Raw genomic sequence first — 138,404 nt, 5'->3', positions numbered from 1 at the left:
TTCTCTACAAAAATACCAGTTCACACTGCTTAGAGCATTAAACATCTCACTGCATGTTCAAGTAGCCATTAGGTTCATATAGTATTTTTTCAAATGAGGAAATAAATGTTTGAATAGCAAGTTATTGTAATTAAGCAAGACTTTTTTTTTTTTTTTTAAGGTTTTAAAACTTTATTTTCATTCTTATTGCCATATCATAAAGCTATTACAGGAATTGCAGTTCTCTAAGTGTCTTGTGTGGGTGAATTTACCACGTGCAATATTAACCTGTGTGTTCTCCCAGTGCTCATGAGGGAGCCTGTAATTCCTGGCTATATTTTAATTCCTGATTTATCATTTTGGGAGCCTGGGAAGAAGTTGGAAGCTTGTGCTTACAAAAGCAGCACAGCATCACGAGGCAAAGGGATGGATGGATGCTGCCTTACCTTAAAGATTAACACACACACAACTGTGCTTTTTTATTAACAGCTTTTGTCAGGAATTACTGCAATTCTGTGAAATCTAAGATCTTTTGGGGATGGAAGTTTGGTTATGTTTTAAATCCAGCATCAGATTTTTGTTGTTCACTATGATTTCATCTTTCTGAATGAGGTTGTTTTTCTTTCTTAATATTGGCTGAATCCTTCTCTATGTCTGAATTCCTGCTCAAGTTTTTGGGAATTGTGGAATATTAAGTGAAGTGTGGTGAGGAAAGTGGGATTTGACACACAAATCTGTACCCATACCAGTTTGCTGTGCTTCCTGTGCAAGTTTGGTGAATTACAGCCATTATTTTGGAGAAGCTGTAATTAAAAGTAGCTGCCAAATTCTGTCAGTTCAGCGACCCAAAACATTCTGACACGAGGTCAATCCCTGTCTCAACAGTCAAGAAAATCGCCAAGTTTAAGAAAGCAAAGTCACTGCCCTCGTCTGTCCCCCCCTTGCCATATGGGAGCATTCAAACTGTATCAGCATTCCTAAGGCAGCTCTGGTGAGCCAGGCTGAATTATTCCTTTGTCCGGGGAACAAGGCACCAACACAAACTGAAAATACCCAAAATCTCTTTGTTGTGTGTGTAAAACTTGAGTTTTTTGATGCAGATCTCTTGCATGACTTTAGGAGTGCCAGGAATCTGTTACCTCTGTGCTGGTTTTCTGTTTCCATGGGTGCAAGAACTGAATTTGTTCTTTTTTTTCTTATTTTTTTCCTATGTAGAAAGCAGGCATTGAGGATTTAACTGTATGTTAACCATTCCTGTATCATTCCAATAAAGTTGGTTTAGAACACTTTCTCACTCCATGACTTGTTTGCATATTTTGTTCACAGTTTGAAGTTTGAAGCTGAAAGAAGTGAAATTTTCAGATGAAAACACTGCTTTTTAAAAGTTCAGGATTTATACAAAGATTCATATCAGGGATCTGCTGCTGCGGTCAAAGTCTGCTGGGTTGGATCTCTCACCTGTTGCAGCTAATGGGACGTAATTACTAAATGGGATTTAATTTAGGATACACCTACCCAAAACAGTGTGTCAAGGTTTGGGTTATTTCCCTCATTATCCTGCCTTCCCACTCATTGCCCAGGGCAGGGACAGGTCGGAAGTGGCTGGGACACAGCAGCTGCTCCCACGCTCAGAGCTCACCCAGCCCTCTCCTGCTCGTTTACAAACTGTAATTAATTAGCTTTATTCTGCTCCCAGCAGGGAGCTGTGCTGTTTTATATTTGTGTTGCCACAGGACAGTGCAGAATAAATTTTAAACTAAAACTTCACTTACACCTTCCCCGTTTGCCGGGTAGATCAGCAGCTACCTCCTTCCTGCTTCACGTGCTGAAGTTCTGCACCACTTGCAAGATCTGCAGAGTTACAGAAATTACATTCTCTGCCTCTGACCTGCCCTGGGATTTGCCCAGATTCCATACTTAAACCAATAACCTGATCTTTTTATGAGTGGTTGGGAATTTGTACAGGATCAGCTTCTGTGTGAGCAGCTAAAGCATGGCCAAGCACCAGCAGGCACGGGATTGTCGTGTGTCCCTCACACCTCTCCTGTAATGTCTGAGGGGTGGTCCATGGGATGGGAAAAGAGCCATGAATGCCATTTCTAAGTTGTCATGAATCCCATTTACTTCCCCTCTGTGCAACTCGGAAAAACTTTTTTTAATCAAAAATCCTAAAAACACAGTTGTTATTCATTAATGTAAAGTTCAATGCAAATACTTTCCCAAAATCTTTAAAAACCAAACTACACATGTGCATGCAAGGTGTGACAACTTTCCCTACACCAGATTCCTCAGATCCTAATCCCGTGGCACCAATAAATCATTCCCAAATTGTTACCATTTACTGAGTTTCCTGCAGAAATACTCTGTGATTTGCCCATATTCTGGGATCTTGGTACAATGTTTTAGATTGAAAGATACATTATGACAGTTTCGAAGTTTATTATTAAAAATTTTGGACTGTATTGGTAAAATTGCAGAAATGAGAAAATTTTTAAAGTTTAGGTGATGAAGTAGCAATTGCTGGATTACTACAGATAAACACAATAGTGAGTACTGAGTATGCAAAATACATATATTTAGTGGAAAATACACATATTTAGTACAAAATATATGTGTTGTATTCATGAAATATCAGATTTGTAAGTATAGGACCCATATAGCTTGTAATATGAACATATAGTATTTATTATATTACTGTATATATGTATATATAAATATTTATATACATACACAATATAGCAATATGTAATTCATATATACTATAATTCCTTATAGCAATTCCTTCTGTTGCAGATCGATTTATTGAAGATATCATCAAGAACGTGGCCATTTCTTCATTTTAATTTGCTCACTATTTCAAAACCCTTAATAAAAGGAAACCAGCACATCATTAATCCAATGTCAGCAGCACTGCAATTGCCGCGTTCTTTCCGGAACCCTTTTTCGGACGCAGAACGGGTTATTTCGGTTTTCACGGGATCGCGCCCCCATTTCCCAGGCAGGGCCGGCCCGAGTCCCGCCCGCCGCGCTGCGAGGGGCCGCAATGGCGCCCGGGCCCGCCGCGCGCCGTTGCCGCGGCAACCAGCAGCCACTCAGCGGCCGAGGCGGGCGCCTCCCGCCTTCCTATTGGGCGATACAGCTGTCAGTCATACTAAACCCCGCCCCTCTTGTACTTAAGCCACGCCGTGAGGGCGCGATGGGGCTGTGTGGGGGGGTTCTTTTAAGGTGCGGGTGACCATGGAGTGAAGTTCCTTTGGAATGGGAAATAAACGGCCCGCCGCAGCTGTGCTAGGAAAAAAAAATCCAACATAAAACCTTTCAAGCCATCAATATCTGTGTCATGTTTATGTGAATGCAAAGTACACAGCCTGTGCTGAAAGATGGGACTTTGTTTACATACAACCATAGTTCACATAATATCCTTCATTGTGGTAGTGTTTGTTTTCTCCATGTATGAATGATACTATAAGAGTATTTTTTATTATTTTCCAATATATATTCAGCTCTAAATTCTGACATCCTTGCCTTGCTGTTTATACTGACTGCAATCTGTGCTCAGCTTCTGAACTAACTTTGGTTCTATCTCGCTCTGACTTTGTTTTTGTAAATAAAAGGGAATTTCTTTTTTGTGAGATCCAATTGAGAGAATACATTGATTTCTTTGGATATTGATGTATTTACCACCTGAATCCCGGACTGGTTTCTGTTGGAAGGGATGGTAAAGCTCATCTCATTCCAGCCCCACCATGGGCTGGGACACATTCCATAGATCAGGTTGCTGGCTATGCAATGGAAGTTGATTTGCTTTTAATCACTCCACACAAATTACCTGACTTGATTTCTTCCTCTCTCTCTCTGTTACTTTTGTGTCTTGTTGAAGCAGCTGCACAAAAATTCCAGCTGCAGCTGGCACTAATTGCAAGCTACTAATTTAAAACTACTTGGAATTGGATCTGCCCTGGTTCCTGCCTGCAAAGACTGTGGGCAGTGACTCTGCTGGAGCCCCAGCCACACCTTCTGTGCAGAAATTGCTCATGCAACGTGATTAAAAATCAGGTAATTTTGAGAAGCTTTTAAATATTAAATGAGTTTTATATAAATTTGATGGGAGCTTTCATTTTGCCTCCATAAAACTCCAAGGTTCTCATGAAATACAGGAGAAGGTTTTCATGAAATACAGGAGAAAATGAGGGAAGAGAGATAATTTTACAGACTTCATTGAACCTATATGGCCAGAATGACACCAAACCTAATTTCTAAGGCACCACATGATTTCCCACTGACAGGGGCAGGGTTAGATTGGATATTAGAAAGAAATTCTTCCCTGTGAGGGTAGGGAGGCCCTGGCACAAGTTGCCCAGAGAAGCTGTGACTGCCCCAACCCTGGAAGTGGCCAAGGCCAGGTTGGACACTGGGACCTGGAGCACCCTGGAATGGTGGAAGGAGTCCCTGTCCTTGACATGGATGATCATTTGTGTTTTGCTCCTGTCATTAAGCAGTGTTCTTTTAGAATTTTCTGGCTTGTACTTAGATGAGATTCAGCTTCTGCTTCACTGGGGGGTTCTTAAATTCTGACAAAAAAGGAGATTTAGAAAAGTCACAAACAAAACTCTTCAGACTATCTGTGGGCTGGATCCTGTGCTGAGGGGAGGGCTCAGTGCATGAGCTTGGCTTCAGCGTGAAGAAGACTCTTAAAACCACCATGGGAGCACCTGGGACGTGCCAGAGGTACTTTTTTAACCCCTAAAGAGTGGGTTTGGTCAACGAGCAACACGATTGTGCAGAGCTGTCTATTAGCTGCTGCTTTCAGGTTGGTACATTGTCCTGTTGGCACATCACAGACACAGGGTATTTCATCAAAATCCAGGGGAAAGGAAGTTACCAACTTCCTCCCCATCAGTGGCACATCACCAGACTCTAAATTTTCCAAAGGGGAAGTAGTGTAAGTCCACAAGTCAGCTGAGCAGCACCGAGCTCCTGCCAGTGGAAGTGCTGGTGGAATTCGGTTCCGATTTCGCTCTGCCTGGCGCAGCCCCGATCCTCTGCTCCTTCCCCGTGCCCCGTTGTGGCTGTCAGCAGCTCCTCAGCATCACGCTGTGGTCAGGAACATCTCAATTCATTTTCAAACATCCTCTTTTAGACGTAGCCCTCTCTCTGTGTTCAAAAACCGCGCCCTCTTCCAGCGGGATCACTTCTGTTTTGAGAGTTAAAAATGCTGGGGATTGCATCATGAGTGCGTCAGGCTTTTTGTGCACAGACAGCAGTGAGTAGAGGGTGTGTAACCATCTGCCCCCTGCCAGCAGCTCTAGCAGGACAGCTCTGGGCTAGGGAAATCCACCTCGGACCTGGCTGGGCTTGGTAAGTTGGGCTTTTGTGCCTTTTTCTTTTCCTTATGCTTTGTCCCAGAACACAGGAACCACTTCTTTTATTTGGAGGAGACCAGTTTTTCCAAGATTACCATGTTTTAGCTCTTCATGAGCTCTTTCAAAGCAATAACCCAAAATTTATCCTCAGGTAAGGAGCTGGGTACCCTGAGGTCCTAGGGTAAGGACCGGGTTACCCATGTCCTACAAGGCACAGAGCATTCCAAATTCCATGGATCTTTATCAAGATTTATACTGCAAATTCTTCTTTCTTTGGAAATTAGTTTATCAAGTATCATAAGTGCTTAAGAAAGTGCTGCCCTTCCTTTTACATATGTAAATGACCATGTAGATAACCAGGCTGCTGCCTTTCCTGCCTGCTTTGGCCTCAAAATTCCAGTGCTCTTTTCAGCTTTGGGGAGGGAGCTGTGTCACAAAAAAAAACAAACAAAAAAACAAAAAAAAACAACAACAAAAAAACCCACAAAAAAACAAAAAAGAAAACAAAACAAAAACAAACAAACAAACCAGAAAAAAACCTCAAAAAAACCCCAAAACAACCAGTTGTGCTGTGTAAATTTTGGGGGCAAGGTGAAAATTTCCATCTCTCAATAAACTGAAATTTTAGAATATCTCCTGGAAGGAGCGCTGGGATTGAAAAGTGACCCAGCGTAGTGAGGGCCATGGTGAAAGGCGTTGAGCCACAAGCACACTTTGGGTCTGTGGATACTTCAATTATGCAGAGATATAAAGGATATTTGAAGAACTGAATGATTTTCTTATGTTCATGTTTCCCATTCCTCCATAAGAGCAGTGGTTCAGGTCAGACTCTTAATGTTAAGATTCCCATTGATTTTAACAGTAGGTAAATTGAAAAGGGATGATAAGGAATCATTAAGTGTAGTAAATTATTTTGAGACACTTATCTTTTCGTTATTATCACTATTGGGGAAGGTAAATTACTTATATCTCTTAGGTTCATCATTAAGAGGGACTCTAAACACATTTGATCTGCATTTTGAATACAGTTTTATTATATTTGCAGAACTCTTAGTTTCTTTTGAAGCTCCTTGGCACCTCACAGGAGTGCTCAAGTCAGGAATACCTCTAAATATGAATATAGTCTTTATTTTCTTTCTGTGTCACCTCTTTAGCTCTTGAAAATGGTTGTCTTGTAATGGAAAACATTGATTAATTACTGATGGTATTGATACAGACAAGTAAAATATTTTGCTGATTTTTACAGCTTATAAAGCACAATCTGTCTCAAGTAGCCACGATGCAGAAGAGGCCTGGGAGCAGAAGGGATGTTACAGATGAAGCAGCTGATTAAAGCCCTTCCTGTATCTTCAGAATGATTTTTGTGGACATGGTAAAGAGGGAAAACATGCATTTTAATGTTTGCTAAAAATAAATGCTTGAGAGGGAAAGAAAAATCACTGTCGTTGTGAGAAGTGCACTGTTCATTAGTATTAGTAACAATAATAACAATAATAACGATAATATAATTATTCTGTAATAGTTGTTGAATAATAGTTGTTGTATTGTGCCTGTCTTTCCATCCCAGGGCTCCATGGAACTCTGGTGATCCCTGGTGCTCACACTTGTCACCATGCTGGCAGAAGGCATCCTAACGAGGCTCATCTATAAAGAAAGCTGTCATCAAGATAAGCCTTGCAAATCTCCTGCATCCCAAAAGGCTAAAGAGGGAATCTGGAGACAGAAACTTGTAGACATCCCAGAAATTAAAGGCTTTGCTGATGGATGTGAGAAGCGGGAGGAGCTCTCTGCCAGAAGCAGCAAAGTGGAAGCCGGGAGCAGCCCCCGATGGGGATCCATGGAAAAGGAGCCTGCAAAAGATCAGGAAATGCTGGTTAAAGGAACTGCATCCCCAGCTCTACATATCCCCAGGAGAGGGGGAAGCCTAGACCAGGTGGATTTGTACAGATCCTGGCCATGCAACAGCATTTACCAGGACTACCCTGACCTGCAGATCGGGGGGGACCGCGTCGGGGGCCACACGTGTGACTCAGGCTGTGTCCTGGACCATGTGTGTGATGAACTCCCCAATGGCCCTGTCCTGCTCTCCATAGATATTCCCCTGGGGCAGTCCCCTCAGTGTGAGCATCCCAAAAAGCCCAGTGGGATGTCCCTGCCTGGAGATGAAGCTGGAGAAAGGAGCCTCGTGCTCAGTGAGGAGCCCCTTTCCAACTCCACGCTCAACAAGTACATGGAAGCCAAAGTGGCAGAGCTCTACAAACAGTTTTTTGATGAAAGCCTGGCCAGGTGTGGTTCCATAACAAACCTCCTGACCTGCAGCTGGATAAGGAACAGCCTGGACCAGATAAGTGTTCAGATCTCCCAGGAGCAGAACATAGAAACCTCCAAAGCCAGAGGAGCCCTCTTGCACTCGTTGGCTTTGTTCAGCTCCCGCAACGCTCCCAACAGGAACAGCTCTGAGTTCAGCACCCCAAACCTCCAAATCTCCAACACAATGGGTGCAAAATGGAGCTGCAGGATGGAATTCACATCCTGACTGAGCTGCTCAGCTCAGGAGAGGGATGGGATTCAGGTAGGAATGTTTCACTCTAAAGATTTGGTGGGGAGATGGAAACATTTGCACACTACACTTATTGTAATAAATATTTTAAGTTTTAAAACCCTTTGGTAGCAGGTCAAGTAAAGGTCTCTGTTTTCTAATGGAAAATTTGCAATTAATTTCTCTCCAAAATACTGGTTAATCATGTTATTATAATATATATAGAATCATAGAACTGTTGAAGTTGGAAATGACCACTAGGATCATCAAGTCCAACCATCAACCCAACACCACTAAATCGTGTCCTCAAGTGCCATATCCACACATAAAAGCATTAATTTTCTGCAAAATCAGCAAGCAAAGATGACTGCAGCATTCCTGGAAAAAAAAATAGTGCAAGATTCCTGCATCTTCATTTGGAAATTTAAATGCAAACTTTCATATGGAAATACTGCTGTTTAGCTCTCAAACAAATTTTGTCCCTTTGCTCTCGCTTCTCAGCAAATATTCCAGCTGGAAATTATTCATTATGTCACCACTGTAAAATGGTAGATGAATTGGACTGTTACCTGCTCTGCAGAATTTTTTTTTTCTAATAAAGTTTTTTGTTGGTGTTTTTGCTTGTTGTTGGGGATTTTTTGTTTGTTTGTTTTAATCTTTATTTCTTGGGCATTTCTTAAACTGTGAACTCAAAGAAAATATCAGCAGGACTGAAAAAAAGCTGCTCCTAAGGGAAAAGTGATCTGACTGGGCAATGAAAGAACTTCTCTCTCTTTATTAAAATGACAGGGAAAGATAATTCCTGATAAGGAAATAAATTAATAAAATCAGACTCATACACATCCAAGACCTAACTGGTCATTGCCTGATCCAGAATTCCCACTGACCTTGGGGCAAGGAATATAAGCAATACTGAATCTCATCCTTGCTTTCGAGGAGGAAAAGGATGATTTACTTCCCTATGCATTGCCCTAATTCCATATGTGTCTCATTAATCTCCTTCTCAGTATTCAAAACCAGGCCAGGAGTCCTTTGGAAGAAGCCAAATGACTTCATTAAATTCCAGAGGAGTGCAGAGTGGGCAGAGTTTTCCAGATTTCCTTGGTGGAGGTGCAGAGAACAATTTAACTGAGGTGGAGAGGGGAAATATTCCAGAGGGCAGCAGCAGCCAAAGGCTTTGCAATTATCCACAGCAAGAAGTGCTCTGTGCCATTGGTGCTGCTGTGCCCCAGCCCTTGCTTCCCCCTGGGATCTATTTATAGTTCAAGCCAAAGTCTGGAAAGAAGTTAATTGCACGAGGTTCTTCCTCAGGAAATGAGGAAGTCGGAGGTTAAACCTGAGCTCCAGACTGGTTTTCAGTCTTTCCCAGCGCTGAGGAATGCATTGGAGGAGCCCCTCTCTGCTCTGCTGCTCAGCCCAGCCCCAGGGAGTAAAGCCAAGGCATCCGCAGCAGCTGCTGCACTGGGAGAATCCCTGATGGATCTGCTGCTCCATCCCCGGGGCAGAAATGGAATGGCACAGGAGAAAACACAGAAATAATGAGAATTTGGCAAAACCTGAGGTTACTATGAAGTTGCGTTCATCCCATCCCGTCTTAGGACTGGTTTCATAGCTTGTTTTTAAATTAATTTTATTAAATGCATGGATAATTTTAGCTGGAATGAAAAGAAAACTACATAACAGCAGTGTTTTGAGGAAAATAGGTAATTTAGACCACCCCAATGGCGTGTGTTTTCACAGCACAAATGGAGGTGCAGATAAATGCACACTGTTAATGTAAAGCACATTGTGTTTTGTTATTGATTTTATGTAGTTTCGCCCATGGAAAAATATTGTCCATGTGCTTTCCCCCCCCACAGCATTTCATAAACTGGTTTAATCCACCATTTAAGTAACTTCTCAAAATTAATTTCTCTCTGTAGAAAGAAAGATGTTGCTGCAGAATACATTTTAGGGGCAAAATCTGTTAATTTCTAAAAAGACGAGACAAATACATTTATTAATAACTTAAATACTATTTTAACTTTTTTTTTTTTTTAATTGACATGTTGCAATCCATGACCTGCTTTGGATTTATTTATATTTGGAAGATGCGAAATCCCATTATGACTTTGAGTAAAACTCCATCAGCTGCACTGGAGCTGTGCCTGTTTTCACTAGGAGGAAAAACGCCTCAGTGAACTCAAATTCCTTGAGGAAAATCCCTGGAAAGGTGCTTTTCCAGCCCGCTGAAGGGCAGCAGCTGGATTTCATTACAAAGGGAAGCAGTGCCATATTTTACAGGGCAGACATCCATGGCCAGATTCTGCCTGGAGCTGATTTTTATCCACATGCCAGAAAATCTGATGCTGGAGGAGAAATGCTGGCAGGGAATTTTTACCTTCATATCCAGCTCTCATTCTGTATTCCCACAGAGGAATATTCACCAGGTCCCGGAACCCAGACCCTGTAGAAAGCTGGACTCTTTAGTTAAATTTCCCCAATTAATCCTTTAGTCAGGATGTTCCCCAGCCTGCCTCAATTGTGGGAATTAAGCCCCTCTAGAAGGTGACTTCATCAGCCTGGGGGATAATTAGGATTTTTACACATTACCAATTTTTCTGAGATTTATTAAATAGTCAAATGGTGATATCTAGTGGTGGTTTCCTTTAGTACCTTCCAGGTCAGGATTTCCAGAGCTTTACAACCATTTTGCAATGAAATCTCAAAGTCTGTCTTTTTCTGGAGGGAGGATTATTTCCCATAAAAAGGATGACCAGGTGTGCAGGAAAACAACTTCCATCAATTAATGTTCTATTCCAGTTAAAATCAAGAAGGACTTAAAACCTGGAAGGCCAAACCCTTCCATTTAGGACTAAAAATTCTGACTGACAATAATTTGAGAAAAAATCTCAAACATTTAATATTTCTATTTTTCATTCATCTCTCTTTTAATCAGGAAAAAAGCTATTTGCTTGTTAAACAAATGAAACTAAATCTGTGTGGCTTATTTTTTCACCCAAAATGTCAAATATCAATCTACTTTTAGTGGGCTGAAATCTACTTTTTAGCAGAGTGTTCTTTCTTGCTCTCCACTAGTTTAGACATGGCATGGCAAAACTGATTTTTTTCTCTCTGTTTTGTTCCTGTTTCAAATACAGATTTCAAAAATACAGACATTTGATTGTAATTACCCTAATTTTATTTTTCTTTACCAGAATACCCCCACCACTTAATCTTTGCCTGCTTTTTCTTTGAGCTCATTTATTTGTGATAATCCCATAAATGTGTTGGGACTATAAATCACTTGTGAGGGTCAGTGATCATTTGATAAATGAGTGCCCAGGTGCTAACGAACATTCCACTCCCACATCCACCATCCTGGCTCCCTTCTGGGGGGAAATAAAAAGGTTTAGTGTGGAGCTGTGAATCCCAGGAGGTTGAAGACCTTCCCTTTTCCATCCTGCTCCATGTAAGGGTTGTGGATATCCCCCTTCACTTGTGGGCTGTGCTCTTGGGAAGACAAAAAGCTGGAGGAATATTTGATGTACTGGAGCAAAGTGGGGGGAGATTTGTGTGTGGAGCTGAATTATTGAAAATTGTTGGGAATTCTGTGTGATCTGTGTCCATCAAGGCTTTGTTTTCTTCGGGATATTTGTTTGGGGCTCTGTTTGGAGGAGAAAATGTGTTGGTTTTTTTACAACCTTTAAAACTGCAATGCCTTGGGAACAATGTGGCATCCCACCACTTTTCCTGGGGCTTTCTCTGGTGGTGTTTCTGAAGGAAAGGTGAGTGAGGAGCTGAGGAGCTTCTCCTGGAGAAGGGAAACTGCAGGACCCTGAGGAGCTGGGACTAAAACCAGCCCCAGAAGAGCTGGGACTTGCAAGGCTTTTCTGTGTCCTACCACTGCTGCTCCTCCTTGAGGGTAAGGGGGAGCAGCATCTTTCCTAAATGTGCCTCTGGTTGGGTAGAGCTGGAATGTGGCCTCTGGGTTCTCTGCATCTGGATGACTTTTGAGGTCCCTTCCAACCCAAACTAGTCTGTCATTCCATGATTTTTTATCTTTTCTCCCTTTCTCCCCATGCTGCTGCAGGAAGGGTTTTCCTGCCCCTCACTCCTGTGTTGGGACACAGAGGCTTTGCTTTCCTAGGCTCTGGTTTGCTATTTAGAGATCCTTGATACTCCTAAAAAAAGTTTCTAATTTTGTGCAATAGCACAATTTCTCAAACCACTGTGTTGCTGTTTTTTGTTCTCCTTCCCCATCTGTAGTGATTACACACTTCTGCTTTCCATTGCCAAATTTCTAAGACCCACGGACCATTTATTCCATTTCTTTGTAGCTCAACTGTACAAAGTTGATATTTCAGTAATTGACTACTAATCTGAGAGATAACAAAAGTTAACAAACATGAGCGAGAGAACACCCAGACCTGCTGTCATGTGTTTCTTTTTTTGTTTTTGTTTCTTCTCTTTTTTTTTTTCTTTCTTTTTTTTTTTTTTTAAGCTGTGTTGGTTCTTTGTTTCAAATGAGTGAGATTTACGAACGTAATGGAATAAGGAACAGAACTGCAAACGAATTTCTTGAAAATCTTGCTTTGAAGTTTTAAATAGCAAATTTTGTTCCTCTTTTCTGGTAGTTGAATTTAAAAAAAAACCCTTTCCTGGAATAGAGGGCAAAAACATTCATGTTGCACATGTTAAATTTATATCAATCAGTGTGAAATGCTGTGTGTGGATATTGGTGCTGGTGTTTGCACAGCTCCCTTTCCCTTTGCTGCCCAGCTCTGCTCCAGCTCAGCCATCAAACAGCAAGGACAGGTCACTGATCACAGGCAAGTGGCTTGGGGACAGTTTTATTGAATATTTTTATATAACAAAAACATCCTTGGAAATAGCCACCTGCTTATGTTTATTCCACTAAGAGAAACAAGAGGCTGTGTCCAGCCTTTTGTAAAAAGTAAAAAAATTCAGAGAAAGTGTGGATTTCTCCTGAGAGTGTGTGTGGGACCAGAGTATGTTGTCCTGGGAGCAGCCAATAAATAGGAACAATAAATTTCCACCCTGAGGTGAAATCCATGAATTAAATATCCCAGATCTCACTAGTAAGGAGGCAAAATGTGCTCACACCTCTGCTGAGGTGTATTCTTTTAACTTGTTCCCTATCAATATTCCAGCTGCTCGATGTAATTTTGTTTGAATCCTCCTTAAACCCAGATTTTTGACTGGAATCACTGGTGTTATATAAACCTCAGCCTGCCTGGGCTCTGGGTGCCCATGAGGCTCCCCACTCTCTGCAGCCCCAAGTGGCTTTTCAGTGTCCCCGTGGCTTGTGATGTGCTGACAGACCCCACGTGCTGGCTCGGGGTTTTCCAGGGTTCTCTGTTCCTGCTGCCCCCAATAGCTGTGGGTGGGATCCTTCCCAGAAAGGGAAGTGGGATGAGTGGCTTGGAGGCTTTTAGGGTAAGCTGAAAAAAAAAAAAAAAAAGGTTTACTTCTAAAAAGGGCAAAAAACTAAACAAAATCGGTGGTAACACTAAAACATCTCCTGGGTGCTCCCAAATATCTGTCCCAGAGGTCAGTGTAGAGCACTGAAGGGTTTCCCTAGGGATAATCCACCATGGTACTTGTGGAGCTGCCCTGGTCAAGAGGTGGGTGTTCCCTGGGGAAAATTGTGCAGAAATGCAATGTTTTTATTGCAGGAGCCTGAATTTTGGTCACTGATATCACATCCCACAATAAGTCTGCTCTTCTCCCAGTCTTCCTCATTCCACCAGGACCAAGGTGCCCATCAGCAGAGTTGTGGGGATCAAAATCCAGCCTGCAGACTGAAAAATGTAGGGAAGATCATTGCATTAGGGAAAAAATGAAAGCCTGTCCATAAACATGGGATCAAATGGTGCTCACATGAAAAAGTGGATCAATAATATCAATAGCCATTAGCAGAGGAACAGCACGAAATCTGTTATCACAGAACTTTGGAAAAACATTTTGTCTTTGGCTTTTGGCTTATTTGTAGGTAATACATAATGGTGGTCTTAGAGGTTTTTTCCAGCCTTAATGATTTTATAAGGCAGCTTTCTTTGAAAAATGGAGCATATTTAAAACTTTTCCTCCCTGTTGACCTTCCTCAAATTCTATCCCAGCTCTGTTGGTTTTTCTGGTTCCATTATTAAATAAGTATAGATTATATACATAAAACCAGTTTCCAGGATGCTGTTGAACTCCCACTGCAAGCCTTTTTCCCCCTCCAAGATGCCAGCATTTCACTTTTGGCTTAAGGAAAGTGTAGGTGAGCATTAACTTTTTGCTTTTTTTTTTTTTTTTTTTTGTGAAAATAGCAGAAGACAAAATAGATCATTTGGGAATGGAGGGGAATGGGAGGTTGGCAGAACTCCTCTTCCATCTTGCCAAATGGAACAAGTCCTCAAACCCTTTACTTTAACACCCAATATTTCAACAGAAAGAGGAAAATATGATGGCTTGGGATGTGAGCCCAGGCTCAGAGCTGCTTCCATTGCTCTTCCTCTGGCTAAATAATTCCTTAATTATTTCTTAATTGCTGTCAAGAGCACTGTTCTGCCTTCTTCAGAGTAATGAGTGATTTCTTCTTAGATATTAGGAAGAAATTCCTCCCTGTGAGGGTGGTGTGGCCCTGGCACAAGTTTTCCAGAGAAGCTGTGGCTGCCCTGGAACTGTCCAAGGGATGGAGCTTGGAGCAACCTGGGACAGTGGGAGGTGTCCCAAGGATGGGGGATTGGAATGAGATGAGCTTTAGGGTCCCTTCCAACCCAAACCATTGCCTGATTGTACAAAATTCAAGTGAACCCTGGTAAAATACAAGTTGCTCCTTGAGGGTGTCACTGAATCCCTCCTGCCTTCCAAAATGTATTCTCCTCTTGCTTTACAAACGGGATGAGGAACAGGGAGCTCCTGTGGTGCTGAGGCCCAGGATTTGTGTCCTGGGCCCCCACAGCTCAGAAGTGGGTCACCAGCCTGTCCCTGGCGCTCCAGTTGGTGTCACTTAGGCAGCTGAAAGGAACAAACAGGCCATCGATCCGTCTGCCAACAGCCCCAGGCCCTGGATTTTAATTACCAGTGTTCTTTGGGCTAAATTTCTGCCTCTTGAAACATAAACCTCAATGAAGCTTCACAATGGAGGAGTTTGACCCAATACATTTTTTTTTCTCTCCACGGTTTTATTAAAATATTTTAAACACTGTTGCAACTACCTTTAATTTTCCATTTTTCCAATGATTATGAGCAACTCAGATTTTTATGCTCTTTTCAAGAGAGATTAAGAGAACTTTTCCTGTTAATCTTTTTTATAGGAAGCTTTAAGCAATTGTAGAGCCTTATTTATCCCACACTGGTGCTCTTTGTTCCTGCAGCTCTGTATTTAGCTCAACAAACTGGGTGAAAACTCATTTCCAGTAATGTTTGTGTTGTGTTCTTCGCATGGGCACTGCAGAAATCCAGAAACCCCTGTGTGATGCAGCTGTTTTGGGATGGGGTTTTTTATGGGACCTGTTCTTTCAAGTCTGTCTGTTCTAACAGCAGTGAAGGTTATTTTTTTCCCTCCAAGAGAGGTTTATGAGGGACTGGGAGCCAAAACACAACAAGAGTTGGGGTTAAAATATGAGTTATGCCATTGCTCTGAGGGCACACGAGGCATTTCCTCAATGAAACATCCACATGAGAAGCTCCTGTTTGGGCATGTGGCACTAAAAAGCACCACTCTATAGTGGGTTCTCCCAGCTGGAACCTGATGGACCAGGGAGGGAAACCAGCCTGGGCTGGAGCATTTGCTCCTCCCTTTGCAGCCACCCCCACGAGCGCCGGCGTCTCCAGCAGCGCTTCCAACCACTGCAGGAGCAGCTGTGGCTTCCAGGGACATGGAGAACCATGGACACGGAGCTGCAGCTGTCCTGGCTGGCTCCTGGCTCTCCTGCATCCTCCGAGCCCCCAGGGTGGGAGCCCTGCAGGAGCCGCTGCTGGAGGACGCGGTCCTGGAGAACATCAGCTGGGCCGCCGAGGAAGCCCCGGGCAACGACTCCTCGGAGCACGCCTTCTTCTCTCTGGATTATCAGCACGTCCAGGTCCCCTTTGAAATCACACTCTGGATCATGCTGGCATCCTTGGCCAAAATAGGTGAGGCCTCCTGAGAGGATGAGGAGGGACGGGGAATCTCAGTCTTGGTGGTGTGGCTTTTGCTCCATCTCCACTCTGGTTTGGAGCCTGAGGTAACGTGCCAAACCCTCGGAATTCACACATTGTGAAGCCAGAGACACTGCACAGGTGGAAAACCAGTTGCATTTTAGGTTGGAAATGGTGGCTTTCCACCTAGAAATTCACACCTGGGAGTGCTGTTGCTGTCTGGAGGAAAAATACTGAGTTTCCAGGAGGAGGGATTTGATTTAGCTGCAGGACACACCAAGGTGTGTGTTCACCTTGATTTCCTTGCCAGCCACGCTCTGTGCAGGTGGTCCACTGACATCTTCATCTTAAAATGAAGATTCGTTGTTCTTAGAAAAGTGCCCTGTGTCTGGCCAAGGAATAATTCCATCCATGTCCAGGGTGTTACACAGCTAAAGTGAAATCTCCATGCAAGGTCATCCAAAAAAGATTTAAGTTATGCAAAATATCTGATCTTTTTATATTTTCCTATGACAAACTAGGCACAGGAAAGTGAAAATTATATATAATATTCCTCTCCAGGAATTGTCTTCAATTCTGTTAAAATACTACTATAAAAGTTATTTTACACCATTTTTTCTTGTACTTCTTTTTCTCAGAATGGAGAAATCTGTAAGATTGGGTTTGATCTGAATTTTTCAAATGGAAAGGATCTTTTTTCTAACTAGTTTCATGATACATAATGAGACCCTTTTTTCTAGTCACATGCTCGAAGACATAATGATCAGAGATTTTTTAAATTTATTATTCTTATTTTAATTAGATTTGTTTCTATGACTTTTTTTTTAATAACTCACCTTATACTTGTGGTGATTTTTTCTATGTTGGGCATTGCACAAGACAGGCTTGATTGTACATTTTTTAGCTTTAAATGCTAATGACTAAATACTATTAAAAGTGGACCTGTTTGTAATTAATGGGAAGACTTTTTGTGATTTTTAATGTATAGAATCTGCCTTCTGTTTAAAATTAGAAGTTGCTATTTCTGTTAGTGCTGAAGATGGACTGCTGCATAGATTACATAACTAATAATGCGAAATACTTTTTTATTTATGTGTATTATTATTTTTTGTTTATTACCTCAATATATCTCTCTAACTTTATGTTATGATGAAATGAGATCTGAACAGACAGTAATTTGAGGAAGTTTGGTATTTTCAGTAATTTTTAGATTTTCTAGCCAATTTCTGAGCAACTTCACCCTCACTGTGTGAATTTATTTGTGCTACTCCAAGGTGTAACCTGCTGGCAGTGGGAGTGTGGGGACTTTCAGAGGGTTTGGGCTGATGAGACAACACCAGTTTTATCTTTCCGTGCCCTGCAGGGTTCCATCTCTACAACAAGCTGCCTTCCGTCGTTCCCGAAAGCTGTTTGTTGATATTTGTGGGACTCATCATGGGGGGAATCATCTATGGACTAAATGATAGGTCACCACCAGTGATGGACAGCGACATCTTTTTCCTCTACCTCCTGCCCCCCATCGTGCTGGACGCCGGCTACTTCATGCCCAGCCGCCCCTTTTTCGAGAACATCGGCACCATCCTGCTCTACGCGGTGGTGGGGACCATCTGGAACGTGTTTGGGATCGGCTTTTCCCTCTATGGGATCTGCCAGGTGAAAGCTTTCCGGCTGCAGGACGTGTCCCTGCTGCACAACCTCCTGTTCGGCAGCCTCATCGCCGCCGTGGACCCCGTGGCCGTGCTGGCCGTCTTTGAGGAGATCCACGTCAACGAGAAGCTGCACATCCTGGTTTTTGGGGAATCGCTCCTCAACGATGCCGTGACCGTGGTAAGGACCAGCCTGAGCTGGGGTATTTAACCTGCAGAGGATGGTGCTGAGTGATCGGATGGAAGAGCTGCAGAAAAAGAGGCTCAGGGAAGAATTTATTCCCCTTTGCAGCTCCTTGAAATGAGTTCATAGCCAGGTGGGGGTTGGTCTTTTCTCCCAGGGAACAAGTGGCGGGATGAGAGGAAATGGTCTCAAGTGTCACCAGGAGAGGCTTAGATTGGCTATCAGGGAAAATTTCTTCATGAAAAAAGCAGTCAAGCATTGGCACAGGCTTCCCAGGGAAGCAGTGGAATCGACCTGCAAGTGTTTAAAAACCGTGTGGATGTGGCACTTAGGGACATGGTTTACTGGTGAACATGGCAGTGCTGGGTTATTGGTTGAACCTGATGATTTTGGAGGGTTTTTTCAACCTCAATAATTCTGTGATTTGTTGAGGGAAAAGTCCTCAGCAACCCCTTCTAGCAGAGGACTCCTGGTCCAATTCTCTGGCACTGAGGTCCTTGGCAGCATTCAGGTGAACTTAGAAGTTTTCAGGTTTCTCTTTGACTCCATGTCTGGGGACAGAAATGTCCGTGAGGGCCACAGCAGTCCCCTGGTGGGAGCCAGACCTCCTGGGCAGGAGGTGATGCCGCACTGGCAGAAATCCCAGCAGTGTATTTGGTGTCATGGCCACATCTGGTGAACATCCAGTTAACTGCTGTTTCCCTCTTTCCTTCCCCCCACAAGGTGCTCTACAAGCTCTTCCGCTCTTTCTGCGAGATGCCAACCATCAAAAGTGTGGATGTTTTTGCTGGAGTTGGAAAATTCTTCGTGGTTGGGCTGGGAGGAGTTTTAGTGGGGCTGAGTTTTGGGTTCACCGCCGCCTTCACCACGCGCTTCACCAAGGACATCCGTGTCATCGAGCCACTCTTTGTGTTCCTCTACAGCTACCTGTCCTACCTCACTGCAGAGATGTTCCACCTCTCCGGAATCGTGGCGTAAGTGAGGCCCTGCAGCTCCTCTCTCCAGGAAAACTTCCTGCCTATATTCACTGAAAAATAGCCAAAAACACTTTAAAATTTTGAAATCTGTGTATGACGAGGAGCAGGGCCCTCTCCAAGTGTCACTCTGTTTCCCAAATTGCACAACGATGGCTGATGGTGGATTTATGTAGGTTATTGAGGAATGTTTGTTTGAGCTCCATGGTTTTTATTTGGAAAGGCTGGATGTTCCAACAGTGAGATGTCTGGTAGGTTTGGCAGAGCCAGAAGAAGTTTCTCAGCTTATTTTGTAATTTTCCACATGGCCCAGTCAAAACCAACATGGGAAGAGTTACAAGGAGAATTTAAGTCAGCTCCTTGGAAAGGTTTGATCTTGGTTTGCAGCGCGTCTGTTCTCACATCCCCTTCCCCATCTGCATGTCCTGCCTGGCAGCCCTTGGTGTGACAGAGCAGCAAGTGAATGGGACAGGAACTGAAGCCTGAAATACTCCTGCTTTTTGGGAGCAGCAGATTCTAATGGAAAACTCTGCTTTGGAGGTTCTGACTTGGCTTTGGGAGCTCAGACACAGCTCATGTCTGGCCTCAGGTGTCAACCAACACCTCTGTCTCCATTGGGAATCTGCTGGCCAATTTCAGCCAAAGCTGTCACAGATCATTTCAGTTCATTTAATTTTCTTTTAGCTGGGTAGATCTTTCAATAAAATGAATAATTTTGGGCCAGATCCTTCAGATTTAAGGGACTAATTAAGCTTTGTGCTTACCTCGTTGGACATCTCACTGTCAGAGCAGATGCTGAGACAGGAATAGACAGAAAGACCCCAATGTTCAATAAATCTCACCTTGGAAGGCAGAGGGAGAGGAAAACCAGAGGGTTCCAGCCCTCCTGTATTCTGTGGGCTGGAATCTACTGAGTGTGGTTCTCCTACCCAAACTGAGTCAGATGGTGCTGATGATCACAACCATTTAATATTCCCCAAAAGACACCAAAATGCACCTACCCTGCATCAGTGGCTGCAGTGGAAACAACTGTGCAGCTGATGAGAAGGAAGATAAAAAGAAAATAAAAAAATGAAGTGGGCTCCCAGCTCAGCACAGAAGTATCTGAGAGATCTATTTTAAAACTAATGATGTTCCTTTGGATATAAACCACTCCTGTGTCTCGCAGATTTTGTTTCCTCAGCTGGTTAATAGGAGCAATATTTGAGTGTTACTGAAAACAATTCCAGCTCTGGGAATAGGTAGGAAAAGCCTCTTTATAGGATTGCAAGATAGAACAGTGAAATAAATATGCTGCATAATCATCGTGGAGCAGAAAACATTCAATCCTAATGGTGTCTCCTTCTATCAATCACAATCTGCTGTACCCATTATGGAACCCATTTGCTGTTCTTTTGAATAATGCATTTTTTTCTGAAGCAAAACAATGGCAAAGGCAGCTGATTCCTGCACTGTGCCCTTCTAATTGCCAAATTATAAATGCCTGTCTTATAGATCTGGAGTTCAAACAATTCATTCTGTTGTGGCCAGGGAATACTGTATTATAAGAAGCAGCTTTTGGCAGTTTGTTTCTTTGAAAAATAATTTGATTGCCAAAAAAATCGATTCTACATACGCCAAAATAATATAAAAAAATCTGAATACAGCTCAGTCTGTGAAACTCTTCTACAAATGGGTTTTAGTTTAATTTTTTAAATTTCTTATTTCCCTTTTCCCTGCCCTTTGCCTTGGTAGCAATGTCCATCTTTAGCCAGGACAAGACAAAGTTTATTCTCTTTCTGTGACCCTGCTGTGATCCCATGTCCATTGTCCAATAAGCATTTCCCCAAACCACAATTCTGGAAGTTACTTGCCCATAAATACTTGGATTTCTTAGTTTTTAACTGTAACTACATCCCCCACTACTTACTGAGGCAGACAGAGAAATGGAAGAATTTTTTTTGTTTTTTAGTCTGTGGTTCAGTCCCTGTTGCTCTTTCTGGCAAAGCAGGTCAGACCTAAAAAGGATAAATCAAACCAGACCTGTATTAGAATATTTTTAAGTACTGGTACATTTTCTTAGGAGAGGAAAGATGTGAACTCAAATATTTGGTGAAAAAGGGATTTGAATCTTGGTCTCCTGCTGCTGGGTAACAGAGGATCCCATTCCTCAGCAAAAGCATTGTGACTTTCCCAATTCTGACCTTTCCTATCCTCTGCTTTTGCCACAAATCCTCTCCCTAAAGCCCAGTTTTAAATTCAAACAGACCCAAATGTTTGTGTCTTCAAAATAATGGGGAATGTTAGTGAAATTCTGGGGTTAAACAGGGTATTTTCAGTGCAAAGCTGTAATTGCCTGGCAGTTCTCTGAGCATCTCTTAGTTGATAGTTCTGGGGGAGCCACCATCTCTCTCAACACCTTTGTTTAGGTCACTTACCTGTCCTGGTCACACCCAGAGCCAGGGACCAGCCAAGGATCTGCTCCTCTGTTGACTTTTCTGTGATCCAACAACTGTGATGTTCCCTGTGGAAATTGTTTTCAGTGCAATAAAAATATGGATGGCCTTACCAAGCGGCACTGGAAGTCAGATCTTGGAAATTTAAGATCTTGGAATATTTTTGTATTCCTGCTGCAATATTTTGAACAGAAATCGTTTGGTCCAGATTAAAATATAAAAAATGGATCTTCAGCATTTTGAGCGCTCAATTGTTTTGACCTCCTAGGATTGCTGGCCTGAAAATATATTGATTTTTGACCTCTTAGGATTGCTGGCCTGAAAATACATTGATTTGAAAAGCTGATGAATTAGGCTAATGCCATGTTCCCTGGAACTTGAAGAACCAATTATCCATGAAAAATTGCCAGGCAATTGCAAGGTCAGAGTTTGGCAGAGTTAAAGAGCTGGAAACAGTGTGGAGAGATGGGAGGAGTTGGGTGTTAGTTGGAGGTGTTGCTTTGTGCTGTGATAAAATGCAACAGGTGATGAATTGTTCCTCTGTTAAAGTCCAGATTTGGGTAGTTTGGGCAACCTATGAAGTATTTTATTGTCCTAGTGGTCCTGATGCTCTTGGCCTGAGGTAGGAAGTAAATCAGCCCTCGGTGAAATATCTGCAAACATCCAAAACTTGATGAAACCCACTTTTTTTATAACTGATGTTTGATTTTCTGTGTTAAAATAGAAAAACATATTTTTCTTTTCATATTTCAGACATATTTATTTTCTGTTGTTTATTTTTCACTTCCTCAGCATCATTTCCTGTGCCATGGGCATGAAGCGTTACGTGGAGGCCAACATCTCCCTCAAGTCCCACACCACAGTCAAGTACTTCATGAAGATGTGGAGCAGCGTGAGCGACACCCTCATCTTCATCTTCCTCGGAGTTTCCACCATCGGAGAAAACCACGAGTGGAACTGGCCCTACATTTGCTTCACGGTTATCTTCTGTCTCGTTTGGAGGGCACTTGGTAGGGGAAGTTGTAGATCTTGGTTTTTCATGTATGTTATTGTTTATGGAAGTGAGGAATGAGATTCCATTTGATGAGAGGGTGCTCTGCCCCTCCATCATCCTTTCCTGCTCGCTCTGCAGTGTGATCATTCCAAATGGGAATGCTAGAACTGAACTGGACATCCCAGCCAATGCTTCCTGCTCCTCCATCTCACTTAATTCCACATCTTGCATTTTGCTGCAGTTTCCTGCTCTGTGCATTCACTGGTGCTGGACAGAAGCTCTCATGAGATCTATTTTATCAATGTCCCTTTTTTTGCCATGATCTTCCTTTACCCTCCTTCATTGCCATGATCTCCTCTTCAATTTCAGTGGTTTTTAGTCCCTTGGTATTCTCCCAGCAGGAGGGAATTTGTAGATACATATCTTGGAGTTAGAGATCCATGAAAATCCTCTGAATTTAAGGGATTTAATTCATAACAAGCTGATGTACAGCAGCATCCTTCACTGGGAAGCTGGAGGAACATTCCAGTAGCTGTCCTGGGTAGACGAGATTTGGGACCTAAACTTGTGAGGATGCTCCTGCTGCTACTCAAGAATTTCAGGTCAGGGTTGAGAGTGGCAGAATTGGGGAATTGCTGAGGTTAGCAAGGGCCTGTGGAGATCATCTGCTCCAACCCGAGCAGGGGCAGGCAAGACTGTGCCAGATTTTGGTTATCTCCATGGATGGAGAGTCTACAGCATCCCCGGAAAACCTGTCAGGGTGTGTGACCAACCTCACAGCAATGAAGAGACCAAGGCTTGGTGATAATGAGGAGCAAAGCAGGAAAATACTCTCCTGCTAACTGCCCTCTGCAGTTTCTTTAGCCACAATTACCATGCAAAACCAAGTCCTGGTTCCAGGATTCTCTGGGATCCCATTTTCATGCATTGGAAATTACCAGAAAAATACAGATGTGCTGTATTTCCATTCTCCTCAGTTGCATCTTGTGCTGATTCCATGCTGGGAGAGGCTGGACCTCCATTCATCTTACAGTGTTTGGCACCTAATGAGTTCAGAGTGCCTCAGTTATGGATGTTTTTATGTCTTAACAATATTTGTGAAAATAACAGCACACATTTTTGGCAAAGAATTTGAGAGCTTAAAAATGTTCAACAGGATTTATGTTTACAAACCCGTAAGTCAAGCAGTGAACTCGAATTTGACAGACACTTCAAGAAATTGTTTAAATAGGTTAGGCCATGATTAGCAAGGCAGAGCAGAATGGGGTTTATTAGCTGTTAGGACATGCCAAAGTTTGTTTTAATAACTGTGCACCGTACTTGGAAATGTGCTCATTAGTCAGTTTTTTGTACATTCAAGTGTTTTATTTCCATTAAGTGGTGGTTTCTCTTAAATTATTTGCTCAGATGAAAGGCGTTCTAAGTGAGTTTGATTTTTTTTTTTAGTTCAAAAATTCTTCATTGCAAGATATAAGAACATAGCAATGCTTCAAAGCACCCCAAAAATCCTCCCTAAGCACAGCCCATCTGAGAGCAGCTTAAATTATGCAGCGCATTATTAGGAAAGGGCTCAGGCTGCAGCTACCCTTTTCCAGTCAAAATCTCCCTGGAATTAAATAAAACTCACAAACCAGGGCTGGGGATTGTCTGAGTGGTCTTGAACAGGGTGTTCCTGCTGGAGCTGGGAGGGTGAGAACTGGGAAGAGGCTGCACCAAGCCAGGCTGGGAAACTCCTGCCTTGGAGATGGTGGTTGAGATTAAACCTTGGCCTGCCCAGAGCCATCCAGCAGCTCTGGATTAATTAATAACTAATTAATAATTGGATAGTAGGGAAAACTTCTTCATTAAAGGGTTGCCAAACATTGGAATGGGTTGGCCAAAACAGTGTGGAGACAACAGCCCTGGAAGTGTTCAACAAATGTGTGAGTGTGGCACTTGGGGACATGGGTTAGTGGTGGCCTTGGCAGTGATGGAGGAATGGTTGGACCTGATGATCTTGGAGGGCTTTTCCAATCTTAACAATTCCAGGATTCTAGGATTCTGGAGGTGCCTAAGTCACTGCTCCAGAAAAGGGAGGTGCCCTCACATTTCCTTACAGGAATTGGGGATTTTCAGGTGGGCTGGGATTGGTGTGTAATCTGTGCCCCTGTCCTTCATAGAACACTCTCAGTGCTTTAAATGTTTGAGAAATGATTCTGCTGAAACCTGGGGAATTCCTTTGCTATGAGGAAGATCATCTAAAAAGGAAAGTAGAGCCCTTGCATGGCAGCACTGGGGCTCTGCTGATATCCAAGCCCTGGGGAGATTTCCTCCTGCTCTTTCCCAAGGTATCTGCAGGAGAAAATACATTCTGCTCAGAATGATTAATTATATGTCATCTCTTGGAGCAAACTGGCCTTGAATTAGTTTAGGGAATCCTAATAATAATTTATGAGGAAGGATTAAATTAAGGCAAAGGCCAGGATATCAGCTCAAGTAAATTTTGTTCCTTTAAATCATCGGCACTGCCTGAGCTGTAGAATAAGGGTGGATGTGATCTGAGGGAAGCTTTGTTTTATTTATTTTTTAAGTTGCAAAGAACCTTGACACCCAAATGCTTCCTGTCTACTGGTCTGGGCACCAGTTCTGTGGAGCTCCAGAGATGGGGAAGGTGCCACAAGTTAACTCAGTTAACTGAGTTCCCTATTCCCAAACATCCCCAGCTTTTTGTTTTCTTCACACTCCTCCAATGTACAGTAAAAAAAGTTCAGTTGTTTTTAGCTGGAGGTGTGTGGGTAGATGTTTGATATGTACATAATAAATGCACTGTTTTTATTTCTTTTACAAACACCCTCTAGAAAAGCAACAGTGCTGTGGCTCCAGCTAATTCCTACCAAAAGTCAGTGACAGGCAGTGCCATCAGTTCTCAAAATGGCTGTTAATCTTTGGGAAATGGGATGTTTATCACATCCATTGGGATTAAAATCACGGCCTACTGATTTAAGGCCTGACTTTTTGTACCTTTCTGCATCTGTTTGTGCATTTGCAAATGGCTGTAAATCACAGCAATGGCTGTGTCACCTCACGTGGCCTTCAATTTGTACAGTATAAATCTGAGGGAAAGAAATAACATTAACACAGTGGAATATAGCTACTTATCCAAGCTACTGCTTGGAAACTTTGGCAAATAGGAGGGCAATTTGCGGCTAAATTGTTGCTATTGATCTGCCTCAAAAGCATTTGTAACCTCAGCAATTTAGTAATTTGTTATCACCAATTAAAATAAATAAATTCATATTTCAGGACTGTAGGCAGTCAATATCTGTAATCTCTCAAATTAGAAATACGTCGAGGATTAAATTTTATCTGGACAAAGCAAATTTCAACCTGACTGGAAGAAAAGTTCTCCAGTGGCATATTGGGAATATACCACCCTTGTGCCCTGGTTAGTTCCTTGTAGTTGGTGTTTACCAATTCCATGGTGTTTTACTGGAAAATATAAGATTGTGAGTTTTCTCTAATTGTTCTATTTGACTGATGTGCCTCAATCTACCTTCCTGCTTTTCAGGGGTTCTTGTGCTGACTTTCTTTGTGAACAGATTTCACGTGAACACCATCACCAGTAAGGACCAGTTCATCATTGCCTATGGGGGGCTCCGAGGGGCCATTTGCTTCTCTTTGGTTTTCCTGCTGCCTGACTTCCACAGGAAAAAGCTCTTCATTGCAGCAACAACTGTTGTCATCCTCTTCACCGTGTTCGTGCAGGTAAAACCAGTATTGGGCACACACTCGGGGTTAGGTCCCCTCCAGGAGTCTGGGGGAGAAGGTTCCTCTCCCTCGTGCTGGGGCTGTAAGTTCTGCTGCTCCAGCACTGAGTTTTAAGGAATTGTGGTGCTCCAGGGCCCAGGAGGAGCAGCAGCTCTCAGCATTGCTGTGACATCTAGTGGTAAAACCATTCCTGCAGCTTTCTGCGGGATCTCAGGGTCTTGGGTGTCTCCCTGCTCTTCTCTGACCAGCAACAAGTCTCTAAAGGCTTCTCTAAAATACAGCTCTTAGTTCATCTGGCAAACACAGCCACATTTGAAGGAGGGTGTGGTGGCAAAGTTGGGGTTGTCTGGTTCTGGAGTGAGCAAGGCTGATGTCCACCCATTGTTTATCCCAAAAAGCAAAGAGTGGTCTCCACAGGACTGAAGTGAGTGGGGTGTGGACGCTTGGGAAAGATCTCATGTAGAAAAACTCCCTGAGAGCTCCTGGTCAAGGACATGAGGTCCATGTGGAGCTGCTGACCAGGTGCAGAGGAGTTTCTGGGCCTTTGGGAGATGGTGGCTCATGGTGGCAGCTGCCGAGTGGCTCCGTGGCTGAGCATCACCCTCAGAGCCAATTCCTCCTGCTTTTCCTGACTGAACCCCTCAGGTGGGTGTCGAGCACTGGGACAATGTGGAGGGTTGGGTTGATTTTGCTTCCCCACGTCCACCTAAATCCTCATCCTGAGCTGGAGAAGTGGCGGAGGATGGATCAGAGTGTGCTGTGCCGATGGGATCGGAGCTGGGAGCCGCAGGGCAGTGGGACTGGGCAAAGCCTCAGCCTGAAAGGAGAGAGCAGGGGCCAGACCGGCGGGGGGATGTGCTTAGGTGGAGCTTGACAAGTTTTAAGATGCAAATGTGGGTGAGAAATTGAAAAGCCCCGGTCCGCAGGCACGTCCGCTCACGCAGAGCTGCTCTTGAGCCTCACACAAAAGTTGTTCTGAGGCAGCAGCTCCAGGCTTCGGGAAATCCTTCCTGGGGCCAGGAAAAGGGCTTTTGTGTAACCTCAAAGCCCAGCTGGTGATGTCATCCCGTGCAAAAGGGTGAGAGTTAAGCAGGGTCCCCGTGTCCCTGACCTTCAGCCATGCAGGAGCATTGTGTCTGCAGGGCCGGGGCCACCACGACAACAGGGGAGGGAAAAACCAGGAAAATTACTTAAAGCCTGAGGCAGAAAGATATTGCTGGAGCTCAGCACAGAAAAATGTAACAGGACCTTCAAATACCTGGCTTTGCAAATCAAGTTTGTGGTGCTGCTGCCAGACACATCGATGGATGTGTTATTGGGGAGGAAATATTATTTTTACCATCCCAGTGTCTTTCGTGGTCACTGTGTGTGGAAAGGGCAAGAGAAGTATTGGCTGTGAAACAACTTCTGTGCATAGTGGACATTTTTGTTCTTGTTTTATGCAAAATGTTTTCTCTATATTCCCAGTGATCTCAATATAGGCTTGTTGGGGAGTGTCTGTGTTAAACAGGACAGAAACCAAGGCAGAGGTGATTTGGAGTCTTTTAGGCTGGTTTGGGCCACCTTGTCAGAGCTCAAACCCTCGAAATCCTATGATTCCCTTGGAAATCTTGCCCCTGCTGGCTGGAAATGCTTGTGCCACAGAGGAATGAACACCCCTTGAGCTATTGGGCTCAGCCACCCGTGCCTCTGTCAGTGCATTCCACAAGCCAGGAAACTCCTCTCTTTTGGCCTTCCTAACCCAGTTGCATAAGGCTCTTCCCACAACAAGCCTGGTTAATCATTTTGAGAAGGTTGACTGAGCCATTGTCAATTCCTCAAGCTTCCAAGCAGGCTGGATATGTGCCACGTAGACCAGGAAGTTCTCCAGGGAGCTCTCTGGGCTTGTCTGGAATGTCACTACCTCCCCTCATTGTTCAGCTTCTTGGTGTGGTTTTAAAATCAAATACTGTTGGAAGTTCACTCTCTCAACTTACTGGCCCCTGACCTCTGCCATGAAATTCTGAGCAAATTGGGGAGGGAGGAGGTTTTTTAATGCCTGCACTGTCCCACTGGATTTCTGGAGGTGGAAAACATTGTGTGAGCTGTGATGGAGCTGTCAGACACTCCCTGGGATGAGTTATCCCTGGTGGGTGGAGGAGCAGCACAGGGGACCTGCAGGTGTGCTGTGAAATGATGTGTGGCCTGGAATGACACATGGGATTCCCATAACATCCCAAATGCTGCTTTAAATTGGAAACAACTGCAGCTGATAATCCAGGAAGGCAAGAGGCCAGATTGCACAGTCTCTGCTTAATTTTTGTAAATTTGTTATTCTGGAATTTGTGAGTTCTGTGTTATTGACTCTGAATAGCGACACATTTTTTATTGCTATTAGCTATTAAAATGACACATTAATTGTTTCTGCAATTAAAAATGTGTTCAACTCTCCTCCGTGCCAGCATTTGTGACATTCAGAAGTCATAAACATCAACTACTCCATCACTAGAAAAGTCATTTAATGTAGAAGCCGGACTAAGAAGCACAACCACAGCAGCGTTTTAGTTCTCTCACGAGGCTTAAAGGATATTAAAACTTTTCCTTGACCCTTCCCACCAGGTGGATGCTTTGATTAGGAAACTTAGCCACTGGCTGGCCATCAGAGATCACTGGAGTAATGGTGTGTGACACACAGTGCTTAAGGAGTGGGCAGACAATTGCTGGCGGAGGCTCCGTGCTGAGAAATCTCAAGGATTATCCCCATTTCAGGCATTTGAACTTGGATTGTTTCAAGCCCCTTTCCATCTGGGAGGCCACGAGCGACAGCAAACCACAGGCTTGACCTTGGAATTATTGGTTGGCTTTTTGTGGTCTCGGAGAGGCCGGAGGAGGCACGCAGAGGTTTCTTCCCCCATCCTGAAGCCTCTCTGTGAGTTCCCCTTGACAGGTTCCAACCAGGAGCAAACAAAGTGTTTGGGCCACACCTGGGAGAACAATTTCTGGTCCTGTTGGAGCTTTGCAGGTTTTACCCTGCCAGGAAAGCAGGGCAGGTGAGGGAGGCTGCTGGAACACCAGAGCAGGGTTGCTGTGGCTCAGCCCCACGCCAGTGCAGAAAATGGGGTGTGAGGACAGGCTGATTTCTGTGTGGGTGGTTACTCTGCAGGGAATGACCATCCGTCCCCTCGTTGACCTGCTGGCTGTCAAGAGGAAAAGGGAGAGTGCTCCCACCGTGGGAGAGCAGATCCACATTCGGGTAAGTGGAGCATCTGTCAACACATGGCCAGAGCTTTCTGATATCTCCTGGAATGTGCATGTCTCCAGGGACCCTGCAGATCTGCAGTTTTCCCAAATCCTCTGCAGGTCAGCCCCTTTCCATGTTGGAAGTCCTGTTCAGCTTCCTAACCATGGAATTTTTTTTGCATTGGAAGAGCAGCCACCAATCAGGCTGATATAAGGTAATGAACAAACACGAGAGAAAAAGATTATTTATTGCCCAAAACTTTAAGTTAACCTAACTCATATTTCTCTGGTCTCTGGAACAAGAGAAAGAAAGAAAATGAGGCTTGCTTGCTTTCAGGAGTAGGAACTTCTATGTCCTCTCTAGTCTCATCACCACCGCTGGTTGGGATATTTTTGCAAAAAAATGAGGAAAGAGAGGATAAGATTGGGGCTAAATTGGAGGGAACCTCAGAAGTGCATCATCCCTGGAATTATTCAAGGCCAGGTTTGATGGGGATTGGAGCCACCTGGGACAGTGGAAGGTGTCCCTGCTCATGGCAGGGGCTGGAATGAGATGAGATGTAAGGTCCCATCCAACACAAACCATTCTGTGATTCTACATCCATAACTCAAAGGTGAGATTTCATTCCCCTTGTTCTCACCACCCAAATGTTGGTATTTGTAGCCACAGAGGACTTCAGGGAGAGGCTCAGCTCCATGAGATCAGCTGCTCTCCCACTCAGCTGAGCCTTTGCATTTGCATCCAATGGAAAATTAATATATTTCTGAATCTAATTGTTCAATCCTAGCCACGTTTCTGTGGGTATGGCTCCTTCAGCAATATTATTGTCATTGTTTCTTTAGCAATAAAGCCATTGGGGCTGAGGACATTTGTAAAACGTGTTTGGCATCCTCACAATGGGGTTGGACTGCAGGGCTTTGTCTGAGGTTAACACAACAGCTCAGGAGGCTGAGGAGCTTTTTCCAGTTGTGAACAGAGATGACTTTGTTCTTTTGTTAGGGTGTGAATGGTAAATCATCTCAGAAATGTGTTTATTAGGAGGTGTGAGCTGAAAATGGCCATGCACCAATTAAGTTGAGAAGGTAAAAATGCAGATAGTTGGAATTCAGGGATGCAGAAGCTAGAAGCAGCTTTCTTCCTCAAATTTATTTTGCCATCTGGATAGTTGGGATATTCTTGCTCGTAGGAGTGATCAGAGTGTGTGAGTGTAATTCCAAATAATCAGAATAGTTTGGGTTGGATCTTAAAACTCATCTCATTCCACTCTTTGCCATGGGCAGGGACACCTTCCCTTATCCTGAATTGCTCCAAGCCCTGTCCTGGGACACTCCCAGGGATGGGACACGTCAGTGCTTCCCTCCAATGTAATGTTTGTGGAACACACAGCTGCCAACAGCCATGTGAGGGCACTAAACCCACACCAGGCTGCAGGGCTGAGCCAGCTGCTCTAAACTTTTCTGTCTCTGACTCCCCCAAAATGATAGTTTTAAAAAAAATGTAGAGCTGTGGAAAGTTCCAGGGTCATCGGTGCCTGAGTGTGGAGGGCAGCAGAGCAGAGACCTCTCCCAGTTTAGAGATGCCAGTAGGAGGGAAAGCAATTTGGGAAATTACAGGCATTTAACTTTGAGGTGGAAAACACAACCAGGCTGGTATTTTTTATATAATTTTAAACAATAATACTGTATTTATCTAAAGAATGATATGATGATTTTATTTAGTGGGACGTATCTGGGGGGAAGGCAGTATTTATTATTGAAGATTAACATATATGTGTTACCTACATTTATATCCTGAAGATACTGATTTCCTGAGACAAATTGTCCTCAAAAACCCCAAAATGAGCCTTTCCTGCTGGTCAAGGCCCAGAGGGCAGAACATGGGAGCCATCAGCCCTCCTGTGCCTATCACAGAGAGCAGATTCATGGCCTCAGCATTTATTCTCTGCTTGCCCACACCTGAAAGCAACCCACTCATTGTACTCCAGCACCAATGGATGAGTGGATGAAGATTATCCCAGTGCCTTTTCTCCTTGTTTCCCAGCTCCATATCCCCAGCTGGAAGCATCCCCTGTTGTGTGTGTGGCTGTTGCTGTTTGCTGGCTGGGTTCATCACGTATGCAACCAGCGTAGAGCAAAATCCTCTCTCCTCTTTAGTTCCTGGATCATTTGCTGGCTGGCATTGAAGATATATCTGGACACTGGGGACAGTATTACTGGAAAGACAAGTAAGGATTTACCAAAATACAACTGTGTACATGTGTAGGAAAAAAAGGAGGTTGGTTTCTATTCCCAAAGTTTGCGTTGTGGGCAGGTGGGTCTTGTTCATCCTCATGGCACAAGGGAGGTGACAGAGGGGCAGCTTTTCCTTGTCCAAGGGGACACCAGGTTTTCAGGGCAGTTCCCTGCTTGCAGACACCTCTTTTGCATCACCCTAAAAAGATCCTTTCTCCTCTGCTATTGTGTTTGTCCCTTCTGGCCCAAAGAAATCTTCTGGAAGTGCCATGGACATGACACACAGCCTGTCCCAGGCTGTGCACATTTAGCATGAAAGAGCTGAGTTTGCAGCACTGCTTGTTGTGGGCTGAAATAACAGAGGATCTCTACAGATTTCTGTAGCAAAATGTTCCATTTTCATTAAATTCTGGGAGTTTGTACATTTTAAAATTTGAAAAATTGCATCAGGATTAAAAAAAAAATACAAATACCATAAAATATACAAAAAATACTATCTACCAGGTTTAATTCCTTGGTGGTCCAGACACAGATGCAGCTGGTAGAGATTTTTTAGGAATGCCCATGCTTGGAAGTGCCACTAGAGGGTATGGGAGACACTGCTGCTGAGGAGCATCCTGCTCCTTGTGAGCAGATCTTAGAGAGATTGATGATCTCAGAGGTCTTTTCCAACCTAAATTATTCAACGATTTGAGCAGAAAAGAAGAGGAAATGGCTCAGGAGGGAATCTGGAAGTGTTGAAATCTGTGGCTACTGCAGATGCAGCACTTCTAGAAGAGTTCATGATATATCTGGCACTTTTGGGGAGTTTTTATTGTAATTAGTGAAGTTTTAATATTTTGACTCATATACTGTAATGCAGAAATAATTAGGGACTGACCTCTTGGACCATTGATTTCTGAGGAGGAGTTAATGGGATATAATGGAATTTAATGGAATATGGGGCAGTGGTGGGCTATGACCCTGCTGCCTTACTCAGGTCTGTTGGTGCTGGGGAGTCAGGGGAGAGGCTAAACCCATCTCATTTTGTTCTCCAACAGACTGGAATATTTCAACAGCAAATACCTGCAGAAGATCCTGCTCAGGGAGTACGACCAGCCCAAGTCCAGCATCGTGCTGCTCTACGAGAAGCTGGAGCGCAAACACGCCATCGAGCTGGCCCAGGCTGGGCAGCTGGGCCACGGCCTGGCCCACCCCTCCTTCCTGTGAGCAAACACCAGCTCCAGCTCAGCACCTGGGGGCTAAAAATGATGGGGTAGATGAGCACCAGCCAGCACTGATGGTGGCACATGGAGGGTCACCTGTATGCCCACGAGTCACAGGGAAATGGTGCTCTGAGGAAGAGGCTCCTGCCCATTTCTGGATGGGTTTGCACTGTTAAATGTTCTGAATGGCCACTTCAGACCTCACAGATGGTTCTGCTCTGCCACAGCTCCCCATGGCTCTTTTATCCACCAGGGACAGCCCAGCTCTGATGCAAATGCTAAATTCCTGCTTTGCCGTGAGCTCCATCTGCAGAGATGAGCTCTTGGCCATGTTGGCTGTGGTGGGATCCCAAAGGGGCACTGAGATTTGGGGATGTATTTCTTGTGCATCTTCCAAAATAAGGTGTTCTGCTTTTCTTTGCAGCAGCAGCGACAGGACTGTCATAACAGACCAAAAATTGGAGGACACTCCAAATCCTGATGTCCTGGACAACATGCAGGAAATATTGGCGAGGAACCTGTACCGGATCAGGAGGACGGTACAACTTTTCCCTCCATCCATATTTTAAGTGTCCAATAACACAAATTTCCTCGGTTATCCGAACAGCCTGAGCAGATGTTATGAATATTTCCATAATTACCCAGGATGTCTCTTTGTGAGGAGAGAATAGTTGGCTGTGTGGAGCCAGATCCAGTTTCCAAGTCAGTGGCACATTTCTGTTTGCTGCCTGACAGCTTTTGAAAGGTTCACCCAGTCAGCCTATAATTTCATGGAATATTTTCGGCATCGGTACCCAGCAGGGAAAAGGAGAAAGGAGGAGCACGTGGAACTTCAAGCACTGGGTTAGCAGATCCAGCAGCATCTCTAGGGCAGAGCAGAGATGGGGTTACCCTCATGGTACATTTTCCCCCCATGGATGAGAGTTGTGAGCAGGAATTAATCTGCAGAGTTTTTAAATCCACCCAGCAGTTTTGCCATGGAACTGGTACCAGGTGGTTAAAGGGCATAAACCACACTTGCTGTTTACAGAGTCATGGACCATGTCTGGGGTTTCACACAGCACCTGGAATTGCTGTTTGTAGGGAGACTTAGCCTTAAAATCCACCTAAGCCTTTGTTTTACGGATTGCACATAAAATACGGAGTCCTTACGAGTGGGGCTGGTGTGGGCAGCCCAGCACAGAGGGATCAGCCTCCCCCTCCTGTTCCTTTGCTGAGCTGAGGGAAACAATGGGATAAGGCTGGGAAGAAACCTGTGGACATGGTGGAGGGATGAAGATGAAGGCACAGCTCCAGTTTGAGCTTAGTCCTGCATTAATCCAGCCTAACCCCTGGTAGAGACAGCATTATCCCAGCTCCCACTGGTGTTAGTGGGAGATTTCAGCATGGCTGGGTGGTGGCTTTTGAAGGAGGATTTATGGTTCCCGTTGTCTGCATGATTTCTGTGGGAAGGTGGGGTTAATACAGAACATCGGAGGCTGAAGCTGTGAAGGCACCTCGAGCAGAGTCACCGCACTCATTCTGTCACCTGGATGCCAGGTGTAACTCAGTCTTGTCATTCAGGGATTTCTTGGGTGACTTCACATAAAAGAAAACCCCAGAATTTGGAGTGCCATCCCCTTCCGTGGCTCTTCCCATCCCCACCTCTCCTCCACCAGCGTCTGCCCGTGGCTGGGCGGGCTGGCTGCAGGGGAGGAGGATCCCGGAGGAGGACAGGGATGCTCCCGTGTCCAGCAGCCCCGTGTGTCCCTGCAGGGCCCGGCGTACAACAGGCACACCCTGCCCGGGGACAGCGAGCCCACGGAGCGGGCCAAGGAGCTCCTGATCCTGCGGCACAAGAACCTGCTGGTGGAGATGGGCGGGAGCGACTCCTGCAGCTCCAGGAAGGAGGTGAGAGGGAGCCCTGGCCAGCAGGACCAGGCACAGATTGCTTTCACAACCTTCTTATTGCTGATGGTGCTTCCTTCAAAAGATAAATCTTGTTATTTTAACTTAAAAAAAAAAAAAGGTCTCGGTCCCAAATCGCATTCCAATGAATAGAAAAAAATACCAAGGGGAAAACTCCCCAGCCCAGCTCCTGGCAAAGCAAGGATCCATCCTGAGCACAGCCCCGTTCAGTGCTCTGTGAACAGAGACTTCCAGCCGTGCTGGCAAAGTTCTTTACTGAGCAAATGTCACTGACTGGCCTTCGCTTTGCAGATCCTGAGGTCTGGCTTTCCCATGTTTTCTTTTCTGGGAGATTTCATTGAAGACAGGAATTTGTCTCCCCCCATTGTCAGTGATCCAGAGTGTAAATATTTGAAACTGCTCAGTGTTTTTTTCCTCCTAACTCTTTTGAAAGGACAGAAGCATTTTTGTAATCTTTCTTATGATGATTCTGGGGGCAAGTTCTTTGTTTTAAAACACATCTTGTTCTGGGTAGGCTTGAAAGAAGTAAAATAGAGGGAATTTTGCTTACCAGATGCCTGTAAGAAACAAAAAAATTTCCAGTTTACTGCTTGGATAGCTCTGTGTTGGTTTACATTCTGAATCAGAGGAGAAACAGGGTTAATGCAATGTCTGTGCCTGGTAAAGACTTGCTCTTTGGTGAGAGAAGCTGGGCCAACATTTAGCTATGGAAAAGAAAGGTTTCCAGGAATGATGCATGAGGAGCAGGCTTGGCTTTTTCAGTTCCTCCCATCCTCTGTAACTCTTTAGAGCTAAAGCATTTAACCCTTGTCATATTTTGCTCCCAAATGCCCAGGTCAGCAGCAGTGCAGAATCACAGAACATCCAGAATTGGAAGGGATCCATGAGGATCACTGAGCCAACTCGTGGCCCTGCACAGAACATCCTCAAGAATCCCACCCTGTGCCTGAAAGTGTTGTCCAAACACTCTTTGAGCTCTGGCAGGGTTGGTGCTTGCAGTAATTGCTGAGCTATCCCTAAATTTCACTCACTTCTCCAAATTTTAGGTTTTGATGGCTTGAGCTGCAGCACTGTCCAAGTGTGAGCTGTGATCCCTAATCTAAGCAGCCAAGCTCCATCACTGATGAGAACAAAATGACCTTTTAGAAAGAAATAAATTTCCCTTCCCTATTTAGATAGTAATTTTCCATGACAGCACAAGAACTTGGGAGTGCTGTGGACTTTTTTCCACTCCAATTTCCTTGTGGAAGTGCCAATCATGGAGGAGCCCACCGAGAGCAGCAGCACTGCACCAAACACCGCTGGTGCTCAGCCCTTCCTTCCCAGAAAGGTGTTCTGGCTCTTGCAAACAACTTAAAAGATTTAATTTGATCATTTACATGCTGATTGGTGCTTACAATTCAGAACAGATAGGCAAGAACATGGCATGTTCCTGTAGAACATTTGGTATAATTAAACTTCAAAAGAGCAACATCAAACTCCGGCTGATTTTGAGCACGACGTTCTCTACTTTAAGGATATTTGATTGTTAACCCTTGTGCTCCTGCTTTCCCCTTCTCTGCTGCATTTGGTGGGAAATTCAGGAGCTTTGGGAAAGCTGTTTCTCCTGTTCCTTTGAGTGCTTGCAGCTGGGCTTTGGGGGAGCAGAATGGTTTTTGGGGAATTGCAAAAGCAGTAGGATTTACTCTGTGTCTGTACTGACTCGTGGATGATGAAAAATGCCCTCTGAGGGTGGGAAATGCCCTGTGCATTTTGGAAAATGCCAATTTGATGCTGCACACCGACTGTTGTGTCACTGGAGCCGCTTACTGGTACTGCTCACACCCCTTCACTGCAGCCACCTTGGCTCTGTGCCAGGCCAAGGGACGCAGATGTACATCCCAGAATAGTTTGGGTTGGAAGGGACCTTAAAGATCATCCCGTTCCAAGCCTCTGCCATGGGCAGAGACACCTTCCACAAGATCAGGATGTGCTGCCCAGCCTGGGAGATGATAGTAAATACTGGGGACTGATCCCAGTGACACCTGTAAGGGTGGCTTTAACCAGGAACCATCCCTCAGTGTCCAAAAGGACAAGCCAGACCTGTTTTGTGTCACCAGCAGCTTTTCTGCTGATTTCTAAGATTTTACTTAAAATTACCTCATTTACTGTGAATAGAAATCAAATGATGCCCCAAAGTGATGGGATAATGCTCTAACAGAGCCCCATATTAATATTATATATATATAATATTATATAATATTAAGGAGGGTGGGTGAATGCTGTTACTTCATGCTGTAGGAGGACAGATTGCAGAATTTGTCAGCAGAAAGAAGGAACACTATGCTAAAAAGTAGATTTTAGCTTATTATAAGCAGCTCAATACTTACCAGATTTTGGGGAAAAAGCAGCTACTCATGTTTCTTCCATGCCAAATTGAAAAGAAAATGGTATTTTCCTGATTAAAAAGAGCTATTAATGAACAATGTCAATAGTGTTAGAGATTTTTCTGATTGTCAGATATTCCATCTTTTGTAGTCTCATGGGGAAGGGTTTGGCCTTCCAGGTTTTGAGTCAGCAAGAAAAACCTGGATGCTGTTGTGGCCCACGTTTTTCTATTCTAAATCTCACCACGAGATGGAAGCATTACAACTGTATTTGCAACCCCAACTGGGAATCCAGGGATGGGAAATAAACTTCCAGCAAAGGGCCACTGGAACCCCTGTGGTGCTGGTGAAACTCCAGCAATTCCACTGCCAGTCTTGGAAAAAAAGCCTTGGTGTTACCTTGAGCGCTAGGAGCCGAGGGAATAATTAAAAAATCCCTTTGGTTCAGTAGAAACCCTGTTTTTTCTGTTTGGCGAGTGTCTGTTTTTCTGTTTTAGTGAAGCTGCTGAGAGCTTTGCTGTTAAATATGAAGCTGTAGCTCAGTGAAACTCATATTTTATTAGGGGCTGGTTGGTCTTTTCCCCCCAAACACAATCAGGGATGTGTGGGAGAACATCCTCGTTTGGGCTGGTGGCTTCCCCAGGCTGGGAAGGAGCCAAGTTCATCTTGGCTGCTGGACAATCCATCTCCCCCCGAGGAGAAGGCAGTGCCCTCCCCGGGATGGACACAGCTCTGTGGCCAGGAGGGGCTGGGATTGGGCAGGGATGATCTTTGAAGCCCTTTCCACTGTTCTGTGGCTCTGAGTCACCTCTCCTGGGTGGCTTTAGGTGGCTTTAGGTGCCTTAGGGTTCTCCTGCACTTTAGGTGCTTTCACATCATGGAGAGGGGGCTCTTGGAGCCTCTTCCAAGGAGAGTTTGGAGAGCAAACAGGGAAAAGCTGCAAGAAAAGAACAGTCTTCCTTCTTCCAGAGCAGGTTAAATGATTTACACCAGGCAGAAGGACCTTGGCAGGAGAATGAGGTGACTTCAGCTCTGAACCACAGCCCAGGGGATTAACTCCAAGACTATCTATTTCCAGAAGAAAGTTCGCCTTCCTCTGCCTAAGGGCAAAATTCCTGCCGAAGGCTGCTGCTTCCTGGAGCTGTGCATCACTGCTGGCTTCCAGCACCAGCTGCTTTTGGGGCTTGCCTTATTTTAGGCAGGGATCCAGCCCAGCCTGAGCTGGCAGGGCAGATTCTGAGATGCAGGACAGCTTTGATTTACCACGGAGCACCCAGAAAATCTTTGCACCTGTAGCCAGGCAACTTGGTCCTCTTTTCTCCTGCCAAAACAGGAGTGCACTCCCCCAGAAGGAGCTTATTTGGAGCTGCCTGTGAGCCATGTGGGTAAATGACACGGTGCCTTTGGTAATTATGTCAGAGCCCTTTCATGGAGCATGCTCTGAGAATCCTTCAGTGCCCCTGGGAATGGCTTTCCAGGGAGCCGGGCGCTGCTGCCCGAGCCGGGGAGGCATTGTTATTAAAATGGTCAATAAAAGTGAGAACAAGGGATGGAGGGCAGCGGTCCTCGTTAGGGGAGGGAGGAGAACCAACTGAAACAAAACAGAAAACCAGGCTGGGAGGTGTCCAGAGTTATTTTGGCAGTCTGGGTTTCTGGACAGAGGTGCCAAATCACAGCTGCGTGAGAGACTTATTCCCAGTATACAGAGGCACCGAACAATCCAGGCGGCATTGTGCTACCTGATTTTTATTTTTTTCATTCCTATTTTTTTGTCCTGGAGGGTGGAGATTAGCACTGGAGTGAAAGGACAGGGAGCTCGTTAGTGCCAGCTCGTTACCTGCCTCCTTGGCCTGCAGCCAACGTGGGGAACAGCCAAGGTGAGAAACATCCATATCCTGGGGACAGCTTTGCCTTCTGCACTCCCTGCCCCATTCTCCCAGCTCCAGGGCTGCTCCTTCCCATCCTCTCTGCTGAACCATTCCTGGGGAGCTCAGACCTCTTCCAGAACTCAAAACATAATTGCTGTATTGTGCAATCTTAATTCTTTAAGCCTCTGACACTAGCTTGGTTTTATTTCTAGATTATTGATGCTCCATAAAGAGCTTGAAGTGCTATTCAGAGAAGCTGTGAATGCCCCATTCCTGGAAGGATTTTAGGCCAGTTTGGATGGAGCAACTTGGTCCTGTGAGACGTGTCCCCACCCACAGCAGAGGGATTGGAATGGGATGATCTCTAAAGTCCCTTCCAATCCAGGCCATTCCATGATTCTCTGTTGTAGTAAATCAGCATCTGCAAATGCTTCCTGCCGTCTCTTCAGTCTATTTTTAGCAATAGACTTCTTTTTGTTGTTGTTGTTTATTTTTACATGGCAAAAGTGAAACGAACGGGAGTGGAATCCTTAGGGATTGCAGACGATTGGTTTGTGGGGCAGGAGTGAACAGATTTCACAAGGCACTAAAGCCCTTCTCTCCCTCAGTCCCAGAAGGAGGACTCGTGCTCGGCGCAGGGCGAGGCCGTCCCGCAGGCCAGGCTCTGCCGCTCCTTCACGGGTAAGTTGGGGAGCTGGGGGTCGTTCCCTGCCCTCCCCTGCCCACCCTCATCCCCCTGGCATGGCCCAGCAGGTGCCAGGGAGGTTGTGGGACAAAGTGGGGCTCTTTAAATGAGCCTCATGGATGAGCAAGAAAAGCTGAAAGAAGAGCTTCCCACCCTGGTGCCCCTCTCAGCACACCTGAGGTTGGAGTGAATGGTTTGGGCTCTTTCAAAGCCATCTAATCCAACCCCTCTGCCACAAGCAGGAACATCTCCAACTAGGTCAGGTTGCCTCACTCAACCTGGGATGTAGCTGTTTTAGTCCACAGTTTACCAGGAATACTTCAGGAAGCACATTCCTGAATATATACCATTACTATAAGCAGAGAAAAGTGATAAAAAACATTATTTCTGGGTAAATTTCCACCCAAGGAAAACATGAGCACCATGGCCCCTGACATACAGTGGTGTCAGAACAGGAGGAGATTGTAATCCCATAATACAACAACAGCACATTCCAGGTGCTCCAGCAGTACACCTGCGTTTTCCAGAGCTGGTTTAAGGAAGCCACCAATGTGAATTTTTGCTCTGCAAAGCTGCAGATGTGGACTGACAAAAGAATGATGATATTGATCCAAATACCTTATGTATTTTGAAGTGTAAACCTGGGTGTAATTAACTTTTTTGGCTATTTCCTCCATGGAAACACTGATCTTTGTCTCCTGTTTTATAATTGGGAAGTGGAGGGGAACAGCACATGGCCACCTCAGTGTTCCTGCTGAACCACAAAGAAGGGTGTTTCTCGTGGTGTTTCTCGTGGTGTTTCTCATGGTGTTTCTCGTGGTTTTCCTCTTCCCACAGTGGGGAACACGGAGAAGGTTCGGGAGGTGAAGGAGAACCGATCCAAGTCCGTGTGTGCCATCCCACCGCCCCAGCCCAGCGGCCAGACCTGGGCCGGGAGGAAGGAGCTGTCTCTGGAGATGTACAAACACAAGGGATGCTCTGGCTCCTCAGGAGGGGTCTGACTCCTGCAGGGAGGGCTGCTGGACATGTAGATAATGTAAATAAGATCCACGTTGGAAAGGACAGAGGGGACAGGGTGGAATACCCAGAGTGGTTTGCATGGAAAGTCGCTCTTATTGCCCAGTGTTGGGTTTTCAGTGGGAACTCAGGGAAAAGATGCCCAGCTGAGCATCAGCAATGCCAGGGAATGGCTGAGGGCACATTTCTAAGGAATTTATAGGAAAAATTAGCCAGTTTAGTCTGGGAAAATTGCTGAAACTGCCTCCAACTGCAAGGAAGGATGTTTCAATAAGGTGAGATATGGGATTTTCTCATTAGTTTTCAGGGACAGGCTAAACAGCAGGGAGCATTTGGATTATAGGTTGGGAAAAACTTGATAATCTTGAAGAAGGTTTTATTAGGGGATGGAGGAAAGATCAGAAACAGCAACAGATTTCTTCTTCTCCTCAGGAACTGGTGGATCCTCGCTATGAGCATTCATCTCATGAAGTCCAAAGTTAAATGACTTAGTTGAATAAAGGGTTGTGTCTTACCTGAGGGATTGTCCCACACCCAGCCACAATTCTGCTAATGAAAAATTATTACAGCTGAGTTAAAAGGGAGAAATATGTTCTAACTGTTTTTTGAAAATTTATGTAAGGAATGATTCACCTCAAAGTTAAAATGAGGAGGCTCCAAACCCAGTGGTGATAGCAGGAGATGAGGGTGACAGCCCTTAAATAGAAGGGAAATGTTTCTGATGGGGTTGGTTGGTCACATTAATCCTGTAAAGATATTTTGGGATGATCTGTGCTGCCATAGCTGGGAGCTGTGGGTTTAGAGGGGTTTGAAAGTGCCAAGACGGTGACCCAAACCCTGGCTGCTTCTCCCAGGAAAGGTGCTAGCCCTTTGCACAGCAGATGCAGGTGAACTCTGGAGATAGGACCTGAGGAAGACAGGTAGCCCCAGCTTTGGGTAATTTTCTTTGAGACTCCAGGTAAGTTCAAGCCTTTGAATTCTTGTCCTTACTGAACCTGACAGGACAAGTTTTAGTTTTGTGTTGACATTTTTCTTTCTCTTCTCCTTCCTCTGATCTAAGAGTGTTTAATCTGAACGAGTGGCTCTTTTTGAAACAGCATTAAAAGAAACTAGGAATTCACAGACTCCTCCCCATGATATTTTTGGGCATGGAGAACCAATCTTCTCTGTGCAGAAATACTCCCTTAGGAGACCCCTATATGGTACATTTGGGCTTTCATTTTAGATTAAAGGCACAAATTTGTGTGAATTTTCTTCGCAATGATCCAAGATCACATTTTCTTCTGAACAAACCCCTTTTTGGTGTCCTGGCATAAGCTGAGGTGGTTCATGTTGACTTGAAGGTCACTCCATCCTGGAAATTCACTTCATTGCAAAGGAAATTTTAACTTTTAGCAATAGATATATGTTTTACATGTGTATATACATATATGTACATATGCACTGATTTGAATATAGGCTCATTGTCATCTTCTGTTAATTGATTACCATTTTGGTTTGTTTTCTAGTGAGTTTGGCTGTACTTGGTTTAGAAAACAGCCCATCTTCAAGTATGTTGTGATACATGATACAATCGAAGACATTTATGAATATGTTGCAGTGTTCTACATTTCTATTTCAATTAAACTCACTGTGTTATGTGATCATCTGAGTTATTCTCTCCTTGCATCTTCAGCATGCTGCTGGTGACATCACTGGGAGCTGGGGACACTCAGGGGTGTCTCAGGGTGTCATTCCAGGCTGATCCTCTTGGACCAGCAGCTCCTTCAACCCTTGGCCAGTGATCCCAAGACCACGAGTGAGGAAAGAAGTTGTAACAAGGAAATAAAATTGGTGCTGTTGTTCACTGGTGAAAGCCTTTGCATACAAGGGAGAGAAAAAAATGCTGAACCTGAAGGTCCTCAGCTCTCTGGTGTTGGAATGTCCCTGTTCACATGCAGTTTTATATCCTCAGTGTTTTAAATTTCTCCTTTAAATACTGCACAGTAAATAGTCATAGAAGGATTTACTAAGGTGAGTAATTTTTATTCTATAGTGGGAGAACAAATAGGAAATGAAATCAATTTGCTTGTCTAGGAGTATTTAATCAAGGATAGACACTGTGATTGTCTAATTCTTGCTTGGATTTTGTTTGGGGTTCTTTTGGCTCTTTTATTTTGGTTTTATGCTTTTGCATCTGGCTTGTGTTATTTTTATCCAAAATACCTGGATACCATCTTTGTCTTGCATCCATCCTTGTCATCTTTGTACAACATGCATCATTTTTCTGGACATCAGGCGCTTAAATAAGGAACTTTTTCCAATTGAGTCTCCCATCAGTTCTTTGCAATATCATTATGGGTTATTAAATGGTGGCTGTTTTGGTGGCTGTATATTTCTTTGCAATACTGTTGTAGCCAACAGAAGTTCTTGGAACAATGATAGAAAATTGAATGGAAATTTTATCTGATGTGGAAAAAAAGATTAAAAAAATTCCTTTTTTTTTTTTTTTTTTTTTTTTGAAATGGGACATTTTCATCTCAGTTCAGCATGAGGGACGTTCCCATGCCAGGATCTCCCAGCTTCTTGCACTTACAGAGGTTGCTGGCTCCAGGTATGCAGAGGCTGTTCCACCCCAGCCCCACATTCCCATGCCCAGGCGTGGGATCCCTCTTGGATCCCAGCCCATCCTTCCCTTCCAGCCCCCTTGGAGTGCTGGGTCCATCAATGCCTCTCTGCTGCATGAACAATCTGCTCGATCTTCAGAGAAGACAGATATTCCCAGCAGGACATTTTTTCCCAGTGAGTCACTCTGCCCTAAATTTAACCTTCTGTATGCTGTGGATTTTTTCTTAAAATTACTTTGCAAAATATAATAGCCTGGCTAAAGCTTTTATGAAGTATTTTCCAGTCACTCAGTAGCCAAGCCCTCTGACTAGTTTGTATTTCAGCCCAGAATACCTTTGATAATCTTTGCCAGTATCCAGTGTTGGTGGTCTTAAAATTCTACAACCGAGTGGAAAACTGTTAAGTGCTCAGGCTTCAGAGCATGCCTAATTAATTCTTTCCAGGGTTTTAGTCCTTTAAAAAGTGTTAAAAACACGAATTCAGTGTATCATTGAATATTGCATGGTTCTGTGGAAATAAATTGCATCAGTTTGATTCCTTTAGGAGTTCAGAGAGTTTTTGCTCTGTGCATACTCTGGAAGTTTACAGGAGTCTGTGGAAAGTTCAGGTTAAAATGGGCAAAAATTGTTAATGAGGGGGAGTAGCTTGATGGCAAAGTGAGAGCCCCAAAACCACATCAGAAAACTCTCTGCAAAGACATCAGTCAGCTGCATTTGAAAATCAGGCAAAATCTCCCCACTGTACTCACAAGTCCAAAAGCATTTCCTCATATGATCTTTAGTATTTTTATTTTGGGCAGCAAGCCACACTTGTGTTCATTTTATTTCATGACTGATTAAGGAGATTATAATGACTTAATCCTGGAAAGGGCTGGCAACACTTGAGAAGCAGGTGAGGCAAATTTGAGCTTTTTTCTCTATTGACATCAAGTCCTGGAGGGGATTCAGCCTCAGAAGAACCATTAAGGATCTTTCAACATCCAGGCTTATGCGCTTCTTCCAAGAGACATGGAGACGGGAGAGATGAAAAAGGAGCATGTGATGGAGATGAACTGGAGATTATCATTTTAATGCAGAATTAAAGGGGCAAATGTCAGCATGGGTATTTATTGCTTTCCCTTCCAGCACAGCTCAGACTGGGGGTTGCTCTTTGTGAAACCATCAGGGATGCTGGTGGCTGTTCCAAGGTGAAGTTGGCAGTGCTGGGGTGCTCTTGTCATGGTCTGGTTGGCTTTGCTGTCTTCTTGTTCAGAGGTGTGGGGAGAAAAGAGCAAAAGAAGAGACTCGAGGATATTCCCTCACCTACCTAAGGGAACAGCGCGTGGGACATCTTTTGGAGCAGGGCAGATCATAGAACCACTGAATCATTTAATTTGGAAAAGCCCTTTAAAACCATGGAGCCCAACCATTCCCCCAGCACTGCCAAGGCCACCACTGACCCATGTTCCCAAGTGCCACATTCACAGAGCTTTTAAATCCCTCCAGGGATGGGGACTCCCTCCCTGCCCTGAACAGCCCATTCCAGGATTTCACCACCCAGGACTGTCAGGCCAAGCTCCAGTGAAGAAAAGTCTGCAGATCTCCAAAGGGACCCAGTGAAATCTCCAAAGGCAGCCCTAGAAACTCATCTCTATCAAATTTCAAGAAATCCTCTGCTTTCTGCATGAGAAAGTGAAAATATGTTGATCTATGTACATAAAATGTAAATTTTTCTGTGAGTACGGATCAAACTACAGGAAATAACAACACAGACTGTGCTGATGGAGTCTTTGATCAACTCAAAGGTAAAACACCCAATTCTGCAAAAAATTTGAGCTGACTTGCCCCAGCTTCTTGCTGGAATATATTTTGGAGAGTCACAATTTTGGTTTAAAAGCTTAAGAGAAAACAGAACAAAAAAATTTTCAGGGTCAGTTTGGAATTAATAAAAGGCTCAGGGTACAAGTTTTTTTTTCCACCACCGAAGTCCTGGAGCTGCCCATGGTGGCACTATCATTTGACCTGTGTGGATAAGAGGACGCTGAAGGCAGGTCCCTGCTGGCACCAGGGGGAAGAAAGGAAGGTCTGTTTTTCTTGGGAGTTAAATGTTAAATGTGTTATATGGTTAATTCAGCCCCCTGGCTTTGGTGTGGCATTCCAGAGATCCCAACACGGGCTCCAAAGGACAGACAGCATCATTACCACTTTCTACAGGTTGTAGGAGAAACCACACAGTCTCATTGCCCAGAAATTTTTTGGATCCTGAAGGTGATGAGGACATGCTTGAGGCTGTGACAAGGAATCATAGAATCATCCTAGAGTCACGGGATGGTTTGGGTTGGAAGGGACCTTAAAGATGATCCAGTTCCAAACCCTGCCATAGGCAAGGACACCTTTCACTGGACCAGGTTGCTCCAATCCCTGTCCAACATGTCTTTGAAAAGAAACACCTGTCAGGAGTGGGACTTCAGTGTGTGGAGAGACATTTCAACCTTGGGAACTCAATTCCTGTTCCACAGCCTTAGAATTTGGAGGATGTTTGACTGGGCACAAGGCATCCTGTGAAGAGCCAAGGCTGGGCACCAGCAATGTTCTGCCTCAGCCACGCAGAGTTTTTGTGCCAGTGGGACCCAGAATTCCAGAGGACACTTCCAAATGGCAAACAGCACTAACTCGGGATGTGCAGTAGCACAAAAACAGCAGCGCCAAATACAGCTGGCTCAAAACACACCCAGAAATGTGGAAGTGTGCATTAATCCCTTTTTTAAAATAAAAATACACAAATGCCCACTTTGCATTTTAATTTTACATCATTGCAGTGTGAGCTACAAAAAAATCCTCACTCCTGGTGTGCTCCTCTGAGCATTGCCAAAGCTCCTGTCAGTCGTGTCCAGCTTTGAGGAGATCACAAGAAAAGATGGCAACCAATTGTCATTGTCACTGCAGACAGTTTTAGCCAGGATTGTGTGGTAGTTAAATGGCTGATTGGATTTGCATTAATTGATTATTTAGGAGGTAGATAAATCGTGTTTTGTATTTAATCAGCCAAAGAGCAGCAGTGAAGCACCAGAGACTGGGAGATGGGTGTGTTATTGCTGTTCAAAACTATGGAAAAATATGCTGTGCTGAGGTGAGAAAGGGTAATTTGTGTAGGAATGGGATGAGTGGAGGTTTAGGGAGGGTTGATCACAACAACCTACATGGAAATACCTGGCAGTTGCTGGAAGTGTTTCCAGTGGAATGGCAGGGCTGTGGGATGGACAGGGTGTGTTTATTCCTGCAGGATCCCAGCTCAGTGGCTGAGTTTTGACCCTGCACGATGGTAAATCTGCATCCTGTCCCAACTCTCCTTTCTCCCTGAGTCAGTGAATATTGCAGTGGATCCTGGATCCTGTGGAATTCCTCATAGGCTCACAGTCAGGTGAAACCAGGAACAACTCTGCCCCTGGGACAGTGAGGGAGGGAGGTCTAATGTGTTATTTAACATCTACCCCTGCAATATTTAAGAAAAAACAATGCAGAGGATGAAATTAATTATTATAATTAAAATTCTGTTTGCTTATAGAAGCACAACAGAAGATTGAGAACATTCATCACTCTGTATGCCTCAATAAGAAGTGCAGACAAAGTTTTTCCCAACTGTCTCCAGTTTCCCCAGCCAGTGTGCAGTTGCTTTGAGATACCCATATGTTCACAGGTAACTTTAAATATTAAGTTGATTTGGAAATTAATTTGGCAACACAAATTCCCATAGGATAGGGAAGTCAACATCATCACCCCCCTGTTTAGATCAGGTCATGACTAAGGTTAGAAAATCAGAGCTTGATTTTTGACTGCAATTTAAATTTCTTCTCCCAGCCTCCTGGCATGCCACAGGAATATAGTTATTGCCCTACAGAAATTATAATTTTCCTAGTCTGGCATCCCATTCCTGGCAGTGATCTGCAGCAGATGCTCCAGCAGAAGCCAAAAACATGAGGAAGCAAATGGCAGTGAGATTCCATGCAGGAATGTCCTTGCTCCCTGGAGACACTTCTCCCACAGGAGGCTGGGAGGGGTGTGGATCCACTTTTCCATGGCAGGAGGGAGAACATCATTTACAGCTGCAGGACATCCCTGGTGTGTCCGTGTGTGCTCCTGGTTGGATGCTCCTTGTCCAGCTCCATGTGGACCTGCCTGGTGCAGAGCTGGTGGTTGCAACCCTCCCAAGAGCACTGGGATATTTAAGATCTCCCAGTGTTTTAATGTTTTTCTTGCATCCCTGGAGTCACTTTCTGTAAAAGCCACATCAGAGTTCTGCTCGGAGGAAGGAGGAGACGCAAATTCCAGAAGTGCCATTTGTGGGGACACAGCGAGAGGTGTCACCACAGTGGCTGAGGACACCAGGGGCCCCGCAGTGTCGGGAAGACCTTTGAGTCCACCTCTGCTTGTGTGTGCAGGGAGGGATGGGAATAACTCCCTGGTGTCCCGGGAATTCTGCACTCGTGACCCAGAGCCGTGTCCTGAGGGCTCCTGGCTGTGCCTCTCGGGCAGCAGCAGCCGCGTGTCCCCTGGGATGGCTCCGTGCTCTGCCTCAGTGCTTGTCATGATCCTTAATGCCACAGCTGCTCGCTCACACCAGGTCATCTGCTTTTCTTAGTCCTGCCCCACCACCCACTGAAACTCACACCAGCCAGGAGATCGCTATCCACATCCAAAAATAGCATTTCTCTGGCCCCGCTCTTCCAGAGAGCCGGGAAACTCGGGGGTTTTCCTGCTTTTCTGGTTTCCAGTTGTGCTGGATTCCCCCCTGCTGCCCCATGAAGGCCGGAGCAGCCGCCCTGGCAGCCGGGATCCTCGGAGGCACCGGGGTTCTGCTCTTCCTCATCGCCTTTGGGACGGATTATTGGCTCCTGGCCACGGACACCTGTGGGGGCTTCGAGCACGGGAACAGCACTCTGAGCACCGGGGGGGTGAGCTCTGAAATCCTGTGCTTTGAAAGAACTTACCTAAATAATTTCAGATCTAAAAATTTGAAATCTGTGATAATATTTATGCTCAATGGAAAGTGACCTGGTAATGTAAAATGTCAGCCTGAGGTAAAACTTTGAATTCTTTAAAATCTAACCCAGCTTTTACATAATATTGAGCATTTTGACTGGAGTAAATTGTGTCTAGGAAAAATTAAGACAGCACTTCTGTAATCTGGCAGATATGAACATTAGAGAATGAAAGGCAAAAATGTAAGAGCTTTAGTTGTTGACAGCCTTTCCCTCTAAAGACAAAAGATATCTCCTGATATTTGCCATTAAAAGATTTCTCCCTCTGTAGTTTCTTCATTTAAAACTAGTTCACATTTAAAAGTGTGGGCCTTGGCAGTCACTTCCATCTGAAGTGATACAGCTGCAGCACAGACACCAAACTAGAGTGAACATGAGACACAGAGCAGAGCAGACGGGTTCCTGCCCATCCGACCAGTGGCCTGGATATCCTCAAAGTAAGATTTATATAGGATTTTAGTTAGCAGAAAATGTAATTTTCAAGGGACAGCTTGGTATTTTAGTGCCAAGGGCTGGTGTCACTTGTTTATAGATCCCTCAAGTTGGATTTTTGCTGCACCTGCTGTTGTCTAACTCTTCAATGAAATAACAACCGGATCAGTTCCTTGAGCCACCTACTCCCCCAAAATGTTTTTGTGCCAATCAATGTGTGGTTTCTATTACAAAATGACAGGAAGATCCTCGTTGTGTGCAGAGTTTTTGTTACTTCAAAGTTCAATCCAATTAGGTTTGATTTTTTCCTGGTGCGGTGAGTCACCCTGGGTAGGCATCATGATGCCAGCAAGAAATATCTTTTCTTTCATTTCAGAATGCCATAATCAAATGTAGGGCACTGTTTGCTTGAGTCATGGTTCCAAATAACTTTCCCAACAAAAAAAAAAATATGATGGAAAAAATGCCTGGAGAAGTGAAACAGAAAACAGGGTCTTGAGTTTCAAGCACCTCAGCGAAGCCTGGCGATGGCAGAGACAGAGAAGTGCCACTTGCTTTTCGTGCACTTGGGAAGTGACAGTGTTAATTGTTTCACATTTTAGTTGTTTTTAAAAGTGGAGAGAGCAGAGGTGATTCACTGCATGACACAAATAAGCATCTCAAACATTTCAGAGATGCTCTTGGCCAAGTGTTGGGGAGCCTGATGCTGAGGCAATGACTTCAAAAGCACCAGGCAGAAATAGGAACTGCTCTTACTCTTCCCTCCAAGCTATTTTATTTCTCTTTCAGACACTGTTTCTATTATTTCTATTTCTGTTACTGGTTGTGGATAACAGGCTCTGTTTTTACCTTCTCTGCCCTTTCTTAAACTGTCAAATCCTGTCCCTTACAGATAAGGATGGGCTGAGTATCTGGCAAGCTCAGTGAAATGTGCTGTGGATGCACCAAGTCAGAGCCACCAGCTGAGGTTTCAGGGCTGAGGAAGCTCTGAGGAAGTTTCAGGGCTGAATGTTCCCCTTGTCATAGTCAGGGTTTTATCCTGGAAGTAAAAGGAGAATCAGGTCAGGGCTCTGAAAGCTGCTATAATGTGATACATAAAAACATCTAGGAGAGGGAAGCAGAAGATCTCTGGGGAGAGCTCAGAGCCCCTTCCAGTGCCTAGAGGGGCTCCAGGAGAGCTGGAGAGGGACTGGGGACAAGGGATGGAGGGACAGGACCCAGGGAATGGCTTCCCACTGCTGGAGAAATACTGGAGAGAAATTCTTCCCTGTGGTGCCCTGGCATAGGGTGCCCAGAGAATCTGTGGCTGCCCCTGGACTCCTGGAAGTGCCCAAGGCCAGCTGGACGGGGCTTGGAGCAACCTGGACTAGTGGAAGGTGTCCCTGCCCATGGCAGGGGGTGGCACTGGGTGGGTTTTAAGGTCCCTCCAACCCAAACCTATTAACCTGTGACAGGATAAGTACCTCTAGCACCTCCCTGTTGAGTCCCATCTCCTTCCTCTGGTTCACTGGGGCCATTTCTCTGTGGACATTCCCCTTCCATCAAAAAACTTAATTTTGTCACAGTCCTGTCTCCTTTACCAAACTGTGTGTGGGGAAGATAAAGCTGGTTTTGAGGATAATTTTAATAAGTTCTTTGGTAAACCTTCCATGACTGGACTTTGCAATATTGTGCCTTCAGGAAAGACCAAAACCTTGTGCTCACAGGTCTGGTCTGGGGGTTGGAGGAAGGTGTTTGAGGAGTAGAACACACCCAGAAGGTCCAGCTCCCTGGAATTCTCATCCAGCTCTGGCCAGCAGGGGTTTATGGACAGGAGAAAAGGAGGCAAATGGTTTGTGCAGGTCTGCAGGACAATTTGTTGTCAGAACATTTCATAGCCGTGACACAGCGGAAAGTCAAGGACAGCAGCTCCTCCATGTTCCCCAATCTCACCAAGACTGACTCAAAAAACAAATGAAAACCCCATAAAAATTAAATCAACGTCTGCCTAAGCAATGCATACACTCTTTGTACCATGATGTTCCCTGTTTCAGCCTGGACTTTCATTCCTCCCCAGGCTGAAACTCCAACAGAGGTCGGGAAGGAGATCCTCACTTTCCACCACGAGGGTTTCTTCTGGCGGTGCTGGTTCTTTGGCGAGGGCCACCCCGAGACCATCTGGACCTTCTGGTACAGTGAGTACAATGCCACCACTCCGTATCCACAGCGTTCCATCACAGTTTAATGGGAAACAAACACAGGAAGTGCTCCCAGGCATGAGGAGACAGTTTTTATTTCATTTTTTTCATTCTCATCTTCCGTCAAAAGCAAAAGTGGCTCACCCTTTTTGTGCCTTTTCTATGCTCAGTTTTTGACTTGGATTTTGCTCTCAGAGGGCTGTTCACCAAAATGTTGCAACCTCATGAGGCCGTTTAATTGATCATCTACAGAGTTATGTGAGGTGGTGGCTTCCACCAGCGAGGAGAACCCTTCCTTCCTTCCTCCCCTGCCTCCCAATACCCGTTGATGTTTGTGCTCAGCAGCATTCTGTAAATATGAGGCCATGCCCTTCCCAGCATTGCTCTTCTGTCCCTGTTTTCTGCCTTCCAGGTGCTCAGCATTCCCAGCTCCCACTGGTTTCAGCACTGGGAAGGCTGGAACTGCACTTCGTGGTGTCCCTGGGTGCTCAGGACCAGCAGTGCACTGTGGAAAGCTATTTTATTTTAAGTTCTCACCTTTTTTGCTTTTCAAGATCGTTGAAATTACACTTGAGAATAGACAGACAACAGGGATGCAAAGATGAAACCTGTTCTGTGACCCTGGCTGGTGCCACCCTGGTGCAGTGAAGGGTTGGCTCAGTGAACCAGGAGCTCCCACCAGAAATAGGAAAGGAGTGAGACCACACCAGGACACACCTGGCATCAGCCATGATTTGGGATAAAACCCCTCAGATTTTAAATAATTCTGCATATTCTTTAAACACCACAAAACCCTTGGCCCTGTGCCCAGCGAGGCCTCGATGGAAGATGTTCCTGAGGTTGTTGAGCAGCACAATCACCTCAGAGGGCACTTCCCTGCAAATAATGCAGGTTCCCACACTAAATTTACTCTGCAGTGATTAAAATTTCAAATGACTTCGTGGTCCCCCAGCCCCTGACCTGTTTCCTGTAAAATCTTGCAGGAATACTTCCCGCCACTGCTCAGCAATGGGAGGTTTTTCACACAGGAAATTTGTGATAAAAAAGGACAGGCTTGAGACAGGGAGTTTGCTACTGAATTTCATTATATGGAAATACATAATATAATTTTACCTGAAGTAAAATGAGTCACTCTGATAACTGGCAAATTTTTTGCTACTTCTTTAGGTATTTATTATAATAGGATTGATCATGGCAAATTAATTTGCTGCTCCTGTGGATGTAATAATTAATTCAATAGGTATTCCATAGTCAATTTAGCATGAACTAATGTCCACCTATTATAAAGTGCTCCTTTGAGCTGGGGAACATATTTAAATAAGTGGCCAACCATTAATTAATTCATTTAACATTCATTCTATTACTGTTAATCATGATAAGCCTCAGTGGTATTAATATTGATGGGGCACTTCCATTCTAATTGTGCATTTCCTTCTCACCAGCTGGAGGTCTTAGAAGTACCTTGCTCTGGTACCCAAACATTTTGACCCTTCCAGGTGGTCAGGTACATTCTCTGGAGGAAAACAGCAACAAGAATATTGACACTGACTTCAGTTGTTCCATCTTTCATAATTTTTGTCCACCGAAGTCTCAGGTTATGAAGATGAGAAGATGTGCAAGTAGTCTCCGATCCTCTGATATCTCCCCTCTTTCATATTTATTATTTGTATTTTTATTTTTCTCTCTAACCAAGATAATATTTTTTACTGATCTTACAGTATCAGTACTGTAACTGATTCTGCAGGAAATAAAAGCAAACTGGGATTTAGTTCTTCTTTTTCTTCATCTTTTCCAGCCAGCCAAGCCCACCCCAAGTTCTGCATGCATGGCTACCTCTTCCCCATGCCCATTGCTGTGGGACCTTTCCCCCATCCCTCCTATGACACAACTGCAGGTGAGTTTCTTTCCTTCTCCCCCAGCAGCTCCTTTTCCAGGGGATCAGGCAGAGATCTGGGATGTGTGTCAGTGCTGTGGTTCTCCTGTTGAAAATTCACGTGGCCAAGACCTCTGGAAAGCTCCTCCACAAACCAGTCCTGCTGGGCTGGCTGCCCCAAGCACACACTGAGAGGTTCTCCCACGTTGTCTCCTCCAGCCTGGTGTGCTGGGATGGGCTGAGCTCCCTCCCAGGGGGTCTCACACCTGCTCCTGTGAGCAAGGCAGGATAAATCCACTCTCCCCCATCTCCTCTCTCACTGGGAGGAGCTGGAGCCAGACCACCCAAACCCAGCCTGAGTGCTGACTCGGTCCCAGAATCTGGTTGCCTGGGATAGCTCAGGTGTTGATTTGTTGCAAGGCAAGATAAACAAGTACTGGAAAATCGGTTAAAAACCAAATTGTTAGAAAATCACGTAAGTGACTGGCTTATTTTTAAAGCAATGAACACTATGCAGTTGGAGAGCTTCCTTTCAACTGGGTCCCTTTTTATTTATGTTTCTCTGTATTTTCCAAGTTCTTTAATGGATCAGTTGCTGTTAGGAATTTTAATTTGCTAAATTGGTGGCAGCAGTTAGAATTAATTCAATGATCTTTTTTGAAATGAATTGATTTCTTTAAATAGTGTGCATCAGTCTGCCTTGCCTCCAGGGATGCAGGGCAGACATTCTGCACAAACAAACATCTTGACCTTTTCCTTAGCCTTTAGTAGTACCTTTTTTTTTGTTTTGTTTTATTTCATTATTTTTTTTCTATGAGAAATTAATTTAAAAAAAAAATATTGTCAGTAGGAGCACGTGAGGAAGGGCAGCTTGTTTCTTTGGCTGTGCAGAATTCCTGCCCCGGGGTGTCAAATGGATCCGAGGGACTGCGGAGGGAGGAGGAGGAGCTGGTGCAGGATGCGGGATGAGCAGCGGGATTGTTCCTGCTTGGGAGAGATGCGCACAGCGTCCCGGTTCGAATCATCCTGCTGATAAACACACACACACACACACACACTATTCCTTCCATCCTAATAAAGGGCTGGAGGCATCTGCCCCTGCCTGCCAGCCCCGGCTGTGGAACCCTCCCAGATGTGTCCCCCGGGGCAGTCCCGGGACCACCTCGGGATTATTCTCCGAGCTCTTTTCTGCCCATGACGGCTGCCTGGAGGTTCCAGGGATGTGGGGCTGGGGGCTCTGCCTGTCCCCTCACCTCAGGGACCTGGGGGTGGCTCAGCCTCCACATTTTGGGCTCCTCCCCTGCCCCAATCCTCTGCAGAGCCCTCGTGGGGAGCCCCTTCTGTCGATAGCATCCTTTTCTTTCTGCCCAGCCCTTCCTCTCTGGAAAGGCTGACAGAACAGGAGCTGTCCAAGGAGAGCAGTCCTCCAGCTATTACCTGCTCCAGAGATAATTCTGCCTTATCTGCATCCTCTTAGGCTCCCTGAGAGAAACGGGTGACGGGAGGTTAAACATGAAAATGAATTCTGTGGTTTTGGAGAGTTCAAGATACTTATCTCTCCCTAAGTGGCTCTCCTGACAAAATGGTTTCAAATGAGGAAAACGCATCTTCTCTGTATCATTTTTCTTTCAAGTGTGAATCATTTCAGCACTGCCCACTTCCTTGTGCTCAGCTTAAATCGAGCTGGAGCTTCTGGAAAACCACTGGCAGGGAGAGATGTGGTGGTCCAAGGGGTCAGATAAATCAGGGGATGGGGAGCAGGGTATCATAGGGTCTCTGCTGGAGGACCACTACCTTTGGATAAGGTTTATGGCAGTGTCTGCAAAGCACTTGGCTGCTGGGAGACTTGAATTAGTGGGCTACATCCCATCCTGTCCCACCTGGTGGGATGTGATGGACCAAGCTTGCTCATCTTTGCCTGGGGTGCTTGTATGAAGTCAGAGCCAAACTCCCAAATTCCTTGGATGGAGAGGCAGCTGCTCTCCTGCCCCATTCTCCTTCCCAGAGTCTAACAAGGCCATTAATGGGGGAACTCATGAGCTCCTGTTTTCCCTCCAGTCCTGCTAGCAAACACTTTTATTTTAAACCAGGAGCCTGGCACCTTCCCGAAGTGTTAATTAAAGTGGAACAAAGCTGTGGTCTGAATCCACCACTCCAAATTTTGCTATTTTCTTTCCTTTCCTGCCAAGCTTTTCCAACCTTCCCCAGCACAGTTAAGAACAGTGTCCTCTCCTCTCACCCTTTTTTTTTTTGTGTGCTTCCCTGGCAAACTTTCCCACCCCTTTGGCCTCATTCCAGTCCCATTCTGTAGGGCATGACATTCCCCCTGAACCCGTGGCTGTTCCAGGTGCCCTGGCAAAGCCAGAGCCTCAGCTCTGCCTGACACAGCAGCATCTCAGGTTGTTGTTTTTACTGTTGCTAAAGCAGGAGTTAAACATGACATCATTAAGAAAAATATTTCTGAGGTTGAAGTTTCCCTCTTTCCCTCTCCTTTCACTGCCTTTGCTCCTGTTGCAGTGTACAGAGGATTTTGGACGGCGTTCATCCTGCTGGCCGTGGCTGCCGGGCTCGTGGGGGGGCTCCTGCTGGTGTGTGGGGTCCCCTTCTCCAGCCCCCACTCCTACAAAGTCGGGGGAGGATTCCTGCTGCTCTCAGGTGAGGGGACAAGGTTGGGGCAGGGTGGCTTTGGAACGGGGGCAGGTGGGGATGAAGTGCTGCCGTGGGAGATGGGGCTCTGACGGGAGCAGCAAATTATTATTTCCCTTTTCCCACTGGAGTTAAACCCCTGGGATCTCTGAGCAAGCTGGCCCAGTGGAGTGTGTCCCTGTCCATGGCCTTTATGACCTCCTTTGGTCCTCTTCCAACTCAAACCATCTGTGATTCCATGATTCTGTGCTCAGCCAGGCTTTAGCAGGATAGTCCTTAGTCCTAGCAAAGCTGGACTTTTGATTTTTGAAAATCACTTTGCTTTTACTACTCCTGCATGCAACCCTTTTATTTCAGTAAAGCCTGCAGGTGTGTTAAGTCTGGGCAGCATCAGCCCTGCTCAGTTCCCCAAAGTCAGGCTTTGCATTTGGGCTGCTCCTCTGCTGTTAGCTTTGATAGAGCTGGAAACCCACAGAGTGATGAAAGGCAAACCCCATGATCCAAAATGGGAGGGCTGGCTTAAGGAGACCTGAAAAGATGAAACGATGGCACTGCAGGAAAATGAATTAAAAATAGGCATTTATTCATTTTCCCCACTGCTGTTACCAATGATTCCACTGAATTATCACTTGGGCTTTTTCCTTTTCTGTATTTGAGAGGAATAACTGGCTTCAATATTAGAAATACTTGATTTATGCCAGTGACTCAAACTCAGAAAAAACTCTTTTATGACTCAAGCAGCCACAGGCTGGAGCTCAGTTGAGCTGTGCCAGGTGAAGAACTTCTTAATGAAATCAGGTCTTGCTCTGAAAAACCACTGCTTAATTGCAGTGAATTCGTGGGCTACATCCCATCCTGTTCCATCTGGTGGGATGTGATGGATCCTTCACCAGCTCCTGCTTCCTCATGACAAACATTGGTGAAAATATTTAACAAGAAAGGTCTGACATTGACCCACGTCACCTGCTGCCACATTTACACAGCTTTTAAATTCCTCCAAGGATGGCCATTCTACCCCTGCCCTGGGCAGCCTGTGACAGATATGGACAATGCTTTCCATGGAGAAATTCCTGCTGCTCTCCACCCTGAACCTCCCCTGGCCCAGCCTGAGGTTGTTCCCTCTCCTCCTGTCCCTCCTGGAGCAGAGCCCGACCCCTCCCTGGCTGTCCCCTCCTGCCAGGAGCTGTGCAGAGCCACAAGGTCCCCCCTGAGCCTCCTTTTCTCCAGGCTGAGCCCCCCCAGCTCCCTCAGCCCCTTCCCAGCTCCGTCCCTGTCCCTGGACTCTCTCCAGCCCCTCTCTGTCCCTCTGGTCACGAGGGTCCCTGAGCTGCCCCCAGCACTGGGGGTGCTCCAGCAGTGCCAGCACAGGGGACAGCACTGCCCTGGTCCCCCGGGCACCGTTCCTGGCCCAGGCCAGGTGCCACTGGCCCCTTGCCCACCTGGGCACCGCTGGGTTACGTCCTGCCACTGGCACCAGCACCCCCAGGGCCTTTCCCAGCTTCCCAGCCCTTCTGGCCCAGCATGGAGCTTTCCATGGGGTTGTTGTGATCCCATAATGGATAATAATCCAAGGGCTGGACCAGGGTAGGAAGCTTTCTTTTCCCATCTGTAATCCAGGCTCACAGGAGGCAGCAGATGTCCCTGAGGAGTGTATCCAGCCTGTACATTGGGCAGGAATATCAGAAAAGGTTGCCGAGTAATACTCAGCTGTCTTTCTTTTTTTTTTTTCCTTTTTCTTCATTGTTTTTCCACTTTATTTGACTACTCCTTGATTAAAAGGCTGGGGCTTCGAATGTGACACTTTTTGGAAGAGCTGATTATGCATCACATAAACCTCTTGGCATTAGACAAAGATGCTGCTGTTAAAATTGAAGTTTGTATTAATGCAGCTTCAATCTGAACAGCAATCATTGTTATTAACAGTCATTCAGGGGAATGAGTTCAGCTGGAAGACACTGCCTACTATATTTTCCACTCAAATGATAGCAGAAGGATTCAATGTGTTTTTTAGCAAAGTTTCCTTAGTGTTTCAACTGATCCTTTTATTCAGGGGGGCTTATCCTGATCTCAGACCTCTGGATCCTGCTTGGCCCTGGCTTCTGGATGGATTTGGGTTGCATCCCTCCATGGTTATTTTCTCATTATCCCTTCTAAAAATATTTTGCATAATTGCACTAAGCGGTAGGAACAATGGATTTAGCCGAGGCTCAAGTCCCCAGCCGTCCCTTTCCTTCGGCTGGCGGGATGTGAGGGATGATGTGGGAGAAAGCGCCTCTTGTCTTCTAATCATGGCCTGCGGGTCAGTGTTAATTAACCTCCCTTGCAGAAAGGATCTCTCCTTGAGGAAGTGTGAAAAAGCTGCAATCTGCAGAGCGGGAGTGTGGTCTGCCAGTGGGAATGGGAGATGGAGCACCAGGACTGCGGGATGTCCCGGCCTCGCTGGGAACCCTTCACCAGCAGCTTTGTTCCTCCCACCACCACCCTACTTTTGGGAGAAGAAGTGGTTATTCATTGCAAAATGATGTCACTTTTTCCACCAAAAGGCTCTAAAGACACCGCTGGTGCAAAAGCATTCCCAGACATTTATGGATGACCAGCCTGAGGAGGGTTGTGTGTCCATCCGTCACTGGGGGAATCCAGTGCTGAAGGGTGAGGATTGTTATGGCTCAGCCAGATCCCTTTGGATTTCCCCCTGAGATGCCTTTTATTTTCTGTACATTCCAGAGGGCAAATCTGACTGTGCCAGCTCCAGTAACCAATGGACTGCTCTGGGAGGTGCTTCTGAGTGCCATTCCAAAGCACTGGAGCCATTTCTCTGGATTTCCTCCTCTGGGTGACTCTGGAAAGAGCCAAAGCCAATCTGACATTTGCTGGTGTTGCCTTTGCAGCTGAGGCCATTTTCTGAGCAGTTTTCCCTGCCAGCCTTCTCCCAAAAGCACCTGGAATACATGAGCCAAGAGCCAGTGTGCTGCTTTCCTCTCAGCATTTGCTGTCTTGGAATGAGCTTCAGTGCTTCCAAGGGGTGGCACATCCTGCCTGGTGCCTGATTGTACCTTTGTTTCAGTAGTCAGAGGTTGGTTAATTGTCACTGCAATGTCACCAAGAGGGCTGGGTGAGCTCTGTGCTGCAGCTTCTGGAAGCTCTTTGGGTTGCTGAGACAACTTTCCTTCATTTTGTCCTTCATTTTTTCCCACCTTGTGCTCTTCGGTTTTCATTTCCTTTGGGCATTTTAGAGACCAAACTTAGAAATGCAACACTGGCACAGGTTGCCCAAAGAGGCTGTGAATGTCCCATCCCTGGAAGTGTTCCAGGCCAGGTTGGATGGGGCTTGGAGCAACCTGGGATGATGGGACACATCCGTGCCCATGGTGGGACCAACCTGTTCTTCAGCACGACCAACAGCATGGGAGAAAAGGACAGATTACCCACTCCTGAGAGTTAAAGTGCTGGATTTTTTTGCTCAGATTCTGCTTCCCAAATGGAGCAGCTCCACTTTGGCAGTCTCAGGCTCCCCACGTGCAGTGAAGGCTGACAGTTATGGAAGGGCAGCTGAAGGTCACCCCTCCATTTCGCTGTTATTAACATCCTTAAGAGGCAACGAGTGAGAGAGGAGAACGAGTCAAAGTTCATTATTCTCCTAATTAGCAGATTACACAAAAATTCAGTAGCTTCCCCAGAATAAGAGTTAAAGATTGAGTTCACTCACCTGTCCCCACAATTAGCAGCTATAAAGGTGTCACAAGGAAATAAAGTGAGAGAAAGGAAAAGCTCCACTTCAATTTGCCCACACAGAAGACACAGCTCCGCTGGGAGAGGGGGATGGAGCTCCAGGCTCCCGGATCTGCGGCGCACAAAGGAGACAGATTTAACACCCCACTGCAATTTTCTGGCAATTAGCCCTTCCCCAGAAGATGCCATTGACCTCATCAGTCTGGAGATGGAGTTTTGCAGTTAATTTTTCCCAGTACCATCCTAATGAAGAGAGGCAAAGAGGGAGAAGGAGGCAAGGAAAGGGATCACCCAAAAATTACCATTTTCCAGTGGAGAAAGCACAGCTGAGAGGAGCAGGGGGATGAGGTTTATGAGGTCTTCACTTACTCAAACCCAATACTCACCCTGTGTCTCAGGTGTGGGTGCCAATGCCAGTGTCCCGTTTTGGACAAAAAATTACATTTTTTCAGTTTTTCATTTTGCTGCCCAAAGCAGGAAGGAATCTGTATCTCTGCATCCAAAGCTGGCAGGAAACAAAGATTACTTTCTGCTGTGTCCAACACTAAAAGCCCCAGAAAGGAGGGGGTAAAGTGAAACCTGTTTAACAGATGAAAATCCCAAATACAACAGCATTTTAAAGCAAAAATGCCAAACACTTTGGTAATACAGGAGTGAAACATCCTGATTTTCTCATGATGAAGAGTCTGCTGATGTCTGTAAGTGTGACAAGTTTTAGGCAGGTTCAGGTACTTCTGTGATTGCTGCAAACAAGCATTTCTGGCTGAGCAGATTTTGGTGAGCTGCCCTTCCTGAGCTCCCACCATCCTTTGGCTGCACCTGCCCATCTGATTTTCTCTTCCCACCAAGGACATGGTGTAAATCCCAGGGATTCCTCATCACTCAGCTGTAATTATTCCAGGGAAGGAGGCTGCTTGCTTTACATATTCTTGTCATTTGCCCAGAGTGTGAAAACATTCTTAATTTAGATGCCATGGCCATGCCATCACCTCCAGTACCTGTTTAATAATAAATCCTTCCATGCCAAGACCTGGAGCTTCTCCTGAGGCCAGAGGAGGGACCAACTCCCATTCCTTATCTCCTGAAGAGGTTGGGGATTGTGCCACCCATACCTGGGACTTCCCACACCCTTCTCCATAAGAACTGGAAGGTTTTGATCTGATTACTTCAAAAAACAAGGCTTAGGCCATATAAATTGTCCTGGGAGAAATCAAGACAGAATTCCTGGTTATTTAAAGCAAAATTCCAAAATACATTTCCATACCCACGTTCTCTGTCCCACCGGGGCTGCGCTTTCATTTGCGTCTCTTACGGTAGGTATTATAAGTTAATGAAATAGAAATTGATCTTTAAAGGAGCACTTTTCAAGGTTCAGTTGCTATCTAATTAATTTAATTTTAAATTACATCAGTAATAAAGACTTAATTGCCTTCTTATCAATACATTGTATTTTGTAAAGGACATGCGACTATTTGAACACACCATCGCTTTCTTATAGTAGAATAATTGGTATTTTAAGCATACAACTATCATAGTAAGTGTAAAATATTTATTTGTGCACTTAATTTCAAGTGGTATCAAAACCTCAATGAACATGCAAATGTTCCAGCAGCTGCTGTTTAACTCCTTGCCTGCCTCTCCAGGAAAAACAAGGACTCCTCCACATCAGGGAGAATAGCTGGAATTTCAGTGTGGGGTGATGTACAGAATATTTGTATGGCTACACCAATTTTTGATTGTTAAGATTGCATCTTTTTAGAGCATGGGAGGCAGTTTAGTAAATGTGACAGCTTAGGGTGGGGAACTGCAACTTCTGTCTCCCTCCTAGTGAGGACTTTGAAGCCTCTTACCTTCATGTGAGTCTTATTTTTGTCTCTGAGATGCTTTTATAATCTTTATAAACAGAATCACAGTAAACATGGATGTGTTTTATCTGACTGAAGATCCAGTAACCTCCCTAAGCAGATAAATCAGTGTCAGTCTTTACTCCTTTCCTTTCCTTAGCACAGGAGCTGGATTTTGGCATGTAAAGGCTGCCAGGAAGAATAATTAAATACACCACAACTACCTTTGATTTAAAAATGGCAAGGGGGAAAATTAAATCTTGCAGAAGCCACAACACATCCACAGAACTGTGTAGTAACTTGTCAACTAAATTAAATTCGAGCAGTTCACTTCAACCATAAAAATAATATAAGCTGTGATATATTTCTTTCATTTGTGTGTGTGTGTATATCTATATGTTATATAGCACCATTTAAAAATAGCAGCTTCTACCTGTGAAGTAGCAAGATCAGATATTTCTGAACTGCTTTCAGACCTGTCATCACACCATCACTATTCAGCTTTAATAGATGTTGAGTTTAAAATGCACCACAGAAATATATATATTTTTAAAGATACACATTAAATGAGATTTGAGCCACTCTAATTTGTGTCATCTGCTTCCAGCTTCATGGCACTAGTTGCTGTAATAATTATTGTTATTATTCTGGTATTTAGTAGCCCATCTAAGATGAATATCTCATGGCTGTATGCTTTTCCCATCCCATAATGTGCTGGTCCTGCAGGCCCTCTGACTCTGGGGGTGGCAATGCCAGAATTCTTCCATCAGCAGGATTTATCATGGCATCTTTGTGCTCCTGGTGGGGATTGGCTATGACACTGCTTGCAAGGGCAGATACAAAAAGGAAGAAGTAAGTTTTGGTGTCTCCTCATTAATTTCTGAGAAATTAAAAGTGAAGAAGGTGAAAGATCCCACCTTTGAGAGAGGAAGGCAGGTCCCAGCTGAGAACATCAGCCCTGCTCAGGTGCCTTCTCCTTGGCCTTGTCCTGCTGAAGCAGAGCCTTCAGAAGTGCTGGTGGCCAAAGCACGAGGTGTCAGAGGGCAGGAACTGGTCGCTGTGGTGTGGGGCTCTCCCATGGCCAGTGACCTCAGCTTCCTCAGGAACCTGCAGAGCAACATCAGGAGCAACAACTCTGCCCCACAAAGCTTTGATGCAGAGCAGGGATGAGAAGCTGCTGTGATCTTCTCTCACCTTTAGCCCTGTATTTCTTGCACAGACAATAACTCCGTTTTGTCTCTCTTCCCAGGAGGTTTGTTTCTCCTGCTCGTGTTTCTCTTTGTGATGTGGAAGGAGTTTGCAGCTGACTTTCAGAAGTACATCCTCCTGGAGAGGAGCGAGAGGTGCCTGGATGATGTCCCCGTGCACGTCTACTACGGGTGGTCCTTCATGTTCGCCGCCGCCGGGGTGCCCCTGGTGTTACTCTCTGGACTCCTCTTCTTCCTGGTGGGCAGAGACATTATAGATTCCCTGCAGTAAGACAAATGTGGAAAAGGCTTTGAGAAAATTGGTGATGCTCCTTGTAAAGAAACACACCCAGGTTTTGAGGGCTTGATCGTTTTTGTAGCTCTGATTGTTGGGATAGGCTATACTCGGTCTCGTGGGGAGGCAGGGATGGAGCGCTGAGCATCCACAGAATCCCAGGATGGTTTGGGTTGGATGGGACCTTAAAGTGCCACCCCCTGCCACGGACAGGGACACCTTCCCCTATCCCACGTTGCTCCAAGCCCGACCCAGCCTGGCCTTGGACACTTCCAGGGATGGGGCAGCCACCCTGTGCCAGAGCCTCCCCACCCTCCCAGCCAGGAATTCCTTCCCTATGTCCCATCTCACCCTGCCCTCTGGCAGTAGAAGCCATTCCCTATGTCCTGTCCCTCCATCCCTTGTCCCAAGTCCCTCTCCAGCTCTCCTGGAGTCCCTGTAGGCACTGGAAGGTTTCCCTGGAGCTTTCTTTTCTCCAGGTAAACACCCCCAGCTCTCCCAGCCTGGCTCCAACCACTGTCCATCCCAAAACAGCCCCAGTGAACATCCAGCTCCAGCCTTTTTCCACTTTGGAGATGTTTCAGCACGTTGGTGGGGTTTACACCAGTTTTTTTCCTCAGCCCAAGGGAAAGCAGCTCTCTGTCAGCAGAGCTGCACATCCATATTCAGCAGAGCTGGAGTTTTACAGCATTCCCAGCATCCTGGTTTCTTGTAAAAGGAAATCGAATCTGGCTGCGATGGTGCAAGCAATAATGTCTATTTCTAAAAAGCAATTAAGGATGATTTTTTTTTTCTTAGCTAGCTCTAATTGACGTCAAAGGACAACCATTTTAATGGGATGTCGGGAAACATGAGAAACTTCTTTCTTCCTTAAAAGCCCTGATTCTGAAGATACAAATGTACCTGGACCTAACCTAACTTTCAATACGGGAATAAACCAATTTCTGTGGCTTGAAGCATAACATGAATTAATTAGTATTTCTTTACAGCAATGCTTTCCTCTGCATTTACTATTTTCCCTGGATACAGTTTTGGGGGGATTCCCAACCCAAAAACTGAAAAGTGATCCTGGCTGAGGGAAAAGGAGGGGGGACAATAGCATGATATTGTGATATCACCAGTGCCCCATCAGTTCTTCAAGTGGCAATTTCTCACTATAAATTTGTTTTGAATAATTTTTGGCATTACTCTAAATTTAATATTTTCTCTGGACACAGCTTGGGGAAGTTTCTCAGCCCAAAAACTGAATGATGGTGGGAGCTGGAGGAACAGGAGTGGGGACAATAGCACTACTATTTTTTGGGGCTTTGTTTTGGTCAGCCATGTCAGGCAGTTCAGCTGGGACCTTGTTGTATTCTACAAACACCTTACAAGAGTCAGATCCAAAAAGACAAATTATATAACATTTAAATAGATTTAAATTCTTGCAGCCATCCAGGCTGATGTGTAGGCAGTGACCCTACAAAGAGCAATCACCTCTTCATTCTCCACCAAACTATCCAGTGAAATAATTTGTCCTGAATATGCAGAAGTTTGTAAAGACACTTGAGAAATGACAAAGATTTGATCTTGTCATGTTTTTTTTGGGTTGGAGCGTGGTGCTTTGAAGTAGTTTGTTGGGTCCTTGTTTGCTGAGCTCATTTGCATAAATTTTAAATCAAACTTCTCAAAACGCGCCGTTCTTGTGGATGTCAGAGTTTGTGCTCAACTCACATCTCCCCAGCTTTATGTCACACTATTGACTCAGTGCAGTTAATTAATAATGGAATGTAAATCTCTGCTAGGAAGCGCTGAAGATTGTTGGCAATGTAAAAATGTTTGTTAATGCTCTTCCTAAAATATTATTCAAGTCTGGCGTTTCTTTCCTTTTGGAGCAAGTTCTAATTATTCTTTTACAAGATTCATGGCATACACAGAGTGAGGAATTGTAATTCCCCCATGTAAAGATTAGTTCTTTCATATGAATAACAGGCTTGGGCTACAGTTCTTAAGCAATATCCACACTGTTTTCCCTTAATAGAAATTTTGTTTGAATAGAATTGGGACGTGCAGGTAAAAATCATGGGTTTTTTTCCCAGTGAATGGATGTTTCATGACATTCCCAAATGCACAGAGATTTTAGCGTTTTATTTGGCCATTCTAAACTGTTTTTTTTTTTTTTTTTTTGCCTCATTCTCCTTGGGTAATGCCTGTTCCCCATCAGTTCTTCAAGGGATAATTTCTCACTATAAATTCCCTTTGAATAATTTTTGTCATTTAATTATCTATTCAATGTGGAGATGAACACTTATGGTCACAAAGAATAAAAGTATACAATCTAGGAGCAGAAGAGGTCAAGATTTACAGTCACTTGCCTTTCACTGATCCCATAAAACAATCCAAGCATGCAGAAATGATGATCCCATAAGAGACACCAGGGCAAAGAATGAGAATGCAGCAAGAAATCCATCAGACTTATTGATATCTGTGAAGCTGAGGATCCCTGAAGTTGTGAATATAGAAGTGAGTTTTATATTATAGAATGAAATATTTATTAACTTTCTCCATCTGTTCTTTAAAAAATTTAGTTTAATGTCATCAAGGCATTTATGGAATACATTTAGCTTAATCATGCATTCATGCCTTAGGGAGTAAAGCATCCCTGGAGACTTGCTCTTTCTGGATCAGCTCTAGAACAAGCAATAGCTTAAAATTCCATCATTCTTTGGAAATATGCCACATGGCTTTGAATCATTCTTGAACAGAGGGTGTTTTATTTAAAATATGTGGTATTGTGCACATCCAATGGTTGTCTGGTATTGAGCTTTTGGGTAGCCTCATAAAATCCTTGATTTCCCACAGGTTTGGAAAATCTCTCAAAATTAGATATCTATCTAATAGTCACAAAAATAAGAAATAATGAGATTGTAGAGTTGCATAATTAAAGAAATTAACTCTTTCATTCACATTCCATATTTATTGCCAGCACAAGGCCAAATACATCATTTTGGTGGATGAAAGACTTCAATTCCTTTGCCCTCAAGTTTCCCATGGCAAGTATAACTCAAGCAGACAAAATTTGCTGAAAGAGTCATCACTTCTGTAGGAGAAATTTTTTAAAAAAGGAACTCATGGGCTCAGTGGTAGAGTTGGAAATTGCAGAAACCATGCTCGCTTTCATCTGTTGAATGTGAAGTTTGATGAAAGGATATTATAGAGTAGTGACAAGGACCTAATTCTGATCCAAGTTTTGTCATTATAAATCATGAGTAATTCCAAAGGCTGCAGCAGACCCTTATCACTGCTAAACATCTGTAAGTCAGATCAGAACCGGCACTAATAAATACATTCAAAATGCATAATTAAAACAGTGATTTCACATCACTCTGATGAATTTTAGTCAAGGATTTCTTCAAGGATGCTTTTCTCACATTAGCATTTGATGTTAGTAAGCAATGAATAATTCCATTTTTTCTTTCCAGCATCTGGGACACTTCCTGCTTTATTTTGCTACTTACTGAGCACTCTGCAGGAAATATTAATGAATCCTGGGTGTTGAAACACGGGCCCTGTGGATCGTGCTCAGGAGGCAGCCTTACGTAGGAGAGGTGTCTTGAGATTAAGAGCTTGATTTTGGTGAAAGATACTGGGAGATTTGCCAAACCTGAGGGAAATACAGGGATTTGGGGAGGTCACCCAAAAGTCCCTGTAGCAACTTCTTTCATGCCATGGAGCTCTTTGTGAGCTCTTCCCTCATGCCTCAGAGACAACAATTAATGATGAGGGTCCTTCTCCTTGGTCAGATCAGCTCTTTTTGCAGCGATTCTGAAGGCAGCACCCAGGGGTGCCCCAGGGCTGGGAAGGTGCTGGTGCTTGGCTCCACCTCGCCCCAGGAGAGGTGGCCCAGGGCAGCAGCACACCCCGAGAGCATCACGGCCCTGCCCAGCTGCTTCCTCACCCCTCCAGAGGCCTGCGGGATTCTCTCTTCCTTGGGAAATGATGAAATTCTGTGTTTGGAGAGCTCTGCTAGCCCTTCAGAGCAACCTGTGGAGGAAACCTGAGCTGAGCACCAGGAGAGCTTCCAAAGGAGGAATTAAATGTCCTTCTGTGTTAGTGTGAAGTGACTTTGACACTTCAGCATCTGACCAAGGGGTTGAAAGCATCCTCTACCATGGAAAACAGGTAAGTTGGAACTTGCCCATCTTCATTCCAGCTGGGTGTGCAACAGCCCCTCTGGGATTTACCACAAACCTTGCCACTTTTTCTTTTTTTGTCCAGAAAAATTCATCTTATCTGTCCAGGTCATATTTTGACTTTGGTCAGACACATTCCTTGGTGGTTCCTGTAACAAAATGTGGGTGTGTAGAACCAGGATCCCCACTGGAGCTGGTCCCCTAAGGACCCCTTGTCCCCTGAGTGCCCCCAAAACCCGCTGCGAACGGGAAGAGCTGGGTGTTCCATCCCTGTGGAAGGTGCCCACAGCCCCTGCAGCAGCCCCGTCCTGCTGGCTCAGCACCTCCTGAAGTGCCCCTTGTCCCTCAGGCAGTGCAGGGGGGAGAGGCACAGATGTGGTGCAGCAAATGAAGGCACAGACAAATTAAAACAAATGGGGAGAGGCGCGGGGCTGCGGCTGGGGCAGGATTCAGCCCTATCAGCAGAGCCCCTCTACAAGAGTGCACAGCACCTCAGTCCCACAATCAATAAGCTGTACATGCTGCAGCACAAAGAGCCCTTATCTGCAGTACCACTTTGAATTTAGTGAATTTATTTAATCCCTGATGCCTGCAGAGCATCAGTCCTGTCTTCTGGGTTAATTTATTTATTCCGGTGATGTATTTTTAGTCTTTCAAGTCCTTGACATTTGAGAAGCAGATTTCCCCCCACCCCATTTCCTAAAAAACATATGAATTGGAAAAAATTATTTACAGAAAAGTATTTTTTTTTCCTAATTCATTTCCCACTTTTCCTTTTGGGAGCCAAGAGAAATACAATATCAATACTAATAACCATAAATGGAATGGATTGGGAAAGGCTCCTTTTCCCCCTGCCTGTTTCTAAATCAATGCTGGACATTCACTGATCTTCTTTCTTCCTTCTCTCTCTTGTTTTTGTTTTTTTTTTCCCCTACAAGTATTCTCTCCTCCTCTTTAAATAAAAAAATAAAAATCACCTATTTTCTAGATATAGCCAAGATTCTCTGCTGAATTTAGTTTGGAAATTGTCAGGAGAGAAGGTGATACTCTTATCTCCTAGATCAGATGAATCCTTGGTTCCACTCAAAAGAACCAGTGGGTTAAAGAGTGGGATTATTGTTAAAAAGAAATACCAAAGGAAAACAATAGTCTGGCAGGTACTAAACATTTGGTTGTGGAAAGATAGACTGAAGCTTTATAAAGTTCAGGATCTGCAAAGAAGGAAAAAGTCTCACCTGGCCTTGGCTGAGTCAAAGACAGCAGCAGGAAATCTGGAAAAATTAAAAATACAGTAGCATGAAGAGCAATTTTTTGAAAAAGAGAGGGTTTATTTTATATTCTCTATGTATCTGTATATTATCTATGTATTTCCCTATCCATTACCCAATATTTCCTTGTGTTTACATTAAGAGAAGCAACAAACACCAAGAAGAAAGAGCCTCTCCTAGAATAGAGACTCTTCAAAAATATATTACACGTCCTCAAAAACAACTCTGCAAAGTCACAGAACATAATTGTTTTTCCATTTCAGATATAAGATTTTTTTAAATTTTTTTTCTATTTAAATACCAGTCCATGAGAGAAGATGTTCAACAAACCATCAGTGCTCAAATAATATTGGCTGAGCTGGCTGATTTAAGATTTTAATATTAATTAAACTTCATTGGTTACAAGCTGGAATAATTGCAGTGCCCAATGAATAAATGTGGCTTGTACTGAAACAGAGGCATCAATCTTTGGGCATCCCTGCCCCTCAAAAAAGAAGGAAAATGTAACAATTTAAACAAATCAGCCTCAAAATTGGTTCTGCTGGGTGTTGAGGTGGAAATTTTGCATCAGCCCCCATGAAATACAGGCAGAGGTTTTACCTCTCAAATCACAAACAAGGTCATTACATGAGTTAAATAATTAGCTCCAAAATCCAGCCATTAATCAAATTTATTGCCAGGTTTTGCATCACAGCCCTAAAATAAGCTTGGGGGGAGGTACCAGCTGCCCTGTGGGGACGGGCACCCTCAGCCCCGTGCTCCTGGTGTCCCCAGGCTTTTTTGGTGGCATCCTTTCTTCTAAAGGAAATCCTGGTGCTGGGAAAGTGAATGGATTCTAAAGGCACTAAAAAAAATACTTTGGTCCCTCTGAAGGTCAGATAATTTCATCTGCATCTTCAGGATGGTGCTGATGAAGGCTGGAAGCATCTTCAGAGATGCTCTCAAGGTGGTTTTTCCTTCAGTTTTCCTCTGTAAATCAAGATCCCACCCCTGTTTTCCCACCTGCCTTGTGAAACCCCCGTTATCCGAACCCAAACACAGGCACACACACTTCACACATTAAATATCTGTAAAATAACTGGTGTTCTCTGAGGAGAGACTCTTCCTGTGCCACAAACACTTCAAAGGCTTCAAAGCAGAGGTGCCTGCAGCGAGGGCTGAAGCTGAGAGCACAAGTGCCCGTTTCAGCTGACACCAGACGTTTCAGGCTCTTAGGGCATAAAGCATTTTTCACTCTGTTTAAATTAATTTAATTGGAAAAAAAAAATTGAAGGAGAAATAACTCAAGACATTTTTGAAGGTGGGGGTTTTTTGTGTGCATGTGATTTTTTTTTTTTTAATGGAAAATGCCGTTTTGAGATTAAACCTGCTTTTAAGTAGATATTTTAAAATGAAAATATCTTCAGTGTTTAAGGAGGGACTGCAGAGACCTTCTGTTTGCAGCCATTTTAGAGGGGTGCTTTTGCTTTCTCTTGCTTTGCTGGTGCTCAAAGGATGTTCCAGCTCCAGGGTGAGCAGCAGCTCCAGGCTTTCCTTGTGCTGCCCCTTCTCAGAGTTAATGCATTGGTTCTGCAGGCAGAAAAAAAGAGACATTTCCAGTGTTCCAGAAGCCAAAAGGCGTGTGCTGGATGGAGGGATTTGCTGTACATCCCAGGCAGGAGATGCAAATCCAGTTTTATACTGGGAATGCAGCACCCTGTGCCCAGCACCTCCTGCCCAGGGAAGGCTGACAGACAGAGGATATTCTGCTTTTATTTTTTACAATTTTAATTTTTTTTTTAATGAACGTGCCAAAAGAGTGGAAATACCTCGGTTTTGATAGTCATGGCATGGGAATCTTCTTGAATTTTTGAACTTATTTACCCAGAGGTAGCCCCTACACTCTCAATGCTTCAGCAAAGAACATGCCAGGTTTGGGAGCGTTTTCTGGTGCTCGCTGGTGTTTCCAGGTTGTTGCAAGAATGCCAGTGGGGTTTGGATGCTTTGTAGTTGGACAAAGATCTTGGGATGCATGGCTGCTTGAGGAACTCAGGCACGGCAGAGGATTCCCTGGACTAGCCAAAAATAGCTCTTAAAAATGGAGAAGGTCTATGCCATCTCATTAATTTAAAATAAAAATGTATATATATACACACACACACACACATATTAAACATATACTATATATAAAATATATAAATAATATAAATATAATATAAATAGAAATATAATATAAATATAAATATATAATTTTTTAAATGTATTGATTTAAATAAAAATATGGTCATTAATACAATAAGGAGAAAAAGTATTGTGGGAACGAGTGTGTGAGTGCAAGTACCTCCCTGACCCAGTCCAGGGCTGCATTCCATGATATGCAGCACAGGGAAACAGGGATTTCAGCCCAGCTTTCCTGCCTTTCCCCACCTGCCCAGCACCACATTCCCTGTGATTCCCTGTGCCCTCCTTTTAGGCTCAGCCCTTGGTTAGGGAAAATCACTGGAGCGTCACGGCCGCATTGATTTAATTGATTGAGGCTCTGCCCAGAACCTCAGCTCCACTCCCAGGCAATGCTAATCAGAGCCAGAGATAACAGCAGAAGGAATGAAAAGGTTTCTTCCCTAGGACTCCAAAGTGCCTTTGGAAAAGAGGAAATTATGACAATGTGTTTTCTCTCTGCTGCCCTGGGTTTGCCAGCGGGTGCCCAGCACAGCCTCCCTGGGTCCCTCTGGATCAGCTCGGCTGCAAGGAGGCTGCTGGAGCTCCAGTAGGAGCAGCCACGCTGCCATGGGTTTAGGATTTTATCCTCCAAATTTTATTATTTTTATCCAGCTCTACTGTGGAAAATCACAGCTGGGTCTCCAGCCAAGGCAGTGACTGAAATTAGCAGGAAAGACATAAAACCTCCTGGTTTAGGGGACTTTGTTCTTTACTTCAACAAAACTTGAGCGTTTCCCAGTGTGTGATGATGACATTATCCATTACAAATGGATATCCAGGATAAATAGACCCATAAAATTAGGGGAAAGCAGGGCTGCTGCAGCAAGTCTTGATAACACCCCGAATAATTCATCCTCCTGCAGCAGCTCCTCAGCCCAGAGCCACCAACCTCCCCACAGGGTCCCTGTTTCCACCCCTTTAACGAGTGAGGCACAGATGGGTTTGGTCTTCTAAAATCAAATCAGAATAAAGAACCTCTTTTTGCTGCCTCCTTGATGAAGTGTCCTGAGGTGCATTTTGAGTTTGGGCCAAAAAGAAATCATTATCTTGGAGCTGCCTAATGCTTCTTCATCTTGGCTCGAGCCAGCAGGACACGGCCTCAGCTTGAGCTTCTGCAGTCCCTGTTCTGGGGTGAGGAAATGCACGAGGGATTTTCAGAGGATGCAGGATTCCATCCACTCATGGAATCATTTAGGTTGGGGAAACCCTCTAAGATCATTGTGACCAAACATCCCCCAGCACTGCCAAGGCCAGCACTACCCCATGTCCCCAAATGCCACATCCATGTGGATTTTGAACCCCTCCAGGGATGGGGACTCCAACACTTCCCCAGGCAATTCCAAAGCTTCTCCCTGCATCTTTTCGACACATCCAAAGCAGAGCTGAGAATGGTCCTGGGCAATTTGGCCATTGCTTCTCCATGGGCATGGAAGGGGTGGGGAGCTGCCCTTAGGATGGGTAATTTGGGAGCAGCGTGAGTGGAAACAGATCCTGTGCCTTTCTTCACCTGGATGTGCTTCTGCCCTAAGTGAAATGCAGGAGTAAAACTCAGGGCAAAAGCTGAATCACTCTCGCTTAATTTAGCAGTGAAATCACAGGCAAGGCACTACAGTACCTGCTGAAGGGTGCAGTGATTTCTAATTGTGGATTATGCAGCTAATCAGTACCAATCAACATTTTATGATCTTGACTTAATATTTAATATAATGTTAATTATAATTGCTTTTGCCACAAACTGTGTCAAATCCTAGGTGTGATTTCCCCTCCTGGTGTTCCTCGCAGTACTGGGTGGGCTCTGGGATGGGGGCTGAGCATCCCTTCCCAAAATCCCACCCAGCAGCACAGACCCACCTCCCTGCTCCCTCTGCCTCGAGTTGTGATGCTAATTAAATGCTGGTGAGTCTCAGTGTTTTTAGAATGGAGTTTTTATCTCACACAAGTACCTTCCAGCTACAAACAGGGGAAGTTCATTTAATTAAAAATAATTTTAGTGTAAGTTAATGTGAACACAGTTCAATTACTCTGAAATATGTTTAATTTTTTTCCCCTTTTCTTCTTTCAAAGTCTACCAAGAGGCTGTAGAACAAAAGCTCCAAAAACTGGAACTAACATCAGATAACCCAGATGATGCATTCAGGCCATTTCTGTGTATTTAGACAGTGGCCAGAATGTCATTACAAACAGGAGCAGAAATGTGCAACAATGGTAAAGTCACACTCACGGTGCAGGCACCATTCCTGTGATTGTTTATTGAGCATCCTCAGGGTTTCTGTCCTTAAGTGCCTTTGTGCCTCTTCAAAGTGCTTTTTCCAGCTCCCACCTGATGTCTGTGTGTGACAACTCCAAAGCCCTCAGCTCTGCTGTGCACAAACCACTTGGGACCATCTTCACAGGCCGGCTGGTTTTTGATCTAATTTAAACTTTATTTTAAAAAAAGAAACCTAAAAAAAGTAAAACCAAAGAAAATCCAGAAAGTTAAAGGATGGAATTACCACTTGGGCAATTTTTTAATATCCTAAATGCTCTGTGTGAACATCAGCAGGATGCTGCTGGCCCACACACCTCATTTAATTCATTTAACCTGCATATTCCCAAAATCCATTTCCAGCTGGGCTTGGGATCTGGTCCTACACCTCATCTTGTCCCCTGAGCATGAGCTGGGGTTTCCTTTTGCAATTAATAATTTATAGACTTCTGCTTAAACACAGGCACGTTTGATGCCTTTTTTTGCTTTCACAGCATTCAGTGGAGCTACAGCCCAGTGTCAGCAGCTGGAGCTGCTGGTTTTGCCTCTCCAGCACTACCAGGGGCTGCCCAGGGAAAGGAAGGAGTCTGGGAATTAACAGAAATGGGGACAAAAGGGGACATGAACACATGAGTTATTTTGGGGCTGCAGCCCCCAAAAATCAGCTGGGATGTTTCCAAAGCCCCAGAGCCAGCACATCCTGCTGGGGTTCAGCACTGACCAAGGAGCTCTTGGAAGTTTTTGTTGAATCTTTACGGTATAAAAGTCCCCAGAAGAAAGTCCATCTTTTAAAAAATCAAATAAAATAAGGAAAACAAGCAACCCCAGGCTAGTTCCTGCATGGACAGACACTGCTTAGGTAGCAGCTGCAGCCCAAAGGCTCTGGTGGGTGAAATCCTCCCTCTCCATCCCTCCCAAAGCCTTTCACTTGAGTTTGACCTCCCTGATTTGGGAAAACAAAGCACCAGATAGGAGAAAAGGTCCTTAGAGTTAATAGCAAAGCCTATTGACTTTCAAATGCAATCTTGTTGATTTTTTTTTAATACAAATCTGTTGTGTTGCATCTTGTTTCCTTTCTCTCAGCACCCATTAACTTCAGGGACTATTACCATAAAGGAAATTAATTCCACCCCCACAAACACATGGAAACTCCTCCCGTCAGGGTACTTTAACATCCCTTATGTGCTGCTGGGAAGTGATGATCCCACCACAACACCTCTGGTGCTACTACAGCAGGTGAAGTCCTTCCATCCATTAAAGATCCTATAACCTCTTGGTACATGGGAAGTTACATGGGAAGTCCTATCCCCAGGAAAGGTGAATTAAAACCTGTAATTCTGCTCTGAGCTGGATGAGGGGGAGGTCAGGCAGGAATTTCGCCCAGAACAGCCCCTTACTCTCTACTTAAATAAGAATTAAGTTCCCAAAAGGACTCAGAAGCCCAGCCCAACTTCTCCTTTGGCAAAGGGGTATTTATCAAAACCCAATGCTTCTGCCTGTACAACAGAGACTTAAAATATCCTAAAATAAAACCCTGTTCAAGAGCTGGACCTGCTGGGACAGGTCAAGGGGATGGCATGTTTGTAATGCCATGGGTAAGAATTCCTGAGACTTAGTGGACAATTTAGGGAGAGGGGATCTTTCCTCCCTTGAGGAGTAGAACCTAAGGGTACCCGAATCATCCTTCCCTGCTCATGGAGGGGGTTGGACTGGATGACCTTCAAAAAGTCCCCTCCAGCTCAAAATATTCCTCGATTCTACATTCCCAGAATGGACTTTTAAAGGCAAATGGAGTGGGTGGTCCCACCACTCACCTTTCCAACCCCATCAAGAGAAGCCCTGCACAGAGAGAGCTGCAGGAAGGAACTTTGTCTGAGCAGGTCTAAGGGGTTCATCTGTCTGCTGGAATTAGGAAATTAGCAGAGAGTGCTAATGAACCTCAGAGACAAACAGCTGAGTGAGGAAGGTGGGCTCTGAGACCACCACCATGTGGGAGCTGTTTCACTGGGAAGGATCACGTTCTTTCTTTATTTCTGCAGAGTGAGGAATGAAGGGGAAGGTAAGAACCACCTCAGAAATATCTCCACACGCAGCCCCCTGTGCACGTATTCAATAGAAAATAGAGGCATTGGAGGAGACCACCAAGCTCCAAGCTCAGTTTTTGCCACTTCCCTGTGTGCTGGTGGTGAGGGAATGTGCAGTGCCTGTGATAAAGGCGGCGGTGGGGTAGAACCATCAGTGCTACCTAAAAGCAAATGAAACTGGCATAAATAATTGTGCTGTAGAAAGCCTTTCTGTTGCACCTTGCCTATCACTGACAATTTACATATCTTAGGAAAACCTTTGTCAGCTTCTGTCATTTCTGCACTATTATGTGCCTTTCTGGATAATTACCAGTTAATGTGAAAAAGCAGATGGAAAAAACCTTGAAATTTCTGATAGAGAATCCTCAAACCTCTCCCCTTATCTGTGCACAGCAGCTTCCTGATTTCAAAAGAAGTTTGAAAACCTTTGTTAAAAATGTCCCTGATTCCCAGTTTGAATGAACCAAATGACATTCAGCTAAAATTATTCAGCTTTTTCCACAATTAAATTCCATTATCATGAACTGCCAAAGTAAAATGGAAGGTCTCTTAACTAATGTGTCGGTTGTTTGCTTGTATTTTTCGTGGTGTGTATTGTATAAAGCTGTGTGAAGTAGAAGGAGGATAAACAATAAGTGTAATTTTGCATCAATGAGTGGGGCATTTTTAGACCCTTTATTATGGGAACACACCAGGGTTGGTGGGTTTTCTCTCTTCTTTCTTTCCCCCCTTTTTTCTTCTTTTTTTTTTTTTTTTTTTCTTCCTGTTATTTTATTTATTCCTTTTCCTGAAAAACCCACTGAGACTGATTGGATATTTCACTAAACTTAAGGAGCAGAGTCAGGTTGGTTTTTAGCACCAGGAATGATTTTTTTCTGTGCAACCCTTGCATACCATGAGAGCTCAGCACTGAGCAAGCACACACTTCTCCTGTCCCTCTAATAAAGAGGCAGTGTAGCATTACACAGGGGAAATAATTTCATTTTTAAAAAATTCTACATGCAGGGAATTGTCCTCGTGCTGTCTCAGCTGGTTTTCCTCTTGTTCTTCTGCAAGACTTAAAATTAAGCTGCCCATGAGAAAGTCAGAAAAGTTAATCACAGAATCCTAGAGTGGGTTGGGTTGGAAGGAACAAAAATATCATCTCATTCCATTCCCTGCCATGGGCAGGGACACCTTCCACTGGACCAGGTTGCTCCAAGCATGGTTTGCTCCTGTGTAGGATGGGGTAAAGCAAAAATAACGTCTAAAGCCAAGGAGCAGCTGAGCCTGCTGTGCTTCTCACCTCTGAACTCCACAGGGAAGTTATTTCTGTGAGCCTGCAGTCAAAAAAAAGAAACTTTCTGAACACTGATGACCGGGTTTTATGGGGGAATTTTCTGTACAAAATGCTTATAACAGGTTTAATTTTGCTCTGCAAAGCCAAGCCTCATTCGAGGTCTGTGGGTAACAAGCTCCTGCAGATGTGCTCTACAATCACAGAATCATCATTTAAGTTTGATAAGACCCTTAAAAGCCTCAATTCTGCTCAATAGGATTTTTCTAAGCACTGAAAGCTTCAGTCCCTTTGGGCAAATGCACCTTTGCTGAGCCATCCCTGCCCTGGAGCTCAAACCCAGCTGGGGTCGAGGAGTGGGCAGAGGAGAGCAAGGAGAAGTCAGCGTGGCACTGCAAGGCAGGGTAAGAGCAGTGGGGCAGTGAGGAGCCAGAAGGACACTCGTGCTCCTGCTGGGACACCTCCTCTCCCAGGAGAACCAGGAGCATTCCTGAGCAGCACAGGCAGGTTTGCAGCCACACCAACCCCACTGCAGGGGGGTCACTCCTTTGCTTTAATGAATGAAAAACCACCAAAATGCCCTCATGTAAAGCCCATTCCCCTTCGGTTGCTTAAAACCAGCCAAAGCTCACTGCACACTGGGTGATCTGTTCTGAAAACAGAGATTTACCAGCGGATACCCCGTGGCTCCTCGCCGAGGTCCGGGATCTGCTCAGCTGGAGGTTTGGGTGTCTGTGTCACAAAAAAATAATTCCTTTAGGTATAGGGATAATGCAAGCAAGGCTGTGTTGGTGAGGATCACTGTGATGGGAGCTGAAGATCTCGGGATCAGGTGTGGTATCAGAGCTCCCCGCGCCGAGGCCGCTCCGCTCCGTGGCTGCCCTGCTGGTTTGTGCCGATGGTGCTTCTCTTTCTTGCTGGCATTTAACAGCCACATCCCCAGAGAATGACATTTCAGAGCCTGATTAAAATCATTGTCTTTCATGGCAGAGAAAGTTTGTTCTTCAAAGTAAAGAAGATAAAAAAAAAAAAAAAATGCTGTTGCAAACAGTGCTGAAGACCAGATGAATAAAAACAACCAAAAAAGGGTTTAATTCCATTATTTTCAATTAGCTCTTTAATTTGATTTAAGTCATTTGCACTTGTTGCTTGTTTTACATCTCTTATTGTCCAGCATTTTATTTCACACATCTAACAGTATTAAATCAAACTGTTTTCTAGTCTTTGCCTTCTTTTGAAGCCTCTTGAAAGTCAAAGGCAGATATTAAAAACAAACTTTCATCTCTCTGCAGGTTATTTGTAATCAGACCTTTCTCATCAAGGGCTCATTTCATATGTGTTTGGGATCTGGAATTATTAAAAATGCCAATCCATCTTGTGAAAAATATTGCCCAGACTTCAGTGTTTTGAAACTTCAGCATCATGTGTGAATTCATCAGCAGCAGTGGAGACTTGGTGTTCCTGGTTGTAGGTACTCACACGTAGTAATGGCTCAGAAAAGCTACAAAGGATCCTACTTCAGGTCAATAAATTCCTGTTAGTTCTGAATGGCTGATGTCTTTAATAATAAATTATACAACAATTTATTATTAAAGGGACAGTGTTGCTTCCCTCTTGTAAATTCACAAATCTCAATGTGTATTTTGGAGAACCGCATCATAGTCCTGCAGCTGAGTTGATTTCTCATCTCAGCTGGCTGCTAACCAACAAGTTCTGCCCAGGAAGAGCTTGGTAAATAGCCAGGTCAGCATCTCAAAAAAATAAGTTGTTAGGTCTGATGGCAATTACCACTAGACCTTTATTTCCTTCAGATCCTCCTTTACCATAAATTTTTACTGGTTTTCCCCATACATCCTACTCACTGTTCTTTTATTATGTCTTGCCTACATGAAAATACACATTATGTAGGTTGTAGAAAGGAAGTTCCTTCTAAAGAACTGAATGTAGGAGAGTTAAGCCAAGTTGAGAATTTCCTGAATGAAAGTTTTTGTAATTCAATTATAAAGGTCCCTTTCCCAGAAAGCCCTTCTTACCTTTTCTCTCCATTCCATTACACCAAGAGAAGCCTCAGCAGCCAAATGATTGTCATACACCACATTCCAAGGCATTTCCACTACTATTAGGACTGATTTTAAAAACATCAAATAATCTGGACGGAGAGCACTGATGGAAGAGCTGCACCTGTCAAAGCCGTTCCACCTTCTATACCATCAGATTTTGCCCAAATGCCCACAAAAATATTTAAATACTTCAAGTTCTCACCACGTTGACACATCTGTAGTGGAAGGCAGAATGAGGAAAGCTGGTTATGAACTGTCACTGGACAAGCATAGCAGATTGCTGGGTGGAAAATGTTGATTCCTCTTCCTTGGCAAATCAACACTGGGACTCATATCTTGTGAAGAAGAAAGTTTCTAGTGTGGTGTTAAAATTTTCCAGGTTTAAAAACTGCATTGTGGGGTCAATTCTCTGTCACAAGATGTATGCCCATCCCAGCTGGGCTCAAAGGCAGGGCAGGGCTGGAGAAGGTCAGGCATGAGCTCTCTCTTTGTTGGAGACATCCAAAAATTGGCCATTAAGCTCCCTGGGAGCAGGCAGGGGCGGTGCTTTTCTCCTGGTGCGCGTCTCTCAGGAGGAGCTGTCCCACACAGAGGGTGGACACCCCCGAACAAAGGAGAAACCTTTCAAAGCAGAGCCATCTTTATCTCAAAGGCAGCATTCCCTCTTTGATCTCAAGATGAATCAGGCTGGCTTTGTGCTCCTCAACTCCTCCTTAAATATCACCTTTCTCCAAATAGGAAAAGCCTGAATAGATGTAAGGCTTGGGTGGTTTAAGAATCACTTTTCCCTTCCGAGAGCAAAATTGGGTGTTTCGCATGGTGCGAACCCTCACGTGCCCACCTCCAGACCTTTCAATTCTCCCAGATCCTGCAACTGAACTTTTGCAGGTGTTTTTCCCATGATGGGAGGAACTGAACCCATCAGAGGATGGGGAGACTTGGTGTGCTCTTGCAGTGGGTTTGCCGAAGTTAATTCCACCACCAGCAGCACATTGGTGTCACCTTCTTCCAAGACATCTCCGGTCCTTCTGTTTCATTACTGCTCCATCCATAAAAGGCCCCTGATTAAAAGCGTGGCCTCTTCTTTGATGAACTAGGAATCCATACATCCTGTAATTTTCCTTCCTTCATCCTCTTTCCCTGAGTTTCTCTGTCATATTCAGTAAAGTCTCTTTTATTGAACATCTGTTTGGTGCATAGCAAGCTTATCCAAACTCGGCAGGAAAGCACCTTTACTCCAAAATAAATTAAAACAATGTGTGTGCCTCTGGCCAATGGATCATTGGATGGGAGTCATGAATGTACATTTGTGGATATTTGATGGGAAGTTTATCATTTAAATGATGAAAATACAGTACTTCAACATATGGATCATTCTGAGCTCCTCTCTTTCCTTTCCAGTTGAAGAATCATTGTGCATTTAGAGGAATTAGACAAAATTAAGAATTTAAACTGGTCTGCTTGTAAAAGCTATTACCAAACAGTGGAAATGCAAAAGCAAATGCAGGGGTGGAGTCTGACTCTGAGATATACGTGGATTAAGCTGGTTTAGTTTTAGGTGGTGCAAACAAAGAGCAAAACATATTAAATTAGCAAAGAGAGAATTAAAAAGTGAATTAAAGACTTAAAATAGAAATTAAAGTACATAAAACCCCTCTGCAAGGATGGTAATGATCAAATAAAGCTGGGAACTCAAAATTTCTGTCTTCTCTGCTGTTTTTATCCTGATTAATAAGATGAGTCCAGTGTGGTGGTCTGCAGCAGACCTTTCCTACAGCTCTGAAATTGTTTTTTTCCCTTTTTATACAATATCTACTATAATTTCCATAATGAGAAATGTTTTCTGCCCTGGAGAGTTGTGCTAGCAGGGGAGTCCTGCCCCTGCTCTCAAAACCATCTCCTAATTCCTGAGGCAATCGAGCAGCAGAAAACTCTTAACACAATTACCAGGAAATAAAATCAAGAATGTTGAACTCCAAAAGGAGCCTTGGAGTAATCAAGGCATTCAAGATGATGCTGCAGTTTGATTTCCAGTTATTAAGACACCTTTTGGTATTTGACAGTGTGAAAAAGATCTCCACGTCTGGCCAGTTCGTGCCACTGTGCGTTGTGACACCAAACCCATACTACAAAATGAGTTTTACAGCAGACACAACTAAAATTCCCCTACAATATATTTTCTTGCCTGAATTTTCTGCTGTCCATACTGTACAGACCCTGAATCCAGACTGAAGCTGTTCAACAAAACATACTTTTTTTTCAGATTTAGTTTGCCAGTATTTCTCACAAAAAGCTTTGAGATTTCTCAACTGCATTTTGCAGCTACTTTTAAACCAGAAATTATCACCTTGTGTTCAATTAGTGAACTTAGTCCATTTATGAAGCAAGAGCATGTGTAGTAAAGTATAAATATATACTTATATATAAAAGTGCGAGTTGAACTGCTGCCATGGAAAGAGAGGTCACAGTACAACAGGCTCAGAAAATCACACAGGAATGGATCTGCTAATGACAAAAGCCAGTATCAGAAATAGAAGTGAAAAATAGACTGTATTGCATTCTCTACTTAATGTGCAATAATGTCTAAAAGACAGTATGCCAAGTGAGATTTTTGCTATTTTCACACACCTGCTCCAGCCCAGTTCCCCTTTCCGTGGCTGCCCAGCCCAGAGGATGGGGTGCCCATGGCTGTGGGAAGATGAGCTGGGAAGGTCCAGCTTTTCCACCCAGGGGGAGATTTCAATGACTCCCGTTGCTATTTTTGCAATAAACTCAGAGTTTTTCCTGCCAAAGCAGAACAACCCCAGGCCAGTACAACCTCATTGCAATAATATTTCACTGCAGATTTGAGCTTGGTCCTGGAACCATGGAAAGCCTCTCTGGCAGGGCTTTTCCATGGAGTTTTGTTGTCAGAGGCATGGAAGAGCTACTACCAGTCTTTTAAAGAAGACTTTGCCTGAAAATCTGTAATCACTTGCCAGAGCAATCTCACCTCTGAGGGGCAGACACTTAACAATCTATTATGTCCTAATTAAGTTTGGCCGTGTTTACACTGCTTGATGATGATGCATAAAGATTAATTTACCTTTCCAGCCCTGCTGCCAGAACATACTGCCACAGAACCCCATTAAAAATGGAAATAGTGGTGAATTTCCAATTATTTTATATCACCTTAAGACTACCAGAATTCATCATTTTACGTGCTGTTACTTTAATTTATTGGCTTATCATCTATTGAGGTAGAAGCAGTTATTGCAAGTCATTCTATATAAGTTTTAAATATGTTGGTATCATCTCCTATGGAGAAACAACCCTTATTTACAGTTTGTCAATTTAAGGAGGTCAAAAAAAGCCATTTAATTGCTTTTGAATACAAAGCCACAACTCAAATTGGGTTCCTCTGACTGTCACTGCAGTTTAGAATTAAACAAGCCTGAGCTCTTCAGTGTGACCCTGATGAAATTAAGAGCAATCAGGATGAAGGCAGAACCACGATTATACAGGTTGAGCTTTACACTTTGATTTTCTTGAAATATTGATTAGGGATGTGAATATGAATTAAAGATCTTGGCAGTGTTTCAGCAGAAGACTGAAATTTGCAATGAGATCTTGAGCACATTAATTTTCTCCTCACTTTGGCAGGTTCTGGAGTTTGCAAATCGTGCATTGGGTCACTTGTTCACCCAGGAGCTGTGGCCAGAAAAGGTGACGGTCACATTATGATGCCAGGGGCTCCTGATGGAAGAAGTGCTGTTCCAGAGGAATCCTTCAGCCTGGAGCACTAAAAGTTCACCTTGCTGCAATGACACAGCTGGGAAGGTGTTATTTGTGTTTGAGTTTTCTGAATAGTGAAAGAAACTTCTCATGGCAGAGGCCGCCCCTTCCTCCCATGGGGTCTGGAGCTCTTTTTGTTTGTGGTCTGGGACATCTCATCAAGGTCAGGCAGGGCTTAGCTTGAAAGGGAAGGATGGAGGCTGAGCACCTTTTTCACCATCCCAATGGGAGCAGGATTTTCTCCCTTGTATCCAATTGCCTAAAGTTGTGTGAAACACCTTCAAAATTCCTTGAGATAAAGAGGCACTGCCAAGCCCGGTACCACAGTCCTGTCACCTGATAGTGATGAACAGTCCCAGGAGTCATGGTCACCAAAGGTGTGCCAGACCTTCAGAGGGATTAAATCAAGGATAAGAATCCTTAGGGAAAAAAGAGCATGATTAGCTCATAAATGTTATTTCTTGGTGGTTATTCCCTTCCACTCTCATCCTTCACGACAGCACTTGTGCTTCCTCCTCCTGTGACTTCCTACACATCATTCATGGGTTGCTTTACTTATTTTTACTGAGTTGCCCCCCTTTTTCAGGCCAGCAGGAGATTTCAGAGCAGGTCAGGTTATTTAACAAGCAAACACCCTAACAAACAGCCCGTGTTTCCACACATCCTTGCTGGTTTATGGGGTCATGCACAGCAGTACATGGCCAATAAACCTTTTGACCATTTGTCACAGGTTTTATGAGCCGGTGCTTGGCTGGCTCAGATGCACCTTCCCAGGGCTGATGGATCTGGAGAGCCACAGGCATCATTTATCCCAACATGGGCAGCACCCAGCACCTCACCACAAGCTGGAAACCATGGAAAGCCCCTCTTTTTACCCAATCCTTGCTTTTTTCTCCCAATAAGTTTAAGTCTTGGCTGCCCATTGAGTGTGAGAAGGCACCCAGAGCTTGGGGGCCATAGGATGGAAGCCTGTCTGATCCCAAGCTCCTGTAAATATTGGTGGGATCATCCCAGCCCATATCTGTTTGCATCCTCCTGCAAGGGGTGGGCTCATGGTGCCACATCCCTGCCCAGTGATTGCAACTGGGACCTGTCACTGCGAAACAAGTGGGGCAATGGAGGAAATGTGAAATACCATCCGTGCTACGCACAGGGGGAAATAAATTCAAGGTGAAATAGTAAATCTCCAAGGAGTTACAGAAATCCAGATAGATACCCTGGTGGAGGTGCATTTATTGTGAAGTGCTACAAGGTTTTTCTCTTATCTCTAATTTTATAGATCTGTGCAGCTGCAGCAGTCCTTGGAAAGGGGACATATTTGAAAATACTATAAATTTCACCTCCTATTTATTTCAGATTCATTGGCACTCTCTGTCTTTACTATCTCCTGGTATTTTATGCCTCAGTACTTGGAGAAAAAATGCTTTGTTTGCACTAGATGTAATATGGAAACTCTCTCTGACATTTAAACTTTAGTATCAGTTTGCCTACAGTGTTAATATCACTGAAACTGCTTATATGGATTAAATTGCCTACAGTATATAATGCCAAAATATGAACACAGCACATTTACTGATTTAAGCCCTTGAAAGAATTATTACCATTAAAATATTTAAGGTCACCTTTACAAATGCAATAAATCAGGAGGATGTCAAACAGAGAGCGTTTAAAGCTCCCGGTCTGGAGTAGCCCAGTGGGAAAATGATGGTTGATTCATTGTCATGAAGGCAGACAGGGGTTTGGGTTTTGTCACACCCTTTTGGGGGACAGCCTTGGGGCTCACACCTTCTTGGGGTGCAACCTGGGGGCTCAGACCCCTCTGGGTGTGGAGGACCAAGGGGACACAGCTGTTCTCACCCAAATTCTGCCACTGCTGCACCAACGCGCAGCCCAGTTCCACCAGCTCTGGAGGTCTCACAGGAGGAAAGAGCAGCAAAACCTCATTTCTGTCATTAAAGCCAGACACAGCAACTCGTGTGCCCTCGGGAGGCAGAACTGATGAGTAAGAAGATGCCATTTTCATGCAGTCACTTTTCTGCACAGAACAGCCTATTCATGCTACGGGTCCAGTTCTGCAAAAACCCTTATTGAGGTCAACACAATTTACTGATAATTGAAGTCAGAGGAAAGTTTTGCTTCAGTGGGAGCTGGCAAATCAAGCCTATCAGACAATTCTTTAAAAAAAAAATTGTCCTTCATTATGCTTTCATCTTAAATATTAGGATTCAGCAAATTTCCTGAGAACAACCACTGTGTAAAACTTTAATCTTTTGAGAATGGATTGGGACTGTAATTGCAAAACCCAACATCCTCCTCCTGTACTGCACCCCCTCTCTCCAAATGTCAGCATTTACTAGCAAGTTAAAAATGGGGGATAAATTTGCATGTGGTTATTACTCATGCTTTCATTTGTTTCCAGGTGACTGTTTTTAATGCTTAGCACAAACCCCTTATCTACAGTGGCCCATCATAATTTACAGCATGAGGAGACAGACTAATGTTCATCACCATTGCCTGGGAAAAGTACAGGAGGATGAATAAAATCCTACTGAACTGGGATGGTTTTCCCAAAGGGTCTTCCAGAAAAAGATGAGATTTTTTTTGCTGGTGATTAGAATACACTTGATTTAGTAAAATGCTTTTAAATGAAGGTGCTTCCTCCAAAACTTAGGGCTTTTTAAAAGCACATAATTTGTTTGCTGCATCTTCAAAGAGGCTGATTTGGGGAGCACTGAGCCCATCCCCTTCCCACTCCCTGTTCCCAGAAACTCCGACTGCACCCGGGGCAAACAAGCAACAACACTTGTGCCTTTCTTTCCAGTTTTCTCACAGAAAGAGCCTGAATTTCCTAAAAACCCACAACTAACCCTAAAGAAACACTGCTGTCACGGGCCAAGAAGGAGCAGCTCCCAAGCCTGAGCAGATGCTTTGCCGCAGGAGGAGAAACGGAGCCTGACCCTGGACTTTGGACTGCTCTATCCGTGAGATTTAACAGTTGGGTAACACATTTGATAATTGAGTGTGTTAATATTTTGCAAGAGAGACTGACAAGCAGATTGTTGTCAAATCAAGGCTCCGTCAGGCTGCGGATATTGAAGTTGGCAGAGCCCAATAATTTACGGCTTTCTCCTTCAGCTTCTCATAATTTACTTCCCAGCCACTGAAGGGAAACCTGCAGCCAAAGAAAATTGATGGACTCATCACGCAGACATGACACTCCTGAAACCTCAAATTGCTATTTTATACACATGGTGCAAAGGGGAATGATCAATGGGAGTTGGAAACTCCTCATTTACAGGAATCCTGGAGAAGCTGCACCGGACCTTTCTGCTCTCCTACTTTCCTGGGACTTCCTGGTATATTCCAAATTATTTCCATTTAGCATTTTCCTCTACCCAGTGGCCTAATAATAGTGAAACCACTGACTCTAAGCTATTAGTTTATATTGATACAGGGTCTTAGACCCAAGTGGGTGATATTTTGCTAAAAACAAGACCCAAATTCACTCCCACTCAGCCCAACTCCTGCTGATTGTGTGATCGCATCAAATGGAACAACCCAGCTTCTCATTTTCAAGCTCAGGTTTATGTTTGTTACTAAATTCATGCCCTAACAAAGTTTTTGGGAGTTTCTCATTGCACATCACAATGTCTGAATGGTCTCCATCAGCCATATATACATGGCAGTAATTTCCTTTCCAGTGCCATAATACACAACTGCAATCATAGGAACACAAAGTTTAAAAATTCTTCCGTTCCTTCCAGAGCAAATAGCAAATCAAGAATTGTTTGTATAAGTAAAACCACAGAGGTTTCCATATATAAATTGAGATTACTGGGACATAACAACAGTTACTGAAAACAGGACAGGGCTGGGGGCTGATGTTTCCACACTAAGTAAAGTCAATTTTTGAAGGCATTATGTGTATGCTTTTTTAGAATCTGTGTGCCCAAATTCATCACTACTATCTGCAGATTTATCTGAGTAGAAACCTACCTCAGTCTCCAAAAAACTTGGTGTTGTCACTGGGAAGGAATTGAGTGGTGCAAAGGCAGCTGAGCTCTTCCCAAATCCTCATCAGCTGCTTGGAGAAGGCTCAGGCAGCACTGCCACAGGGAAAGGTGAGGGAACTCACTGAAACCCCACAAACACATCCAGAACCTACAGAAAAACACCACTGAGTGTATTTTCCTAAGAAAGAAAGTCCAGGGAGAGGCAGAAAACTTTCCTTCAGCAGGGAAATAAAGAGAATGAAATAAAGGCTTGGCTTTGCTCGCCAAGACAAAGCATTTTTACACCCATAAATGTGCATGGATGTGAATAAACTGTGGATTCAGGAGGGCTACAGAGCATCTCAATAACCTCAGGCTGAAGTACCTGGCTGAACTGAGTTTAATGTGTTTTTAGGGTTTTTTTTGTTGCTTGCAGCTTGTATCAAGGCATTTGTATTTGTGCCCTTTAGAAACTTATTGAAATAGGGTCTTTTACAAGTTTGACATATTTTAGCTGTGCTGTTTTCTCATTGGATCTGTGGTAAAATTATCACTCTTTTCTTGGGCCTTTTCATCCCTAGTAAAGGTGCTGTAGGATAAAATGCACAGCTCATGCCACAGAAGAGAAAAAACATTCTTGTGGTCCAAACATATAAGGCAGCAGAAAAAATAAAGCAAAAACCACTTTTCTGAAAATGCTGAATCACGCCCACTCTGGTCTCACAACCTTGTATCCACTCTGTGTTGTAAAAACAAAAGGAGGAGTTTGGAAATAACATGAGCACACTTGGAAATAATAGATATTTAACCTCTAATTCACCAAGCAGAGTTCATTTTACTGCATTGGTCCACAACAACAGCCAAACTGAATTTGGCCAAGTCAAACTTCTAACAATGTACATTTAAAACATATTTTTAACCATCATAGAATGGCTCTGCACAACCCCCAAAATCACACCATGTTAATAAACACTACCCTGTATTTTTGCAGTGTTTCAAATGGAATAAAATATACTTCTTTTTTTTTTTTTTCTTTTTTTCTTTAAGTTTTCAGAGATCAGCTGAGGTGAACCTGCTGGAAAAACATGGTAAGCTTCAAATCAAATACCACAGTTCTAAGAAATCCATTAACCATTCACATCTAAACCTCAGCCTTCCACGCTTCACCCTATAATGCACATTGTTGTCAATTTTTGTCTTATTTACCCCCTGCTAATAGCTGGGCTCCATTCCAAGAAACTTAAGACAATTGTGGAGAGATGCAGATCTAACATCCTTCAAGTTGACAGCCAGTAGTTCTGAGCATTTAATTCCCGAGATGGAAGAATCTCCAAATCCTGCTTTTGTCATTCACCCGGGAAAACACATCAGAGCCACACTGTGTCTGTGCAGCCTGAGTAGGAATGTTATTGTTTGATCCAAGTTGTATCTTTCTTGGCAGATTTGTAGGGATTGATCCTGGCTGACTGGGGTATTTTAGTAGGAAGCTGAGCATTAAACTCCTGATGAATTATTGTGTTGTAACCATCGGCACAGCTGAAGTAAAGGTTCATCCCTTTACCCTCGTTAAAGTTGAAGCAGCTCGGCCAAATTCCACCAGACTTGGCATGTGTGACGTGACTAATGACTCCTCTAAACTTGGAGTCAAAAGCTTCCAGTGGGAAATGTTCCATCTTTATGTATTTGCCCCCGAGCAGCAGCGCAGGGAGAAATAAATAATAAATAAATAACATTATTCTATTTGCTCAGGTTGGAAATTTAAGCAGATAAGCACAACTCTGAAAGTAGTGCAATGTTTCTGTGTGGATTTGATAAGTGGTTTATGCTTAAAGAAGAAAACATGAAGGGTCAAGGACCTCCCTCCTCCCTTTAAGGAGATAATAATAGACAGCCCCAAAACATTTGCTCAGTTCCTCAGGGCTGTGGTGCAAAAACACGTCATGGGGCTGAGCTTCAGCCAGTGGGCATCAGGTGGGTTTGCCTGGACCTCACATGGTCCTTCTGCTCATCTTGCTTCTCTCCTGACCTGTCTAGTCCTTGTGTAGCTCTTGAGCCACCTATTCTGGTATTCAGTGTGATTTATATGGAATTATTCATCTTCCCCGCACTGATTAGACTTACGAGTACCTAAACATTGTGGAAAATACCACCACGCTATTTGCCTTTTCATTCTTAGCCTGTTTTTAAGCAATACTTGCAAATATATCCACTTGCAAATCTCCCTGTGTTTATGCCTCCAGGCTATGCTGAAGTCCCAGATTTTTTTTCCCTCTGTGATACAACTAAAACATGCCCTTCTCTGTTCACCCATCAGCAAACCATCAGCATTTTGTGTCTCCACAGGACCCCTCTGGACCCCCAGATGCCACCCAGGCCCATCTGCTGCTCACAGCCAGAGCAGGTTGCTGAGGATCTGGTCGAGTCAAGCTCTGAACTTTTCTACCTCACCCAGTTCAGTATTGGGATGCCAACACTGCTTCAAGAAACCTATTTTCTCCATTTATCCAAATAACTCTACACATGTAGGAGGAGTGACTGGATTCTTCTTTAGATCCAGCTGTGAAATTTTCCTTCCTTGGCACGGCCACAGAATGATTTGACGTGGGTCAAATTTATGATGTGTAGGCAATTAATATTTCGCTTGGTGTTTTCTTGTACAATGCTAATTACATCCCAGTCTTTCATCCTGGATTGGAGTTTGCTGTCATGAAGCACTAACACAGATCCATCCCAGGCCACAGCTAAAGCATCCACGGGTGGTCATACAGAAAAATAATTAATCACCCCATTCTGCAAGTGAGTCATTAACTGCTGACACAGGTTTTTGTCCAAATCCTGGGATTCTGGGACATTCCCTGTCAGCAGCTGGAGACTTTGACTGGCATTTTCCTTATTTCAGTATCATGAGCTGTATTAATCCTGTGTGCTTTGCTCCTTGTACAATTCAGTATCTGGAGAGATTGGACAGGGTTTTTTCCCTGTGTTTATGCAGGTCCACCCTTGTCTGGAACATCTGTGCTGTGGTGTCCTCATGTTTGCCAACACAGAGGTTTAGTGTCTCCTGGAGGAGCCCCAAACTCCAGCTTCCATTCCTATCCTACTGTAAAAATAAACTATTTGGAAAATTTACCTAAATTAGGTAAAGATTCTCCAATGAAATATTCAGGAACCTACAAAATGCTTTGCTTTGACTGGAAACAAATGTTTTGCTTTGCTTTATACTGAAATAAAACCTTCAGTCTGGAGGGGGGGAAGAAAATCAGGATAAATCCTTCCTAGAGCAGAATATGCCCCATCATGTTTATCCATGAGAAACTTGCCCTTTGCAGGGGACCTTGTCTTCAACAGCTCCTGACTCCTGCTGAGTGCACAGCTTGGAAAAGGGTGTACAAAAAATTAATATATTGTTGAGAAGCCGCCAGCTGGATGCCTTGGCCACCTCTGGGAATCCCTTCCTTTGATGGAAAATAAATATTTACAGTTAAATAAAACCTTGAATGATTTTGAAATAATTCTTTCAAACAGCAGTGCTACTGTACAGTGTGAAAGGACTCAAAAAACCCCAGTTGGTTCATTTTTTAACTGTGAAGTTTGATGGATACAGTCTAAATCCAAGATAAAGTACATTTAGGCCAAAAGGTTTGAAAGGTGATCTCTGATCTTAGTGTGGTTCTCCATCATCAGTTCATAAAAATGCTTGGCAAGGTGTTCTGTGGACCTGTTTCTTTCCAGGTAACTTTATGGAGCTTATCCAGCTCCCTGTAAAATCATCAGGGGATTGGGCACTGCCTTTACTGCAAATTTTGAGAGAGAAAGGGTTGAAAGTTTGAACTGGTGCAAATCAGCTCTGTTCTGGTAAAGTCAGCATTTGGAGTCTGTTCATGGCTCTTTGGGATTTATCAAATAGACTCTTCATTTCCTTGAGAAATTCCAGGGGTTCAGAACTAAAAGAAAATAAATCTGGTTTCTGCTGAAAACCAGCATTTGCCAAAATAATTTCTCCAATCCAGTATTGCAAGGTGCAATGATATTTAAGTACCATTGACTATGCTTTGACTTATTTTATACCACGGAAAGTATCAGCCATCCAATTGATATTAATACCTCAATTTAACAAATTACACTGTTGAAAGTGTGGTTAAATTTGCCCTTCAGCTCTAGGTACGATGGCACAAAAATCAAGAAGATTAACTTCTCTATAAACATCTCATTTAAGATCTTAAACCCCTCAATAGACCTGACAATAAATAGTTTTTGGTGTCTTTCAGCTCACGAGACAAAAGAGTCAATACAACATATCCCAAGATCTCTGTGCTGAGTGAATGAGCAGGATGTCCCTTGGCATTGGTGACAAAGAGTGTGAAAGACTTTCTGCCACCACAGCCAGATGCCTCAAGGAATCAGGTGCCCCAAGAACTGCCATATCTATAATTTCCCCCCAAATCAGCTGTATCAGGAGTATATTTTTATGGATCTTGCTGACCACAACATATTTGTGGTGGTTGGGCACCTGTTCCCATCAAAAAACCTTTGCTTCTACTAGGTTTTGATTAAAATTAAGACAGTTTTTCTCTCTCGGAATGTAATTGCTAAAATTGGAAATATTTCTTGCTATAATAGCCAGGCTGCCCCTCCTTATCACAGGGTAGTGTGTTCTCCTAGCAGAATCATCATTAAGTAAAGCTTGGAGTTGAACCATGAGGAAAAGGTAAAATTTCATTTCTGGGGATTTGGAGGACTTACCCACTTCTTACTCTTGAGTTAAGTCATGGAGATTTTATAGAGGTGGTTCCTGAACAGCATTTATGGATCTCTGAAACATGATCAGACTCACAGCTTGGTGGGTGTATGAACTGTGAATTAATCACCAGTTTGAAGAATTTATAGAGCTCCTGCCCAAGAAGAGAACCAGGCTGTGGGAATGACGGGTATTTATGGCTGTAAGGATCTCCAGAAGAACTGGGTCTACCAGCAATGCTGGCCAAAGAGATGAGGTCCTGGTTTGGGTCTCCACTCCCAACACCAGGGAATTTGTGCCTCTGTTGGACACTGGAGGCCATCACCCCAAACACAGTGTCCATCATCCTGGTGATACCAGCCAGATGTAGTTCTTATTCCCATGGAATATCTCCTTATTTAATGGCATTTGTTAAATTCTTGCCCTGGAATGTGAAAACAACACCCTGTCAACACTCGATCTGGGTTGAGGACAGCATAGCAGTCCTGGATCAGCTCTGATGTTCCACTTGTGTCCCCGTGGCAGGGGACAGTGTGGGTGGGCATGGCTTTGTCCTCAGCCTCACACTGGTCACACCTCGGTGTCACCCACAGGCTGCACAGGGGACAGGGATCAACTCACCACCAACGCCCGGCAGCAGAATAACAAATATTAAGTGGTTTCAGCTGGTATTTTTCAGCTGAAGGAGTGAAAGGAGAGAGCTGACCACTGACTTGTTATGTCAACATGTCATGGCAGCAGTGTCTGTCCAGGGCAGAGCCCTGCAGGTGACAAACAGCTTTCCTGGTAAACACCAGCTGGGAATCTCTTCCACAGTGCTCCTGGTTTAGGTTTCTTTACATCCATCCTTACGTGCTGGCAGTTTAAGCCCTCAGGGTTTTGCTGTAGTTTTTTCTCCTCAGATTCAAGCAACCAGATTAAACACATGTAAACTCGTTTAAAATTCCCATTCAGGTTAGTACATATTGCATTGTATACATGTATGTACAAGGTATAAGATAAATGTATGCACACTGGAGACAAAAGCCACTTGCAAAATCAACGTGGAGTTCAATGGTCTCTTGCACACAGAAAAAGAAATTTCCTGAAACAACACATCTGAAATACCCTTAGAGATGTTTCTCTGCATTACCAAAAAAAACCCGTCCCCTGAGCTAAAATGAAAATTGATTTTGAAAAAAAAAAAAGCTGAAGGATATGAGTGGATCATCATAATTGGATCAACATGCTCCAAAAGCTTCAGGCTACTTCAACTTCATTTCTTAGCTGACAGCTTTCTTTTGGAATTCTTCAAACCAAACACAAATGGTTTGATTGCAATATGTGAAACATTTGACCATCATATCCTTGACAGTCAATCTGCTGCAGGGGAGATTTGATAACTGTTGTCAAATTCATAACAGCCAGTCTAATCCAGAGAACCAACAAAAAAACACAGGAGCTGCTTCCACAAAACCAGAGATGATATTAATGTAAAATGACACCATTTACAGGGAAAATATAGGAAAAAGCTGTATTGGGTCTTTTCCAAATAATGTTGCAACCACATCAACTGATCTTACTGGTTCTTAACTGGGAAATACAAATGAGAGCTGTTTAAAATCCACTTGGTTTTCTGTTCCAGTGTCACTGGGAAATGAAAGCAGCAAGATCAAGTCCCTCAAACTGAGCCTGCATTAATTTATGGACAGCATCGTCTGAGGAGATTAGAGCTGAATTGTTCCTCCCCAGAAAAAGAGGCATTGTAGATGTTGGGGCAATTGGTAAATTTCCACATCTTCCATCATTAAATGGATGAAAAATAAATGGGAAAACCACCATAAAAAGGAAATATAAAGTGTAATGGTACCTTCTCTGTTTATTTCTATGCCAGGCAAAAGTGAAAACAGCAGCACTAATTGGCAGAAAAGAACTGAAGGATATCATGGATGAACTAATTACTGGATGTCAATATTGTATTAAACATCGAGTTGGAGGAGTTTTAATAAGTACATGCTTTCTAAAGTTGAAGCTACAAGATCTTTATCAAAATTTTATGGAGGATTTAATTCACAGTCCTGGATTTTAGGAGAAAATATCCTTGATTCTCACTGTAGCTATGCAGGGTTAGGGAGGATGAGGAGTCAGGAGCTCATCTTCAGCACGTAAAGATTAATTTTAACAGCAAACCCCTTTTCCCTGACAGATCTCAAGCTCTCAGTCTCCATCAGAGCCAGTTTTAGGGAGGTGATAACTGTCAAACAAATCTCTCTCCGCAGGGAGGTTTGCAATACTTGGCTTTCCCAACATCACCAAGACACGGGATTGATCCCATTCTCCAGGACAGTGACTGAGCTTCCAAGCCTTGACCTTGCACTTTGCTCCTTTTTTCCACACCCACAATAAACACATTTACTCCAGAGTTTTCCTTTGCACAGTTATCCCTCGGCAGTGGTTTGGGGTTTTTTTTCCCATTCTTTTATCTGCTTCTGTCTTGGAAAACTCAGGAAGCAAAAGGGATAAAGTTTAACGACTGTTCACAGTTCAGTGTCCTGAAAAATTAGAGAAACATCTGGAAGTTGTTTTTGCTTTGGGATGACTTTTAACTGACTAAATGATCTCATCTGCAGAGCTGGGCAGCCTGGTGGAGGATGGAGAGCAAGAGTTGCTCCCTCCTACCTGAAATGCACCACAAATCACATTCCAAGAGCTTTTCTAGCTCCCTAAATCCTTTGGATTCTTTTCTACCATTTAGGAGCAGCCTTCATTAAACAGCTATAAAAGTAAATTAAGAGAAAGCAATAACATCTGATTAGAGCCAAGAAAAAAAATCAATTGCTCAGCATGAGCAACTAAGTAATAGCAAAATATTCCAGACACTTCCAAAAGAGGAATTTTAGCATAAAAACTTTGCTCATGGGAAAAGAGCTGTTATGTGAGCTGGAATTTGAACAACTGGGATTAATAAATCTGCATTCTTTAATTCCTTCTCTAGCTCTAACAGCCAAGAATTTTCATTTCTAGTAGGAAAGTGCTGTCGTGCAACATTACCCAGTTTGTTTCTCCTCATCCCATTTTTGGGTATGTTTCCTGTTGGAGTTGTACAGGTGTTGGGCAGACCCAGCAGGACAAACCTGCAGAGGATCTGGCATCATGGCCTGACTCTCACAGAGGGAAGTTTGGGAATGACAAAGGTAAATATAACTAAATTGTGACATTCTTTGGGAATTTCAGCCAAGAATATCACCCAGTACAAAGGATGGTAAGGAAAAGGTGTTATAAAAACTGTTTTTGTTGAGAAAGTTGCCTATAATTCATTTTAGAAAAGTTTTTATATATTATTTATGTATATAAATATATATATATAATATATTTTTTTCCTTCAAGTAGCATTTAAAACCAGAAAAAAAAATGGACAGGAATATTAATAATTTGGGGATACGTTTATAATACTACTATTTTTGATATGATAATACTGAGTAATAATTTTATTTAGGGAGTAAAAATATTAGCGGGAGGAACTAATTTTTTTCTTATGCCACTGAGCCAGGAGGAGATCCAAGTCTAGTATTTTCATAATCCATCTTCATCTGCTGTCCTGGATATATTTTCCCTATTTTCTAATTATTCTGTTAGCAAGACAACCTTCCCTCTCTGTCGGATTCCCTCACTCTTTGCTCAAGTTACCCTGGAATCAAAACAGCACTTACAGGCTTGTCTGCACGTGTTGGAAATCCATTTGATGGCCATTGCAGGAGACACGTTTTCAGGTGGAATAACTTGGGAATTCTGCCTGGATGCATAGAGACAACAGAATTACTCTGCTGCACCAGTTATTCTTCCCAGATGGCACTGCAAAGGACGCTGGGGTGTTTCTGCTGGGGAGGAGAGAAACTTTCTTCCTAAGCAAACGTGATGGCTGTGTGAAAAGCCCCAATTTGGGCCATGTGCAGCACACATTGGCCCAGCACCTGGAAGCTGTTAGGGCTCAGGAGCACGGTGTGGATGGAGACCCCAGGGAGCAGCTGCGGCACGGCTGGGATTGCCCACGGAACGTGGATCAGTTTCCTGCTAAACAGAGAGCACCAAAGGCTACCTGGAGGAAACCTCAAATTCAGGAGAGCAAATGGAAAGCAGAGATTGTTTTCCCCTGCAAAACTTCCTGAGGGAAAGTGCTGTAGCTGGGTGAGCTTGGCCCTTGGAACAACAGAAATGGTGCTTTTGGGTGGGTTCAGCCTTTGCAGGCTTGGGCTGTAGATGAAGCAGCTCATTTGCATTTCAAAGCTGGCCTATATTCTGCTGATTGAGAGTAAATAATGCTCCATAAATATGTATTCCCTGCTCTGAGGTAACAGCACATCACAGCAAGAGAGCTTTGCTGCGATGGCTTCAACTGCTCCGGGTGGTTTTCCCCTGGTTTGCTGGGAGACATCCCAGTGTCCAGCCAGGTGTGAGAGCACCTGCCTGGAGCAGCCAGATGTGCTGGGTGGCAGCAGGGATGGCTGCTGGGCACCTCCATCTGCATGCAGGAAGAACCTGGAAGCATTATGGTTGGAAAGACCTCCAAAGTCATCGAATGCAGCCTCCAGTGAATCCCACCATGGCCACTAAACCTCACCAGGATGTTGTGCCACGTGAAATGTCCACTCGTTTTTGAGCACCTCCAGAGACAGGGACTCCACTACTGCCCTGACAGCCCCTTCTAATGCCTGACCACTCTTTCAGTGAAGAAACATTTCCTAATATCCAACTTGAACCTTCCCTGACCATTTTCCCTTGTCATTCATTGTCCCTTGTCCCCTGGGAGCAGAGCCTGATGCCCACATGGCTGCACCCTCCTGTCAGGAGTTTTGAAGAGTGAGGAAATTCCCCCTGAACCTCCTTTCCTCCAGAGCAAACACTTCCAGCTCTCTCAGCTGCTCCTCATAGCACTGATGTTCCAGACCTTTGCCAGCTCCATTCCCTTCTCTGGACACAAGATTCCCAATTCCTCAAAACCCAGCTTAGCACTGTCCTCTCAACAATGGCGTAGATGGATGATTATTTATCCAGAACAATTTATCACTTGCACTCTGATGAAAATTAATGAATTTGATGAAAAACTCTGCTATGAAATTAATGATGCTAAATTCCGGATATTAAATATAGACCTCAAGAATCCATGATTAAAAAGCTATGAGATCTCTTTATTTTTGGGGCCTAACAAAGACACACAGTTATCTATATTTCTTCCAGCTTCAGTTAGTTCTCCTCCTACTCGAAATGTAAAATTGATTTGTTGCGTTGGGAAATAAACAACAAAAAATGATGCTTATCTTAGTTCTGTGATATGGCTGTGATAAAAATTAATTGGTCACCAAAAATTAGTATTCAAAGCAGGGAACACTCAGTATGAAAAAGAGAAGACTGCTAAAACATCCACCAAAAATGTAGATTTGGAAATCTTGTTCTAGAAATGCAATTCAAGTTCTCCGAGCTATGAGTGAGGTGATGGAGATGGATGGGAGCTCAGGAATCACAAACGTTGGGCAGGGATTTAACAAAAGGACTTCAGCTATGAACAGAACTTTGCTTAACCTGCTTTTTTCCCTCATGTCAGAAAGGGCTTTGGGTCATCAGGATGTTTCAGAACATGGCACAGACTCCTCCTCCCTTCTGTTCCCAACCCTCAGAAGAAATTTGGTCCCTGCAGCTCCCCTGTTCAGTGTATATATTTAAATATATAAATATATTTATGAAATATCCAGAAGAAAAAGTCAGAAAAAACATCACAATAAAATGAGGAAAATGAAGGCAAATAAAATAATTCCTCTGAAATATTAACACAGAATATTATTATACCCATGTAGACTTTTTTTTCCCCAAAACTAAACCAATATTTAAACCTTATATAAAATATCCACAGTTTTGGATTTTATGAACTAAAAAACAGACATTTTTGAGGGGGTAAAAAAAAAGGGAAATATCCAGAGACTGGTGTAGACTTTGACCAATCCTGCAGCCCTTGAGGGAAATTATTACAATAGACATCAAAGATATTTCCCTCCAATTACACTTAAAGTGTGTTACAATGTGTTCTGTAAACATGGGGAGAACACCCTGTGTCCTTAAATAAAAAATAGACTTTTGAAGTCAAGAAAATTTAAGATCTCCAGAGAAAGCCATGGTGGCTCCAGAGGAGCTGCCTTGCAGAAGGACTCGGGGACATTCCACGTGGGACTACCACAAGAATAGCTCAGTTTAGGAAGAGGGAAGGGACTGACTAAAAACCATCTCAGTGGAAAATGATGGACAATTGTGTATTAGCCTGAAGTAGGTTTTGTAATCCAGCATCACTTGTTATGGAATGTGAACAGAAAGAAAGGCACAGAAAATAAGGACAGGATAATCCCAGCTGAGTCTCTTGAAAGGGCAAGAAAAAGAAATGCTAGATCCTGGGGAAAAAAAAAAAATATCTGTGAAATGTTCAGGCACACAAATAATTGCAATTAAAGCCAGAAAAGGCATCAATCACACTGAATCTCTGAGTCCCAGCTCCAGTGGGACAGACTGGTGTAGACTCAGCAGCCACCAAGGAAATTATTTCCCTATCCACAGATGCTGTGGGGTCTTATTCTTAAAAGTCAGAGGAAGACAGAAACAACAGATTTCAGGGGAAAACCCCCTATGAATCAACAAGCCCCCCTCCTCTGTAACTTTCTCTCTCTTAAACTGATAAATTGATTATTCTTCCTTATGCCTATGGCTCACTCATCCACACTTGCACCCACCTCGTCCATCCCATCACCAGGAGCATTCCCACAGGGGGAGGAAGGATCTTATCCACAAGGAAAGAGGCACAGAAGGGTGTTAGAGCCATGGGAAGCAGGGGAAGAGCTGCCTGTGTCAGCTGGGAAGGCTGGAGGAGCTGGAAGCTGTTTCCAAATGGGAATAGTTGGAAGAGCTGATGCATCTGAATAGGTTTGCCTGTAGGAGCAGGCAGGAATAAATTGGGGTGAATTCAGAGGTGTGCCCATGTCTGTGAGCCTGACCAGGTGATTGTGGCCAATTGTCACCCTTTGCCACTAGCCCAGGGTCCTCAGGCTGAATTTCAGTCTTTGCAATGAATTCAGCTCTGGACTTTAAATGGACTTTAAACATTTGAAGTAACAGTATCTAAATCCAGTATTGTCACCCTCCAACAGCAGCTCAGCAACCCCAGTTATATTTACTGACCTTCTCCAATTACTAATTTTGCAAGATTGTTACAATATAGTTGAGGTCGTAATTACTCTCCTAGGGTATTAAGGAAAGATTATCCAAAATTTGGTCTCATTCTTAAACATATCCATTAAAAATTAATATAACATGAATCATTAATTAATATGTATTACTAATACAAAGCAAACAAGTTAATCCTTCCACCTTGAACCTGAGTTCCATCCACATATACATTCCAAAATAATTATTTTTTTCATTTAAATCTTGCCATTTAAGCCTTTTAACCCTCTTGCTCCTCCACAAGCCACACAGCAAAACATTGAGAGTTGCAGTGACCTAGCGTGATGGGCAGTAGATTCTTAATCCAAGAACACTGCAAAATCACACACATATATGTAGATATGCACACACAAAAATAGGAAAATTGAAGGAACAAAAGAGGAAAGAAGAAAAATGGATTGGAGCAAAGCCTCCAGTGCTGGGACCCATGGGAATTCACTGCCTCTGCCTTGCTCCATTCCTCCACGTCCTGCTCTCCTCCTACCACACAGCTGGGAATAAAAAATTTGACTTAGAGATACTTTTCAAGTGCTGAGAAGAGTCATGATGAAAATGGAATTCAGAAATCTGCAAATGTGGAGCATGCAGAGTTTTTTATTTATTTCTCTTTCCCTCACCACTTTCCTCTCCATCCAGGAAATTTAATTGGGTGAGAAGATTCATGATTGCAAAGATTCAGACACACACAATATATATTATAGTTTTACAGATGTGATTCTTTGGCGCTTATTTTACTAAGAATTTCCAAATCCACTTTAACTCAAATTAAGAATTCCCCAATCCAGATTAGTGCTGAAAAGCAAACATAAACTTGAGCTGTAATTTGAGAGGTAATTTGCCAAAGTAAAGGCCCCAGTGCACTGAGAGAGCAAAGTAAAGGGCTTCCCTGTAAATGAGAAAGGATTAGGCCCACAGAAAAGTATTGCTATAGCAACAAAATAATTCATGGGAATATGGATAACAAAGCCAGAGCCCTGGAGATGGGAGGGAAAAGGCTTTAATCACATCCTGCTCCCCTTGGCTGTACCAAGACATGGAGAGAAACGAGGGCCTGTTCTGTTTGTGGGTTTGGTTTTGAGTTCATCGTACCAACACCAATGGGCAGCTTTCAGCCTGGATGAAGGGAAGATGGGTGACAGAGCACCCTGGCTGGAGGGAAGATGGGTGACAGAACGTCCTGGTTGAAGGGAAGATGAGCAGCCACAGAATCCCTTCTCCAATGGGAACCATGGCTGGGCCAAGCTCGTGTGGACATCTCACAACCAGCCCTGCTCATTCCCTGGGCAGGATTGTGAATGTGGCATTCCCAACCCTCCATCCCACCCAGCAGAAGCCCTCCCACCCTGGCAGGCAGCTCTTTCCCAGTAAGTTGTGCTAACTGGGAGTTCCAACAGGGGTTTGCAGTCCCAGCTCTTCCCATTCCACAGCCGTGCAGGAAAAGCTTTCTGCATCTTCCTCTGGAAGATGGCTTTAAAAGTTAGCAAAATTTATTATCAGCACCATTTATCCTTTCAGGCTGTAAAAAGCTGCCAGTGAAACCCCCCCAAAAGGCTTAATGCATTACCAAAGCACTAATTTTATTCTTCAGTATTCCCCCAAACCTACATTTGGAGCTGGAGCTCCTGCTCTGCAGAGAGCTCCTGGTTAATGTATTTCTGTGTGTAGATCCTTGACAGAGACCATTTTTCTTGCCCCTCAGGTGGCTCGTAGAGTGAGATTTATGTCCATTATGCATAAATTCCTTGCAATATTGCTCCAGCATAATCAGCAGAAAATCTGAGCCAGCACCCACAGCAGCCACAAAACACCGCCAGAGACAGCTGAACTTGGGCCACTTTCCTTAAGCCCCAGGGACGCTGTTCCCACAGAAATCAGAGGTGATTTTGTTCCTGATGGGTCTAAGGGACCACAAGGGTCCCTTGCCATGCTGACCCCAGCACTGTCCTTGTGTGGCCTCAATGCAAATGTCACCATGAGATGGGACAGCCCAGCTTAGACACCAAAACTTTCGTTAGATCTGACCCTGAATTTCTGTAACTAAACAGAAGAATTTAAAACCATTTAAAATCAATTTGCATCCCTAAAGCAATGTCAGCATCCTTCTCTCTGGCTTGTATTTATTATCTTTTTGAACATACCCAAATCTGACCACGTGAATATCCTCAAACCTCAAATCACCCAAATGCTTCAGTAGGAAGGGACCTTAAAGATCATCTTAATTAGGGCTAATTAAGCAACCAACTACTAATTATATATGTCTATCTGACTTATCTTGGTTTCATCAGTGATTTCATCCTGCAAGAGGCAAAGGCTCATCAGTGTTACACAAAGTGCAGCCAAGCATTTGGAACCAGAGCTGGGGGTTCAGGAGCTATTCCTGATTTACACTGCAGTGGAGCAAAAAAGAATTGTACTTAAATTTGTCTGGGACTTTTGAGAAGTTTTTCAGATTATTTCTCAGCAACACTGCCACCAAATCTTTACAGACATCCCTGGTTTTGCTGAGTGAAGAGCCATAATTTCAAAGATCTGAATTAGTTGTGGGAAATGGGAAATCATCACCATGTAAATAATTGCTGGGGTAACGAGGATTCTTTGTTACCCCTCAGGGGGAGGCTTCAGCAGCCCACAAAGGAATTGTTGAGAGGGATGAGATGAACTGCACCTAACTTGGGCTGGCTAAAAATTGGGCACTGACGTCCCATGTGATGATGTAGTGCCTCTAATGAGCACCCTCCCCCAGAACATGACTCATCCCAGCTCTCAGCTGACTGTGAGGAGGCCTCAGCCTAAATTTTGGATTGTTGAAATTGGTGAAAGCTCTGTGTCCCCAGAGTAAAACGAGATCTTTGAGAGCTGCACTTGAGTTCTCTCACAAAACCAGCCAAGTCATTCAAATTACATGGGCTGCCTTTCAATTCCTGCAATTCCCACTTGGAAGACCGTCCTTTATATTTTGATTGAATTTATTGATTTATATTTATTTATTAGACTTCTTTTCTTCCCAGACTCTCAGATCAATATCAGGTCGACAGTGGCACAGAATGATTATCATGGCTGCCTGGCCACTAAACAGGGGGAAATTCCCACTGCTCTTGTTACTGGAAAAACAGAAAACACAAACTACCCTGAAAGTCCACAAAGGTATCAAATTAAACTGTAAACTCAAAATGCATCTCCATGAGTTATGTTTAAATGCTGCATCATGGCCATTAAACACTTCTGGTTTCCCATTTCAGCAAACATTGAAATAAAACCTGATGTTCCACCTGATTTTCTTCTTTGCTCTCAGCTCTGGGGACCATGTCTGTGTCCCCATCCCTGCCCTTGCTCTACAGCTGCATCAATGACCAGCAGAGCACCCAGCAGCACCTCTGGAAGAGCATCTGTGCCCAGCTGGCAGCAGCAGCCACCTCCAAGATGCCCGAGGATGCTGCAGAGGAGGGGGACAGGCACCCAGTGAGGAGCGGTGTCACCAGCGCCAGGCTGGGGACAAAGACAAAACCACCATCACCCACACAGCAAAGCCACATAGACTTAGAGCTCAGCCTCCTCCTCGCCCAGAGAAGAGGCAGAAGTGAATTTCTTCCAGAAAATATTATTAAAATATAACTTTTGAGCTCCGTTTTCCACGGGCACACCGGCTGCGTGCCACATCCCAGCCCCTACAAGCTGGAACACCTTTACTCAGCACATCGGGAGCCTCCTGTGGCAGGGGAACGGGGGGGTTTCAAGCTCGTCGCGAGCCCCTAGAGGGAGACATGACCCCGATTTTGGGAGGAGGCTCTCCCGGCATCCCGGCAGCGGCTCCCGGCAGCGACCGGCCGCTGGCCAAGGGATGCTGCGGGTGGGAGCCCCGCGGGGGATGCGCGGAGCGCTGCCGGAGCCGGGATGCAGGAGCATCCCCGGGATGGAGCATCCCCCTCGGTGCTGGGAGAGAAAAACCGAGCGGGGAGCGCTGCCGGAGCAGCCCTGGGATGGATGGAGCATCCCCCTCGGTGCTGGGAGAGAAAAGCCGAGCGGGGAGCGCTGCCGGAGCCGGGATGCAGGAGCATCCCCTCGCTGCCGGAGGGGATGGATGCTGCCGAGAGCAGCTCCCAGCCCAGCTGGGGACGTGGCAGCTCCGACTTCTCCCTCCGGGAAAAGCGTGGCTGTGGCAGCTTTCGCTGTGCCCCTTTTTTAGCTCAGAGCAGGATGGGCCCTCTTCATCTCCTTGTTCACGGCACAGCCGTACCCCAACTCCAATAAAGAAAAATGGTTTTCAGACGCCACAAGAAGAGCGGGACTAGATTATCAGCACATTTGCATGGACAATAAAATATCACCAATTCGCCAAGATAAACTACATGGAAGATTAGTCTGAACTGCCAATTTCTTAAAATGTTTCTCATTTCTTGGTTATGGCTATTTTTTGCAAATTTCCCTTTCAGAAATCGCATTTCTTTCAAATCAGTTCGTTGCCCTAGGGTTGTTGACCTTTATTTCGCCCATCTGGAAAACAAATGAAGCAGGAAGGATAACAATATGAGATCCTAATCAGAAGTGCTGTTTGTTTTTTTGGAAGCTTGATTTCAAACTTATATATTTCCCCCTAAAGGCACTGCCAGCAATACACTGGGTAACCCTGCTGCAGGGAAAACCAGCAGCTTGGCCAAAAGTCTTTGTGGGCATCTTATCAGTGGTGAAATGAAGACCAAAAAAAGTCAAATTATCAGTAAAAATGAACAAAAATGTAGCTGCAACAGCAGAGCTCAAGGGCCAGGTGAGGAGTCTTGATGTTGTATTTAAAGATTTGTCAGTCCAGATTTGACCTAAAAAGGTTTAACCTGAGGTTAACTGGAGTAACAAGCAAGTATAAAACAAATTATTACTGCTAATTTTGGTAAAAAAATATTTATAAATTGAGTTATAAAAAATAAGTATGCACAGGGAGGGGTTCATTGAGGTGGCTGAGCCAGAGGAAAAAGAAAAGCAGCTGAACACCAAGACAAACCAGTTTTGGGTTTTCTCACCAAGCAGTGCCAGCTACCAGGATGGGGATGCAGCTGAACACAACAATTTGTTAGACTGGAAGAAGAATTTGTTAATTTGGAGGATCCAATTCCCATAGTTCTAACTGGAGATTTTCTGAGTTCACTCATGCTGGAAATAAACCTTATTTGGGGGAATGATAGCAAGGCTTTAAATTTTTTATTATTAGAAATCTGTGGGCAGCAAAATCAATAGTTTTTAGGCAGCTCTGTTAAAAAGGGAATAATACATTTCAGTGCTCATTAAATGCAATTCTTTTCTCAACAATTTCATTGTTTTTCTCACCACTACCTGTCACCCAGGTATTGAATTAGCCTTAAAATCAGCCAGGTGTTGGACTCCTTGGTCCCTGAGGCTCTCAGCTCAGGATATTCTCTGATTCCATGATTCTAAAACTCTACAAGGCTTTGTGGAAAAACACCACAAAAACCCAGCTGATCTTTGAGGTGTCTGCCAACCCAAACCAGCCTGTGATTCTGTAATTCCATGAAAATCTCTTGCTGCAGACCCATGAAAGACCTGTGGCTGAGCGAGTGCTGCCTGACCACAGATGGATATTTAAAGAGAATAATAGTGAGCCAAGGAGAAGAATCTGGGGAGAGCAGCAGCAGCTCCAGTGGGGCAGAGCCAATGTGGTGGCACTGATGGAGACCTGCCCTGAGCCCAGCCCTGCAGCTCCAGGAGCAGAGCCATTCCTTGTGCAGCTCCCGTGCCTGCTCCCAGCCTTCAGAGAACCTCTGTGGATGATCAGTTGTACAAAAGGTGGTTGTGACCCCCAAATTCCAGGGGATCATCAGTGACCCCTCTACACCCCACCAGCAATGAGCACAAGGGGCTGTTGGAGCAGTCTCCTCTGAAGGACACACTCCTTGTATCCCATAATAGCAGATTCCATTTGAAAATAGCAAATGATAGTCAGAGGAATAATAAAAACTAGAAAATCATCCAAACCCCCAGCAATACATCAAAGCCAGTTTAATAGCCCTTAATACTGTCACTGACACAGCTCCTGTGCTTACAGGGCTGGGTGATGGAATGGGCAGAGGTTCCTGGGTTTGGAGCTATTTCACCCTAAATTTTCACTGCTTCCTGCATGTAAATTATAGATAATGGTTCTGCTGACAAGGGGTTACACTTAGCTGGCTCTGCTATGAAGTAAAATTGGAAGAAAATACCTGGTTAAAGAACTTTTCTCATTCTTTCCCCTTGGAAAAAAAAAAAAAAAAAAAAAAGGCAAACCAAAAAACCCAAGATGCAAAGAGTTAATTGCAGAGGGCTTCTTCTATCTCCTGGCTGGCTACTGAGCCAGAGCCACAACTGAGGGCTTTGGGATACTCAGAGAGGAAACATGATTTGATGTAGTAGGGGCAATCCCATGCTTACCAAATCATCTTGCCTGTAAAGCTAAACTCCAGTTTATGGTGTTTTATGAAGCCCCAGATCGAGCTAAGGCTATAAAAATTGAGACTTAATATTCAGGAATAAAAATGCAGAGAGTACCAGTGAAGTGACTTTTTTTTTTTTTTTTTTTTTTTTAAGCACTTGTATCCTCCTCACATTAAACATAACCAGGCAGTGTGACAATAATGGGATGCTGTCCACCAGAGAGAACAGGACCAACAGCCCAGGTCTGTGATTCCTAAGCCACAGGAACTTGCTGCTCTGCATGGATTAAGGCAGAATATTGGCTCATACACCACAACAATGGCTAATAAACCACTATGCATCATATAGCCCTTAGCAAGCTTATTCTTATTTTTAAACTTTTCCCCTTCTGAAAAAGCTTAGAAAAGTCTCTCAAACATCTGCCCACCAGATAGGTTTTTTCTTCTAGTGACCAAATGCCCAGAAAGAAGCTGAACATTTGTGTGCAGCTGTTTGGAGAGCAGCCCTTTCATTTAGTCACCTGAGGAAAAGGATGAGGTTCCCTTTTTATGTGCATGAAACAGGAAAATAAAAGAGATGGGAAATTTCTAATCCAACCCTGCACTCTCCAGAGCCACCACTGCATCTGACACACTTTGCCACTGCCTTCTCTCACTGATCTTATCACGGTCATTAGGGGAAATACCCATCTACTTAAATTACATTTTAAGACTTATGATACCTGTTTAATGTTAGAGCTCTATTGAGCAAACCTTTAAACACTCACCTCATTTCCTAAGGTGTTCCTATGATTTAACAGCTGCCTAAATTATTGCTGTGCAGAGATAAAGTTATTTACACATTTATATTAAGCGCACAACTGATTTAATCTCCTAAATCCAGGTTGAAAATCCTCCAGGGGGAAAAAAAAAAAATTAACCAAGACAGCAATTATTCAAGAATTGGTTAAAGCATCACTTGATTTTTACTTGGAGATTTTGGGATCTAATTAAGCAGCAGGACTGATGTGTTCAGCTCTGTCCCGCTGGCTTCCCAAAGGGATCCAAACCCTCCCTCGTTTGAACGGTCCAGCCTTGATCATGAAAGGATGCGCTAATGACGGGCGTGGGCACCACGCAGGCTGCAGAACCCAGCGAATTCAGGCACTGCAACACCCGAAGTCACTTTCCCTGTGATTTAAAGATAGAAAAATGCGCAGTCTTTTCAAATGTCTTAAGGATATGCATGGATAGGCTCTTTAGGAGCAGCCTGTGCCAGGAAGAAGTCGCTCCCCCAGCTGCTCATTAAAAGCTGCTTGCTGCAGGTTTTGAACAGATCTGTTGGCAAAGCAGTTCAAATGAACACTTTAATTCTCTCCAGGCAGGAAAAGAAAGAAAAAAAAAAAAAGTCAGCTGGGGTAGCTGGGACCAGTAATACAAACAGTTTAAACCAACCTGGCTGAGAGGAATTAGGAGTGTGAGCACACAGCCCTGGACCAGCAGGCTGGCAGAGCTCATCCCACTGGATTTTCCCTCAGCTGGCACACAATTCATGTTCCCATTTCTGCCCCATATGAATCAATTGTTTGTGTACTTAAATAAAAATATTTGCTGCAACAAAGGTCCAAAACCAGTCATTGCATTATTTTAAATATTTTTCCTCATTAATATGGATTTCTAAATTTTTTCTGATTTTTTTTTCCTCAGTGATGGATTTCTGCAATTTCTGCATTGCACCTGACTCAGAGGACATGGCACAGGGCTCAGGAGACAGGATCCTTTAGATCCAGCATCTCTGCCCATGTCTATTTATGTGATCCCAGGAAAACTGAATAGATACCTTGAACCATCATTATGAATCTGCTATCAAACTCCCAGGTAACACTGCAGGGTACAAAACCTGTCTGGCATTGCCATTCCCTGGATAATCCCAGGCTCTGCTCGTGGCTTCCTTTGCACCAGGTTGGAATTCCACCAGTGGATGCAGGATCTGGGCATGGCAAGAGGTGTTTGAGGCCCAAGGTTATTTCTGACCACAGACAGAGGGCACTAAGCAGATATCAAAGGTGCATTGTAGGGAATATTTTTGTTTCCTACAGTTTGAAATTCACCATACAGCTGCATAGTCAGCATTTAAAATCTGCATTCTCTCCATGCACTGGGGAGGGGGGGAAATTCTAATCCATGCTGAGGCAGAAAAACAACTCACTAAAACACCATCTAAAACAGGAGGTTTGAACTCCTTGAAACTCTATTACATGCTTGAGTAACTCGTGGAACAACAGAAAGCTGTGCATGGTTATGCGGGCAGGCAGAAATATTCCAGGCAGATGTTGTCCTTACTGACACTCCTGGAGACTCATCCCTGCCCTGGACACCACCATCCCAACAATTGTCCCTTCGAGGTGGCCACACCAGGAGAAGATGGCAATGGTGCATCTCTAAGATGTGTACTGATGCTTCTTTATGGTATCCATATGATCTTCATTGATCTCAGCTCTCTTTAAAAAATAATAAATATGTGGGTGTTGGGTTTTCAGGGAAAAGGTTTAAAATAAGGACTTTTAAGGACGTGCCATAAAAGACAAGTAATTGGTTTTTGTTTTTGTCAGGGGACATCTAACTGATAGTTTCCATGCTCTTGGTGATGGGGAATTGTTTAAAGTGTAGCACTGGAAAAGCAAATGGGCAAAGGGAAATCCATCAGTAATAATGTCCCTAAATTCCCAAACAAATTTACATGGGTGTTGCTGGAGAGGTCACAACCCTGTCATAATTCAATTTATATTTAGTTCACACTTTTGCACCTGCAAGGCACACAACCCCCTGCCTGACCTTTCCACCTGGACATGGAAATGCCAATGGCACAAGCACACAAACTCTGTAAGGAATCAGACTTTCCAACTCCCTCTGCTCTCCTGTCACCCCATAAAGAGGATGACTGGTAGCCACACTAGCAGTGTCACCCCCAGAGTGACAACTGTGGATGCACTGCCTTGCCTGGGTGCTTTCATCCTATGGAAAAAGCCCTATGGAATCCCCGAGCATGACACGGCGCCTGGGACACCTCGTTGTGGTGGCACCTCCCAAGAGAAAGAGCAGGACCTGCAGAGAGCAACGCTGAGCACACACTGCACAGGCTCTTCCCTGGCCTGGGTCAGATGGAGCCTCTCGGGGTCCGGGTGTCGAGGTGACCCCAAGAGTGTGAAAGTCCTCATTTCCCAGCCCGTGCAGACAAAGAAGAAGTTGGGATGAGTAGGGTCGGCTTCTCAAGGTTGTTTATTTTCCCTTATCTAGAACATTCTTTCTCTGACCTGCTGAGCTCTGACATCTGAGCAGGTCATCCATGGCATTCTGTCTGGCCTCTAGGGCAGTGTTTACATTTTATACCAAAAACTACATGTACTATGTTTACAATAATGTGCCAATATCTATCATTTATTTTGGACAGTGTGTCTCTACCTTAAACCAATAGAAAAGTACCACCATCACACCAAGACATGGAGGGCAAGAAGAAGGAGAAGACAGTCAGGACACGCCCAAATCCCTCAATCCCTGAACCCTACTCCAAAACCCACAAAATTCCATTTTTTCATCCTGTGTTACTTTAACTACCACACTACTCAAACCCTTGTGGCTTGTAATTCCTCACACAGAGTTGACAGTTTTTTCCATGGGCTAAAATCGAAGCCACAGGTGTTTTTGACTTCATGCCAGGGTCTCTGAGCCCCCTGCCAGGGTCTGGAGACAGCCAGGGCAGCCAGAGGGATGTGCTGGACTCCCACAGTAGCTCAGGTTGTTCTGCCCTTGGGTAGAAAACTCTGAGCAGGGAGGAGGCCTGGCGTGGCTGTGGTTTTATTCTCCTGTTTTATTTCAACAGAGGGATGAAGTGCTGGTTTGGAGATGCAAGGGCTCAGCAGCACGAGGTTCATAACCAGCCCATCTTCCACAGACATCCCCCTGCAGCTGCTCACGGAGCCAGGCAAGCACCACCTCCATTCAGGTAGTCCATCACGTGAGAAACCCAACGAGTTTATAGAAATGATTGTCAAAGACCCCATCATTTTGCAGTTAGGATAATTAATAAGGTGTGCACAAAATCCAGGAGTGTTTTACCACACGTTTGCAGCTGAATTGCATTATTGTTGTTATAATAAAAGAGAGCCACATGGTAACAGAGCACCAGGGACCCAGCCTGATGCAACTGTTAAGCATCAATAGGAATTTCAGAGGGGAAACATCAAGTTTTCCTTTAAAATCAGTTTGGTTTTCAAGAGCTGTGACTTTTATTTAGCAGATTTTCTGAAAGAGCTTCTGTTTATAAAAATTATTGGGTAGTGTTGGCTGTCAGAAAACATAAACAGGCAATTAAAGCAATAAGAAGGATGATGGAATGAGCTCCACTGGCAGCCTCCTATCTGGAGCCAAGTAAGGCCCCAATTCCACAAAAAAATAGGCATGCATTTAAGTCCACAAGATCATCCAAGGAGCCTATAGGGACTACTCACACATTAAAGTGTGTGTGAGGGGCTTGTAAAAGCTTAGAGATCCCTTGGGGAAACTGGATTGCAGGGACAGTCAGTGACTCTGCTGGGATGTGGCACTACCTAGAACTCATTTCAAAAAGTCTCCTGAAAGTGTCAAACATTCTGCACCCAGTTTGGATTACCTTTAATGGATGTAATCTGTCTGGTGACCATGGAAGGACTGTTTAATTCTCTGTCTCTCTATTCCACACCCAGATTCTACACTGTGTTTTCCTGCTGAGGCTCAGTGGTGGAAATAGCTGGATCTGCCATGAAATAATAAGGACTTTCAGCCTTTGTAGTGACTGTGAGCTTATGGACTGTGGAATTGTGTGAAGAACAGAATAGCTCTGACAAGAGAAATGTGATTAAGTGCACAACATTACTCAATTATCCTTGTTCCTTCCACTCTATAAAAATCAATTTAACCCAACTTTCTGCATGAAAACCTGACCATTGGTATGCCTGAAACTGCTCTCAGTAGGTTTGCCCCAGATCTGCACATCATCTCCTGCACTAGTTCCATCCTTAAAGTTATTCTGGTGGATCCAAAGGAAGCAAAAAACTGCTAAAATCATCTTCTGTGATGCTTTAACATGTTTTTGAAATAATCTTGGGGTTGACTGGGCAGGACCAACACATGTGGCACTCTGAATGCCTTCCTCAGGATTGCTTCCAAGGGAAGCTTTTCCTGAACTCATTCTCAGACACAGGAGTTGTTGCAGGGATACTGAACAAGGGGATCTGAACCAGATTTCTGGATGGATAATTCTGAAACATTCCTGAAGAGTTCTCACAATGGGGAAATGTTCTGGAGGAAACTTCTCAGCAATTGCTGAAAAAGTGGGCAAAACGGATCAACAGAGGAATAAATGCTGTCAAGAAGGATGTCCTTTCTTCCTCCCTCTCCAAAAAATGCATGAAGCCAGACCAGATACAATTATATAATACAATTCCCCCAGAGCCAGGGTAATTACCCTACTGGCACCTTGTGTCATGGATTTTGTCTGAGTGAAGGGCAGCACTGAGACCTGACAATAGCAGTCATTCTTTTCTTCAGTCATGTCTTAGGAACTTGAATGTTACAGTGAGCTCATGGGCACTCTATTTCCCCTTCCCCGGGACCCTGTGACTCTGGTCAAGATATCCCCAGACCCCTCCTCCCTGCCCCAATGGGGTTGGGGGAGAGCCAGGGAAGCCCACCCTGTCCAAAGTCTATACAGACCCCTGACATTTCCTGTTCGTCCTCTTTTGCCCCGCTCTCCACATGGACATCACAGAATAAAGAGAGCTGAACCAACATATCTGGAGTAAGAGCCTCCTTTGGAAATCTTTGCCATCTCCTGATATTCCTCCCCTCACAGCCTGCTTACCTCTGAGCTAGCCTAGGATATTTTGAGGGGCTGTGCAGGGTGGGTGGAACATCACTTGAACCCTGAAGAACCACCTTCTCCTGAGACAGCTGGACTTCCTAAAGAGGCCAATCCATGGGGAAGGATTCTGCATGACCTCTGCCAGCCCGGAGGCAGAAGTGGGCTGACTCCTACCACCCTACTCCTTCCCATCCCTCTGTGTCTTGCTCATACCCAAACTTGACCTAAACTGGTTCACCCCGATCCCAACCGATCCTTTCTGTTAAGCTCAGCAGTGCCTACACCCTGCACTTGGGAAGGGTTCAAGTCAGGCAGTGAGGCACCCCAGAGAAGCCCTGCTCATCCCTCACTCCCTTCCCAAGCGCCCAGAGCACGGACAGTGTCAGCTGAAACGCGCAATTAGTGCCCCTCGAGCACGAGCAGCTCGAACTGTAACATCATGCCAGCCGTGATTAAGAGTGATACAGCACATCATCATTGTCAACACTATTCAACCAATGTAAACCTTAGTTAGAAATGTACTTGTCAGAGAAAAATGCGCCTTTGATTTCTATTACACTTTCCCCAGTAATTGCTGTCATCAGTGGCAGGTTATTATTACAGTTGAATAGAGTTTCAGTAATTACTTTTGCACAGATTCTAACAGCTTTTAGATTGAATGATATTCTGACAGTTTGAATACTCTTGACAACAATTACCTTTTTCCTGGTTAACACTGATTCAGGAAAATTAAAAATTAAATCTGTTCAGAGGAAACACTTATGTATGGCACTAGTAAGTGGGCTGATACAAAAATGTGTAAATTACAGAATGACTTAGAATAAAAAGTTCTTTTGCTCTTCCTCTTATGCTTTTTAAAAAATCAGCACTTAGGGTACATGCAGTTCATGCTGGTTAGATTACCAGTAAATGATGTGAAATGATTTAAAGCACTTCTAAATCCACTTCCTACTGATCAGCTCGAAATGAAGAAAACACTGTTATGGAGGAAGCCTTGTTGCTCCCACCCTAATTTTTGTCTTTGGTAACAGTCAGATAATGGCTTTTGGCTTTCAGACCATTATTGTTAATCTCACATCATCAGATTATTTAAAAAAACAACAAACAAGCAAACTGCTTTACAGTGGTAGTCTAGAAAAAAACCCAGCATGTTTGTTATTCCTGAAAAATTTATCTAATATTGCAGGGGTCATAACTCAAATGGCTTGATTAAAAAGAAGTCGCCGGCACAAAGCTCTCCAATTTAATTTTGACAGGATAACTGGCCTTGTGGATAAGGGAGACAGAGTTGATGTGATACATCTTCTTATTAGTAAGCTTTCTGATACTGTTTCACATGACATTCTTATAATAAAACTAAGAAAATATGGTCTGGAGCTAGATAAAATTACTATGTGTATTGGAGGGAACAATTGGCTGAAAAAGTGCTTTCAAGGAGTAGCTAACAATGGTTCTCTGTCATAGCAGGAAGAAGTTTCAGGTGAGATTCCTCAGGGATCTGTCCTTGCTCCAGCTCTGTTCAATATTTTCATAATGACTCAGTTAAAGGGAAAAGAGATTACATTTATAAAATTTGCAATGTTGAGGAGCTGGGATGGTGGGAACCCTTGGGAGGTCTGGATCAAAATCTGAAAAGATATTAACAGTTTGGAGTGATGGCCTGAAATTAAGATGAAATTCAATAAAGGAAAGTATAAAATGTTACACTTAGAGAGGAGAAATCAGATGCAAATGGGAAATTGCCAGTAAGGGAACTCCATTACACATTCAAATTTATAGTAGCCTACGAGCTCCATATCAAACAAAGGAGTAAAACTGCTCCAGAAAAGGTAATTTCAGGGATTTGTTAACAGGAGCATCCTGCATGAGAGCACTGTGATAATTCTCCCACCATTGTTGAGCTGGGATGTTGTGCCCTGTCCTGAACTCATGGTACAAAAAAAGGTGCAAAGAAAATGGAGGAAATAATTTAGCAAAGTCCAGCTGGGAGCAGCAAAGATGGTGTGGGATGAAGTAAGAATTATGGAAATAAAGAGTCATGGAATGGTTTTTGATGGAAGGGATGATAAATCCCATCCCATCCCTGTCATGGCAGGGACATCTTCCACTGTCCCAGGTTGCTCCAAGCCCTGTCCAGCCTGGCCTTGGGCACTTCCAGGGATCCAGGGGCAGGCACAGCTTCCCTGGGCACCTGTGCTGGGGTCTCAGTGCCCTCACAGGGCAGAATTCCTTGCCAATATTCCACCTAAATCTCCCTTCCTCCAGCTTAGAGTCTTTCCCTCCCTTACGCTGCCCTGCCTATAGAGTCTGTTGCAAAGCTGTGATTGAGCCTTTAGTTTTTGACACCACTTCCCACCTCTGATCTACTTGTGTATTAAAATATCATCGTCCTTTTTTCCTCCTGCACATTAGAATTATAGATATAGTTTATTGTTATACTTTCCATAGAGCCTTCTCTTTTTATTAGCATTGTACAATCTGTACAAAAGCAAAATTTAGTCCTTTCAGGGAGCTGAAAGGAAGCAATCGTTTACATGACAAATCCAACATTATCATATGTAAACCTCATTTACTATGTAATGTCTTCCTGTTTCCAGTTCATTAATTGAATGAAACCTATTTTCACATTCTGGTAGGCAGCAGGATTCTCCAACTAACAGAAATAGTACTTTTAGGGAAAAAAAAGAAATGTAATGCTAGAAAATATTTCACTTACTGGCTAGTCCAAAGATATATGGATTTCTGAAAAATAAAATTAATTTCTATCTATTTCCCAGAAATAAAAATAATGGGATTTACCCAAGCCAGGTTTGTGCAGCAAATTTGGATGGAGACCTGCCTGGCAAAGTACCACTCTTTAACCTTCATTGTGTATTAAAATGACACTTGTGACACCCAACCAAGCTTCTATAAATACAATCAGATAAACACAACCAAATTATAGCCTAATGCATGATACACAACACTTCGGAGATTCAAGACTGAAGGTTGTAATGGAAAGATACTGACAAATATTTTGTTGCATTTCCTCCCAAGAAAATCTATAGCCCTGAAAGCAATGGCAACAAAGCTCCTCACAGGTTCCAGACCTTTTAAAAAAAACCTATTTTTGGAGTTCTACTTAGGTTCAAGGGAAAAAAAAAAAACAAACAACCAAAAAAATACCCAACTGGAAGGGGACTTGCTAAAACCAGTTATTGCTCAGTATGTGCATTAATGTGGCATGAAAACTAAGAAAACACTGATGATGTTTCAGGAAATGGTGACATTTTCTATGGCACAAAATAAAGCAGTATCACCAGCACATCATGCTCAGGCAAACCAGAGAAGCAGAAAAGGAAGGAAATGATGAAATGTCTTTCCCTCAGCCCATAAGAGAAAGCCCTGGGCTGGATTCTGGGATTTTGGACACTCACAGGGTTTTGGGCTCTGGTACCACAACTTCATCTGCATAATGTGAACAAGCCAAACAAATCTGATATTAAAATGAGAAAAATTGGCAGTTTAAAATTGGCTATTGCATTCCTTTTCTTTTTGACCTCAATCCAAAGCCTTTCTAAGCCAAAGAAAAGACAAGCTCACAATTAGTGACTATGACCAGTTAATGGGTCTGTTCTGAACACGCTTTTAAATAAAACAATAAGCAAGCCTGGGAAAAAGCAACTTACTGGGCTATCTGAGGCCAATTTCTTTTAAGCACAGGTCACATTATTTTAAAATAAATTCCTTTTAGCAATTGTTCCATCAAGATTATGTCAGTCCAAAGGGAATAGACCCAAAATCTCTTGTTGCCAAATAACTTCATCTTGGTGCATCTGTAACTCTATTCTCTCCAAAGAAAACTAGTTCATAATATGGGTGGGTTTGTTGTTTTTCTGAACAAAGTTGTTCCCTGGCAACTTCAAAAGCAAATTACGTATAGGAAAAAAACCCACAAAACAAAAAACCCAATGTTCAGTTACAAAAGTTGGTAAAAAATCCATGGAGCCATAACAACCAAATGACTTGGTAAGAAAATTGAAGTTCAGCTGACTGGAAGGGAAAAAAAGAAAGATAAATAGACAACTCCAAAATGTTTCTGAACCACCAGGTTGCCTAACATTGGAAAGTGGCAGAGATGTCAACAATAAAGTAAAACATTCCCAAAAAAGTGGCTCCTGATGCCCCTTTTGCTACCTCCTTGCCTCATCAGAATTCAAATCACGGATACATTTCCAGAAGTATTTTCAGTTTCGAGCCTACCAAACAAAATGCCAAGGTGATGAACAGGGATGATGGGAGCATCGTTAGCTCAGCTTTGCTGTCCTCCCAAACCCCAGGTAAGGACCAGCACAGCCCCGTGGCTCCACGCTCACCTGCTGTGCCCAGCAGAGCTCCCTTCATCCCTCTCCTCCTGCTCCCGTCCACTGGCACTTCCTTCTCCCCCTTCCCGCAGCTGACCAAAGCAAGGAGACTCCCAGGTGTTGGCCTAACAACCACCAGTTATCCTCCAGGATTCCTGAGTGGTAAAATCATCCCTTTGCCCTTGGCAAGGTTGGAGGGAAGTGTGCTGATGGTTTTGTTGTACCATCCAGCATGCCAGGAGTGTCTGATTAACAGTTTTCCATCCCTATTCAGGCATCTTTGTTAGGAGTAAGTCTTTGCTCTTTTAGATCCTGGTCCAAAGCCTTTCATGGAAATTGAAAAGTCTCCCATTGATGAGAAGGGGGTTCGCCCTTGCTAATTGTTCCTTTCACATCAGAGTGAAAACAAATTCTTCAGCTCCCATTTGAAACCCGTGAAGTTCAATCCCTTGATATATTGGACCCTTATTTTAAGGAGGCTGGAGAGGAGAGGAGGGGAAGGGAGGACAAAGCCCAGGACTGAGGGCTGTGTGTAGGCTCCAAGTTCGTGCGTTACACAGCCCATGCTGTGACACACCACAGGCCTTGCATTCTGCTTCCCAGGAAGGCTCCAAATGTTTTAGAGCTCAAAGTTCATAAAATGCTGCATTTAAAGTACTCATTGCTCACCAGCAAACGTGAGATCAGAAAGACACTCTGATGCTCCCCAGTTGCTGCTCACTGGGAATAATTACTCCTCAGGAAGAAAGTTTTAGTTTGCTCTTCTTGCAGAGTGAGGTGTCATCTCTGGTTCAGGTAAAGGTGTGGATGGAGAAAAGTGGGAGGTCTACAGAGCATGGGACATTTGGTTTGGGCCATCTCAGTGCCAAAATGATATTGAGAAATCAAAGGTGTCTCTTCTGGATTGAGAAATGTGGCTGGTGAATGGAAATGAAAATTCTGAGGGAAATGAAAAGTTAAACACGCACATGCTATTGATAATGGAATTTTACAAACGCCTTAAACACAAATCAACAAACCATAATGAATATAATTATTTAGAAAGCCAAGTTTAACTGGTTACATAGGTGATGTCATCTCCCTGCACAGGAAAACTAAAAGAGCTCCATGATGGGATAACTAGAGGTTGCCTTTAAAACAACCCTTTGCTTCAAGAAAGAGATTAACTGGATGCAATTGTCCATCTATAGGTAAAAAAAAAAAAAAAAAAAAAAAAAAAAAAAAAAAAAAAAAGCCCCTGTAATCACAATGACATAAATACAGATCTATAAAAAGAGGGAAGCAGCAGTAGAACATGGCTGATGAGAGCCTGGTCAGCCAAAGGATTCCCCAAGTTCTGTGTTGGAAGACAACAGACTGATCTGGACAAACCACCCATCCCATTAATGCTGCTATTTTGGCAGAAGAAAGAGAATTTTTAAAGAGACAAATATATGATGTGCAATATAACCTGGAAAAACACCTTCCAAAAACTGTCTTACAATGAAATAATTTTTCTTCCCTCCACAAAGAGGGATTTCACCCTGGAGTTGTTTCTAAAAGATAGTAAAACATAACAGATGAATGTTGCCTTGCATAAGGAACACACACATGCATTTAAATCACTTATATTTTACTTTTTTATGATGCAATTGCGAATTGTGTTATTTTGCATTTGTAATTAGAGGTTGAAACAGATGGCAGAGGCTTGGTTTAAAGGGATGTGCTGGATGATCAGGTCTCCTTCTCCACTGAGGGCTGAGCATGGAAACTCTTCAATGAGCTGGTCAAACAGCAAAGTGCTTCCTGCACATCAAAGAACATTGGAAAGGACCAAACTGGACTTTCTAGAAGGTGAATAAGCACTGGTGAATTTATTTTTATTTTCCCCCAAAGTGCTCTTAGAACGCTCCCCATACCATGCTCTGGCTGTTGGGGTAGGTGACATTTGAGCCCTCAACAAAAGCAGCAGGACTTTGGTGCAGCCTCCAAAGGAGAAAAAGACCCAAGGGTCTTTTCCAAAGAAGAAAAGCTTGAAGAACCCTTCAAGAAAATCTCCAGAGGAGCAGTGATCCCAGAACATCAGAACATGTAAGCAACACCAACCACTGATGCAGGGATGGCAGGTGTCTTTTCCAACTCTTTTTCCTCAAGGAACAAAGCTGTGGGTACAAGGAAGCTCATCATTTCTTTCCCACCATATGCAATTTGAGACACAAGCACTTTATTCCATAGGTATTCCAGCCTGGGTGAGCCCTGGAGCTGGGACTCAAAGCAAAGAAAACTTTTACCAACTTTGGATGAGTCCAGTTTGAGTTCTCTTTAATTACAGCCGAGCTGCCCACCAGTGACTCTTCCCTTGAGCAGGGTTTCCCAAGGTTTCAGATTCCTTGCTTGAGGTTAAGACAATCTCCCCTGCCCAAGGAAGAGAAATCCATTCCCCACAACACATCCTCAGTGACTGGGAGCTGCTGAATTAATACCAATTAAATCAATATTCAATATTCATTTATAAATTTGTATAGATGCATCCATTAGACATAAACCATTGTCCAAGTCTGAGACTAAGGTTAGGCCTAGCTACACCTTAACTCCTTCAATTTATTGATTGCCCATTTTCTCCAAAAATGAGCAAATCTTTTAAGTGCACATGTACCTTACCAAAAATAAGTATCATGGACTTTTAAGCCTCAGGATATTCGTAATGCATCCCCAAAGTGGTATCTGGAGATAAAGCCCTCAGGGATCCAGCCAAGGGTCCTTTCACCCACAAAAATCCAAACCCATGAGCTCCAAATCAGCATTTTAAACCACTACAGAGCCTGGATCACGATGGGAATACGGAAAAGTCATGTTGCTACTATATGCTCTATATATGTTATTAAAAATATTAATTAAAACAGCTTTTAAAATTACTTCCAATATTATCTACCCTACTAAGCTGTTACCAGAATGATTCTTAATATTTCAATGATTTTTAAAAATATTTTTTAATTTTACTTTTTTTTTTATTCTAGCAGAGCAATATTTACTGAATGCCCAGAATGAAAAAGGCACCTCCAGCTGCTGCTTTATCACTTAGTTTGGTTTCTCTGCATTTTTTTATAAATATAAGAAAAAGATCTGAAGTAAACAGGTCGTAAAATCTCCCTATAAATATTATCTGTTTACTATCTTTAGGGATGGGCATGGACAAAGAAATTGAACCAGAATGCTGTAAGAGCAAATTTTCTTTGGGGAATTCATTCACATCTGTTCCTGTACAACAACAGGAGGAACAAAAATTATTAAGAAAATAGACAGAAAATATAGGAAATGCAACTTTCAAAAGGAGAAATGGCTTCCTCTGATCTTTAGCTGATGGTTCTGATGAGTTTTTATTCTGCCTGACCTGATTAGCCCAATGCTAATAAAGAGCTAATGAAGAAGAAAAGACTTATCCTGAAAGTTAACTCCTTTCTGGAAGGGAGATGGATGGGTTTCTGAAAACAGGGATAGTTGGAAAAAACACTTGTGTGATCTTTTGTTTCCAAATTTTAATGCACCCCCTTTCAAAAGGGCTTCTACTCATGAAATTTAGTAAATCTTTAATTTAATTTATTTAAATTTTAAAAATTAACAGACTGTTGATATGCTATCATCATTAATCAGCAAATTCTGTATGAAATAGAAGAAATTCCTTTTTTCTTTCATCTCACTGGGGACCTGGCATTGCTCTCATTGGGGGGAGCCCATGCCAGCACTTCCTCCCATCCCTCGTGGGAAGTGGGCCCAGAGAAAATGAGATGGGCTGGATTATTCTGTTTGCAGACTCTCTTTGCAGCCCAGGTATCTCTTCAACTCTCCCTTTGGAATTTCCATCGATGTTGCCAACATTGGATCCATCCTCCCAAGCCACAGACAAAGATTGGACTCTTCACCTGTGCCTTCAACACAGCACACTGTAAATTCATATAAATACAGTGTATTAATAGTGAAAAATCATGGGGGCTCCTTGGATTGGTAAGCAAATGCACCAAGGTATGAAATGCAAATTAATATTTTAATGGGTATTTCATGGCTTGGTGCATTTGCTTACCAATACAAGGACCCCCCATGATTATAATATATAATAAATTATAATATAATTTGTAATTAATCTATCCTGCATCAACCTAAATATTTTTTCTGTTTGTGCAAGAACAGACCTGGCCCAGAACCAAAGGAAATGACTGGGGGCTGGTTTTGACCAATGTTTAAGTCCAATCATAGTAAAATATATAAGCACCCAGAAATGATATAAGGATTTTTATGATAAAATGGATCATTAATTGATCTGATTTTTCTCTTTCTGGTCTTTCTGCAATGGAAAATAGTGACATAATTCTGTGATGAAGAAAAAACAAGCTCTATTAAATAGACAAAGATCATAACATCTATTTAGCTTGAATTTCCACAGCTTCAGTGCACACAACTGAAGGCCTGGCAAGTAGTAATTCTTTCAAGAACTATTTATTTCAAAGTTACAAGGCTGATGAAGGCTTTAGAGTTACAAATTCCTGTTTTTCTTGGAGCAACATCTTTAAAGATATGCAAAGAGGGATTTCTCAGCACTATTCAGAAACTAGTCTCAAGTGATTTGCCACTTTGGAGTACAGAGATTGTTTTCTAATTCGAGGCAAACATTTTGAAACAAAAAAAGCCAGAAAGGAATGTGAGAAAATGCTCGTTAGGAAAACAACAGCGAGAATCTCAGCAAAAATATTTAACCAACTTACCTGATTTCACAGTTGTGCTTTTAGGTCCTGGAGTAGGAGCAATGCAGAGGTTTGTTATATAAAGAGAAATGTAAAAGCCACCACTGAAAAAACGAGGTTTTGAAGGGTTTCAGACAGGCTTGGAAGAAAACCCCAACCAAAGGTCCACTAAAACCATATCCCCAAGCTGAAGTGACTGCTGGATCTTAAATTGTTATATGTTCTTTTTCTTTTTTTGATGTGCTATTTTGGGTGCAGCATGCTGTGAAAATATATAGGCTACCCTCACACAAACAGATATTTAGAACAGGACTATTTACATAATAGATGGACATTTTCACAGGAGACATCTGATAGATGTATGCAGAGACCCAAATTCTCTGGTTTGCTGGTAGAAGAGCTCTGTGCTATGCATAGACAATTCCCTCTGTGTGGGTAATGTATATTTGACTTCACCTTTTGCATACTGATCACTTCCTGACTTGCAAATCCTGAACCATGTGCAAGTGTGCGTAATATGAATAACTTTATTCCAAACTTGCATGTCTTAAGCCATATGTTCACCGAAATATGAGCATAAATCTACTAAAATTTACTGTCCTACACTGCAGATCAATAAACCCTGCAGTATTTCAGGAGTGCTGGATGTATATTTTGTTTGATGGCTTTGAAAATGCATATTTCCAGCTATAATTATTTACATATAGGGTCCAGGACCAGGAGATAACCTTCAGCTTTGGTAACATTAACACTTGCAAATAATCATCACTACTCTATCACTCTCACACCCCATAATCTGCTAACATATGTCTACATTTTCTATGTGTTTATGTAGTACTTTATATGGAAATGTTTCATTACTGCCCGCAGCAACATGTGGCATTTCTTCAAGAACATTTCAGCACCTTTTAACATGGTTTCTTCAAACGTCTCTCTAATTGTGAGGATTTCATTCTGCAAATGTTATCACTGCTCAAGCAGATCAATTTTCTTAACTGCTTAATATGCATGCTCTAGGCATTTCCACAAAAATGCAAAATATACAGTACGGAATTAATATAAATAAACTACTACCAGGCTATTATGGAGCAGATTTAAGGCAGCAGGGTTGGAGATAACTCCATTTCCAGACATGCAAGTCGACTTATTATGGCAACATGTCATCTAAAATTTTTGTTCAAGATATAAAAATATTTTCCAATTAATCCTTACAGTACCATTTTCTCTAAACCAAATTATGATATTCTTACTTACCAACCTGCTGCTGCAGAGAGTGTTTATGGTGGAAATTTCTGTCACAATTCCAGATTTTCTGAACTATGGCTGATCATTCTCATATTTATGGCTGACCAAAGCATCTTCTAAAGATGCACAAAACCCACTTGGATGGAGAGACCTCCAGGCAGGCACAGATGTGAAGAAAAAAGTGTCATCTCACTAATACAAAGGCTGGTGGCTGCCACTGATGCTTTTGTGTTCAGAAAGCAGTTCAGCCTTCCAAAAATAAGGGACTTGAAGCTGTCCAGGATGGAGGGCTCCCAGGCCAAACTCATCTCAGTCAAGAGCAGGCCCAGACTACATTTGAAAGAACTAAAAGCAGGTGAGACCAATCCAAACCCCATTATTGGATTGGAGACATTGTGAATCTCAGGAAACCATTGCTGGAATGTGTCTGTCCAACACCTTGTTCATATTCCATCCAGGTCTCGACAGTCTGGTTTGATACTGGGGAGTGCTGGCAAGAGAGGATTGATGGTGTACTCTTGGTTTTTACATCACTGCCCTCACCCTGGCTGCACAGAGTTCATTCATCAGCTGCTGATGTTCCTGTGGGTGATGTAACAATTAATCTAATTACATAAATAGCTTTAGGAAGAAGAACCTGGCAGAGGAGCACAGCAGAGTCCTCCAGACCTGAGCTGTCCATCCCAGCCCTTTCCCCTTCCCTGTGTGCCTTCATCCAGCCCTTGGCAAGTTCCACAGAAATTTCCTCTTTCAACAAGGAAACAGAACAGAGCAATTTCTTTGAGAGGAACAAGCTGATTTCTTCAGGAAGGTCCATGGGAGCTTTTCAAAGCTGGAAGAAATGCAGTTTCCCTGCTGTGAGGTTTGGTACGGATGCTGCTGGAGGGATGAGTCATTGTTTCTTTCATATATATCATCCGAGTACCTATAACTGTCTCTCATCTAAATGTTAATTGTATCCAACAGAATGACTTCAAATGAATACTCTGTCAATAACACTGTTATTAATGTTCCTTGATAGGCATGGTTGGAATATTTTGTAAGATTAGTCTAATATTTCCTACAGATTCTGCTTCATGTGTTGTGTTATTGCGTCTACTTCGGATCAAAACTGCTTGTAAAGCCTTGGGTGGCTTTTTTTACTCTCCTCTCAAGAATTCCCATATCACCAAGTTTCGATAGGAACCATTTTACTACAGGCACAGCAGTGATCCTCATTTCTCTGGACCACAAGCATAAGTTTAGGTGTTAAATTGATATTTTTTGATTGCTCAGCAGGGCGTTTTATTGCCTTCACTCGGTGCAGCTGGTACTGTAGGAGCTGATGGCATCGGGGGGACAGAGTTAAGCTTGGTTTAGCCATGTGAATATTCTGATTTATGCCAGCTCCACCTCTGCCTCTCCAAGCAACCATGACAGGAATAATTTGGCAGTAATTCCTCGCTGTTGGCCGCTCACCTGGCTGAGACAAAGCGAGGCAGGGAGGAGAGCCCAGGTGTTTTTGACTGGAAAAGGAGACAGAACAGCTTTTCTGTGGTGCCCCGGGTGTATCCCTGCCTGGATCCAGAGGAGCAGCAGCAGTGCCAGGAACACCTGAGCAACAGGTGGAGCCTTTGATGGGGCTGCTTTGCCAGCAAACCCTCGGCAAGTTTAAAGCACTCCCAGCCCACTTTGTTTGCAAAGAGCAAATAACTGATCCAAAGGCTGAAAGCCTCTTGGTTTTTATCTTCTTTCCTCCCTCTCATCTCCTTTTTCTCTCCTCCTGCTGTTCCCTCAGATTTAGGCCTTTTGTTTCTTCTCCTCCAGACATCTGTCCTCTGCCTGGGCTGCTGTTTCGAGAACAGATATCCCACCTCAGGTCCAGCCCACTTTGATAGTTCACAATGAGACACCAAAGCTGGAATAAACACATAGCTGGGGGGGAGGGGAAAAGAAAAAGTTAAATCCCTACTTGAAAACCTGTTTTGTGTTTTCTTATTTCTTAAAGTTATTTTTAAGTGTTTAAACCAGACCAATTATAGTCAGAAACTACTTCACTTAATCCATTCCTTTATCTCCTGGGAAAAATCACCAAAGCAATTCTCAAAATGTTTAAATCCCACTGTGTGCATAAAAGCAGCAAGTAAATCTGCTCCTTCCCAGGCAAACCTTAAGGATTTCACTGACATCTTTAATTAAACCAGCAAATAGGTCGGTTTCTCTTGTATTCTGACCAACACACTGTCAACAAGGAGGGGAAAGAACCTGAAAAGGAGGATTTGTACTGAAAAACAGCACCAGAAACATTTGTATAATCATGATCATGGACTGGAACAGGAATGTAATCAGGAATTATTAAACATTATCAACTACTTCCTGGCAACATATTGCTTGGATAACACTCCTGCAACTACAGGAGAGTTAGTTATGAAATAATTAAACTGCAAAATTGGAAATAGAACAAAAAAAAGCAAACTCAAAATGCATGAATCTGTGCAGAAGAAAAGCATTTTTATGTCTGTGAATTTATAAAGACGGATTTAATTCCAAAAGGGAGAACTGTGCAGTTGTTATTAGATCAGTAATAAGCACAGATGGCTGCAAAGGAACCATTCCCCAACCCATCCTGCCATCTCTACCCTGCAGCACTAGTGGAGGAGAAGGAAATACAAGAGTAGGGAGCAGCAGAACTGGGAATTTAGTGTTTTTAGAGATTGAGTCTACATCGTCGTGTGTTATTCATTATCAGTAACATTCCTGGCAAATTCACCCAACACAGATTTTAAGACATGATTGTCTAAGCTCCTCTCAGAAGTCAGACCCGATGCCACCGGGCAGCTTGTCACAATCTCCTGTCGATATCACCCCCTTACAGACTTTTTTCTTTTCCTGCAGGAGGAAACTGATGTTCCCAGGGATGAAAAGGTTGCATGCAAAAGCAGGATCCAAAAATCCTGCTCTCAGCTCTGTGGAAGAAGGATTTATGATGCTCAACTAGCAAAGATAGCAATTAGCTGGAATACTCAAGAGCAGAGAGCTTGACAATCTGATGAGTTATTCTTTTGAACTGGGGCAGCAACTCATGCATAAATTTCCTTGTAAACAATTATTACAGAAATGCACTGTAAACACAATTAATCATCTCAAGGTGTTATCTCTAGGTATTTTCCCCACAGATTATGTGCCACTTGCTCAATAAATCAAATTTTAACATAAAGACATCAATAGCTGGTATTATTAATATTCCCATTCAGCCAAACATGGTTGGGTAGAAGCTAACAAGCTTTGATTACATTTTGAAAAAACAGAAAGTATTACAGAAAATGGGAAAAAGATGTGAATTGTGAAACTTTGAATGAAAATAGGATTAAAGAGGAGACATATGAATCAGAACATTGGCTCAGATAAAATATGAGTACTTTGTAATTTAAAATGCATTTTCACTGATATGAATTGGAAATAGTACAGTACGTCTTGTTAATAGGAATATTAAGTTTTACATCATCTCAGATAGGTTCTTCTTATGAAACAGTATTTACAAGAGCCTTACAATAATAGGCTGCCTAATATTTCCATATGATTTCTTCTCATGATATATCCCAAGCACATTTTTATCCATTGTTGGTAATTATCAGCCGGGGATTGGAGTAGCTGGCAAAGGGAACGAACACATCTCTCTCTGTTTTATCTCCCACAGCCCACAGAGCACTGAACAACCTCCACTCCAATTTATTTGAAACCCACCCTTTTAGAAACCAAACCCCCTTTGGAGATAATCCTATGGACTTTGGCAGGAGCTGAGAAGAAAATGTGGTTTAGAAGAGTGGGGCTATCGAGGCTGGGGCAAAGTTTGATGGTGGGGAGATGGGGAAAGGAAAGAGGAGGGGTTGGAACAGGGAAGAGGGGAGGAGGAACACCAGAGGAGGAGGATGCTGGAGAGGACCAAGAAGCATCTCTCCAGCCTGTCAGCTTTGAATAATTTGCAGCATGGGGAAGATAGAAAAGGCACAGAAAATAGACACTGGAGGGGCTCACAAAAGTGCCCACAGGAATTTGCCACCAGGATAGGGGACAGGAGCAGCACAGAGGAGCTACCAAAGGAGTTTGAAAGACAGAGGGCAGAGAAAGCATCAATATGTGCTGTTTCTGCTCAGTTATTCCTACTTATCAGTCAACATAGTTACTCCTGTTTACAAAACAACATGTTTGCTTAGGTTTCTGCTGCTCTGCCCAGTGGCTTGTGCAGCTGGTGACAAAAACACATCAGCCCAGTGAAACAGGTGACTTTGGGAGAGGGGCACTTGTGCTCCGTGGTTTCCATGGATGGGAATGAGTTCTGAACTATCCCCTGGGAAAGGCCACAGGTGATGTCTGAGAGCAGATCAGAGATCTGGCAGGAAGAGATCAGAGATCATGGCATTCACCTTGTCTTCACATGTGAAACCAAAGACACTGTGGGAAGAGGGAAAGCAGAATTTGCAGCTCCTCAGGTTCCTCTGCTGATGGTCCTTTGTTAGTCCGCAGCGTTCTGTGGTTCTGCAATGTTCAGATCCACCAAAAGTAGGGAGTCAGGACTCAGGGGATCAATTCCACAAGTTTTTTCCACTTGTCAACATCTAACCTGATGCAATCTTTCCTCAGATCTCTCTCTATATTTGGAATCAAGACCACAGGAGATGGATACAGATATTTCAAAGCCTTTTCATACCAGTCTGCTTTATTTCTTTCAGTTCATTAATTTAATTTGGCAGCCTCCAGCCTCTGTGGTGATGATCTTCAAAATTTTAAGAAGTTTGGTCACCTCTTCTGTTCAAGAAGCCGCCTGTTTTATGATCATGATGCAAGGTATTCATTTTCTATTTGCTTCCTGAGCAGGATGATGGAAAGTGGCCAACAGACAAATCACACTAAAATATTGACCTAATGGTCCCCAAGATTTTTAAACTGACACTATTCACCAAGGGTAAGAATAATGAATGTATTGCATGTAGAGAGATTTATTGATTGATATGGGCAGCAAAACAGCACTGCTCAATAATTATTTCAAAGATCAGGAAATCACCTTGGTATATTATTCCTGGGTTGTTGCCAATTTTTGTTACTGTCCACTTATGGTGTCCTGTACAGCTCTGAAGATAACTTGGTGTCTGCAAAACTCTCATTTGCAAATGCAAGTGAAAATCAATTAAAAGCAGAACGACATCTGTGTGTGTACAGAAAAGGGCCATATTTGGAGACATTTGTCCCTTTATATCAGGGATAGTCCTTACACAGCAAACTTTATCTCACCCAGCACTGGAGAGTGGAAGGGAGGCAGCTGAGAGCCCCATAAAACACGAACAAAGGGGAGCAAAATCTACTTGATGAGCCACCTCAAATCACCTTAATAAGTTCTCGTCGTGGCACTCTCTGGCACTGCTGATGTGCTGCACACCATCAGCACCGAGTGGCTCAGATGAGTTTTCTGCTTATCAATGGCTTCTTTTTCTTTCCATGTCTGGCAAATTTCTAATAGTGGCTGATTTCCTGTATGCAGATCCCATTTATGGTTTGTAGCACTGTATTATGATGAATTTACACTATCAATGAACATTGCTGAAGGGCCTCATTAACTTGTGCAGGCGGTGAATTTGTATTTTTCAAAATGCCACTCTTTCTCTAAAGAAATCTCGCTGACAGTGGCAGTCAAGTACTTGACTGGTTAATAAGGCAGCTCAAAGGAAACAGCTTCACTTCACTGCGAGTTTTTGTCCTTGTTTAATTTCTCCTCCTTTCTCGACAGGTTTGGAGGATGTGCGAAGATAATATATTTCAGTTTTTAATCTCGCAGTCCTGCTGACTACGATGATATAAACAAAAGCAGAAACACAGAAAATTATAGAGATACACTTAAAACAGAACCAGTAATAAAAAACCTGGGGTTCTGGCAGAGATTTCACTCAGGCACTTCTCTACTTGGCATAATTAGGAAGTTTCTTCAAATCCTGCTAAATCCCAGCTCCGTTTTTCCATGCCTGCAAAGTGAACAAGATAATCATGCCCATAATGCGGGGCCTAAAAACCTGAAGGCATCAGCACCCAGCCCTCCAGACAGACTGCAACCTGCAAACAGTTCAAAAGCAAGCTTGTCAGACTGGCTGCGACATATGGAGCTCCAACGAGAGTATTTCCAGATATAGGAAATACCAAGCATTCTGTAAACAGAGTCGTTGGGAGTAGTTTTTTTGCAAGGATATTTTTACGACTGGTAAGTTGCAAGAATCTGTTCACAATATCTGCGCTCTCGGTTACCACCTGTGTTTTTCTCAGCAGAACGTGGGTAACATGCAGGCTTTATGATAACAATTTTTTTTTTTTTTAAATCCAGCACTGTGTCTTCCAAAACAGCCTCAAAGCTTTGTGGAACCTTCAGGGAGTACGTGGAAATCTTGTTCTTTGGATATGACAATATTTAGCTCTCGGAAATCTTTAAACGTAGCTAAACGTTCGTGAAGGGCGTTGTGGGAGGGAGGTCTCTGGGGCTGGGGATTTAGGAAGAATTTTGGGCACTAAAGTTGGCAGAGCTTGACCAGTGCAGCCCAGGGGAAGAAGTTTTTACAATAAGGGTGGTAAAACTCTGGCACAGATCGTCTGGAGAGGTGGTGGATTCTCCATCCCTGAGAACACCCAAGGTCAGGTTTGATGCAGCTCAGAGCAACTTGATCTGGTTGGAGATGTCCTTGCTCATGGCAGGGGGCTGGACCAGATGACCTTCAAAGGTTCCTTTTCAAGGTTCCCTCCAACTCAAACCATTCTATGACTGGTTCCACAATCTCTCCTGCAGGATCCCAGTGGCTCAAGAACCACTCCTCCATCATCCTGCTCATCTCACTGTGGTCTGTGCTGTAGGGCGGTGGAAATGGGATATCCCAAATATTTTAGGTGTGGCTGGAAAGGCTGGGCCAGGTCAGAAAGATGTGCAGGAACCGGGGCTGACCCTGCAGAAGAGACGTGCTCAGTGTTGCCTGTGCCATATGGGCAGCAGGAACCACAAACTGTGAGGTCAAGCCTGGGAAATGGCAGCAACAGGCGAGACAAAAATACATTTTCATTCAGTCTTAGGATCCAAATCTTAGCACAGAGCGAGTATTTTCACTCTTTCTTTTAAACATACATGAACACATATATAACAAATATGTCTCTCTCCATACACACATTCCCATATAGATGGAGGTGAAATAAATCTGTAAAACATGAGAAATGACATCCACAAAGGTACATTTTTAGTAACATAGAAGAGAAGTGATTGACAGAACAAAGCATATGGAAACGAAGAAGAATCTAACCCACATTTAGATCTAAGAAAAAAATATTTGCCTGAAGGGAAAATATTAATTAGTTTGTCTACATGCAAGATAAAAGTCTGGAAGACATATCCATCAAAAGGCAGCAGAATAAACAGCAAAATGGAAATTATTTGTAAATTGACAGTAAACTTGGCAAACATTGAGGGGGTAAACAAGTTATTTGGCATGCAAAGCACTCAGAAATCACAGCCTCTGTCAGGAGGCATCTGTGCATATATTCACTTATTTGACAGAAATTAACATTTTGCAGAAATCTTTGTTGCATGCTAAAGATTTCTTCACCCTCCTTAATTATTTTAATTGCTGCTTCAAAAATGTTCCATATAAACATGAAAAAAGACATTAAAATCCACCAAGTCCAGTCCCACATTATCAATAACACCCAGTCCCTCTGTACAGGAGTTTAACACAAAACCCACGGAGACAGAAAATATTGACAGAAAAGAGCCACATTTGTTTTTTCTCAATTGAAATTTAAGAATCATGTGAAGACTTTCTCAGTGTCCTTTCAGCATAGTGAAAGGCTTCAAAAACAAAACATTGTCTCACAAACAAATTAATCTAACTGCTGAGAGGCCCAGGGTTATGGAGATCCTGTTTTTCCCATTATCTAGAGGAAAATGCACATTTGTGCACCCATTATTCAGGTGGAAACTGGAAGTGACTGTGCCATAACCAACTCTAGTGGTGGGCATTTTTATTCAAGAATAATGCAAATTAATCTACACTTCAGATATTCCCTTCCTCGCCTGCAGGGTGGGTGATGCTGCAGCCATCATAAGCCCAACCAACAGCTGGATTCTGGCTGCTTGAGGGAAAGATGGATGAGAAGATGGATAATCTGAAGGTGTCAGGCTCAGAAGAGTCCTGGCACTACCCCTGAGTCAACAGAGACTCAGGACACCATTAATTGCACCAACAAAGCACCAGAAAAAGGACAAAATCCTTGAATTTGGGTTGTCCTACAAGAATGGGGACTTGAGCCAAGTTCCATCAGCCTCCTGCAGCAAAACCAGGCTCTGCTGTGGATGCACAGGCTTTGCCACAGGTGTTCTGGTGGCAGGACAAAGAGTTTTATCGTGTTTTTTACTGAAAAAACAGCTGATTCTCCAAATTATGCCAGATTTCCTAAGTATGGCAGTGGTACTACACTGCTAATTATAGCCAGGGATTTATGCAAGAAGCTACATTACAAATTCAATGTAAAAATAGGTTTTTCAAATAGAATCTGAATGATGTTTTCTGCAAAATGCAGACCCACATGTTGCACTTGACCCTCCCCAAGGGTAAATTCACATAGTTCCAGCAGCAGCTGGATAGCAGAAGAAGCTGTAACCCTTAAAACACAAATTAATTATCTTTATCACACTGCAGCCATAACAGAATCAATGAACAGTTTGCAAAACTGAAGAGGTCCAAAGAAAAATCACAACTTGATAACAAGAGCTGGCCCTTGATGCACTGGCTGCTTCTCCCAATGCCACTGATTTTTGCCATGCCAGCCCAGTTTGATTAATACAGCAGAAGCAGGAAGAGTTCATTTAAACACATCCAAGCACTTAAGAAAACCTCATGTGAGCCCAGATTAAAACCCAACCAAAAAAACACCAAAAAAACTCCAAAAAACCCAACCAAACAACATAAAAGAGCCTCAAATTGTTCAATTTTGCCAAATCTGAGACTGCTCCTTTGCATTAAAATTAAAAGCAAGTAAAATACTCCACTTCCTCCAGGAATCCATTTCCAGGTCAGCTTCCAAAGCCAAAATGTCTTGTTTCCTGAATTATTTTTACATTGTATTGTAGCATCAGAGCAATTGGAGCAGTTGTCAGGCTGGATGCTGGTGATTCCAGGCACTCACAGCTATGCCAGGGCTGCGGCTGCTGCAACTGGAGCAACAGCAAACCCTTGGAAAGGCCTCAAAAATGTCTTTGCAACTTTTGATATCTATTTGTGATATTTGGAAACACAACATTTGTAGGAAGAAGTCCCAAAATACAACACAACAAAATGAAATCAATGGGAAATAAAAAATAAGCCAGAAATTATTTGTATTGCCAGGACAACTCTGTAAATACTGAGTTGTAACAAGTTTCCACAGAGTCTCTGGGTTTTGAACATGAGATTTCTGGAGGTTCAGTGACTTTAACAGGCAGGAATTTGTAATAGAAATTTGGGGAGGAGTTTAGCAGGCTTTGGGGGTAGCTCCACACATGGATCTGAATGTGCAGGCAGCTGTAGGACACCCGTTCCTGCTCCTGGGAAGAGCAGTGACAGCAAACACTCACCCCAGGTATTCTGTGCCCAAAAACAAGTCCACTGTTGTAGGTGTCATATTTGGTCAAAGAGAAAATGGAAAGTTTCTAACCAGGCAGAAGCCTGACAAACTGTTGAGAAGAATGTAAATAAGGTTCTTTATCTCTCTTGTTGTTCACATTGTTTATAGTTAGGTTTTGCTGCTGTGCATCATTGTTTTCACTTCAGGACCAATGGAGCTGGTCTGCACGAAGCTCTGTATAAAAGAGTGATGTACTTTGAAATAAATCAGAGTTCTATTCTCTCACCTTCAGACTCAGTCTCTTCATTCCCATCCTGCCTCAACAGCATCACAGTGTTAATCCACAGGATCACAAAGGTTGGAAATCCCTTTAGACTCATGACTAGCACTGCCCGATCCACCACTGCCCCGTGTCCCTAAAAACCACATTCTTGTGGGTTTTGAACACTTCCAGGGGTGGGGACTCCACCACTGCCCTGGGCACCTGTGTCTGGGTTTGACAACCCATTTTGTGGGGAAGTTTTCTTTTTCCCTCATATCCAACTTGATTCTCCCCTGTCCCAGTTCAAAGTCCTTTCCTCTCCTCCTGTCCCTGTTCCTGGGAGAAGAGCCTCCCTGGCTGTCCCCTCCTGTCAGGGGTTGTGCAGGGCCACAAGGTTCCCCCTGAGCCTCCTTTTCTCCAGGCTGAGCCCCCCCAGCTCCCTCAGCCTCTCCTGGTGCTCCAGACCCTGCCCCAGCAATGTTGCCTTTCTCTGCACACACTCCAGCAAAACTACCCTTCTACCCAGAAAGTTCCTTTCTTCAGTGCCAGACCGTGAGCCATGGCTGCTTTCAAAGCAAAACCTCCGAAATTTCTCAACTTCAGAGATTCACATTGTAGATCAGAGATATGTCCAGAGAGCTCAAGGGAAATCCAGCCTTGTATCTCTGCTGGAAGGGAAGCAAATCAGGAGCAATTCCCTATGTGAATTTCCTAAAACAAACCAATATTTGTTACGTTTTCTAAACAGCTGAAAGCAACAGTAGGCAAGGCAAGGTCAGTCCTCCAGGCATAATGTCCATCACACTGCAAGTATCCCTCAGAAATTCCAAGTTCTCAGCAGCAGGAGAGTTCCTGCCCAGCTGAAGGAACATCCACCAGGCAGGTCTAGGTCTCCTTTAACCATTCACAATAATATTGTATGCTACAAACATTTCAGCTTCCCAGAGGATGGATCAGGACCTTCTGCCCTCACCTGGGACTGGTTGTCTTCTGCTGTTGATGCTGAGGTTCCACAGCACCACCACAAAGCAAAGCCCAGCGATGTGACCAGGCTTAGGAATTGTTTAGGATCCTTTTTTTCTGAAAGGTTTTAATGTATAATGAAAGTTTGATGTGATTTTGCTGCATTTAGAAGAAAAATGATTGAAATTGTTCTCCAGATTTTCCTTTTCTTTCAGGAAAGAAACCTGAACAATTGATCAATTAATTAGATAGACATGAGAATGTATTTTACCCTACAAATTTTGCCCTGGGTGTCACCTGGCTCTTTGCTACTTCCTGGGGCCACTGCTTCTGTCCCAGCCTGGCTGTAATTCCACCTACCCAATTCCAGCCATTTCAGAGGAAAGGAAGAACTTTTAATATATCGTGCAGCACTAGCAGTTACCACTTTTTCATGAAATTCTGAGCTGACAGCTCTTTGCCCCAGATGTTTAACTCTAGGAAGCATAAAACACCACTGGTAATCCAAGCTCCTACCTAAGTTGAAAGTCTAGCCATAAAATAATTAAACTGATTCTTTCCAAACCTTTATTTAATGTAAGTTGCAGTCTTTCTCTCCTTTCTGTGATGGTCTAAGGGCAGAGAGGTGAGGTTTGGAGGGAGTGTTATGACTTTTATCAGCTCAAGCAGACTGGCTGGAAGGAGAGGGACAAGCTCCCAGGCACACAAGGACACACACGCTCTAAATAATTTATAAGTCTGTTGACAACTGCAAGTTGTGCCATGTGTTATTTTGATACCTTCCTCTTCAAACGTACAATGCCCCTCTCTGTCAACTCTCAAGCTCTCCTGTGCCCCAAAGCTTGTTCATTTTTTCCACCCCTAGCAGCCATTCTAAGAAAAGATTGTCCCTCACCCTGCAGATTTGGCCTCTTGAGAACAATGTGGGCTTCTAAATGTCACCTGCCACTGGTCACATTTAGACCTTGGCTGCTTTACAAGGCCAGCCCGAGCTGTAAAGAATTTCCACTGTTGAGGGGCTGCTGCTACTGCTCAGTGCAGAAAATAAATGCATAAAGTAGAGGAACACTATCAAATATATAATGGCTTATAACAGATTATGGTTTTCTTTTCCTTAGGAAAAATATCTTCAATTCATAAGGGAAATATTTCTATTAGTGTTTATCCTTTAAACACGGCCAAAAAAAAAAATTTGGAGAGAAAAATCTCTTGAAGACACCACAGTTCTTTTGTATCTTTAGTTTTCAGCCCGTCACTCACATTGTTTCTCCTCAGTCAGCTCAACAGACTAATTCTATTTAATCCTTTTCTTTTTATATGTAAAATGATACAGTTTAATGCTCCACAGTTTAATATCTGTGAAGTTTTATCTTTATTTGTTTGGGAAATTTGAGTCAGATACTCACCTACTGTAATTTCCCAAGAACAAACAAATGAAAAAGGGCAGTCCATTTTCATGCAAATCCAGCCAGCTGTTTAGCTCGGCCTGCCCTTGCCTTCTGATGTGAGGATCTGCATAAAAACCAAAGTGGAGATATGATAAAATATAAAAGGCTGACAATAACATGCAAATCGAAATCAGTCATTGGAAAACTGTGGACTCATTGTCATCAAAAGAATTAGGTGGCAGAACAAAACAAAAGAGCCCGGCTGATAAAAGTAACTATGGCACGATGGCTTTAAAATCTACAGATTTCTTATACCACAAAGAAAATTGAAATTAAACACCTCTCTAGACTGCCTGCTTTTAATCTTTTCCTTCTGAGCTGCTTCCTGACATATTCTCTGTTAACTTTTTATCAAAGGTCATTTATAATCATATTTCAGAGATAAAATAAAAATAAAATTGCATTTATTTCCAAAGTTTTAATCAAGTACCCAGAAAAAAAAAATGAAGCAATAAATCCTACAAAAATAAGCAGCAGAACTCTAAGAACTGTAGTCCTGACACACTAAAATATTTACAGAAAACATTAGTGGCCCCTTATGTTTCAAAACTAGACCTTTTGGGTATAATTTTGCTGTCATTTAGATTTAAGAGTCAAATCTGATGGTGAATTTTGGGTGGTTTTGAGGCCACGCAAAACAACAGCAAATCCCTGAGTTCTGAGATCCCATGAGGCAGAGATGGGTCTCTTTTAAGAATTAGTTTTTATATATGGGAATATCCCCACGTTCAGGAAGCTGAGGGAGTACTTCAGAGATTTCTTAGAAGAATTTTCTAAAATTGAAAACCTTCAACAAAATATTCAACTTGGTTTAAAGTTTTCTTACTAAACTTGTTCCTTCCTCATAGAAAAAACAGAGTTGAACAGTTTTTTAGAATCTTTTTGCTAAAATGAGTAAGATTTTTCATTACAGAGGAATAATAACAGTTCCCCAAAAATTCCAAAATATTTTCATAATTAGGCCACCCTAAGAACAGAAATTTAAGAATTTCACTCTGAAGTTGAACATGAAATAAATTTAGTTTTTGTTTTTATTTGTATGGATATTTATATTAATGGGGTTGGGTTTTCTTTTAGAGACAACATCAAGAATTTGGTTGTAAAAAGAAAGCTAAAAATAAGAAATTTAAAACTGTGTGTTAAAAGTCAGTTTTTCAGTTAATGTGGATACATCCTTAGCTTAAAAACTGGGCTAAAAATTGCTAATTCCACATACTGAAATGCTCAATAGCTGAGAAATGCTGGAACTAAAGGTCCCTCTGCAACTCTAATTTGGCCCTTGCCTGTCTTCACCATCATGTGGTTGTTAATTACTTGCTCACACACAGCTTTGAATTTTTTTTTTTTTTTTTTTGCCAGAGAAATCCAGGCTCATAAGTGCCCAGGGATGACTCTGCATAGAAATAAATCAGGATTTTTATTTTGCTGCTGTCTGTAGTTGGTGGATACAGAGTAAATCATGGAATTGTAGAATGTGTTGGGCTGGAAGGGACCTTAAAGCCCATCCAGTGCCACCCCTGCCATGGCAGGGACACCTTCCACTGTCCCAGGGTGCTCCAAGCCCTGTCCAGCTTGGCCTTGGGCACTGCCAGGGACCAGTGACCTCACAGTCAAGGCTTCCTTTCTATGAATTAAGGTGAATTAAGCCAGAAAGATAAAAACCAATTTATTGGTGCTTTGGAAATATCTTTTGTCTCAGTGTCTGATTATGAATGTGTAAAATGGAGCCAACCCTCTCTGAAAGGAGGAGATTCCTCTCTACTCCTACACAAACAATTAGCAGAGATCTGTTCTTTGTAAAAAGCTTGTGGAGAGGGTCAGGGGAAAACCCATGAGGAAAAGTCCAAAATTTGGACAGTGCTTGGGAAATAGCACGTGATGAGCATGGGAAAGCCACACTTGAAAGAGGAGGAGAGACCATTCTGTAGGATCATGGAATCAATAAGGCTGGAAAAGACCTTTCAGATCACCAAGTCCAACCATCATCTCAGCAACCCCACATAGCCACCAGTAACCCATATCCTCAAGGGCCACATCCACAGTTTTTGGACAATTCCATGGAAAGGATAACCCCACCTCTTCCCTGGTTCCCTATTCTAATGCTTTACAACAAAAAAATTCTTCCTAATATCCAATCTAAACATGTCCTTGTGCCATTTGAGGCTGTTTGTTCTCATCCTGTCAATTGTCACCTGGGAGCAGAGCCTGGTTCCACCCTCCTGTCAGGGAGTTACAGATCTATAAGGTCTCCCTTGAGCCTCCTTTTCTCCAGGCTGAACAACCCCACAACACGTTTTAGTGCACAGCACAGAACAAAAGTCATATAAATATATAAATATATAAAAAAATATTGTGTCTGTAACAGCATTTTCTGACTTTGCAGCCCTTAACTTCCCAACCTTTGCATTCCATTGCTCTCTTTCAAATGCAATTCCCCAAACGACAAACAAGCCAAGCCTGAAAAGTGTTCAGCCTGCAGGACCAGACGACCTTCCTTCACTTCATCAGCAAAGCTGGGACCTCTAGACTTGTTCTGCCACCTCCTGTGCCCGAGCTCCCCACGCACTCTGTGACAGCAAACAGCTTTTTGTCCGTGCCCCGTCGCTCCAGACATGGAAAACACACAATTTGCCGGCGTTTGCACAAACATTCGGCACCGAGAAAATAATGCTGAGTTGTGTGGGGTTTGTGCTGTCCCTGAGTCGGCAGGAGGTGACCCCAGAGCAGAGGGAGAAGTGTTCTCTCCTCGGCTCCTCCGGTGCGGCCGCACCGCGGATGCTCCGTATGGGCGTCGCATCCGCGCTCGGAACTGCCAGGAGACGGATCAGCCTCGGTGCAGATGGACTCAGCAAGTGCAAACAGATTTTTAACATGCCTATAAAGTGGGGCACAGGAGGGTTTTTTGACAAGAACAACAAAAAAAAAAAAAAAAAAAAAAAAAAAAAAAAAAAAGCGTCAAGTAATGAAGTACCTGCTCCAAGCCGGAAGGAACTGGAGCTGCTTGGGAAAATTATTATAATTCTGAAGACTGTGAAAGAACATGCATTCCCACAATCTCTGGGAAAAAAAAAAAAAAAAAAAAAAGGAGGAAAAATCTTACTCATTTTAGCAAAAAGACTTTAAAAAACTGTTCAACTCACAGCTGGCACAGAAAATATCACCTCCAACATTTGAAGTCTGCCAAAACTCCAGGCGGATTCCAGCGGGGAGTTAAACATGGAGCGCTGGGCAGCGCAGAGCCTGTCACTGCTGCAGAGGAGATGCTTCAGGAGCAGGGAGATAAGAGGGACTGGGAATTTATGCAGGTGAATTGTTCCCAGCCCTGGTGTGATATCTCCGGCCAGCTAATTTTGATTAGGGCTGTGAGTGCCTTGATCCTCGTCCCTCAGGGAGGAAAATCCTCCTGCTGAGGGTTATCCCAGGAGGTGAAGGAGAAGGGTGATTGTGGTGCCCATGCAAGCAGAGCCCCCAGGCAGGGTGGAATCAGCTCAAAGGACAAGGAAGAGGCTCTAAGGTCTCACTGGAGCCTTCTCTTCTCCTGGTGAACACTCCCAGTTCTCCCAGCCTGGCTCTAGAGGGGTTCCAGCCCTTGGAGCAGCTCTGTGGCCTCCTCCACATCCCTCTGCTGTTGGACCCAGGGCTGGGGCAGCTCTGCAGGTGGGGTCTCACCTGAGTGGGGCAGAGGGACAGAATCCCCCCCATTCCTGCTGCCCATGCTGAGGAGGAACCCAGGACACGAGGGGATTTCTGGGATCCAGTGCCCACGGCTGGGACTTGCTTCACATCCACCACCACCCTGGAGTCCTCCTCCTCAGGGCTGCTCTCCATCCATTCCCCATCCAGCCTGGATTTGTGCTTGGGATTGCCCTAACCCAGGCCAGCACCTTGCTCTGGTTGAGCTCCATGAGTTTGCACAGCGTGATGCTCTGGAGATGCCAGTCGTGGTGGAGGGAAGGATATCCTTCCTTCCTGAGCATCCCAGAGGATCATCTCAGACCTAAGCAACCCCCATCCCCTCTGGTTTATCTTTGCCAGGTTTGTGGAAGATTCCCCGTTCTTTCAGCCAGCCAATAATTTTGCTGCAGTAAGAACAAGCATCACTTTAATTGTGCACACTTATCATCGAAATCTGTTGCCCAAACTAGGATTTCAGGAATTATGACTCAAGCTTCAGGAAATAATAAAATTAGCTCCAAACTCAGAAGACTTTAACAAAAATAAGTGATGAAGCCTTTTCTTTTTGACTCTTCATTTATAAAACACAAGGTAACTTGAAAGCAGTGGACTAGCAACTCACTTTTCCCTTTTTTCATGGAAAACAGAGAGATTTTTAAACAGCCAGTGGGTGTGGATGGTTGTAATTTCCCCAAACTTGAAGCCTGAACTTGGTGCAAAATTTAGCACCAAGTTCATGTCCTTGTGCACTTATCCAGACCAAGCCAGGCTCCCAAAACCTCTCCAATTATCCCCAATATCTTTGGTGACACAAGGAGGTTCATCAGTGTCACAGGAGCATCATAAGGACTCGAGCAGACCAAAACATTTCAAAAGCAGCACGAGATGACACAAATGCTCAGCCCTGAAAAGAAGTCATTTAGCAATAAGTACATTTTTCTTGTCGTTGAGAACAACATGAAAGTTTTGTGTCAGTTTTTATCCTCCAGATGTGTTCCTAATGTTGTCATCGATAGCAGCACTTAGTATTATACCATTTTAATAGAAAAAAATATTCAACTCCTATTTTGAACTTTTTAATCTTTTCCTATGTGCCAGAAAGTAGAATAACTAAAGCTTATCTATTTATGCCTGTGCCTAAATCTTCAATGCATATATAAATTTAAATCTCATTACACTATAACACACTGCTTTAGAAATACGGATACATTTTAAGAGTCTGCTACACATTTTTATCAAACAGAGGGACTTAATTTTTATTTTTCTTCCACATAAAGCCAGCGAAATCCTGCATGTTAATACTTCAAGAAAATAAACTTGTGTAAAGATTTGCCTATCCAAAGTACAGTATAATTTAAATTTAAATCCCTCAGAAACCCAAAGCACTGTGTTTATAATATGAGAACAGCGGGCAGTCATGCCCTTGACTGGAGGGCATGTCAGCCAGTCCTCTCCTTCCCTGCAAAACCATCAGGCTGGCAGTAGTGACAGATGAACAGCTTACCATTAATTTCTCCTCTTTCATGCCTTCAATCCAAATGGTGCATATTCTCCACAGGGAGGCATCAAGGTCTTTGCCTTTATTTCTCTTGCATACTCGCACTGACTTATAAATCAAGTGCAGATAAGAAGAGAGGGCAAATATCAATCTTTTTTTTTTTTTTTTTTCCTGGCCAGTGCCCACTGGCACAAAACTGAGCTTTGACTGAAAGGTTCTTCAAATCTTTCTGTGATTCATAGGCAAGGGAGTGCTCGGCGAGGACAAAACAACAAAGGAAATTTGAGAGAGAGGATTTGTATATCTTGGCTTATAAATTAGAAGGCTCCTCTCCATGATGTTTAAATATGGGTTCCCAAAACAAAAACAAAAAACAAAAAACAAAACAAAACAAAAAATCAAAAAAAAAAAAAAAGAAAAACTAAAAAAAAGGGGGGAAAAAAAGGGAAAAAAAGGCGAATCTAAGTTGTTATTACTTTTTTGAAAAAATCTTTGTGGAATATAAAGCAGGCAGTCACTGGAGCAGCTCTAATCAGCATGTGGTGTTTTCCCTAAACAGGCTGACTTTTGGGGGGGGCATCTCTTTGCCACTGAAGCAATTCAATCCTTCAAAACAAAGTGTCTTTTGCTGTTACTTTGCAGCATTAATGATGAGGTTTTGTCTCTCCATAAAAAAGAAAAAATGTAAGAAATCTTATTTCAATTTTAAATACAAAGAGCCAAATCTTCATCCTGTGCAAACCAGTGGAGCTCCACGAGCTCTGCTGCAGCTCTGCTGATTGACAGTCAGTGGAAAATTGTCCCCCAATGTTTTTTAAGCTCAGTGGTTTATGAACTATATTTTCTTTGAAGCTGCTGCTGCATCTTTCAAAGTTCAAAGAAAAAGTATTTTTATATATTGTTTAAACCAAGTTTCAAAAATCATCTTAGTTCTCTGTGATTTGGGAGGTTCACTAGAGACTTAGATGCTAATTCTGGAACCAGCCTGCCAATGCAATGAGGGACGTGGG

General features: G+C 43.5%; 3 protein-coding genes and 2 long non-coding RNA genes across 5 annotated transcripts; 3 read left to right on the top strand and 2 right to left on the bottom strand.

Moving 5' to 3' along the window:
- The first annotated feature begins 6,917 nt into the window (after positions 1-6,917).
- Positions 6,918-7,878, top strand: LOC110474376 (TLR adapter interacting with SLC15A4 on the lysosome). The gene has a single exon (XM_021537744.2). The coding sequence runs from the start codon at positions 6,955-6,957 to the stop codon at positions 7,876-7,878; it is 924 nt and encodes a 307-aa protein (XP_021393419.2). The 5' UTR covers positions 6,918-6,954.
- A 7,874-nt stretch (positions 7,879-15,752) lies between these two features.
- On the top strand, positions 15,753-40,478 carry LOC110474361 (sodium/hydrogen exchanger 2-like). Its single transcript, XM_077786616.1, is given in 13 exon segments — positions 15,753-16,008; positions 17,378-17,841; positions 18,568-18,818; positions 22,046-22,263; positions 25,795-25,991; positions 29,137-29,226; positions 31,368-31,438; positions 32,486-32,620; positions 32,622-32,741; positions 33,075-33,189; positions 34,406-34,540; positions 39,401-39,473; positions 40,315-40,478. Coding segments are annotated over 13 exon segments (2,289 nt in total).
- A 7,323-nt stretch (positions 40,479-47,801) lies between these two features.
- On the top strand, positions 47,802-63,263 carry LOC110477799 (transmembrane protein 182). Its single transcript, XM_077786494.1, has 5 exons — positions 47,802-48,031; positions 50,607-50,724; positions 52,523-52,621; positions 55,118-55,255; positions 62,069-63,263. Exons 1-5 carry the CDS (start codon positions 47,879-47,881, stop codon positions 62,296-62,298), a joined length of 738 nt encoding a protein of 245 aa, XP_077642620.1. The 5' UTR covers positions 47,802-47,878; the 3' UTR covers positions 62,299-63,263.
- Positions 58,682-60,127, bottom strand: LOC144247108 (uncharacterized). The gene is made up of 3 exons (XR_013340789.1): positions 59,974-60,127; positions 58,953-59,087; positions 58,682-58,832 (listed from the first exon to the last, which is right to left on the bottom strand). It is a non-coding gene; the product is annotated as an uncharacterized LOC144247108 (long non-coding RNA).
- Positions 61,742-119,107, bottom strand: LOC116183645 (uncharacterized). The gene is made up of 4 exons (XR_004148305.2): positions 118,722-119,107; positions 67,709-67,744; positions 62,014-62,289; positions 61,742-61,926 (listed from the first exon to the last, which is right to left on the bottom strand). It is a non-coding gene; the product is annotated as an uncharacterized LOC116183645 (long non-coding RNA).
- Between the last annotated feature and the right edge of the window lie 19,297 nt (positions 119,108-138,404).

Source organism: Lonchura striata, chromosome 14 (assembly GCF_046129695.1).
Source record: "Lonchura striata isolate bLonStr1 chromosome 14, bLonStr1.mat, whole genome shotgun sequence".
Lineage (NCBI taxonomy): Eukaryota > Metazoa > Chordata > Aves > Passeriformes > Estrildidae > Lonchura > Lonchura striata.
The sequence above is the reverse complement of the archived record's forward strand: the minus strand, read 5'-3'. Positions and strand labels throughout refer to the sequence as shown.

What these genes read in the sequence shown, in the direction of transcription:
- LOC110474376 (XM_021537744.2), top strand. Translation starts at nt 6,955, where the DNA reads ATGCTGGCAGAAGGCATCCTAACGAGGCTCATCTATAAAGAAAGCTGT.
- LOC110477799 (XM_077786494.1), top strand. Translation starts at nt 47,879, where the DNA reads ATGAAGGCCGGAGCAGCCGCCCTGGCAGCCGGGATCCTCGGAGGCACC. An exon ending in GCACTCTGAGCACCGGGGGG is followed by an intron (nt 48,032 to 50,606) that starts GTGAGCTCTGAA and finishes ATTCCTCCCCAG; the next exon opens with GCTGAAACTCCAACAGAGGT. An exon ending in CATCTGGACCTTCTGGTACA is followed by an intron (nt 50,725 to 52,522) that starts GTGAGTACAATG and finishes CATCTTTTCCAG; the next exon opens with CCAGCCAAGCCCACCCCAAG.